The following is a 144,179-nucleotide window of genomic DNA, read 5'->3' on the forward strand; positions in this document are numbered from 1 at the left end:
CATTGGGTCTACCTTCTTGTGCTTCTTTGACACAGCATATTGTTTAGTTATCTGGACCTTGTGAATGGCTGGACAAGAAGGAAAGGAGGGTTAGACAGATGATCATATTGCAAGCTTGTCAACTAATGCATCTAAAGACATGCTTCGGATGTGTCCGCAGATGCATCAGATGCAAGAGTGTGCCATTTGGGGCTTTTCTCCTCTGCTTGCTGGAGGTGTTTGTTGCCATTTCACAAGGGCTGTATGATGAACACCATTTTTTTTGCATTAATTTGACACAAAAGGGGAAGGGTGAGGTAGGCTGAATGGAGGAGGTTGCAAGTTTCGTTCCATGTAGGTGAGTTGTCCATGGGATTCCTGCCATGTCCAGGCTTGACACTAAGGGGGTTTACAGATTAGAAGCGTAAAACAAGGGGAGGCTTTGTGAAATTTGGGTGAGTGGCAAGCTTTCTAACTGTGACAAAAGTGGCACAGTGAGTTTCGTCTGGAAAACTTGGCAATAGCATTTTTGAAACGGCCTAAAACCCCTCTGAGTTGGATTGGAATAGACGAACAAGCTCATCATCACTTATTCAAGTTTATGCTGACTGCAGGATTATGTCCCTACCGTTTTTGATAATTTTAGTGCAAATGTGGTAGTGGATGGAAACAGTGTCAATCTGGGACTTTGGGACACGGCAGGTAGGCTTGCATTTCTCACTCATCACAGTCGGCTCTCTAGTTTTTTGGCCACCTGAACCACCAGAACACTTTGTTGATTAAAGCTTTTACTTACCAAAGCCAAGATAGGGTGCACATTATTGCCTCATCTTGACCAATCCTCATACTTTTCCTTTATTTCTTTTCCAGGGCAAGAAGATTACAACAGATTACGTCCCCTCAGTTACAGAGGTGCTGATGTCTTTCTCCTAGCTTTCTCACTCGTCAGCAAGGCCAGCTATGAGAATATTGTGAAGAAGGTGAATTTGTAGTGAAATATGTACATGGGCATTCGCCACATTACATTCGCCCTAATGTGGTCTAGATTGTCCGGTCTTGGTCTCTTATTTGTCATGCCCTAGAAATCTGGATAGACATGAGTTGGGTTTGTTTAAAACTTTGCAGTGGATTCCCGAGTTGAGTCACTATGCTCCTGGAGTTCCTGTTGTCCTCGTCGGAACAAAACTAGGTTACCCCTTGGATCTTATATGATGCATACAACCCATATTCATGTTAGTGGCATGAATTGAGAAGTTTACTGTTCTTTTATTCATCGAAGTTTTTGCCATTGGATTGCAGATCTGCGAGACTCTAAGCAGTTTTTTATGGACCATCCCGGTGCTGTGCCAATAACGTATTCCTTGGTAAGATGCTCTGTCTTATATGCTCATGTTATGTGTATGTGTGCGTATGTATGTGTTTTTAGCCCTTGATCTGGTACCTCTGGATAGGAATTCTTCTGGGTTGCATTGATTTGTGAAAAAATTTGCATCTTCAGGGAGAGGAGTTACGGAAGCAGATAGGAGCAGCCGCTTATATTGAGTGCAGTTCAAAAACTCAACAGGTATTCATTCCTTGTTAACTGCTATGTTTCTGTTACTACATCCGGACTTGATAAGATAAGCATCTCTATATTTTTGGAGTAGTATAGATAACGGGTCATTGACTAGGTTCTGGATCTTTGGTGGGTGTTTTGCAGAATGTAAAGGGTGTCTTTGATGCGGCGATCAGGGTCGTGTTACAGCCCCCGAAGCAAAAGACAAGGAGGCGGAGGCCACACCAGAAGAACTGTGTGGTGATGTAAACACGTAGGAAGAGTGATGAAGTCGACTGGAAATCGACCAAGGTTTGCCAATCTGGCTTTCAAAGTTTGGCCAGATTGGCTCTGCGATGTTCTGGACTGTGCATGTTGGATATTTTTGAAGCAACAGCAAAGTGCTTCAGTGGAGGACTTGCTTAAGAAGCAAAAATGTATTAGTATGCACATTTTCGTGTCTATGCAGCTAGGTTAAGATGTGCTAATCAAGCATATACGGCCGTGTTTTGTTTTTCTTGGTTGATCACCTTTCTAGCCACTTCACTTTGCAGGGTGTGTAGCTGTGGACTGCAACAGAGCATATATGGGGCAAGTTGTAGGGGGGTAGAGTATTGTATCAGGTCTCTGTGCTGCTATCTCTTGCATTTTTCATTACTGAGTACAAAGTGTCTTCTATTAGGTATCGCGTTTCGGATTGCTCTGGATATGCAGACGTCTAGTGTTTTTCTATCAGCAGCACTTAAGGTTTCAATTTTTTTTGTATGGAATATATATATGTATGTATGTATGTATGTATGTATGTATGTACACACTTATTAAAGAAAGGAAAAGGACAAAAATACTGATGGTGTCAGATCACTCTGGATTCATCTAATAATCAAAACTAGCACAAGAAGAATTATCATGCCCATGAGCTGGACTCCCAACTAAAGCCAAATCCTATGTAAGAACTGACCGGCAACCGCCCCAAGTTATGAGGCAGCCACTCGTTTCTCCCGAGCAAGTGGCACATCATAAAGACCACCACTGTATAGCCATTGGTTGATGGTACTTTGTACGCAAGTTTTACATGTAGGCCTTCACTATGATCTAAGGCCCCTTCCTCACTAACACATTCACACATGCATTGAGGTGCAATGTGACATTGGCTCATCATCAATGCTATACTTTTACAGAATTACTACCTTTTTTTAGGAATTATTTGTCAAACGTTGCATCTTCATTGTGAGCGACCTCATTGTGAGCTTTTGTCCAAGGACATGTAAGGCATGGGTTACATGTCTTTCCAAGTTTTAGGTGTTAGGGCTTGTAACTTAACCCACTTGGAGAACAATTGATCCATGTAGGTCATCCTAGCATAGGCATATTTAACAAGCATATAGAAGCATGTAGGTCATGAGGGTTGCATTATAGCCAGCCTCCAGGTCCAGCTCATGGGCTTCAAGCCCTAGGTAGCCAAAGCATGGGCATAGATACTCATCAGCCGGCATAGGAGTAGTCAGCCAATTGCATAAGTTTACGCAGCCACATGTGTGAAGTGAAGGCATGACATGCAGCATTGAACTCTATTTTCGGCAGTTGTAAAGCATATAAAACAAGCCAATAGCAGCATGAATAAACCAACCAGCATGTAGAGGTGCTTACATAGGGTGCCTTCAGTTCCATGCTAAGCCAGAATTATGCGTGCTTAAGTCTCTTGACCTATGCATAGATACTTTTTAGCAAAGCACTTCATTGTGCTTCAATTCAAGCATCCTTAAGTCCTCGTCAACATTCAGCCTTCATTTTTGAATCTCCCTCGGTAGATTTGGGTGTGCATAAAGGCATTTGAAGTGGCTTCACAATTGTGTTCTTCAGTCCGCTTGATGGTGGAGCTTCAGGGTTGAGCCGATATTTGGTCTACATTGTGTCCTTGAGGTCTTTAAGGTAATAAAGAAAATATTCCCACTTGTGGGACGGGGCTCTTAAGTAATTTGGTGTTGACTCTTCATAGTCTCTCTCTATGGCTCTCTCTCATGTGAATAAAGATTAAAGCGGATTGCTTCATGCTCACCAATATAAAGGTATAGAGAAGACCTTGCTGAAAGTTACACGATCATACTAGTGCATGCTACATTCGTATCATAGCTTTTGGTTGTGACCTAGCTTGGCTACCTATAGTGAGAGCATTTTGTGGGATTGTAAAATAAAGGTTTTGAAAAATCACCCACCCATCCACCATGTCAAGAGAAGAAGAAAAGAAGACACCACCACATAAGAAAGTGTCCATGAAGACACCATAGCAAAAGAAAATGTCTAAGAAGATGCCACAAAAGAAGAAATGATTTTGCAAAGTACTTATGTTTTCCTCCAGAGCCAATGGAGCAAAACAGGCTACTAAAGTTACAACTTCAGCATTCAAAAGAAGTAGAAAAGCCTAAAGAGGAAAGTCTCCAATATTTTGAACGCGTGCTTCTTGTCATGGAGCTGCAAATAAACTTGCTAAGGAATTAAAGGTAGAGGAAACCAACTGCAAGGATGACGAAGACCAAAGCATAGCCTTGGAGCATCAACAAAAGCTCAATCAGGAAGCCATGCAACTCTAGCATCAAAATACATTGGAAACGTTACATGTTGGTATGATCACAACACTTACCAAATTGGCACTTGGTCCCAGTTCCTTCACCACCTTCTTTCGTGCTTAACAAACTTCATTAAGTATGATGGTAAGTGTGATCATTCTGTAGGCACTTAGTTTATACATCAGTTTGTTGCATATTTTCCATTGGCTAAGATTGAAGATTCTCACGACAAAGGCCATTTGGCGGCTCCACACCTCACTAGTTACTTGGTGGCAGCATTGGTCGAGTCTTCATACAGATCCAACCACTAGCATGACACATTAGGTATGGCATACTTTTCTGTCCAACCTCAAAGCTAGGTTTCTTCCACCTCAATAGAATGAGTTTTACAAACTCAAATAGAATGGGTCTCCAGTGTTAACCTATTCCAACAAAGTTATTACCAAGACATAACAGCTGGGGAAGTTCGAAGAAAAGAGAAGTTGAAATAGTTTCTCACAAGGTTAGATACAAACATTTGATTTTTTAAATGGAATTTTGAGCCTTGGTCATATAACCAAGCTCTAACTCTAGCTCATGAGATGATGCGGAATGGAGGCAAAACCCAAACAGGTGCAAATACACCCCAAACCCTAGCAAGTAGTCATCATCCTAGTCGGGTAAGGGAACACATAACATCAAATACATTAAAGACAACGAGTCTTAGAGTAACACAGAAGCCAAGGCTAAAAATATGCTTGAGAAGAAGGCTAAGGAGGGTATTATTGGCCAGCTAGACGATCAAAAGAGATACCACGCAGAGAACTGATGTTTTTGCTACCATTAAGTTGGCCATGGTAAGAAGGATTGTACCAAGCGGTAGGTTGAGAAAGCCACCAAAGCGTTGTCGTCTATTGTGGCCAACTTAATGGTGCTGAAGCTACCCCTACCTCTCCACCCTTGATTAAGAATGTCATTTAGTTGATGCCCTCTTTGAATCTAGTATCTCCAGTAGTATTTGATGATAAGTAGGAGGGCGAGGATGAAGGGCGGATGAAAGCTCTAATTTGTGCATATGGAACAGAAAAGGAACAACAATTCATTGTCTTGTTTGATATGGGCAGCTTTGAGGACACCATCTGTTTGTAATTGGTTGCTAAGATGGGTTATACCTTGGTATCACACCGTCTAGTTGTGGACAGATTTACACTTTTATCTGCATGCACATTAGTCACAAAGCTCTGCAATTTGAGTCTCATGTTCAAAAGGCCACATTTAATTGAGATTTTATTGTTTCACCACTTTTGGGTTGTGGCATGATTCTTGGCATCCAATGATTTTGAGAATTTGCGCCCATCCTTGATTGGCAGCATGACACCTTCACCATTCTTTACAATTTATGTGAGCCTGTCATATTTCTTGTGGGGATATGACAATTTTGAGAGCTCCACTCATTTCGCATGTCTAGGCCCAACGAGCAATCAACAGTCAATCAAAAAAGGAGCGCAGTGTGCATTGATCTATGTCCGCACTCAATAGTATGTTGTTCAACCAACAACATATTTAGAGACATGGTTGGCAGGTCTCCTTCCATGGTTCCAAGACATCATGTTGAGGGACAACCCAAGCTCCCACCCATTCATCCTATAAGTTTTCCTATTGCTTGTGAAGGTATTAGAACAACAATTGTCCCAATTACTCCCCAAGCTGGATTCATCTGCCCATCATCCTTGTCTTTATTTGCACCCATCGAATTTGTGCAAAAGAAAGACAAGACCGCACGTTTATGTGTGGACTACAACCATCAAGAATAAGCTCCCAATTCGCAAGATTGAGTACAATATGGAGAATCTCAATGGTGCTAAGTATTTTTCCAAACTCGATCTCAAGAGTGGCTATCATTAGGCAATCGATCTCAAGAGTGGCTACCATTAGGCCGACATTCCAAAGATGGCTTTCTAGACGGAGTGTGGCCATTATGAGTTTGTGGTGATGTTGTTCAGCCTCACCAATGCACCAGTACATTCAATAAGATGATGTCTTAGGTGTTCATGGAGCTCATTGGAAAGTGCGTATTTATCTTTTTGGATGATATACTTATCTGTCCTACTATTGTAGAGCAGCATGAGCGGGATGTGGAGAAGGTCTTACAACTTTGCAAGACAATGAGCTCTACATCATCAATGAGAATAAGAGCAGATTTGGACTATTAGAAGTTCATTATCTGGGATACGTTATCAGTGCTTTTGGTATTCACATTGATCCTAGAAAGTTCATGCTATACTGGATTGGGATATTTCCAAGATTGCTTTGAAAATCAGATCATTTTTGGGTCTTTGCTAGGCCTGTGGTACCCATATAGACAAGTTTTTCAACCTTGAAGCACCTCTCACAAATTTGCTTAAGGGAGTGAAGACGCATCACCAAAAGTGTTCGTTTTATGGGAAAGGCTCTTGACGTCTTCCATGCATTGAAGAAAGTGGCCTCAAATGTACCAATTCTTAAGTTGACATCATGGGATGACCCATTCGCGGTGATTGCCGATGCTAGCAATCTTTCCATTGGCGTTATTTTATAACAAGATTTACAACAAGATGGCACACCAATGGCTTATTATAGTTGCAAGTTGAATGTCCCCAATAAAAAGAACTATTTGGCGTTTGACAAGGAGTTATTAGGGGTGATCAGAGCTCTCAAGCATTGGAAACCTTTCATTTATGGAAGGGAATTCACAGTGAAAACTGATCCCCATGCACTTAAATGGTTGCAAACCATGTAGTGCCCAATGGAGTGATAGGCAAGCTAGGGGGAGTCAGCTCTTCCAACAACTTGGAGGCATGATTGAGTATGTCATTGGCAAGAATAACAACGTTGCTGATGCTCTTAGTGAGAACTCCACCATTAAGACATTGTAGGAGTCCGATGTGCTAGAAATTCAAGGTAGAGATTTAGATAGTATGAAGGCCTATGGAATTTGGGAGTGGCCCTCAGTTCATAACTAGGCCACTATATGGTTCAAGATGGTTGGCTGTTCTACAAAAATTGGCTGTGTGTGCTAAGGGAGAAAAGAAAGGCACTTCATGATACACGTGATTCTCTTGTTGGGGGTCATCATGGTACCTTGGAGAAGTTTGAGTGGTTATTCTACCAGCTAAAAATGAGAAGGGACGTCTACTAGTATGTCTAGGCATGCCATATTTGCCAAAAAGTGAGGTTCCACTCTCGAAGCAAACTGGGCTACTTCAACCTTTGTCTATTCTCGAAGGACCATTTCAGGATATCAACATAGACTTCGTAGGCCCTCTTCTAGTAGCTCTCTAAACCACAAATACAAAGTGTATGACCATCGTTGTGATCGGTTCAGTAAGTTTTACATGTTCATTCATTCCTTGTAAGTAGACGGCCACAACAGAAGATATTGCTCTCCTATTTATCCACCTTTAATACCCCGTTTGTGGTACCATGGACAATTACTTCCCAAGTTTACTTCAGATAGAGATCCCAATTTTACGTCACATTTTTGAAGAGTATTATTTGATAACTTTGGGACTAAGTTACACTTTTCTAGTGCATTTTTTCCACAAACAGATGGTTAGGTAGAAATTTATAATGAGATGGCCTTTGATGTTCTTAAATCCTACTGTCATGGTGGCAAGCAGTCGAAATGGGAATAATATCTTCCTTTGTTGTAGGCTATCCTGAATAAAACTCCACTCATTCATCTAGTATTGGTACGACTCTATATGAGGCAGCATTCGGTCGTCATTTCTCGCCTCTTCGAGAATGGTGTCACCATTATTGGAGGCCAACAAGATCACATAAACATTTTTAAATATTATTGAGTCCATGAAGGAACGCCTAGCCAAAGCACATGAAGCCTACACTACAAGGAGGGAGATTGGGTATTTCTCTACATCATGAAGCAATGGTTAAAGCAAGTGTCCCAAGAAGCTTTGGCTCATTTCCAATTTTGAAGAAGCTTAGTGATGTCTCCATGAAGTTGAAGTCATCAGACAGTTGGACTCTGTATGATGTTTTCCATGTCTCATGGTTAAAGTCTTATGTTGGACCATCTTTGCAAAAGGTTCCGGATGAGCAATAGCTTGAAGTGGTTGACAATGCAGAAGTTATTGAGCCCAAGTAGATTCTCCTTCACAAGTGGAAGCATGGTTTCGGTCGAAGACTCAGACAGTTCTACACCAAGTTCAGAGACAGGCACTTAGGAGTTCTTCCAAGAGTACCCATAGATATTGGTGGACTAGTAAGCAAGAGGGAAGGTCACATGTACCCATGTATTGAGGTGCCATGTGACACATTGTCTCATCATTAGTGCTATATACATGTATAGCATTAATACCTTTTTTAGGGATTATTTGTTGTATGATGCTGTGACCCCATAGTCATGAAAAAACGTGTTTCATAGTTGTCTTCAGTACACTTGATGGTATGTTTGGTCTACATCGTTCTTGCATGGAAATCCTCAATCAATTGATCATCACTAAGTTTTTTTGCATTGTAAAGAAGTTCTCCAAATCAATAAAGCAAATACCCCTGCTTTGCGAGAGGGCTGGGACCCAATCTGGTGTCGACTCTTCATATTCTCTCTCTACAGATCTATCTTCTATGAATATGGATTAAATTGGATTGCTTCATGCTCACTAACATAAAGGTATAAAGAAGGATTTGTTGTGCGTTACATTATCATTCCAATTGCTACACGTACTTGTTGTGCGTTACACTATCATTCCAATTGCTACACTATCATTCCGATTGCATGCTACACTCAAGGCTTGTACTTGTTGGTTCTACTTGTACACAAGAAACTTGGCCACCTTGGAATGTATTATCATGCCTCACTTGTATATAATAAGAAGAAAACAACAGCTGAGAGGTACATGAGCCCCTTTTTCAAGGGAGTGTGAATCTATCTATAAGTACCACATAACTTGGATTATTCATACCATTATCTTGCAATAATAGTTAACAATTAACCCCGCACTTAGCTTTAATTTATACAATAGCAACACTTTGGCAACCCTTTCCACTATTCAAAAGAGCCTTTTTGGAGCACTAGATCTCGCACATTATGGTAAATCTAAGCATTCCTAAGATGGTGTTACTTTTCTTTGTTGGACCTATAGCTTTACCTAATAGCCAATGTTTCGTGATTTTGCCCCTTAGTATTGCCATGGCGCACCTCCCCATGTGTCTACATAGATGTGAGTGCAGGACGTCCCTAGAAGGTATGCCATGTAGTGCTCGAAAAAAATGATTTTTTCAACCCTTACAATTAAAGACAATGCTCAGGCTTAACCAAGATTTAGACTTGAAAATCACTAAAATTTCATACAAATACTTGAGATTTATAACTAAAATGTACAAATTTCATCCCATAAAATTAAAGGTGGTTGAATTCCAACTGAAGATTTATGAATTTCAAAATTAGGCTATGTGAGCACTATAGAGGTGAATGGAGTGCATCTAGTTTGAAGTCAAAGGGGTGGAAGCATGTACAAGCTGTTAACAGACTGTAGTTTTGACTAGTTCTACATGCTTAGTATGGGGCAGTTGTGTACTTGCTTGCAACCAAATGTAAGTTGTATAAGAAGTCAAGGTGGTTTTCTCATTGAATTGCAACCGAGCCTAAGGATGATAACATCACATTGATGGCACAAGTATCAAGGCCGATAACTCATGAATTAATAACTTTTACATTGTCATTAATACTAGGGATCCGAAGTCCCTAGATTCCTTGTGTGCCAAGAGTCTAAAAAAATAAGAAAAAGAAACATTCTTCAAGCTTCTACAAGAGATTTCATTATTGTGGTCTCAACAAAACACTTACCAAAAAAGCCTATGCATAAAATTTTTAAAAAATAAAGAAAGGATTAAACCTTATTTTTTGGTTAATCTTGCATCTAAAGAGGTTTTCTAAACATAAACCAATGCTAAAATTGTGTCATTTTCTTGATAGAAAAATGGAAGCTACTCCTAATGACAAGTTTGGTCATAGACCCATTGTAGTGGGACATGACACCTATCCTAATAATCTCGTAGGCTATGTGGGTGCAAGGGATGCTACTCACTTGCACAACCACAAATGGTCCTTATTGATCCAAATGGGCTTCAAAATCTTTTTCAGTAAGTTTAGGATTTGTAAACTTGATAGAGCAAGTAATGATGGACCACCCTAGAGGTTGGGCCATTGGGTACTTTTGGGATATATCTTCTTTTTAGTCCTGAGATGTTCTCTAGGGAGAAGAAGAAACGACACCCAGATTTTGTAAGAGCTTGGGTGAGTTGTTGTGGGAGGAGCACAAAATAATGGCGGTGGAAGTGTGTGTATGAGGCTGTACCTTTATGTGGTGGCAAGCTCTCAAGAGTGTTTATGAGGCTGTACCTTTACGTGGTGGCAAGCTCTTAAGAGTAAACCTAGTGCTTGGGAGGATTTCAAGGCTATGTTCTTGGAGGCCTTTATTAGAGAGCTAGATGAGACTATGGATTTTTGTCGACTTCTAACTATAGAGTTGGCAAGGAGGCCTTTTGAGGCTTTTATTTAGGAGTTTCGAGAGCTTCTAGTTAAGTTCTCAAATCTCTCGGCGAGTTGCTTAGAGCAAGCAATGATGGACCACCTTAGAGGTTGGGCCATTGGGTACTTTTGGGATACATTGTGTTCCTCCTTTTAGTCCCGAGATATTTAGAAGGAACGACACCCAGATTTTCTAAGAGCTTGGGTGAGTTGTTGGGAGGAACACAAAATAATGGCGATGCAAACGTTTTTACGAGGTCGTACCTTTACGTGGTGGCAAGTTCTCAAGAGTAAACCCAAGGCTTGGGAGGATTTCAAGGCTATGTTCTTGGAGGCGTTTATTAGAGAGCTAGATGAGTATGGATTTTTGTTGACTTTCATCTATACAGTTGGCAGGGAGGCTGTTTGAGGCTTTTTTTTTTCAGGGGTTTTGACTCTCGAGAGTTTATAGTTAAGTTCTAGGATCTCTTGGCTCTTCGGGAGGAATCATGTAAAAAAGGACTTCTTTGTTATGTAAAAAAGGACTTCTTTGTTTGGAGGTTAACCCTATGAGGACCCAGTGCCGCTAACGGATTCTTAGTGTGAACGCGCACAAGCGCAAATTAAATTTGCTTTGCCATTTTAAAGCCAGCACTTCTCCTTCGTCCAACAGTCATGGCGACCGCGCTCGTATCCACCGCCAGCGGCCTGTTGGCCATGCTGCAGGAGACACATCCGGCTCTAAAGCTGCACGCCCTCACTAACGTCAATACCTTCGTCGACTACTTCTGGCCGGAAATATCAACCGACATATCTAGCTTGTAAGCTTCTTCCTTAGAAATGCTAAACCCTGATTCTTTCCAAGCAGACTTGTTGGGGTTTTTGTGATCTCTCTTTGCCGTCTCGTGCTTTCTCAGCTAGATTTTCTTGTAAACACAGCAAGAAAAAGTCGCTTGTTTTTCTGGCAATTCTTGACCATCCATGAGATGGGCCTGTGTTAGGTTTTTCATTTCAAATCACAGAGATTACTCCCGGGCCTTTATGCGTCCTTTCTCAAGTCATTCTCCCTGTATTCTTCACATTTCCCCTCACATACCCATGTGGGCACCTGCTATTAGTAACTCTTAGGATGTTTGCCCTCGTTTATCATGACATCCAAAAAACAATTACTACATTTCACAATGTGTATGGTAGGGAGTTGCTTCGAAATGACAATCCTGGGCTTGATCCATATTTGTATCTTCGTAGACTGTCTTAAAGAGCTTTGACATACAAATGACTCCATTGATTCCGATGTTTTGTGGGAGTGTTGATATCATATGATGGTCGGTTTATCATTATTCATTAGTTGGACTAGGATAGAGAAGGGGGTTGGTGGTGTCATCACACATAGGGATGCAATGAAACTGTGAACAGAGAAGGATCCACAGAAAAAGACTTGCAGCACACACAATTCATTCACAAGTATCTTACATATATTCAACAAAAGGATTTACAACCAAATATCACAATCCTAGTAACCCTGCAGGTTAAAAGAAAAATGCTAACTGTAGATTCGTCTTCTTGCACTTCAGCCCACCTCTGGACTGCTTGCTGCAGAGGAGAAGCTTTAGATATTGTGATATTTAAGTGGAGGACAAGGGGCGCCAATTTATAGGCTGAATTCTCATAGTTATGTGCTTTTCGGATGTAGGTCGACTTGCTCCATGTTGGGTAGTGGCCTGTGATTTGCCCCAAAATTAACCTTGATTTAACTTTATAATTAAGGTCCACTTTCTCATTGGGCAGCCGGTTCTTACTTGACCTAGAACCGCCCAATTGACTTGCCCAGCCTCCGTCCATCCTGCGCATTGCTTGTCACATGCATCCCACACGTGAATGCCGTGGACATACTACTACACAACACAAGTGCAAGCCCTAATAAGGCCGAATAACAGGCATTTTGTGAGCCCTTGTTCAGGGACAAGTCATTAATGTACTATTGCCAAGTCACGGTTGTCAGCATTGTGCACGTCTTGCACATGTCATGAGAAGAATGTGGGGAAGAGGGTGAGCTTGAGCAGTGAGCTCTTTGCAAGCTTTCTTCTTCACACACAAACACACACACACACACACACACACACACACATGATTTGGCTGACTTCATCACGGTTGGAGTTTCAAGGCTAGATCCGGAGGAGGAGGACTCTCCACTATTAGTCAAAGAGCGGGAGGCCCAAGCATAGTTGTGGGATCGTGTCAATGCCCGTGTGCACTCTTTCATCTTCCTCAACTACACACCCCAAGTGATCAATCATATCAAACACATGACGCTGGCTCGAGGGTAATGGCAGCACTTGGCCTCTCTGTACAATCGGGTATCACCAATGAAGAGAGTTTCCTCGGAAGTGTAGATGTGAGTGATGAATCCTGCAAAGTCTTCGACTATGCGGAAGCACATCAATAAACTCGAGGATCTTTAGGCTAGGAAAGAGATATCATTAGAGGACATGGCCATCACCTATCCTCTCAGTACTCAGCGTGCTGTCTCATCTATCCTCTCAGTACTCAGCTTTCTATTCCTCTTTGATCACCAGTGGGAGGCTCAGCACCATTACTTCGGGGAAGCTTGTACCGATGATCTTGGACTAGGAGGAGCTGTTTTTGAACCCTCCACAGGGCGGAGGTTCGGAGGCTTTGATTGGCCAGCGGCGCTGCAACAATAACAACAAGGGCAAAGGAAAGTCTTCACAGTCGAAGTCTTCTGAGGAGAATCCCGACTTAGATCGCGATGCCTTGAAGGCCAAGCGGACTTGTAACCATTGTGGCCACTACCGGGGGAAATGTCCTCAGCGGAGCACTGACGAAGGTACCGATTCCTCAGCTGTAGCTGCGAAGACTCCAGCTTTTGTGCACTTGGAGATTATGGACACCGTGGCTTCTTCATCTTCGAGTAGGGAGGTGGTTGGTCTCACCGTTGGGGATATACTCGGGAGTGGATTCTAGACAGCGGTGCTTCCAGGCACATGACTCCTCGAGAGTTGTTATAGGACCTTCGGAGGCAAATAGGTCACATCTTTATTGGTGCCAAGTCCACTATCTTGATTCACACTGAGGGCAGGTTGGGGGTCGTTCCCGATGGTAGAGGGGGAAGCATTCCTCCCCGGTTCTTTATGTCCCATCTCTTGGCTTTCATCTTTTGTCAGTGCATGAGGTTTGCAAGACTGGCATGCGGGTGGAGTTTGATGAGCATTTAGTTGCTATCCAGGACAAAGCAACAGGCAAGGTTGTTTGGGAAGGCCGAGTGGAGAATAGGATTAACAAACTCTCAGCACTCTCTTCTCTTACAGGTACTCAGCTCGGTAATTTGTGGCATTTTCGTTTTGGCCACTTAAATGTGGACGCATTGCGGCGGGCTTTTCGGGACCAGATGGTGGATGGCTTGCCAGATGTTGGCAGCAGGCAGGGACATTGTAGTTGCTGAAAACGGAAGGGGCAACTGAACACGGAAAATCTAATCAATCATGAAATCTGAAAATACACATATGCATACCAGATAAAACAAGATGACAAAGCTGCACAGTACACCACACTAGGGGCCAGAAGATGGACTGCCCCCCCCCCCCCCCCCCCCCTTTATGGTTAGATTACCAAAAAGGAGTTTGCTTCCAATACAACTTTGCGGGTGCCCAGGGTTCACCATTGGCTGCACCTATTTCTTCCAATACAATATGAAAATAAGAAAAACATCACAATATCTGAATTTGCTGACAATTTCAGCACGAGTAAGCATTCTCGGCATCAAGCACATGCAGGACAACTATGGACAGCCCATAGCACTCCCACATCAGCCTGGGACAACTCAACATCATCATCTTCCTCCTGTCTGGCTCATAAAGCAAGTCAACCAGCCCTCAGTAGCCACAGAAGAAAGCGACGAGCAGTTGTGCACAAGCTTGCAAACCTTCGGTCGGAAGGATAACTGTCTAGAAGCCCACGACTAGCTCTTCCTCCCTGTTTTTAACCTCTGTCCAGCCTCTATTCAAGTTGTAAATCCCCTGGCCATCAGTGGAGAACATGCAGAAAGAGTCGGCCAGCTTCTCCCATGCATCCGGTGAACTTCAGTTGCCACGATGGATGGCTGTAGAAACTTGCCAACATGCTGAAAACCAGCCGACCAGCCCTCATGCACTCCTGAAAAGCATGCGGCCCCCTCCAATCTGGGGTTTTGTCAATAATAGAGGCTTCCCCGCTGAAAATAGCCCACACGTGTGCTTTTTTGGTCCAGAAAGGGGCGCCTACATGAAGGGAGTCCAAATAATGTCCAGTGCTCGGTCGAGAGAGAGAGAGAGAGAGAGAGAGAGAGAGAGAGAGGGGACAAAGGGCGGGGTGCAGGCAGGCAAGAGGGCGCACAGGTGGGGTGGAGGGGAGGGAGAGATGCGCAGGAGAGAGAGACGGGGGGAGGGCAGAGAGAGAGGGAAGGGCAGGCAATGTGAGGGGGGGCGCAGGTAGGCAGCAGGAGGGGGGCGAAGGCCAGGCAGCGGGAGAGAGCGAAGGGGGCGCAGGCAGGCAGCGGGAGGGGGGGGCACAGGTAGACAGGCAGCAGGAGGGGGGGCGCAGGGGTGCTCTGCGCCCCCTCCCCCTTCGCTCTCTCCCCCGTTGCGCCCCCCCCTTCCGTTGCCTGCCTGCGCCCCCCTTCGCTCTCTCTCCGGCTGCCTGTCCTTCGCCCCCCCCCCCTCACGTTGCCTGCCCTTCGCTCTCTCTCTCTCTCTCTCTGCCCTCCCCCCGTCTCTCTCCTGCGCATCTCTCCCTCCCCTCCTCCCCGCCTGTGCGCCCTCTTGCCCGTCTGCACCCCGCCCTTTGTCCCCTCCATCTCTCTCTCTCTCTCTCTCTCTCTCTCTCTCTCCCTCTTTCCCTCTCTCCCTTCCTTCATCCTCATTTTTCTGCTTGTGAACCTCGGTCACCATTCCTAGGGCCCATGGGGACTTGAACCCCCCACCCTATTTCATCTCACCATTTCTTCTCTTTCTCTCCCACATATTTACCTGCTCCTTACAAACATTCCCTCCCTCTACAATGGGAGGGTCTGTAGATGACAAAATCAGTCAGCTTGATCATATCCTTAGGGATCTTATCAAGGACCAGAAGAAGACATTGGACAGCACCATCACTGCCATCAAGAACGCGCATGGGAAAGCTGGAGGCCAAAGCGGAAATATGGAAGACAGAGAAGCTTACTATGCAAGAGGAGTGGGAGAAGGAAAACCTCGCCATGCAGGAGGAAATCAACCTTTTGAAGGGTGAAGTGGCATCCTTACGCGATCGTCCACGGGAGGAAGGAGAGACTCTTGAGGTGGACAAAGAGGCAATCAAAGGAGATCACCAAAACCCTCACCCACACAATCGAGGGGAAAATGGAGGCGGCCCGCGAAGGATGGGTAGAAGTGATGAAGAAGAACATCAAAAAGGAGGTGCAAGAAGATGTACAAGTGATGAAGAAGAACATCAAGGAGGAGGTACAAGAAGATGTACACATGATGCAGTCTACTCTTGATGAAGAGAAGATGCGACGGATCCGGCGCCTAAACATCCGAGTCACAAGGATACCAGAGAGCACTGCCTCCACGCCCGAGATTGACGGGCAGAACCGATGTACCAAGCTGGGACTAAAGGAGGATGTGCCGCTCCCATTCACTAGAGTATGGAGGACAATCCCAAAGGACTCCACCAAAGGCAAGGCCTTAGATCTACTGTTCCCGGACGAGGAGAGCAAGATGAGCTTTATGAGAAGACGTGCTATCTTGAGGAGCTTGCCAGGGGAACCCATCTACTTCGATGATGACCTCACATGGATGCAGCTGGAGCACAGAAGATTATGCATGCCGAAGATCAAGGTGGCACGCAAAGAAGGGAAGAAGGCACATTATAAGGATGGTCACATCTACATTGATGGGAAGAGGGTCGAATAGCGCCATCTGGCCTATGAGACACGGAGGAAACAACATGAAGACAAAGAGATAGACATAGCATTCTGGAACTATAATGGAGTCCTATGGACACATCCTGGGAGACTTGAGGAGGTGATGGAGGGCCGGGATATCATCTTGATGACAGAGACACATGAGAGCCCGGAGAGGGGCTTACCACGGGTTGAGGGTTATCAGTGGGAGTCAGCTCACCGACAGGGGATGAGACGGGCCACCTCCCGAGGTTCAGGAGGTATTGCAGTGCTTTTCAGACATGGGTTACATGAGAATGTTCGAGTCGTAGCACGAGACTCGAAGACGAGATACATGTGGATTAGCTTACGCCTCTCGGAGACCAGATGGATTTATATCGCCCTTTGCTACTTTCCTTGGAAGGGGTCGCGGTTTGCCACCACCGAGGAGCCGGGTGGAGGAGAGGCTAGTGAGTCTCCATACTCTATCTTATCTGAGGAGATCTTACACTATTCGACACTGGGAGAAGTCTTCTTGATGGGGGACTTAAATGCACGAACTCAGAGCAGACAGTGCGAGGTCTATGACTCTGAGGATCCCTTGAGACTAGAGCCGCTAGCTACAGAGGATACAGGGACCACTCGGATCTCCGCTGACGGAGGAGTTGACAGCACTGGATATGGACAACATTTGCTGGAGCTTGGGGCCTGACATCATCTCGTTATTTATAACGGGATGACTCAGTGGCCAGATTCAGGTGGGTTGACTTGCTTTCCAGTAGGGGGTGGCAGCACTACAGTGGACTATGTGATGGGATTCCGGGAGGCAGCAGATATGGTGTCTCAGCTTACTGGAGACCCACCCACCCATCATACAGCCACCACGCACTATTTTCCACTTCACTCAGGACCTAGCCGATGTGTATGACTATCATGTTCATGATTAGCTATTTGCCTTACACCCATCAGCACCCATGGCTATGCTCACCTCCCAGCTCTCACATGTACTGCACTCCGCAGCCGCGAGGAGTTAGTTTCCCATACCACATACAGACACGACAGCCACCTACATCTGGGAGCATGCCCCAGAATTGATGGTATGATGATGAGTGCAGAAACCTTTACCGCAGTCTCTGAGTGCAGAGGGCTTGCGGGGGGATCACCTAGAGACAGGCAGGCAGGAGGATGCATACTCTCACCCGCCCGTAAGCGGCGAGCTTATGAGGAGGCTCAGTACTGGGACACATATCCCATGCTAATGAGCAGAGATGCTGCTGCTGCTTGGAGGAGACTCAGAGAGCCCCGTCCTCCCACACCTATTATCGATTCTCAGACCTGGCAGACATATGCAGAGAGACTCTATGATGTGCCTGCACAGCCCCCTATACCATAGCCCACAGAGCCATGCCCTACAGTCTCCACCTTCTTCACCCCACCTATGGCTAGGAGGGCCATATGCCGACTCCAACATGGACGGGCGACAGATCATACAGGATTATAGGGAGAGCATCTCTTCTATGCTATAGATACATTGGCACCATTTCTTGCTCATCTCTTCAACAGAGCTCTGTCAGCAGAGGGGTTTCCGGCTGAGTGGACGATGCACACTATTGTGACGATCCATAAAGCGGGAGATGTACTAGACCCTGGGAACCACAGGACCATCATGATTGGCCATATATTGGCCAAACTATACGGGGCAGTTTTGGAGGCAGAGCTGAGCACTCATGTAGAGGATGGGGGATTGAGAGCAACAGTCCAGGCAGCTTCCGACGAGCCTTCTCGACCATCGACCACATTTTTACATTGAGGTGCCTGATTGATCAGGCCAAGGCACGGAGACAACGGCTCTATTGTTGCTTTGTGGATTTCGGCAAGGCATTTGATACTGCGCCCAGAGAGTGCCTCTTTCGGCGACTACAAACACTAGGCATACCCTCAGACATGATGTGGGGCATATACAGGCTGATGACATCGTCTTGGTATCCGACACGCAGGTTGGGCTTCAAAGACACCTTGTGGCTCTTGATGACTTCTACGCAGAGCAGGGTCTCACAGTGAACCTTGGGAAAACCAAGGTTATGATCTTCCACACGTCACCCGCAGTCAGGAGCCACACTACTCTCACATTAGCAGGAGGGCGGCTCGAGGTAGTGAGCTCTTATGTTTACCTTGGCATCACATTTACTAGCTCAGCTGGACGCTTCTCCATGGCTCAGGCAGTCCGAGACAGAGTGACCCGGGGTTATGCAGCTCTTGTTGGCCTTGAGCGTCAGTGTCATCAGGCACATTTTCAGGAACCCCGCACGAAGAGGTGGCTCTTTGATACATTAGTGACACCAGCCTTGATGTATGCAGCACCGGTTTGGGCACTAGGGCTTGCAGCCTCCACATGGGTACAGCTCGAGAGACCACAGATCTTGATTCTCTCGAGGATGATACGCAGCAAACCATCCATCCCGCATGACATTGTTCGAGCTGAGTTTGCTGCACCACCTATGGCAGTGGAGGCATTGTTCCAGACGATCTCCTTTATATACAGGATGAGGGAGATGCCCATGGAGAGATTATCCCGCCGAGCTTTTGAGTCAGTCTACAGGATTTGCGGCTTGCCCACTGAGTAGTGAGCACTCCATCATCCATGTTTTTGCTCGTTTGCATTCATGTTTTATTTAGTTTCTTGAGGCTTGGACCTCCTCATGTTTGTCCAAACTCCACATGGCATAGCTTGGATTTGGATTCTCGGCCTCGTCTCTACATCATTTATGTTTTTTCTAATCTTTACTGTTTCAACTTTGAAGTTTCTTTGGTTTTTTTGTGTCATCTGTAGCATGTTTTTCCTTAAATTTAGGGTGCCGTATGGTATCTGACGTATGGAACTTCCATACCCGTATGCGTTTGCCGTATGGTTGCCATATGGAAAAACTATGCTCATGGGGCAATGACACTTGGCTACATCACTGCTTACACACAAACACTTTAGTGGCTATAAGCCCTTCTTCACACATGTGCACATATTCACTCTTTAAGATGTGTTCACACTCATACACTCATAGGAAGTGTTCACACATTGAAGCTCCGAATATCCAACAAACCTCCCTTCGGAGCGAAGGTGGAGATGCTAGGATGGCCTTCAATAGTCCTTGTCCTCCAATACTAGCAAAGAAACAGGACATGTTCCCCACAATTGGCTCAGAGGCTCATGAACATGGCTCTGAGGCTAATAAGCATGGCTCAGAGAAAACCGCCTTGGTTCAAGTAGGGATGAAAGAATGAGGAGCCTTTTATAAAAATAAGGCTTACAAACACACACAAGATTATTTATCATACATTGGGGGACATCTCAGGCAGAGAACCCTTTGACTCATACAAAGTAGAGAAACTAAAAAAGTCAATCATAATCTTCCTCTTTTAAAGAAAGATATCATGGTAACTACATGTTCTAGTGTTGTGGATGCTTCTGCTTTGTCTTCTTCTTCTGCCACTAATTTTGCATGTACCTTTTCTTGTTCCTTGGCCATGTTCTTGAAGCATCGGTTCTCTATGTGTTTGAGCTTCTTGCGTAAGTTGCACGTGACAGCCCTTTTGCCTTTTCCCTTTATAAACATGGCTTTGCCAAGGTCAATCTTGTTGCTCTTTGAGACGACAATCTTCATCTATCAAAGCTGCAATCATGTCATCAAAAGGAGGCTGTTTCTTCACCCTAAGATTAAGTTAGGATGCCAACATATTTTGTCAAATCTTCGATGCTGGACAAGAGGAAGCTCTCTTGTTGTCTTCATTTGGCTCGGCATTTAGGCTAGCTAATTGTTCAATGAGAGAGCCCAAATTGTTTAAATGTTCCCTCAGATTTGTAGTTTCACTCATTTTTGAGCCACAGAATCTTTGCTTGAGAAAAACCTTGGAATTGTTAATTTTATTACCAAACAAGTTTTCAAGCTTGTCCCACACCTCTTTTGTAGTTTTGTTGAAGTTGACATGATGAATCAGACTATCTGTAAGACCAAGGCCAATATGTGCCAACGCCTTGTCTTGTCGAACTGCACCTTGAATGCCTTCAGGTTTTTCCTCAGTGCCGTTGACCACGTTCCAATCACCGTCACACATGAGAAGTAGACGAATCTTTTTCTGCAAAGTAAGGAAGTTAGGTCCGGAGAACGTCCCGAAAACAGCACTGCTTCTGACATCTGTTAGGATCCGTGGTATATGCAGCAGATATATTGAGCAACAAGTAGATAAGCTATAAGGTTTCTGGGTAGTGTAGGAGCATAAGAAGCATGTATGAAAGGCCTTTGTGGCACTGAAGTTGGGCTGTAGAGCAGGTGACAAGTAGAGCAGGTGCAAAGTGTCGGTGTGAGGCATGCATGGAAGTGAGCAGACACAACTGTAGCTGCTAGGAGAAGGAGAGGAGCTGCTGTAGGCAGCTTAGCTTAGACAATGGGTTGGAAGCGAGGACCAACCAGCAGGAGGCGGCGGTCAGGTTGCAGAGAGGCGGAGCTGATGGAGCAGAGGAGGAGCGGGAGCAGAGCAATGGGCGTAGCTGGTGAACAAGCGCGGTGGCGGAGCAGAGGCGGAAATGCCGGAGGTGGTGGTTGCCTCAGCATTCGCTCCGCCCGAAGATGAGCTGGGCGGCGGCGGTGGTAGGTAGGCGAACCGGCTTTGATACCATTTGTGGGGCTTGGGTTTAGCAGACCAACAGCTATGCCTCCATGGTGTATGTGCAAAAGAGAGAGGGGAAAGCTGATGATTGCACAGTACCAGTACATGTACCGCTTGTATTGATTGATATGAAGTTCACAGCTACAATGCTTTTCGGGCGGTGGTGTGCCTAGCACTAGTGCCACCTGAAAACGGTGGCAGCCAGCTCTGGGGCAGCGGTGGTGCTCCACAGTGGGGGCAGGTAGGTGAACCGGCTCTGATACCATTTGTGGGGCTTAGGTTTAGCAGACCAACAGCTATGGAGGATGATGGACCTCCATGGTGTATGTGCAGAAGAGAGAGGGAGTGTGTGATGTAACAAACTGAAAGCTGATGATCGCACAGTACATGTAATGCTTGTATTGATTGATATGAAGTTCACAAGGTACAATGCTTTTATAGGCTGAATACCTTATCTTTCTCAACCCTCTACTCATGGGCAACGACACTTGGCTAATCTAGTGACATCACTGCTTACACACACAAACACTTTAGTGGCGATAAGCCCTTGTTCATACACACGTGCACACAGTCGCTCTTTAAGAGGTGTTCACACACATACACTCATAGGGAGTGTATGTATGATGGTACGGGGAAGAGGGGCATTTTCCATGGCCTCTAAAGCACCAAAAGACTTGAAAAATCCACACTGGGCACTAATTACTAACCCAAACATGCTATGATCGGTGAGACCAAACTTTGCAAGCATGTGGAGTGGGTCCCCCCGCATGCTTGCAAAGTTTGGTCCCCACCATTGGAGCATGTTTGGGTACGATGATATAGGAAACAGCGGGATTTTCCATGGTCTCTTAAGAACCAAGAGACTAGAAAAATCTGCATTGGGCACTAATCACTAACCTTAGATGGTGACCAAAATTTACAAGCATGTGGGGGTGGGACACAGAAGCTCCGAATATCCAACATGAGAGGTACAAAGCTTTTTTTTTCCAAATTCAGAAGTTATTTCTTTGGGAAAATCTTCCCCCTAGATTCTTGCCCTTTTCTCGGAGGATTATTTAGTTTATCTTTTTCCAGGTTCGAAACCTCCAAGTTCGTTCCTATACGGCCTCAGTAGGTTTGCCAGCTCGAAGAATTACTGTGTTTGGGCTTCATACATCCTAGTGTGTTGCCTTTCGCAGATTTCATCCCATTTGTTAGGAAGAAAGGTGGTTTGAAAACCTTATATTATAGTCTCTTCAGTGCCTGTATAGATGTAGACAAAAGAACCATGTGATTTTTATTGATGCTTGGAGTTTCTGTCTAACCCTGTTTGCAGGGTAGGTTGTGCGCACTATGTTAGTAGAGAGGCATGGCATGGTGTGTCGAAAAGCTTTCATTTAATTTTTTCTTCCTATGCTTTTTTTTGCAGGGAGAGTTTGTATGAAGATGACACTTTTGATCAACGACAGCTAGCAGCCTTAGTTGTGTCAAAGGTAAGCCCATGAGTTTTTTTAACTGGAGTAAAGCCATGATCTTTTCATGCCCATGAATGACTGTGTGCATGCTTTTCATATAGGTTTTCTATTATCTTGGGGAGCCAAATGAGTCACTTCTATATGCTTTACGGGCTGAGACCTTGTTTGACGTCTCTGAGGACTCAGATTATGCTCATACACTTCTGGGTAAATTATATAATTTCTTTAGCTCTGTTTAACTTTGCCTTGTGCACTAGGGTCCTCTCATTCTCTTTTCCTTCCAATGTTCCATGCAGCTAAAGCTATAGATGAGTATGCGTCTTTGCGAACCAGAGCTGCAGAGTCCAATGACTCATCTGTTGTGGATCCAAGGCTAGAAGCAATAGTGGAACGAATGCTTGAGAAGTATGCTCAATTTCTCTGCTTCTGCTTGTGACACAGAGTTACTGGCTTGATTCTGGTTTGGTAAGCTTGTTCTGACTGTTTTCTCTTGTTCCAGATGCATAACAGATGGAAAATATCAACAAGCTCTTGGTATTGCACTAGAGTGTCAGAGATTGGATAAGCTGGAGGAGTCTATCTTGAGAAGTGATAATGTTGTGGGAATGCTTACCTACTGCATGAACATCTTGCAGACGTTCGTGAACAGGAGAGCGTATCGACATGAGGTACTTTGGCTCGCTTTGCCCTTGGAAGATCTGTGCTTGTAACCTTCATTAGACTTAGAGCAATAATGTGCCTTCTCACTTTGTGATTTTTGTCACTGGTATGTTGAACAGGTCCTTAAGCTTTTGGTGCAAATCTATCAGAGTCAACAATCACCTGACTATCTGAGTATCAGTCAGTGTCTTATGTTCCTCGAGAATCCGGGAACTGTAGCATCCATTCTTGAGATACTTATGAAAGGAGACAAGGTGAGCTTTTAGGTCTTGCAGTACTCGCAACAGCTTCTCATGTTAGATTTTGCTATTTATATTTGCTCATGGTTGGCAGGAAGCTGCCCTATTGGGTTATCAGGTAGCATTTGATTTGTATGAGAATGAGAGACAGCCTTTTCTCCTGAAGGTCAGGGATCTTCTCCCTGCTGAAGTGCCTGAAGCGGGCAGCACCAATACTGCCCAAGCACCTGAGGATGGTAGTGCTATCTCAGACCATACTCCGACTTCAATGGATACTACAGAGGATACCAATCGACCTTCTGAAGAGAGTGCTGTTAGACATCATGGCAGAACCAGTAGCGATGATGAAGAAACTTTGAAGTATGCAGAGAGGCTTGCAAAGCTAAAGAAGATTTTAGCAGGAGACACTCCTATTCATTTGACTCTGCAGTTTTTGTATGTTCATAATAGGTAATTGTAAATCTTTTCTGTACTGAAGGTCTTTTTAAGCAATCTGGAACTATTTTGATATCAACCTGTTGTGTGTTTGTGTAGGTCTGATATTCTAATCTTGAAAACTATAAAGCAGTCAGTGGAATTTAGAAACAGTGTCTGCCACAGTGCCACCATTTATGCCAATGCTTTAATGCATGCGGGAACTACTGTAGACACCTTTTTACGAGAGAATCTGGTGAGAAGTATAGGTAGCTTCTTTCCAACTCAGTTTGAGATGTGTTGAGTGAGCATATTTAACTTCTGAATACATAATTAATTGAGGATTTATAGGTAGTCGCATATCTTATTTATGTAGATGAACTCAGAAATCCTGAATCCATTTTAACTGAACTCAGATATCTACCTTTTTGTTAGGGGATGCTTATTGATTTACCAACTTGGGTGTTGACAGGACTGGTTAAGCCGTGCAACCAATTGGGCAAAGTTTAGTGCCACTGCTGGATTAGGTGTGATACACAGAGGCCATCTGCAGCAAGGGCGCTCATTAATGGCTCCCTATTTGCCTCAAAATGGAGCAGCTAGTGGAGGCAGCCCTTACTCAGAAGGGGGCGCACTGTATGCTCTTGGTCTGATACATGCGAATCATGGAGAAGGGATCAAGCAGTTTCTAATTGAAAGTCTAAGAAGTACAACCAATGAAGTAAGTGGGTAACTCTACAGGGCTTTAAGAGTATGGCCATGCTCTGATATTGCTGCTTCTTTCAAAAAAATTGAATTTGTGCAATTTTGCAGGTAATACAACATGGAGTTTGCTTAGGTTTGGGTCTTGCTGCACTTGGAACAGCAGACGAAGATATCTATGATGATGTTAAGACTGTGCTCTATACCGAGAATGCTGTAGCTGGTGAGGCAGCTGGAATAAGCATGGGTCTACTTATGGTTGGAACTGCAAGTGAGAAGGCAGGAGAGATGCTTGCGTATGCCCATGACACCCAGCATGAGAAGATCATCAGGTGAATCTGGGTTTTCTATAGATGTAATGCTATGTTAATGTTTGAGGGATAGTCTTCATCTTGGCAACCATGGATTACAGTTATTTATGGTGTGGTTTCTGAATGCTTTTGCAGGGGTCTGGCCCTGGGTATAGCCCTCACAGTGTATGGGAGAGAAGAAGAAGCAGAGACACTGATTGAACAAATGACACGGGATCAGGATCCCATTTTGCGATATGGAGGCATGTATGCTTTGGCTCTTGCATACAGAGGCACTGCCAACAACAAGGCCATCAGACGTCTCCTGCATTTTGCTGTCTCAGATGTCAGCGATGATGTACGGAGAACAGCAGTGTTAGCCCTTGGTTTCGTACTTTACTCTGAACCTGAGCAGGTGAAAACTCCAACTGAATACAGCTTTTATAGCTCATGGATCATAAAGCTGTGGGTGGTCAATCTTTAGTTGTATTAATAATGTGGTGTCCTCTGTTGTGCTTATACAGACACCTCGAATTGTTTCTCTACTTTCTGAGTCGTACAATGCCCATGTTAGATATGGAGCAGCTCTAGCAGTGGGAATTTCATGTGCTGGCACAGCATCAGCTGAAGCAATCTCTCTGCTGGAGCCTCTTACTTCAGATGTGGTTGATTTTGTCAGACAAGGGGCCCTGATTGCAATGGCAATGGTGCTCATCCAAACCACAGAAGCCCGAGAACCTCGTGTGGGCAGTTTTCGGTAAGCTACAACTTTATTTGTATGGCAAACCTGTAAAGAATGTTATGTACTGGTTGCGAAGGTTTTACTTTCTGCATCCTCCTAGAGTTTGTGATATAAGCTGTGATCTCCTCCACACGAGCCTCAATTAGTGAAATTAATGGACAGGTGCCAATTAGAGAAGATTATCTTGGACAAGCATGAAGACACGATGAGTAAAATGGGTGCGATTTTGGCTACTGGTATCCTGGACGCTGGTGGCCGCAATGTAACGATTTCTTTACAGTCTAGAACCAAACACGATCGCATAACTGCAGTTGTAGGAATGGCTGTTTTCAGCCAGTTTTGGTATTGGTATCCTTTGATATACTTTGCAAGCCTCTCGTTTTCTCCCACAGCTTTTATTGGGCTAAATCACGAGCTCAATATGCCTAAATTTGCCTTTCTCTCTGACACAAAGCCGTCTATGTTTGGATATCCATCACCGACACCCTCACCTGTATCTACCTCAGCAATTAAGCTACATACTGCTATTTTATCCACATCTGCCCGTGCCAAAGCCAAAGCCAAGAAAGAAGCTGAAATGAAACTAACTGCAGAGAGAGCAACTTCTGAAGAAAGTTCCCAGCCCTCACAAGCAAATGGAGCTTTGAAAAATTCTAAAGCTAGCAAGGAGGAAGGGAAAGATGCTGATCCAATGCAGGTATGTGTTCGATATGTCGCACTGTGAATTTAGAAAATGGGAACGGAGGCACCTTGCTGGTGATGCATACATAGCTTTCACCAAGGGTTGGCTACACACAGTCTCCTTTCTTGCCTTGGGCAGGCTTTATTGGAGGAATGGATGCCCTGGCAAGCTTGCCTCTTTTACACAGAGGCATGCCAAGTGTACAGGTCCCACACAGGCCCTGTTGTCTCCAGCAAAATGAAAATCACCTGTCAGCAGCTGACAGGAGGAGAAACTGATTGGTTGGAGACTACAGGTGCCCACTTTTTCCTGCTTTATGGGCACAAGGTGGAAGGCCAGTCAGCATTTTGGTTTTTTTTTTTTTTTTGGGGGGGGGGGGTGTGTTTGTGGGGATGCGTTTTCCTTCATGTAAAGAGGGGAGCGCCGATTGACTGTTTATTCGGATCCCTATTGGCTGGTTACATGTTGGGGCTCGGCACCCTGGCTGTGTCAGAAGCTGTTTAGTCTAGATACCTGAAGTATATCCAGTTAGAAGTCACGTGGTATGCATACATGTTTGCAGGTTGATTCTTCAGCAGAGAAAAAACCTGAGGCAGACCAACAATGTGGAGAAGTGCTATATAATCCTGCACGGGTAGTACCTGCCCAAGAGAAGTATATCAAGTTTCCCAAAGGGTCAAGATATGTGGCACTGAAGTCTGCTCCGTCTGGCTTTGTCATGCTGAAGGATCTGAACCCATCAGAGCCAGAGGTCCTGGTCTCAACAGATGCACCAGCTTCTTCAGCTCGGGGCAGCATCTTGAGTGCACAAGCAGGCCAAGCACATATGATAGGGGATGAAGCTGAACCTGAACCTCCTCAACTGTTTGAGTATGTTTCCTGACTTACTGTAAAGTGTTGGCCCTTTTTCGAGTGAAGGTTTATACAACAAGGCTTTATGGGCTGCTTTTATAAGTGGGGCCTTGGAAGTCCTTACATGCAGTTTTGCGATGAACTGGGGTGTTACGAGTGTTACTTGGCCTTGATAAGGCATCTTAACTGGTAAGGCTGATGTCACAACTATGTACAATATAAAGCTGAAGTTACATCTCCAAAGAACAATGTGCATGCCCCACTGCAAAGGGAGTCTCGAATCATGTTATGGGACCAGGAATTCTTTTTTGAAAGGTCCTCTACTTTTGAATTTAAATGTAAAGCATTTCAATTGCATGAATGTTACTACAGGTTGTTCACAATTGCAACCGGGAAGTGTGCTTGGTTTGACATGTGCATGTTTTACTGGAGGGAGAATTGTTGTTCCTGTAACAGCATGTCACTAATGTTATTCTGTGACTTCTACTGAATGTATTCAATGCTTTTCACCTTGGCATAGCATTAACATGTCAGAGTGATTCTTCTTAATGGAAGCTTCAAATCAACATACAAAACAAAGGGTTTCTAAGTCGCCACAATACCCATCACTGGGTTTTGTTACAGGGCTATGGTCTATGGTAACAGACTTTGTAATTGTACATCTTTACCTCTCAAGGTTTGATGAACCTTGTTAACTCATTCAAATAATTCTGTATGAGAGGTTGCTGGGCGGTGGGTTCTGAGGAGGGCAAATCAAGTGAAATGCAAAGGATGTTCTATTTACAATGAGTGTAGTGTGTCTACACAAGTATGAACCCTGGGTCTGGGCCTTTCTTCAACGCTTGACAATGAGTAGTGAGATGATCATACATGCATCAACTGCAGAGATTGAGAGCTGGTGTGCTTTCTCTCATAAAGCAACCCTTTCTCGTTGTTATTGTTGAGGTAATGTTGTGTGTGATGTGTGAAATGTCATGTGCTATGTGAAAGAAAATTTCAAACTGCCTTCCCAATGAGCAAGGGTTGATGACCGCAGTGAAGCATTATTCTCCCACCTTGTCTTGTTGTGAGGAGCCAAGGTGTAGATTTGTGTTACTGTTCACATAACATTTCTCACAATAGATAATAACACGATCGACTTCAACATCTTGTAGGTAATATGCCAAATTTTGTAGAGACGTCAAATTTGCAGAAACTTCAAGGTAAAAATGTGAATTTGGTAGGTGTATTGTAAGTAGTTTATACCTAATGAGTACTATTGAAGTTGTGCTCTCTCTCTATCATACTTGAGCTCTATTGCATTTCTCTTTCTCTCTCTCTCTCTCTCTCTCTCTCTCTCTCTCTCTCTCTCAGCACATCACCATGAGAATCCATGAGCCTCCATAGCTTGGGACCTTTGTGTTTTGTACATGGTATTAGAGCCATGGACAAGCCTCTCCTTTTGCTGTGCGTGTGTTTTTTCCCATCATCATCAACGTATAGCAACACCCCGGTTTTTCCTACACCATCCATCACTTGAGTTTTGTTTTTTTGATATGAACTTTGTGACCATCTCAACTATCGTCGCCATACTTTTACATTCTCTGGGTGTGTTGTCCTTGATTCTCTGCATGACTTTGCACAAGATTGTTGGCTTTGCCTTTGAGATTGCCACGTAGGCCCCTCTGTGGGTGGTGCTGTTAGCCCCTCCGCCACCTTCTTTACCGTTCTTGCACCACCAATCGGATGGCTCTTGTGGCCTCCCCGTCGTTCTCCAACCGCACAGTCGTATGTGCCACCGATTGCATGTGGTGCGGGTGCGCCGAGCCCTCCCCTTGATGACTCCAATGCTCATCAAAATTGAGTTTTTCTGTATCTACATGAGATCAAGCGTATCTACATCCTAGATTCTTGGGGATTTTTTGCAATGTGGATAGAGTCATCAATCTAAAGCATGTGTAGTCTTAAATGTTTCGGGGTTTTCAAGCATAAGCCTTCGGCATCAAGTTAAAGCCTTCACTTCGACGAGATTTATCTCTTCTACTTCATACTCGTGACATTTTAGATGCTTTGGCTTGGCTCTTGAGCCTAAAATAACGGCTCAAGCTTCCAACTCACGTGTTGCTGTAGGTTCACATCCTTTTTGTATGAACTAAGCTTACACATTTTATTTTTATGAAATAGGCCTTACTTGTGGCACATACTTTTATGGAAAAGGCCTATGATAAAATTTGTGTGCAATTATTGCAATAATTATACTTTAATGTTTTATTAATTACAAAGGATAAGAATTTTCTTTGGTATTTTTAGTTGGTATAAATTGTATGACATGAAAATTTTGAAAGGATATGAGTAGATATGTCATTATATAAGGCTTTAAGGCAATAATAATTGGTTGGTAGTACAATATTAGGTATACATACCTCTAGATCATATTTGGTTGACTCACATCTCAACTCACGGCTCGTGTCCAAACTTGGCTCACACATCCAAGCTCACGGCTCACCTGTCCAAACTCACGTGTTTGACTCATGTCTTCTTTTACAAGATTGTGGACTCACCCCTTCCAACTTGAGAGTTGGCTTGATCTGGTTTTTAGAGTTTTTTGAGAATTTTTACACTTGATAGTTAGGTGATTAAGATTGTTACTCTTAGTTAATGATGGTTATGTAAATAATTAAGTATTTATTATTATTTTTTGTTGATTTGTAATATCTTTTAAGGTGCCAATTCTAACTATATATGAAAAATATCTTTTAAGGTGCCAATTCTAACTATATATGAAAAATTAACTATCTCACTCTAATCCATGTTTAATGGAGCATAATGCTTATGTTTCTGAGTGGATTCCACTCCTGTTCACAATTGCTAAGCTATTTCTTGGCTTAATGCAATGAAATCCAAGACTTGTGGGCTTTAAAATCATGCAAACTGTTAATAAATTGAGTTTTCTTCTTTCAAGATATGAAACTAGAATGCCTTATATAAATAAATTAAAAAATAATAATTAAAAACATCCAAGGCTTGAAAACCATATGTTTTTTGGAGTGTGATCTCCTAATCAACACACCGGACAATATTGAGTGATCCCAATAGCTTGGAATGGATGAATGAACAAAGCTAAGACTTAGGCTAGTCCTCGTTTTAGCGGTGCCAAATATGTCCAAGTCAAGAGCCTTTGTTGAATTATGTGTCATTGGGCCTTATCGTAGAGCTCCAATGCAACTCCTTGATGTGGATGTACTAACCTGTCTCGCATCCTCACTCCATTGTCACACACCGGATTTCTCCTGATCTCTCTTTGTTAAGATGGAGGCAAATAGAGATTGGCCATCGTAGTGGTTCTCTCTCACAAAAGGAAAGGGAAGAAGAAGGAACTAATGCAAGAGGGAAACCTACAAACAAACCTATCTAGCATGCATTCACTTTAGCAAGCAAGATTTAATAGCATACATACAAGTAACAATAGAGAATAGAAGAGTTCACAAGTATTACGTTGCAAGGGGATGAATGTGTATTGCTTAGTGTAAAAAATGACTTATATGCAATTGATTAGTTTTGACACTAGGTCGGTCAAACTTAAAAATGGTGCAATCTCTATTACTAATCTTAAGCAAGTGTGTATATACGAAGTCCTTACTTTTCCTATTTGATATTAAGCTCAAGGTAATGCTGCTTTATATCTTCTAGTGTTGTCTTACAAAAGGTAAGTATCCGTTCGAGAATAGGTAATATGGCAAAGTGCCTTACAATAGGTCGGGCGGGTGAAACCATGTTAACCTACAAAGTGGTTAACATGAGCTCTTTGTCAAACACAAGGATATGTCTAGAGTTTCTCTTTTAGTCTAATTACAATTTTGTCAACAAGTGAGCTCAGTAATAGTTCGATTATCTTGTACTTTTGCATGAGAATCTTTTGGAAAAGTAAACCATTTCAATAACCTTGAAAAAATAAGACAAAACCTTGTTTTTTTTTTACGTAGGTTTATTTTGAGGTGTGAGAAGGCTATGCAAATATTTATAGTGTTCTCCCACAAAGTCAAAATTGGATTATGCCTAGATAGTTTGGAAACGAATGGAGCATGAAGATCCGAGTTAATTACATACTTTCAAACTTGCAAACTAGGATCTCAATCATTAAGGATGATACTTGGTAGATTATTTGGGTTTAGATAACTATTTCACAAATAAATGAGCGAGCTTATTATAGAAGTTGCTAACCAAAGCCTTTGTGTGAGTATATTTAGGTTATTCTATTTAGATAGTAAACTATTAGCCAAATGGTTACATGCCTAGTCCAACCACAAATTAATAGATAACTATTAGCCAAATGGTTACATGCCTAGTCCAACCACAAATTAATAGATAACTATTTCACAAATAATAAATGAGTGAGCTTATTATAGAAGTTGCTAACCAAAGCCCTTGTGTGAGTATATTTAAGTTATTCTAGTTAGATAGTAAACTAGTAGCCAAATGGTTACAGGCCTAGTCCAACCACAAATTAATAGATAACATCTAAAAATCAACCAATGTAATAAGACACCCCAACTAAGGAAATCTTCCTTTAAATTGGCATTGCTATCAATTTCAAAAATATACTTCATCACAATTTATTCAGATTTATTTAGATAGAATTCCTTCTTGACCCAAACCATTGTGCTTTCAAGGATATTTGGGACAAGTGTTGTCATGGCATTCAAATAAGTTGCCTCCCTTGTGTCACATTGGGAACAACACCCTAACCCCTCCCCTCTCCATGCCAAAATCCCGAGCACCACACCACCACCAATGCTTAATTATATTATTCATTTGGGGAATCTTTGACCTAGATCCTTTTCCAAATCTAGCAAAATATCATTCATTTAAGTAGAATTCATAAAAAATATTACCAAAGAATAGATCATTCTTCAAGGTCTTTGGTTTGCATAATTTAATCTTTATACTGATGGTTGTAAATCCATGCACAAAGTAAAGCCCAAATTAAAAAGTGATACATCTGAGAATTGAGGTTGTAGCTCCCTCATCTCTTACATAAAACAATTGTAAGTGACCGTGGCCCCATAGGGATTTGTCCCCTACTTTCCTTCTCAACAAACGCCTCCTTTAACTCATGCACAAGAGGAATCATCTCTGACCACATGTATCTATGTTCATTTCATAGACATCTCAAGAGCTATAAAAGTGCATGGTAATTGAAATGTGTGCTTGAAAGAAATTATATGGCTTAAATGGTGTTCTTTCTTACCCATTACATAAGCTTTTATCCAAAGTTTAGTGCACCATCCATGTCATCATCCTAGGAATTCCTTTAAATCATCCATGTTATCATACTAGGAATTTCTTTAAATCATTGCCACATTATGTCCCCCCCGCCCCCCCCCCCCAAAAAGAAAGAAAGCAACACTTTTGCGCAACAAAGTGTGCTTGTTCTCTATGGATGCAAGCATTCAGTTTGGAGGGTGTTCACGCACACGTCTCTCATTTGTTACAAGCACCAGCACACCTTTCCTTTCTTCTCGAGTTTTGGGAAATCTTGTTCAACTTAGCTACAAAATCCAAATAGAGAGCATAGAAAAATGTACCATTGAGTCGCTATGATAAAAATTGAAAAAATCACATCAATATGTGGGCCTTGCTCAAGCATAAAGCAAGGTAGCTTGCTAGCTCACCATGCAACCATAATTAGCCTAACACAAATTGCAGTCCTCGTCCAAAACTCCTCCCATAGCATTAGTAGATAATGTTGGCACAATATCCATCCTACTTTTATAAACAAAATACTCATTATATAGGCTTTGAGTGAGAAATAAAAGGAGTAGGCTTTGGGTAAGTTAAAAAAAAAAACGTGTCTCAATCACAGTTTTATTGGTAGGATGCTCAGAACACTTGAGGGAGGTGTTGGGTTCAAGCCTTCATGGTTGTACTCAAGCTTGATTTTTGATAGGCACCATTGCCCTTTAAAATTGACGAGTTTGGTGAAACCTATCAAAAAACAAATGAAATCAAAAGGAGGAGAGCTTACATGAAATAAGACAGGGACACAATGAAGATAAAGGTCTAGTGCTTTCTCTACAAAGGAAAGAAACATCATTGACTTTGAATGGTACACAATAATGAAAAGTTTTCTTGTTTAATCATGAGTTTTAGATGATAAATGCACTAATGTTTGGGGATTAAAGCTTTGAAGAGAAGCCATATAGCATATTCATCTCTTAGTAGAACATGTAAAAATTTGGTAGAGGCAATCAACACGTGTGTGGAGGTTGACTTGAATCTCACAAATGAGAGAGCACATTATGTAAAAAGCTTGTGAGTAGCTTGGTCATTTCTTATAAAATTATGCCATCTTTTTAAAGGTGGTTCTTTGAGTAGAATCACTAGAAGGCATGGTTGTGAGTATCAAAAGGCCTTAAGAGTAAGACACTAGAAGGCATGGTTGTGAGTATCAAAAGGCATCAAACGTACTTAAGTAAGACAACTTATGTTTCAGCATAGACAACTTATGTTTCAGCATAACTATGATTGGTTTGTGTGTCTTGGATTGTGTAAGTGATTGGATTGCCAAGCACTTAGCGTAGGATGTGCAACTTGGATCAACAAAAAGCATTGAATTGTAGCATTATTATCATCCATTGAGTATGAGAATAAAGTAGCATGCTTTACATAATAATATAGAGCAACAAAATTTCTATGACCATTGCAAACAACCCCATGTTTTATACTCACACAAACACATTCACTTTGTGATCATGTTTGAAGAGGTCAAAATAGTCTTTTGTTGAACAATCGTGAATTGTGAAAATATCTTTATCCTTTTAAAAGTACTACCTTCATAGTTTCAATATTAGGCCCCTTCAGTAGTTCACCTTTAAGAGAAGCAGTTCACCTTTAAGAGAAGCACAGATGGCTTGACTAATTTCACTAAAGTAGATTCAAGCGTTGATGCAAAGATAAACTAGAACTAACTGCCAGACCTATACAATGTGAAAAACAAATGAAGCAAATACCATAAAATATCTCTTTCATTGCCAATAGAGGGGGTTTAAAATACAAAAGGGAGAGGCTCTTTGGCACCCATTTTCCCGTTTGCATATGGGATAAATTTTCAAGGCCACAATACTCAAAACTCAAAACCCCTAAAACCATTCAATCCATTTCTACATCTACATATTCATCTAGTTGTGTGAAGCAGGCATAACGAAAACATGCCACCACGAGGAACTAGTTGCCCTCTGGCTTTGATATTGAATGGCATCATTCAACCAATGTGGTGTGGGATTGTATCTGTATGAAGTGTTTAAAGACATTGTCCAGAACGTACATTTGCTCCTAACCTAAGCATCCCCTACACACAAAAGCATGCAAATAGAAGTAAGCACACAAGATCCATCCCCATAACCCTTCTCTAAGCACGCCGTACCACACGGACCAGGCAAGGCTTTTCACACAAATTCGAAGTTGAGCAATCATTTCAAGGGACAAAAGGATTTGGAGAGATTAGGACTTGAAGCACAAGACATATCCTCAATATCACCCCTTGAACTCAACAAGTGTCCTCCATATGTGACACGCATGAACAAATGGAAAACGCAAAAAAGGTCAGACTACCAAAAAAAGAGAGAAAAAAAAGACATTTGATATTCCAAAAAAGGCTAAGCCTAAATCATTATTGATTAAAACAAATGTACGTTTTACTGTTGGGGTCTGGTAAGAGATAACTATGCCCCAATAATACTAGCTTTGACAATTTCCCATCGTATCTGATTTTTTTCAAGCTATTTCAAACAATTCATTTGTCTACAAATTTTGAATAAATAAATATATATATCAAGCAGTTGAATATGGTAGTGCTTTGTAACACTAAACAGCTTACTCGCTCTGAAGAATGAGAGGCTCAGTTGCCTTTTTCAGCCACTCAAGGTCTGATCCTGAGAGGAGAGGACTGAGATGCTTAAGACAATTGAGGTGATAATCATCGACCCACTCTTTTTCTGAGTTGGACAAAAGGGAGTCCTCAATCAGCTTCTTTTGAAAAGGAACCTGCAAAAGCATGAAGAACTGATGGGTTCAAAAAAAAAAAAAGGAGACTTCTAAATCACTCAGCTGACACCTGAAACCATACCTTTGTATTACGCAATATCAATACTCTTCTGACTAGTGATCTGCCAAGATGCCAATATGCGACGTGCTAAAAGTGACGGGAGGTGTCAAACACTGCAGTCACATATGCATGTGCATGGGTGTGTGTGCACGTCTGTGTTGATATAAATCTTAAAAAAGATTTGATTCAAAAGATGATGCATCCCTGTTAGAGCTTGTAACCATGAAGACCTGCGCACCAAATATCTGGCACATGGTTGGAAGACCCTGGCTCCTATCCTAGCTCACATTTTTAACGGGTTTCTTTGTGAGGGGCTGTCCTCATCCTGGACTACCCACACGATGCATCCCCATTCGCAAGGCAGGAGACCCCTTGGACCCAAATAACTAGTGAACCACCATGAGGGCCACCCATTGGCCAAGATTTACAGAGCAGTCTTGGAGGTTCAGATTAGCTCATGGGCATAGCATGGGCATAGGGACAAGGACAGAGGGCCACAGGTCAGGCAGGATTCAGGAGGAACTAATCAATCCTAGATCTCATCTTTACACTACAGGCTGCCATCGAGGAGGTAACAGCATGAAAGCAAAGGGTGTTTCGTTGCTTCGTGGATTTTATCGAGGCCTTTTAGAGATGATATTGAGGGTGATGGCTCTGAGAGTCGGTCATTGGCTGGGTTCGGGCTCCATGTTGTAATGTCAGGTGAGATTTGTAGCACATTGGAGTCAAACAGGGCTTCCACTCCCTTTAAGCTATACATTTATGAGATCTCAGATTTAATCTACAGATTTCACCCAAAGTACAACTAGATAGGGTCCGCACTTAATCTTGCCTACACATGTCGACCAGCCCGTGCCCCAGTGGCTATCATACCATGCTGGCCAGAAGGGGGCATGAGCTCAAATCCCAACACCAATAATATGATATATAGCTTTAAAAGAAAAAAGAAACAAAAACTTGCCTAAACCTTGCGTTATGTTTTCAGTAAGGTTACATTATCATAAAAAGAAGTAACACATATCATTTGCTTGTTGAAAGCTAGAAATTTTACGTACCCATGTAATGTGCTCGAAAGCTAAATACCCCTTATCTGCAAAGTTATAATCAGTAGAAGCCTCTTTCACAATCAAAACATTTTCTAGCCTGATCCCAAAGTTTCCATCTTCGTAATAGCCAGGCTCTGTCAAAAGACCATGAGATACAACCATCAAACCACTAAGCAAATCGAAAAAGCTTCAATCTGAAAGACACCTACAAAAACATATGCCACAAATCTCCTGGGACTACAAATCAATTCTCATAAAAAAGACCTGTTCACAGCAAGCAAACATTCCCATCTTCTTTCTCAGCTTTCTATAGAACATCCAAGCTCTTCCTGTACAAAGCTGAGGAATCCTACAGTGAAATTATCGTAGTGACACACCTCATTACTGTCTGTTCAGAAAAGCTATGTGGGCAGAAAACAGGCCCACACAGGCAACAGAGGGCAGCAGGCTGGGCAAGAGTGGGAAGAGCCTGTTGGCAATGGGCAGAAAAGGGTGCCCACTGGCAGGCGACATGTAAATAAGGCAGGCAAAGCTCTGTGTAAAATATCAATAAAAGCAGTCATGAAGCCTTCAACCTGCGGGTGGACCAGTATCAAAGCACCTATTTGCAAAAGTGGGGCCTACAAAAAACTTTCTCCAGTCCCCCCATTCTCCATCTTCATCATTTTTCATTAGACTCTGCCTCCAGCCTTTCCCAGAGTTATAGAAGGACCTATGGCAAGCGATTGGCAGAAAATCAGCCTGGATCAGCTCTGAGGCGAATTATGGGAGCAGCAGATGGAAGCAAAGAGGCTGCATAAGAACAGTAGAAGTAAAAGTAGGGGCAAGGCGGCACTGTAGATGATTGTACGGGCTAGCTGTTCCAAGTGCAAGTTCAGAGTTGGGAGCATTGGGAGACTTTGAGACAATCCACAGGCACAACAGATACCTAAACTACTGCTATATTGTTTACTTTTGAGAGCAATAGAAGCCTAGCATAAGAAGGGCTGAGGCTGAAAGCTGAAATAAACTACTGAAAATTTGATCTTCTACAGATCCTTAGGAACAACCTATAACACGGATAGGGTGTTCAAGGAACTTTGCTCAACTATTAAACAAGAGATTAAGCAATATGACAAATTATAAACCATTCATTCAATCACATTACAACACAAGAAAATAACATAATGAGATATTGGACACCACACTAGACTGGAATGGAATGGTTGCCCCTCCCTTTGGTAATGATATATTACTCAAGAGTTTCTAGTGAAGATCACCAGATTCCACATGAAAAAGCAAAAGCAAACATAAATAGTCGCCCCAGAAATACAATTCTTTCCTGCTCGAAACCCTCGTCTCCCCATGGAGTAGGTGAAACAGTGCTCATGCCAAGGCTCCTGGTGTCTAGCATGGTGGGTTTCACCACTCTATGTACCACACAGTCTCTCGGACCTTACTAATCCACTACGTGTAGAACACTTGCACCTATGCCCCTGGGTTTTCCAGTGATAGAAGGAAGAGTGCAACGGAATCACACATACATCACATACAAGAATCCTAAACTACTACACTGTATTTTGTTCAAGAAAGAAGTAATACAACTGAAATTCAAGTACAAGATGTGGCTGAGAATGAAGACATCAAATCAAACGACACTCCTGGCTAGCACTTCACCTAACCTACAAAGAAACACTCTGTGCAGTCAGGTACTGAGGAGAGAAGATGAATATGATGATAGTAATTATGGTGAAGAGTTGGGCATTTTATGTCACATGTCATGTTAGACATGCTTGATATTTTGGAGAGTGGGATACCATCTACTCGGAGCTGATGTTGCTCTCATGTTTCTATGTTCTTAGTATTCCATGATGAGTTTCCATGGACAGTTTTGTATCACCCGAGTGAGATAGCTATGTTTATGTTTTCTTTCTGTTTTATTTTCCATTCCATGATGAGATATGCCATGGACATTATTGTATCACTTTTGTCTCATACGCCCATTGGGTCTTTAGTAGATGCTTAATATATCTTTCTTTCTTTTTTCTTTCTCTCTCTAAAGTTCGACAAGCCCGCCAAGCTAGAAAGTGGGCTGTCTACCGCGAAGGAAGAGCAATAATTGAAGACTTCCCGAAGCCTAAACCCCACTAACTAGCTCTCTCCTACGTACCACAAGCATTTCATATTACACATGGTAGTTGACCCTTAGCTTTTTATTTTTATTTTCATGTTCACGCTTATGCGCACTTGCGCCTAAGTCACCTTGAAGTGGATTGTAATGATTGTGATGTCATGTCTTTTGGTCCCATATGCCTTCAAGGCATTCCGCGGACGTTAATATGACTTTCTTTCTTTCTTCTCTCTCTCTCTCTCTCTCTCTCTCTCTCTCTCATGCTTTAATGTTCCTACAAGGTGCTTAAGGGCTGTGACTAACCGCATGAAGGCTTTTGCTATGTCACAACAACCTAGAGGGAGGCTAGCATGCGAAGGCAGTGTATGGTGAAAGGTAGTCTGGACGATAGCATGATATTTTATTTCAAACTTAAACAGGTTATACCTCTTGATTCCAAGGGACACGTTCAATGCATGTCCCTATTCTTTAAAACTAAAAAAACTACAACACAATACAAGCTGGAAAATTTTACCATCGGTAACTGTCATTGATGTCTGAAGGGCAACATTCCGAGCCTGAGGTCGAAAACTTATCAAATGTGGACCTGATCCACAATAGAAGGTCTCAAAGTAAACAGGATTGCACACAATCTCATCTATTAATCAGTTTTAACAGATAATAGTAGCACATGACTGGTTAGAAGTTCCACGGTTTTGCATCTTATACACTATTTTAAGCCAGTAAAACCTTACCTTCATGAACATTCAGGTACGAACCTACTCCATGACCCGTACCATGACGGTAATCCAAACCGCTTCGCCATAATGGGATTCTTGCTAGAATATCAAGGGCGTTCCCTGCATTTCATGCAAAAGATCTTATATACTAGCAATATTAGCATTAAGAAAACCACTATATAACATGTTGCATTAAAGATAACTGCATTGAAACTTCTAGGGTCAATAAAGCAGAGGCATACCATTTGTACCATTCGGGAAAACAGCCGTATCTAGGGCTATATGCCCCTTCAGGACCTGCCCAGGGTTATGCGTTAGAAACAGTTTAAGAATGTTGAATTGATGACTTGGAGGACCATGGCACTATAAGTACCTGAGTGTAGCATGCTTTCTCATGAGCAGAGGGTTTGCCAAAATGCACTGTCCGGGTAATGTCCGTTGTACCATCCAGATACTGCAGATGGAACAAAACTCTAAGCATCTCATGAAACATGACTGGACCTCTGTACACCAGGGAAAAAAAAAAAGAGAAACCAGTGTACCTGTCCTCCTGAATCACATAAATAGATGCTTTCTGGCTGCATCTCTGCACATGTATCAGGATTAGGGGCGTAGTGGATGATGGCTGCGTTTGGACCAACCGAGGAGATGGTCTCAAAGCTGGGACCCATGAAGAACTGCTTCCAAAAGAAAACTGTTGGTTAGAGTCCAGAGAGTAAATAAGCCCGCTGGGGAAACCATGCATGTGCCTCCGCAATAGCAAGCACACAAACTAATGATATATGGGACAGCATAGAGGTGGCCAAGGGGGACAGCCGTGTAGCAAGCCCTGCAGCACAGCAGACAGGCAGCAGTCTAGGAGACGTGGCGCTGCCACGTGGCACAGCCAGGCGCAGCCGGGTAGAAACCCTGCGTAGCGAACGGCGAACAGTCGAGTTGGCGCACGTTTCAGCCGCGAACCCTCAAAACGCAAGAGAAAAGGTGTCAAGCAACTAAACGCGAAGAGAGAGAGAGAGAGAGAGAGAAGAAGAAGCGTGGAATCAAAAACGCTATTCGCCATGTATTTTTTTAATTTTTAAAAAAAAGAGAGAGAGAAGCCTTCGAAGAGTTTTTTTATTTATTTAAAGGAAAGCACTCATAGAGGTTTTTCTCTCAGGGGGAAAAGCTATGCTTTTCACCCCCAATCTTGTATAAAAAGGGGGCCAAGGCTCTTGCATCCCACAACACAAACTGGGTGAAAGTGCAAGGAGATCTCCTCCGCGTGAATCAAGGAGGTATCTTCTCGGGAATTGTACAAGGGCTACGCCGACCTCGAGTGATAAATAAATACCTGCGGGGATGCCACGCTTTGGGGCAAATTGGTCTTTTGTGCAAGAGCACTCTAGCTCCACTTATTCTTTTTCTTCTTCCTCCAAAGTTTATTATTCTAGTTCAAAAAGAGTTTTTAAGTGTGATTAAGGGTGCTCACCGCCCGTCAAGTTTCCGAAGGCCGGTTTCAAGGTTCCATTGCCGGGATTCATCATCAACTTTTTCAAGGGGCGAGCCTGTGGTCAACACATTTAATTCTATGGCTGGAACTAGTGCGGAGATGAAGGATTTATCTTCAGAAGAGGACGACTACTTTGAAGAAGATGAGGAAAGCGAGCAAGAATTGCCTCCCGATATGCCAGAATTTGAAGATGATGATGCCACCTATGAAGCAAAGATGCAAAGTTTGATGGGAGGGATTAATGGAACTCGCGAAGGATTCACGTTTTCCACAAAACTTCAAAGCTGATTCTAAACCAAGGAAGCAGAAGTCTGAGAAGAAACCTAAGCCTCAACATTCAGCTCTCATCTACCCAAATTTTCAGCCATATCCAGATTCTTCTTCTTCTTTTCCCCCACCTACCCATGGAAACCCTTTTAATACTTCTCATCCTGGTTACTTTGGCGGAGGCTCTATCTTTCATTCCATGACGGGTGTACCCAACATGGGCATGACTGGGAGCTATGGTATGCAACCAGGTATGTATGGAACTTATGGTGGTGGTGGCGGAAGTGCTTTTGGTATGCCTGGTATGGGAGGTGGTATGATGGGCATGGGATCTAATGCTGTGGGCAATTCTTTTCTCAAACCACATCCCTATGATAATCTTGTTAAAGGAGTCAAAGGACAACAAAGACATTGAACCACGAGAGAAGGGGCAATCCAAGAAGAGGAAATTTCAGCCCTTACCTCAAAGAACGAATGAAGAAAAGAAAGAACTTATAGCTGCCAACAAATGTTTCTCTTGTGGAGAAGAGGGACATTGGTACTATAGGTGTCCGAAGAGAGCACTTAATAACACAGATGACTCACAGGAGGAACCTAAAGCAAAGAAACAAAACCCCTCTACTGGACTAGTACCTGACTTGATAGGGTTGAAGCAAGGGGATGCATCTTCAGAGTTGTGCAGAGCATGGGGAAGACTTCGAGATCATGAGGTTTTGATCTTTTTTGATCCTGGGGCTCATGCAAACTTCATCACCCCCGAGCTTGCAGCAAAGTTGGGCATCAAACTAGAGGAGATGGGTGTGTTGCATGAGGCTACTTTGACTTGTCCTGGACATTCGGTTGAGGTTACACCGATCATTGGGAAACTGCGTCTCAGTGTGCAGACTTATGTGCAGACTTAATGGACAAAGAGGATGATTTCTACATTATGCCGTTGGAGGGTTGTGATGTTTTGTTGGGTATGCCTTGGTGCCATAAAGTTAAAGCGGTAGTAGATACTTTCAATAGGAAAATTTCTCTCACTCTCAAGAATAAGGAACACTCTCTTGATGTAAAGCTTAAAGGGAAATCTATTCCTGTTGTATCGGCCTCCACCATTTCTCGTTTAATAATGAAACATCTTTCTGTTTACTTAGTGTTTGTTAAAGAGAATCAGGATACCACAGATTCCAACCTGTCTGAGTTGGACAAGGAAGGAATAGATTTTCTCAAAAGTTTTCAGGATTGTTTTTCATAGGCTTTGCCAGGGGAGTTGCCGCCTGCTAGGCCTAAGGATCATGGGATTGATTTGATTCCTGGAAGTTCACCACCGAATAAGCCACCCTATAGGGTGAGTGCAGCCCAACAAGAAGAGATAATGAGCCAAGTGCGTGATCTGTTAGACAAAGGATTGCTTCAGCCGAGCTCTTCGCCTTATTGTTCACCAGTGCTTTTGGTACAAAAGAAAGATGGTTCTTGGCGGATGTGCATTGATTACAAGGCACTGAATAAGATTACCATCAAGAACAGATTCCCTATACCACGAATCGACGATATCTTGGATCGGTTACAAGGAGCAGCTTACTTTAGTCGCATTGATCTAAAGAGTGGATACCATCAAATCCGCATCAGGCCAGAAGACGTGCACAAGACAACTTTTGGACTTTATGAGTTTTTGGTCATGCCTTTTGGTCTTACGAATGCTCCAACGACTTTCAACGAGATGATGGATTGGATTTTCCGACCCCAACTGTGCTTTTGTGGGCACCTTCTTTGATGATATGATTGTGTTTTCTCATTCAGGAGCATCGGGAGCATCTGACCAAAGTGTTTGAGGAACTCAGAAAGCATAGATTGGTTGTCAACGGAAAGAAGAGTGAATTTTTCATGCAGGAGATTCACTTTCTTAGGCACATAGTGTCTACGGATGGCGTCAGGATGGATCCAGCAAAAATTGAAGCAATAAAGAATTGGCCGGATTTGCAGACTATACATGATGTGAGAAGTTTCTTAGGACTTTGTTCATATTATAGGAGGTTTATCCGATTCTTTGCAGAAATTGCTTCACCTGACCAAAAAGGATGTAAAGTTTCGATGGACAGAGAAGGAAGTGAAAGCTTTCAACAAGCTCAAGGAAAAGCTAACCACTGGTCCAGTTTTGGTTCTACCAGATCTACATAAACCTTTTGTGGTATAATGTGATGCATGTGGGAATAGCATTGGAGCTGTTCTTACGCAGGATGAACATGTTATTGCTTATGAGAGTAGAACTTTGTCACCAACAGAAAGGAATCTACAAGTGTATGAGAAGCAGCTTCTTGCGGTTATTCATGCTCTTTCTACTTGGAAGCATTACCTTCTTGGGACTGATTTCATTGTTCAGAGTGATCATCAGACTCTACGATACTTCCTTACTCAAAACGAAGCTCTCAGAGAAGCATATGAGATGGGCAAACTTTTTATCCATGTTTCACTTTCAAATTTTTCATGTGGATGGCAAAAAGAATGTGGTTGCGGATGCCTTGTCTAGGAAACCACATGTGGCCGCCGTCTCTATTATCTTTCATCATGAACTTGATGATATGCGAGAACAGTATGCTCATGACACAGATTTTGAGCGGATTTTTGATCGTTTGACTGAAGGAGAGCGAGTTGATCATTATTCTCTCAAGGATTTTTGGCGATGCATGACAAATTGTGTGTCACATCTCAGTTGAGGCAGCAGGTTTTGACGACAGAATGCCATGCTCCGCCTTATGCAGGCCATCGTGGTATTGAGGCTACAATAAAAGCTTTGGAGGCATTCTATTATTGGCCTACTATGTGCAGGGATGCTGATGCTTTTGTTCGTGCTTGCATCATTTGTCAGAAAGTGATGCTGATGCTTTTGTTCGTGCTTGCATCATTTGTCAGAAAGTGAAGTATGACCGTCAAAAGACTCCTAGGTTACTTCATCCTTTGCCTATTCCAGATAGACCGTGGGAGAGTATTGCTATGGATTTTATCTTTGATCTTCCTAGGACAAAGAGTGGGAATGATGGCATCTGGACTATCGTGGATCGTTTCAGCAAGCACGCTCGTTTCATTCCAGTCAAGAAGAAGATTAATGCAGAGCAAATGGTGAGAATATTTTTGACAAATATCTTCAAGTACCATGGGATGCCCACATCTATTGTTAGTGACCGAGATCCTCGAATGACGAGTTTATTTTGGAGAGCATTGTTCGAGAACATGCCGTGTAGCAAGCCCTACAGCGCAGTAGACAGGCAGCAGTCTAGGAGACATGGCATTGCCATGTGGCACAACCAGGAGCAGCCCGGTAGTAGAAACCCTGCGTAGCAATAGCCGACCAGCAGCCAACGTAGCCCAGGTGACGTGGCAGAGGCGGCTAATGTGGCACAAGGCAGCAGACATGACAGAGGTGGCCGACTGCAGCACAAAACGGCGAACAGTCGAGTTGGTGCACGTTTCAGCCCGCGAACCCTCAAAACGCAAGAGAAAAGGCGTCGAGCAGCTAAAAGCGAAGAGAGAGAGAGAGAGAGAGAGAGAGAGAGAGAGAGAGAGAGAGAGAGAGAAGAAGAAGAAGAAGCGTGTATTTTTTTTAAATTTAAAAAAAAAAGAGAGAGAAGCCTTCGAAGAGTTTTTTATTTTATTTTAAGAAAAGCACTCATAGAAGTTTTTCTCTAAGGGGGAAAAGCTATGCTTTTCACCCCCAATCTTGTATAAAAAGGGGGCCAAGGCTCTTGTATCCCACAACACAAATTGGGTGAAAGTGCAAGGAGATCTCCTCCGCGTGAATCAAGGAGGCATCTTGTCGGGAATTGTACAAGGGCTACGCCGACCTCGAGTGATAAATAAATACCTACGGGGGCGCCATGCTTTGGGGCCAATTGGTCTTTTGTGCAGGAGCACTCTAGCTCCACTTATTCTTTTTCTTCTTCCTCCAAAGTTTATTATTCCGGTTCAAAAAGAGTTTTTAAGTGTGATTAAGTGTGCTCACCGCCCGTCAAGTTTCTGAAGGCCGGTTTCACCTGGCTCGTTCTAGGGTAGTAGTCCGCATGGAGCCGCACAGGTCCATATGAATGAGCTCAAGAACATGAGAAGCCCGATGAGCAACCCCGTGAGGAAATACATCTCGGTGTTCCTTGCCATGAAGACAAGCCACCCAAGTGGCATGGGAGGGTTTTAGTGGTGGAAGACCCTCGACCATCTATTAAGAAAACAACAGCTACAGAGAAGTATAATTCAAATGCCTGAAGCGAGCATGCCACAAATCCGTATCCACATAAACTACCAAGGCATGATAGCTGTGAAGAAGATGCATCATTTACCTACTTCATAATCTCCTCCTATTGGGCTAGGCTTATGCGGTAAGGTGGCCAGTTTGGAGGCGTACTCTACTCCCAGGAATGAGGTCGATATGATGACCTTCTCGCCTCTCTGGTGGTAGTTCATCAGGTAAAGAATCTGCAAAACAATCTTCATACCTCTTTAAGAAATCAATCCTCTCCGTATCCAAACTAGAGAGGGACTCTTTAGACTCAGACTCTTTATTTTTAGAGTCTTTTACAAAAAGAAAGCACGAGGAAACATACGATTTCATTGCTTTGGAAACTTGTACATGGAATATCATGGGAATAGAGTTTCCTTCAACTCCCACATCAAAATACATTCTCACCTTTGAAAGGGAACCTAAACTTGCTTCGGTCCCAATCAATGGCTAGATCAACTCTTTATGTCAAGGCATACCAAGTACAAAATCACAATGGCTTAGATTTCCCATAACAAAATTCTCATGATCTACATACTCCCCTATCTCAATCCTAAGTTTCCTAAGGGCTAAGGTGACCTGAGATTGCCTCCCTTCAAAGGCAACACCTGACGTTTCTGGAGTGCCAAACCTCTCCTTAGGCAGTTTGAGAGCTTTAATTACCTGAGGATGGATATAATGGTGAGTAGCACCAGTATCAAAGTGGATAAGAATGATTGATTGGCAACCTTGCCCCAAGCCATAAACAGCTTCCTCTTCTCTAAAGGAGTATCATCTAGTTGCAAGAGTTCTTCAAGGAGAGCATTCACCTGAGATGATTTTTGTGGTTGATTCTCCTTCTTTGGCTTGCTAGGGCACTGTTCAACCATATGTCCTTTTTCTCCACAGTTGAAGCATTTTCCTTCCTTGGTATACTCTACCAGCAACTGTTGATACATCAACTTCCTTTTATTGAACATCTCCTTGAAGTCCTTCCACGTCTTCGGTTCTTTCTCTTCATGGACAATCTCGAGCCACTAATTCAATGCAGAAGCCTTCAAGTGCATTCTCGTCTTCTTGATCTAGGACTTCTATGAATAATCTTCACCACCAAAAGCAACATCTAATTGCCTAATGAAAGAAATAGCTTATAAAAAGCATCAAACGTGACACCCTTTTCTTCGGTCTTGAACTCCCGCTTGGTAGCTATTTGTGAAGTTACTTCATGAACCGCTACTCCTTTTGCTGTAACAACCTTCGACAAATCAGCCACCATGGACATATCTGGTTCTTTGGCTTTCTCCTTGTCCTTATGAGGATTTTTAGGACGAGATGAGGCAACTTGGATATGGTGGGACTTCGACGTTACATCTTGACTACCTACTCTGATGATGGTGAGTTAAGTAAATTTCATGGTCTTTGACTTTTCTAAAGTAGAGACTCCTCTCATGTTGCGGTAGGCTTTCGTTGATGCAACACCGTCAATCACAGCAGCCTTCTCAATAAGAAAGTCTTCAAAGGCTTTAGCTTTAGCTCTTCTCTCAAACAAAGCTTGAATCTTTGGATCTACTTCAAGCTTTTTGTACCTTTGAATCTTCTCATGGTCTGAAAAAGAAACTGTCACAAAACGTCGAGAACCGCTAGATTGTTAATGAATATTCTCCTCTTTTTCTCCTGACACGGTGAATGTAATTTGTGGCCTCCCCAAAAATTATGTCACACGAGAATACCTAACTCTGATACCATGTAAAGCAAGGACACGTGAAAGTCAAAAATTGATGAACTACTTGTAACAAACTGTCACCAATTGGCCGACCATTTGGTCCATTCCCACATTTTTGCGTCTCGTTCACTTGAGGCCAGGCCAGTGTCTCGTGTGAAGAGGCCAGTATTTTGCTGACATGGACGGGAGCCAGACTGGTGCCACCCGTGTGTTAGCAGGATGGTGTCGTATGGACGGGAGCCAGATCAGTGCCACCCGTGTATGACCTGGACTGTGTTCGATCCATGGGACTGTCACGCCATGGAAGAGCCAGTATTCGTGCCGTGTTTTACCTATGGGACTGTCACACCTAGGGAAACTCGTGCCTGGAACTGCGTCTTACCTATGGGACTGTCACTCCATAGGAAGACTAGGATTTTTATGTTTTATGTCGAGCCAGTTTTGTGCCGACAGATATTTTGTACATGTTCCATGAACGGGAGATATGTCCATGTTACTTTTTGCACATGCACACATATTTTGCATGTTTGAAACTGTTTTCGCATGACATGTATTCGTGTGTTTGCCTGCCTGACGTGTTACTTACTGAGCGGGGACGCCTGCCAGTGAGTCGTGAAGTGTGCTCTGTATTCTGACGAGTTTCAGTGCATGTGAACAGGTGGTAAGTATATGGTATATGTTGTTTTAATATTTTATCTCTAACCTCTTTGTTTTATAAGGTGAAGTGTTCACATTCATTTAAATGTGGGCACCACTTTGGGCACCCACTTTGGGGCCAAGGTGGGGAGCCCCATTTAAGTGAGTGTGGGGGTGGGCAAAGGCACCTACCCAAACTCCCCCACCCTCATGCAAGCGTGGAGTTAAACTCCACATTAATTTTATTAAAAGAAAGGGCCCCCTTCAAGCGTAGGAGGAATCGCTTCCTTCTGGCGTGGATTTCCCATCAACCGGCGAACCTTTCTCTCTCTGGCGCACGTATTCTACAGGCGGCTAGCACTCTCTTTGCAGGCGGCTGACTACTATATCATTGCATCCGCCCTACAGGCTGCCCCTCTACAGGCGGCTGTACCCTACTGCTGGTGGCTGCGTTGAAACCTGCAGGAGACAGCCTACGCTGCTCACAGGCGGCTGTCTTCCATCTTTGCTCTGCCAGCTGCGCCTGACCCTCTACAGGCGACTGAACCTGCTTCTTTGAGGCGGCTGCTTCCTCTACGCCATCTCCTACAGGCTGCTGGCTGCGCCTCCTCTTCTACAGGGCTAGTGCTCTCTGCAGGCGGCTGGCTGCTCTACAACAGCACATGCTACAGGCTGCCCACCACCTATTGTTGGCAACCTTACCTGTATGCTGTCCAGGCTGCGCTTCTGGACCAATTGTGGCGGCTGTGTGCACCTCTACAGCCGGTCGTTTCCCTTCTACACAGGCTGCGCTTACTACTCTACAGGCGGCTGTGTATCCATCACTATCAGGCTGTGCATTCTATAAGGTGGCTGTGGTTTTCTTTTACGGAGGTATCTGCCTTGGTGGTTCACCACAAGGCAACTGCTACTTCATCACCTGGAAGGCTTCATCATTCCACAAGTCTTGGTCTTCTATCAACCAACTACAAGTAAGTGATTTTCAGATTTGAGTAAAGCATTTAATGTTTAAATCTGGTAAAAGATTCGTCCCGCTCGGCCTACACCCGTTCGGTGCCGGGTTGTCCAAGCTATATGGGCGAACCTCGGTCCAAAGGTGCTGAGATCGGGAGAGCCAGGCGTTAGTACGAGAGCGCCTGTCTGTGCGTGGTCTCGGAACACCAGTGTGGTGCTCTCCGCGGAGTCCAGTGAAAGCACAGGACCGTAGCGATTGGACCACACTAGTGGTCAATCTGCTTCGAGCTTCTACATCGAAATTCGAGCTATTTGTTTAGTACTGTTTTCATATGTGCATGGACATTATCTGGTTCTCAGAACCCATGGAGCATTGTATTCTTTAAATACTCCCAATAAATATATCGTATATTGAGGGGGGGGTCGGCCCGTTCCGGCCCCAGTGCTGGTGTCCATCTTTCCATTTCTGTTCATTTAAAGTTCAAGTTATTTTAAGTTGTCCATTTCATATTTGTGGTTTTAAAGTTGTGCTATTAAACGTGTAGGTGTCCAATTGAGTCTTTCCCACTTGACGGGATCGGTTTCATTGGTATCAGAGCACGGTTGTTTCCCTCTTCCTAGTGGGGAAACGAACCTGTGTACTGGACATCCCGCTTTTAGCAAACTTTGAACACAATGGACAGCCAAGGCAACCCTTTGGAAGTACCACATTCGAGGGGTCCCTCTAGTGCTTCTCGTGGGTCTGATGCCCTGCGAGGTAGACACAAGCCCCTTGAAAGGGTTATGGATAGTGAATCCAAAGGTCAACTGTCTCCAGGAAAGACAGTTATGCTTGAACAAGACCCTGATGCTATGAGGGCTGAAATGGAACATATGAGAAAACTTTTGCAGGCTCAAGAGCAAGAATTGAAGTTTTTGCATGAAGATCCTCATCTACAAAGTGCTATTGAAGCCAGGAAGGCTGAGGCTATGGTTGATGTAACCTTTGAATCTATGGCTCGTGAAGTGGGCAAGAAACCAAGGGAGTTGGCACTTGCCTATCTCCTTCGCAAAGGTGATATCAAAGAGGGGGATGACGGAGAATTAAAATTCAGAAATCCACCTCGTTTAAAGCATGGAGATCCCGCATCCCAGAGGCTGAAATCTTATATGCAAAAGGAAGAGGTGACTGTCACCTCTCGTCATGCATTATCTCCCCAAGGCACAAAGCCTAATAGATTTATGTATGCCAGTGCTCATGGAGGGCACGAAAGTCACATGCATGCAAGATATGTATCTCATGGTGACAGGTCTCCTTCCAGAAAAATTTTGCCTTCTGAGTTGTCTCATGGAGAGACTATGCCATATGCAGGTAAGTCACATGCATCTGAGCTTCGAGTTCGTGGAGCACATGCCACCGTGCCCCATGAAGCTTCTTTGACGGCCCATGGAGCCCATGCAGATAGGGCTACCCCGTTGGATAAGGGGAAAAGAAAAAGAGAGGACCATCAGCCTCATGCCAGGAAGCTCAAGGAGTTCAAAGCAGGTGATAAATCTGTCAAATTTGATGTCTTTCATGGTGAACACGATGCTTCTAAGGTGTTAGCGTTTGTGGCACAGTTCGACATTGCTTTTAGCGATGAAGACTTTACAGAAAAGTCGAAGGTGCGCCATGCTAGCATGTTTTTGAAAGGCACTGCTGCCCATTGGTGGATCACCGAAAAGATCACCAAGGATCCCATCTCTACTTGGAAGGAATTCAAAGATAGATTTTATGCTCAGTTCTTGCCACCCAACGCAGAGCAAACTCTCACTCAAAAGTGGGATAGGCTGGAACAAAAAGATAATGAGAGTGTGCAACAGTATGTTAACAAATTTTGGAAAGTGTTGCTGGAAGTGACTCCCTTCATGCTAATCTCAGAGGAGGAAAGAAAGAGGAAGTTTCGTTCTGGATTGCAACCTGCTTATAGATCGGGTATTGAATTGCACCCAAAACATACGTTGCAACAACTCACAGCTTCTGCCCTTGCTACAGAGCAATTGGTGCTCAAGATCAAGCAGGATCAAGGAGGTTCCAAGGCAAAGGACAAGGCTGCCCCAAATCAGCAAAAGGGTGGACAGCCACCTAAAAAGAACTTTCGGGAGTCCTACAAGGGTGGTAAAGCTGAAAATAAAGAACAGGGCCCAAGAAAGAACAAATTTGGATTAACCCCGGAGCAAAGAGAGCAATATGCTAAGGATGGAAAATGCTTTTCTTGTGGTAGCAAAGACCACATGTTCCGGCAATGCCCAGATCGCAAACCAAAGCACGAGGACAAGCACACCAAAGCAAATGTTCATGCAGTTCCTGATGTGCAAGGTAATACAGGTCATGATGCTAAAGAGAGAATGGTTTGCAAGGCATGGGGGCAAGTTAAGGATCAGCCCGCACTCTTCATGTTTGATGACTGTGCAACTGACAATTTCATCTCTATGCAAATGGCAGCTGCATTGGGAATTGAGGTTGAAAGCATGGGACCTCAGATTGAAGCCGAAGCTGCATTTATTGGCAAAGAGGTGCAGGTTACCCCTTTGATTGGGAAGTTGCGTATTCATATTCAGGGCTATCTGGATAATGAGCATTTCTTAGTTGCTCCACTGAATGGATGTGATGTATTGTTGGGCAAGCCGTGGCATCATAGGCTTGAGCCCCGCAAAGACTACAAGTCTAATATGATTTCTTTTATGCATAAAGGCCGCATGCACTTTATTGATGCCGGCAAAGAAGGGGATTCTATCCCAGTTGTATCACACATCCAAATTAATAAAGCAATGAAAAAGAGTCTTTCTGCGTACTTGGTTTTTGTGCGTGATAGTCTTGTGCCAAATCATCAAAATGTGGATGCTATGTCTAATGATAGGCTGAATTTTCTTAATGCATTCAAAGACTGTTTTGCTGACTCATTGCCAGGTGAATTACCTCCCCAAAGGCCCGAAGATCATTGCATAGATCTTGTGCCAGGTAGTTCTCCACCTAACAAACCCGCATACCGAGTGAGTGCTGCACAACAAGAAGAAATTATGAAGCAGGTTAACGAGCTTTTAGAGAAAGGTTTGGTTCAGCCCAGTTCCTCACCTTACTGCTCTCCTGTGCTTCTTGTTCAAAAGAAGGACGGATCATTCCGTATGTGTGTAGACTATAGAGCTTTGAACAAGCTTACCATCAAGAACAGATTTCCTATTCCACGTATTGATGATATCTTGGATAAGCTTGATGGCTCAGCTTGCTTTAGCAGACTTGATTTGAAGAGTGGTTATCACCAGATCCGAGTGGTGCCACAAGATGTCCATAAGACTGCATTCAGGACAGCCTTCGGATTATATGAATTCTTGGTAATGCCTTTTGGTCTCACCAATGCTCCTGCTACTTTTAATCGTATGATGGATAGGATATTCCGATCCCATCGCAAGTTTACAGGAGTCTTCTTTGATGATATCTTGGTTTTCTCCAAGAATGAGCAGGAACACAGAACTCATTTGGTCACAGTGTTCGAAGAGTTGCGGAAGCATAAACTTTTCGTCAATGCCAAGAAAAGTGAGTTTTTCCTTTCAGAGATTCATTATCTGGGACATATTGTATCCAAGGATGGAGTTACAATGGATCCTGCAAAGATAGAGACTATTCGGAATTGGCCCGAATTGCAAAACGTACATCAAGTACGTAGTTTTCTGGGATTATGTTCGTATTACAGGCGTTTCATAAGGCATTTTGCTATGATTGCCACTCCTCTACATGATCTCACAAAGAAGAAAACTGTTTTCAAATGGACTTCAAAGGAACAGGATGCTTTCTTGCAGCTCAAGCATGCGATCATATGTGGTCCAGTATTGATTGTTCCTGACTTGCACAAGTCCTTCATGGTTGAATGTGATGCTTGTGGTGATTGCATAGGAGCTGTCCTAAATCAAGAAGGGCATGCAGTTGCATACGAGAGCCGTCGTTTGCATGATGCTGAGCTTCATATGGATATCTATGAGAAAGAGCTCTTGGCTGTAATTCACGCCTTAAAGATTTGGAAACACTACCTTCTTGGGGCTGAATTTGTGGTCGAGACAGATCATCAAAGCTTGAGATACTTTCTATCTCAAACCAAGCTTTCAGAGAAGCAAATGAGAATGGCGAATTTTCTTTCCATGTTTCATTTTCAGATTGTGCATACTCCAGGAAAGAAAAATGTCGTGGCCGATGCACTATCTAGGAGGCCTTATATTGCTGCAGTCTCAGTGGCCTCTCATGGAGATCTATCTGCTATGAGAGATTTGTATCATTTGGATGCTGATTTTTGCCATATATGGACTGATTTGATGGCTGGTCATTCACATGCCTCTTATGTTATCAATGAGGGTTATCTCATGAAGGATAATTGCCTATGTGTGGTGAAGGATTTGCGTCCAAAGGTTATGGACGAATGTCACGCTCCACCTTATGCTGGTCATAGAGGTATTATGCCTACTACTCGCATGATTCAGAGGTATTTCTTTTGGCCAAGCATGCGTAAAGACATTGAGGCTTATGTGCGTGCATGTATCACTTGCCAAAAGGTGAAATTTGATAGGCAAAAGCCTCCAGGTTTGCTTCAGCCATTGCCTATTCCCTCGCAACCTTGGGAAAGTATCACGATGGATTTTATTATGGATTTGCCTAGATCCCAGCATGGGAATGATGCTATTTGGACTATTGTGGACAGGTTTAGCAAGCAAGCTCACTTCTTGCCCGTCAAGAAAACCATCAAAGCTGATCATATGGTAAAGCTTTTTCTTGCTAATATTTTCAAGCATCATGGTATGCCTAAATCCATTGTTGGGGATAGAGATCCCAGGACTACAAGCCTATTTTGGAGGGCTCTATTTGATAATATGGGTACTAAGCTTGAATTTTCATCAGCTTATCATCCCCAAACGGATGGCCAAAGTGAAGCTGCAAATTCAGCAGTGTTGGATTTATTGAAGTGTTATGTGGCAGATCAGAAGAGTGCATGGGAGAAGTATCTTCCACTTGTTGAGTTTGCTTACAACAATACAATCCATGCTTCCACAGGAAAGGCTCCGTTTGAGGTTATTTATGGCAGAGTGGTCTTGCCACCCATCCTTCGTACCAAGGATGAGATTTTTGCAGCTGATGAATATGTTCGTGACTTGGATGTTGCCTTTGGTCAGGTGCGGACAGCCATTGCAAGATCTCAGGATAAGCATAAAAAGGCTGCTGACAAGCATAGAAGGGACATGGAAGTCAACGAAGGTGATTGGGTATTGCTGAAATTTGAGAAGGCTAGGCTTTGGAAGAGGCCAGGACGAGAAGGATCATACCCTAAGCTTTCTCCTCGCTATTATGGACCCTTCAAGGTGATTCACAAAATCAATGAAGTGTCCTACAGGCTTGCTTTACCTAGTCATTGGAAGATTCACAATGCTTTTCATGTGAGTCTATTTCGGAAATATGTGGGGCCAGATCCTGATGAGCCTGTCACAGAAGATCCGCCAGAAATTGAAGAGCTTGAGGAGATCCTCCAGCCAGAACAGATTGTTTTTTCACAAGGAGAGAAAGCTACCTGCAGGAAAGCTTTCCAGGAGATACCTTGTGAAGTTTAAGAATTATTTGCCTATTGATGCCAAATGGGTAAATGAAGATTATTTTGCAGATTATCCACAATTGTTGCAGGCATATCTTGAGGCTTTTAAGTTGAGGTCAACTCTTTAGAAGCCCGGGGGGATGTCACCAATTGGCCGACCATTTGGTCCATTCCCACATTTTTGCGTCTCGTTCACTTGAGGCCAGGCCAGTGTCTCGTGTGAAGAGGCCAGTATTTTGCTGACATGGACGGGAGCCAGACTGGTGCCACCCGTGTGTTAGCAGGATGGTGTCGTATGGACGGGAGCCAGATCAGTGCCACCCGTGTATGACCTGGACTGTGTTCGATCCATGGGACTGTCACGCCATGGAAGAGCCAGTATTCGTGCCGTGTTTTACCTATGGGACTGTCACACCTAGGGAAACTCGTGCCTGGAACTGCGTCTTACCTATGGGACTGTCACTCCATAGGAAGACCAGGATTTTTATGTTTTATGTCGAGCCAGTTTTGTGCCGACAGATATTTTGTACATGTTCCATGAACGGGAGATATGTCCATGTTACTTTTTGCACATGCACACATATTTTGCATGTTTGAAACTGTTTTCGCATGACATGTATTCGTGTGTTTGCCTGCCTGACGTGTTACTTACTGAGCGGGGACGCCTGCCAGTGAGTCGTGAAGTGTGCTCTGTATTCTGACGAGTTTCAGTGCATGTGAACAGGTGGTAAGTATATGGTATATGTTGTTTTAATATTTTATCTCTAACCTCTTTGTTTTATAAGGTGAAGTGTTCACATTCATTTAAATGTGGGCACCACTTTGGGCACCCACTTTGGGGCCAAGGTGGGGAGCCCCATTTAAGTGAGTGTGGGGGTGGGCAAAGGCACCTACCCAAACTCCCCCACCCTCATGCAAGCGTGGAGTTAAACTCCACATTAATTTTATTAAAAGAAAGGGCCCCCTTCAAGCGTAGGAGGAATCGCTTCCTTCTGGCGTGGATTTCCCATCAACCGGCGAACCTTTCTCTCTCTGGCGCACGTATTCTACAGGCGGCTAGCACTCTCTTTGCAGGCGGCTGACTACTATATCATTGCATCCGCCCTACAGGCTGCCCCTCTACAGGCGGCTGTACCCTACTGCTGGTGGCTGCGTTGAAACCTGCAGGAGACAGCCTACGCTGCTCACAGGCGGCTGTCTTCCATCTTTGCTCTGCCAGCTGCGCCTGACCCTCTACAGGCGACTGAACCTGCTTCTTTGAGGCGGCTGCTTCCTCTACACCATCTCCTACAGGCTGCTGGCTGCGCCTCCTCTTCTACAGGGCTAGTGCTCTCTGCAGGCGGCTGGCTGCTCTACAACAGCACATGCTACAGGTTGCCCACCACCTATTGTTGGCAACCTTACCTGTATGCTGTCCAGGCTGCGCTTCTGGACCAATTGTGGCGGCTGTGTGCACCTCTACAGCCGGTCGTTTCCCTTCTACACAGGCTGCGCTTACTACTCTACAGGCGGCTGTGTATCCATCACTATCAGGCTGTGCATTCTATAAGGTGGCTGTGGTTTTCTTTTACGGAGGTATCTGCCTTGGTGGTTCACCACAAGGCAACTGCTACTTCATCACCTGGAAGGCTTCATCATTCCACAAGTCTTGGTCTTCTATCAACCAACTACAAGTAAGTGATTTTCAGATTTGAGTAAAGCATTTAATGTTTAAATCTGGTAAAAGATTCGTCCCGCTCGGCCTACACCCGTTCGGTGCCGGGTTGTCCAAGCTATATGGGCGAACCTCGGTCCAAAGGTGCTGAGATCGGGAGAGCCAGGCGTTAGTACGAGAGCGCCTGTCTGTGCGTGGTCTCGGAACACCAGTGTGGTGCTCTCCGCGGAGTCCAGTGAAAGCACAGGACCGTAGCGATTGGACCACACTAGTGGTCAATCTGCTTCGAGCTTCTACATCGAAATTCGAGCTATTTGTTTAGTACTGTTTTCATATGTGCATGGACATTATCTGGTTCTCAGAACCCATGGAGCATTGTATTCTTTAAATACTCCCAATAAATATATCGTATATTGAGGGGGGGGTCGGCCCGTTCCGGCCCCAGTGCTGGTGTCCATCTTTCCATTTCTGTTCATTTAAAGTTCAAGTTATTTTAAGTTGTCCATTTCATATTTGTGGTTTTAAAGTTGTGCTATTAAACGTGTAGGTGTCCAATTGAGTCTTTCCCACTTGACGGGATCGGTTTCACAAACCCACTTAATCAATAATCACAAATAATGAAAGAAAGTAGGATTCAGAGAAAAGAGAAACGAGACCTCACTAAGAGGGAACAAGCCCTTTCCCCTTTATAGGAATATATTGAATCAAACCACAAGCACAAAGTGCTTGAACCTTTACAATAGATGAGAGTTGAAAAGATGCTCACAACCGGGTACATGCAATAAAGTGGGCTGAAATTTGAAAATTCTGATTTTTAGGGTTTGGAAACCCTAACCCTAATTTATGCACAGTCCGGGCAGCAAGCTATTTTCTCTCTCCATACCTTGGTTTCACCAAATATGGTGCAATCTGGCCAGGATAGCCATTGTAGATCGTTGTTGACTCAAGCAAGAGGAGGTGATCCATCTAGAGACCATGTATATCAAACCAAATGGTGATGTGAGAATATCATGATGTACTATGCCCCTCATGTGCAAGCTGTGGGGCAGACTCAAGTGCCAATTGCAAAAGACAATCTTTTGTATACATGGTAGGCGTAAGTGATGATCTGGCAAAGAGCATCAGGAATGCCCAAAAATCAGCAAGCATAACCTCATGTGGCACCAATGGCTTACTCTTGATCATGCTGGAGACCATCACCAGCAGTCTCTCTATCCTCTTCCAATCCTCCTCTCCTAAGTCTAGTCCCCAAAATGAGGCACTATACATTACAGCAGGTATCATTAATATGACAAACAGCCAACTCTTAGTCCTTGGCTCCTAAAAGTGGGCTTGGAAGCACTCTCTCTCTAAACAAACCAGCGCGGCATAACCTCTCGACGGGTGGGCCTGGGTGGCCAGTCACATGGGAAAAATTGGGCTAGTAAAAGAAATCGTAAGGTATATGTGGACGGCCTGTGCGTACCACAACCGTGAGTTCAACCCCTCCACCCGCATGTGCTCCCTGCCATTCCTGACTTGTCAGCCCAACTAGTGTAAAGCCTTCGGGGCTCAACCCACCCCTTTCTACATCTACGGCACCTGCCTCTACATAGGGGGATCCAAATTGGATGGAGGCATAAAACCATGGGAACACGCACAGTCATATGCATTAGTACTATGCAAATGGAAACTTGAAAAGTGTGCGCCTTCATACTAGCAGTAGAGTATGATTGTCCACGGCTGTGTAGGCGAGTTGGTTAAGTATTTGAACCCTTGAGCACACGGTCTCAAATTTATATCCCACTCACCCCAGCCCATGGACACCAAGGGTCCATCACCTACAGCGAACCATGGCCTCTTCCTGCTACCAGTGGGCTGAGCTTGGAGAAGAGCAGCATCATCCACTGTTTGCAGTGTCTCTACCAGGGGGAAAAAGCAGTAGAGTATGACTTTCATAAAAGCCAACTCGTACCATGCAAATGAAAACTTAAACAAGTACGAAAGGTTTCATGGCTTTCGTAAAAGCCAACTCGTACCATGCAAATGAAAACTTAAACAAGTATGAAAGGTTTCATATTAGTGTGGGAGGGTTTGACCTTCATAAAACCATTGCCCCAGCAACTTCACAATCTATAACCATATACTCCATTGGCAGCCGGAGATGGATGGCCCACGAGAATCTTGCTTTCCTAAGACGTATAATGAGCACTCACCATGGTTTATTGTCCCTGGCATGAAACCTGAACAAGGCACTTTGTGGTGTGGGTTTTTTTATTTTCTTTTTTCTTTTTTTTTGGGGGGGGGGGGGGGGGGGGGAGAGAGAGAGAGAGAGAGAGAGAGAGAGAGAGAGAGAGAGAGAGATTGAATTACTAGATTCTTGCAAATTCACACATAACTCTTTAAAAAAGCATGAGGGTCATTTGTTTAGAAATCGGAGTGTTTATAGATGAGTCATTACTAACCTCTTGCTTTGCTCGGAATTGTTCCAACTTCTCACTCACAGTTACTTCAGTCAACTTCTCAGTTTCTCTGTTTGCAATAAAAACATGTTACATTACGCTCATTTCTCTCTCACTCACAGTAACTTCGGTCAACATCTTGGTTTCTCTGTCCGCAAGAAAAACATGTTTCTGTCCCCTAGAAAAAAACGTTACATGATGGAACTCGCTACTCAATATAGAAATTGAGAAGGCCAACAACATATGAAGCGTGGTACAGATGCACATGGTGGCATGCATGTATAACAGAGTGCCCCATACATATCCATTGAGCATCTACAATAAGAGTCTTCTGGTAGTGATGCATCCAGATGAGTGTGTATGAAGCCTTGGTGGATTGTCTATGGTTATCTCCTGGCCTCAAGCATCAGGTCTCTATCACTCCCATTGCAACCAACAGCGTGCCTAACACTTGTTGGTGGCTTCGCAATGATTAAGGTCTCCAGAAGCAGTCTCTGCAATAAGAGTCTCTGGGTCAGCAATGGCCATAGTGCATTCCAATGCTAGTGTATGATTGTGGCCATGTGTTACTGTGAGGTGATCTGGTGCATGGCCTCAAGTGTCTAGTCTCTCTTCACTCTCATAGCATTAATGTCCCTGACTCTTGTCAATGGGCTTGAACTTTGTAGTAGTGGTGGTGAAGTTCTCCAGAGGGTATAGGCATGTAGCATCATGATTAGTTGTGGGACTCGTTCGTCACATCCAAGGCTAAAAGTTTCCTGGTCCTCTTCTTGAGATCCTCTGTAGACGTGGAACAATAAGTGTGCTCCATGACTAGAGGCAGGAAAACGTGGCATATTATGCATTTGAGAACACATGCAATCAGACAAATCAAAAGTTGGCCTCTCAAGAAGTACCTTTTTGATACTCATGGTCACACCTGTAGAGAGGAAGTAGTGGAAGGGTTCTTTTTTTGTGGGGGAAGGGGAGGGAGAAGGGGGCAGCATCCGCAGCACCCACTCTGATGGATGTTGAAAAGACTCCAATGAAATTTATCACCATTCAAAGTCCAAAAAAAAAAAACTCCCTGCTCACTCCTTGAGTCATGAAGCCTACCCATATAAATAATCAAACTACAAGGTGCACCCTCAGCAAGATTGCCAAAGACTGCATGGAAGTAGATTGCAAGGTGCATCACACACAAAAGAGCGAACTCCTAGACTTTTTGGGTGGATTATAGATAACAAACCATGGTTTGCTACATGGCACACCTCACACCTCCTTGCTAACCGCTTGTCAAGAAAGCAAACTACAAGGTGCACCCTCAGCAAGATTGCCAAAGACTGCATGGAGGTAGATTGCAAGGTGCATAAGACACAAAAGAGCGAACTCCTAGACTTTGGGTGGAATATAGATAACAAACCATGGTTTGCTAGATGGCACATGTAACATGCAGCGGAAGTATTCGTAATTAAGGATCCTGTCACACAAGTCTCACACCGCCTTCTGTATCTTGAGTTTCACGAGTTTAACGATCCACTTTTGTGACTTCAAACTTTAAGAGATTTAGAGAGAGAGAGAGAGAGAGAGAGACTGTACACAATATGGGGTCTCGAAATACCCACCGAAGGGCCCCCTATCCCATTACCGGAATAGTATTTGCTTTATTACTTTGAAGAGATTGACTTTGGACTGACAATAAGCCAAATGCAAGATCTCGGAGGACCAAGAGTCGGGCTGAACTGTCAAGGCTGTAGAAGCACCAATGATGACCAATCTCGAGCCTATGCACTCTTCCCAATGGAATGAGGGAAGGCTGCAAATCTAAGGCTGAGGTAGGGGCTGATTGGGACTATTTCTAGGCTATGAATGAATGATGAAATGAATATGAATGCTGAGTTTTATCTTCACCAAAGTGAAGTAGCAAAATGATGAAGATAGGTATGCTGAAAACTGCTCCTATGCAAAAAACGCAAGGAATTTTGAAGGCTGAATGCTGAATGCTGATGCGTTTAAGTTGATGAAGGCTGAATACACAAGCGTTGATGCTCCTAGATGCTGAAGGATGAAACGCTGAGGGCTGAGGTGATGAATGCTTCAATCGCTTATGCTCCTTGTGCTGAAGGCTCCAATGTTGATGCTTGATTGCCGAATTATGATATGAATGATGGAATGATGCAAAAGCATGCCTATTTATATGCACCATACAATGTGCTTTCAGCTGGACTATTCACATAACCTTGGCTGGTTAGATGAGCATGTATCCTATCATACCAAGCTCTTGGAGCTTGCTTTGACCCATACAATGCTTTGTGTAACCTGCATACTTTATGTTCCTCACCAGGAACTACAAAACCAATGGGCTGATTTGTAAATCCCCATTTAAGAATACAGTTTTGATGTCCAATTGATGCACTTTCCATCCTTTATGTGCAGCCAATGCAATCACTGATCTTATTGTGGTCATTCTCGAAGTAGGAGCAAAAGTCTCTTCATAATCTATTCCCTTTTTCTGGGAGTAGCCTTTAGCCACAAGTCTTGCTTTGTACCTGTCAATAGTACCATCAGACTTTCTTTTGACTTTGTACACCCACTTTGTTCCAATGACATGCTTGCCTTTAGGCAATTCCACAAGATCCCAAGTATTGTTCTTCATGATAGAAGAGATTTCAGCTTGCATAGCTTGCACCCAATGCTCATTCTCATGTGCTTCTTCATAAGAAGAAGGCTCTTCTGAATCAAAGATACCACCCATTGCTAATGCAGACTCCCCACGATGTATATTCAAAGCATGGCTGGAACTAGCCCTTGTTCTACCTGTGAGTGGAGCTGCAAGTTTGCTTTCTTGCAAAGTTTTTAGCAACCATCTTGGCACTGACTTGGCTATGTCTATGGATGTTTGCTCTTCCCTGACAAGATCTTCCACTTCTTCCATAGAAGGGGGCTGAATGGCTGGCTGTTCCACATGTTCTACATGAGGATTTTCTTGTGTCGGGGCTAGCTGATCTGAATCCCCCCTAATTACAATGGGTAATAGTCCATCGAACATGTCTTGTATGCCTGTATCATTACTTTTATACAAGCTGTACATGGGCTATTCTGAATTTTCAGCAAATACCACATCTCTACTGACAAAAATCCTTCGTGTAGTTGGATTATAAAGACGGTATCCTTTGCTCTCATTGTTGTAGCCCACAAAAATGCATTTCATTGCTTTGTCATCTAGCTTTGTTCGGAGTTGTTCTGGCACATGTGCATATGCCAAACACCCACATGTACGCATATGATCCACTGTTGGCTTTCGGCTATACCAAGCCTCAAATGGTATTATGGTTTTCAAACCTTTTGTTGGACACCTGTTCAACACATGAGTTGCACACATTATAGCTTCCATCCAAAATTTGTGAGGCAACTTTTGTGCTTTCACCATGCATCTTGCCATCTCCATGAGAGATCTATTTTTCCTTTCAGCTACACCATTCTGTTGCGGTGTATAAGGCACAATACATTGGTGTTTGATGCCCTTTTGAAGCATATAATCCTTGAATGCATTTGACATGTATTCTCCAGCTCTATCTGAGCGGAGTGTTTGGACTTTACATTCACACATATTTTCAGCCATTGCTACAAAGTGTCGAAAGCATGTAAACACATCTGCTTTCGCTTTCAAGGGGTAAGCCCAAGCAAACCTGGAGTAGTCATCAATGAATGTGACAAAGTAAAGATGCCCCCCTATGGATGGTGTCCGCATTGGACCACATACATCACTATGTATGAGCTGTAATTTACTTTCAGCTCTAACAGCTCCATCTTTGGGGAATGGTTTTCGTTGCATCTTTCCCAAAATACACCCCTCACATACATGTCTTGGTGGAGACTCAAGAGGCGGCATATTATCAACCATATGATGCTTCTGCAAAAACATCAAACACCGAAAATTTACATGCCCAAAACGAGCATGCCATAGCTCTGCATCATGCATAGCAGGAGTGTGGGCAGCCACTGTATTTGCATCATAAGTACCCTTGTCATAGCTGTCCAGCTTATACAAGCCTTTGTATCGTGTTCCAGAAGTGACTATTTCATAACCCTTTGATGGGTCTTTTACCAAACAATTCCCATCTTCAAATTCAACCTTTAAACCTTGGTCGTTTATGGCTGAGACGGATAGCAGATTTTTCTTTATCCCTGGAACATACAATACATTTTTCATACAAATATTGGCACCATTGGCTGCAATAAGTATGACATTGCCAATTCCCTTTAGTGGATATGTGGTATGATCTGCACATGATACAGTGCGGCCATTTGAAGCATAAACCAAGTGCTGAAATACATCTTTGCATGACGTGAGCTCAAAGCACCACTATCAAAATACCATGACACATTTTGTCTGTCAGATGCAATGCAAGACATATCATTGTCTGAAGCACTTGGTGTGCCACTAGTGCATGTGACCAAAAAAGTGTACTCTTCCTGGATTACATTAGCTGATTGCTGTGCTTTGTCATCAGACCTAAACCCTGTACCACCCACAATTTTTCTTTGAATCTGGCCTGCACAGAAGTGTCTGCAAAATTTGTATCTTTTAATGCATTTTTTCACTCATGAAAAGTACCTGCAGGCGAGTGCAGTACGGATGGCATAGGCTTGTGTTGCGTCAATCGGGAAGCACACGTGGAAAAGAGTGGCATAGGCCGTTTCAGTACCAGCAGCCAGGCGTGCAGAGGCCGTTTCAGTACCAGCAGCCAAGCGTGCAGAGGCGCAGGTGAAGATGTCGTGAGAGGGAGCCGCGGGAGCGGCAGAGTCGACGGGGAGGCGGAGCCGCCAGAGCACACAAGAGCCGACGAACGTGGAGGCGGCGGCTCACAGAGCCGACGGGCTAGGCGGAGGCGGCGCTGCTGGGCGGCGACGGTTGTCTGCGCACTCGCGCCGCCAGAGGAGCTAGGCGGCGGTGGCTGGCTGCGCACTCGCGCCGCCGGAGGAGCTGGGCGCAGGTGGCTGCCTGCGCACTCGTGCCGCCGGAGGAGCTGGGCGGAGCAGTGGTGGTGGAGAGCTGGCAATGAAGCCGGCCGGGCTGAGCGGCGGCGCGGCTGGCTGGGCGGCGAAAACCAAGAAACGAGCGGAACGTCAGTTTTCGACGGAAATTCGCCGACGGAATTCCACAGTCAGCTGCAGGCCCTAGACTGAAGCTCTGATACCAATTGTTGGTGTTGGACTCACACACTCACACACACAAACCTGCACATTAGGGTTAGGTGCAGGATGGAGAAGCTCACACACAGAAATGAGAGAGAGAGAGAGAGAGAGAGAGAGAGAGAGAAAGAGAGAGAGAGAGAGAGAGAGACAGCCAAAAGTGTGGTAACCACAAAATGCAAGTCAACCCTTGCATGTGTGCCACATCCGTATAATATAGAAGTATAAAATATTATATGTAGAGTGTCCTTTCACACTTGATATCCAAGGGGAAAAACCACATGGGAAAAAGTGCCCTAGGTTAAGCCCTGTTCACACATAGCACTACCATAAGTGAGCATATGCCTACACCCAATCCATCTTTCCCATCAAATCAAGGCTATGTGCAGCACAAGGTGTCCATACAATCTTGGGGAACTCTTCTTCAAGCATCCTTCCCATGGAAACACAATTCAACCCATTGTCTGTTATCACCTGCACAATGTTGTCTGGGCCAATCTCCTGTATAGCCTGGAGTATATGCCTGATGATAAACTCCCCTGTCACCACCGTCCCCGCCAAAGAGGCATCAATGGCATGAAAAAACATAGTGCCTTTGCATGAGGAAACCAAAATGTTATAAACACTCCTCTTCTTCACATCAGACCAGCCATCACACATCAAAGTACACCCATACTTTACCCAAGTAGCCTTAAGAGGCTCCATCTCTGTCTCAACTGCTAGCTTCTCTCCGAAGCTCTGTAGTATGCAAGGCCTCATATGAGGGACCATCCCACTCACAACCTATGCGTGAGATTGCTCTAATTGTTGTCCTCCATCAAGGAGTCTGCAAAATATTGAAGGACAATGCACACTGCACAAAAAGCTTGGTTATCTCCCTTGTTGCCTCCTTCATGGCGGTCTTTCGAAACCCTGCCTTCACATGCCCTTTCTTCAACAAAGGTGAAGCTGTCCTCTTTGCTCGAGGTTGTGAGCTAGAGCTACCCCAACAGTAAAAGTCCCATGATGCTGACGTTGCATGTCACCTACTGTAGAATCTTGCTCTTCCACAATTATGGCAGGCTCTCTTAAATGCTCAGGATCCACGATCTCCTCAATAGGAAGGGCTAGTTCCTTAGCCTTCCAAGCCTTAAGGCTTTCATAAACGTGCCTTGGTACGGCCTTACAAGGTCACACCCCATGGCCCTTTGTATGTGTGAAGTGTGCCTTCAACCATGTAATGCTACCAAGATGCACTTCTGCACAAAAATTGCACCTCCATTTTCCTAGCCCGAGGGATCCTGTGACATTGCTCCACAAGGGATCTTGTGTGCGAGGCATCTTGCAAAGTTGCAAGAGAAATACCCTATAATCTGTTGCCTGCGTAGGTTATGGGATAAAATCCCCATTTTAGTTGTGGGAAAAAAAGCCTAATATAGGCTGCAAGCAGCAGGCTAGAGCAGCCTGTAACAACAGTCGGCCGCAGCAGGCTCCACAGTAGTCGGCTATGAATGGACAGGTCACAGCAGTCATCGGCCAGCAGTCATGAACAACAAAGTGGACAGGTCATGGCAGTCGGACTCACCCAACAGTCGGGTGGAGTCGTGGACAACAGTCTTCAGTCAGCAAACCCTACACAGGCGGTGGCAGCGAGAGTCGGGAATCAGGACAGGTGACAAGTCACAGAATCACATGAAACGTGTGCGGCTGTGAAAGTACAGTGAAACAAACGTAAAGTCACCATCGGGCAAATATGTGAAAAGACCTTTTTTTTTTTGAAAACATGTTGGATAGGTAAAAACGCGTTTCACTAAATGAAACGTTTCCGGAACGTTTCAATCCGTTTCAAACGGTCTGAAACAAGTTTTGTTGCTACACTGGCCCTACCCGAAAGAGAAAGCTTCCTAGATCACTTCGATCTGCCTGCCATTCCCGGGATCCTGAATCAAGCTCTCAGGGATGCAGACACTCTATTGCCTCTCTCGTCTCCAAGGGTTCTCGGGTGAAGAACAGTTGCATGGTCTGAGAGAGTGGTGACACCTTGACTTGATTGACCCCGCAGTCCAGAGCAGAGCCCTTCAAGGCAAGTTGATAGTCCGTGGTCTTCAACCAAGAGCATAGCCCTCCAAGGATTTCCTCATCAGCCTCATCTCCTCAAGACTTCCTTTCCATAGCAGCCCATGGGCCCCCAGCATCCGCCGATGGATGTTCTCAGAGGCTCCCCTTCAAAAGAACATGCCTTCTTTCAAGGACACGTTTCCGCTAGCCTTTTTGGCACTTGGAGGATGCTACGCCCAGCCCTGATTAAGTTCTCCCCAGCATCAGAGGAGGATCGAGGGCAGCAACAGGGTATTCAGCCTTAAGGTCAGTCTTTACATTCTGATTCAGCAATACAAGTAGATACACATATGGGAGGGGGGCCTTCTGAGGGTTATTAGCACCCCTCTTATGAGATACGAGGGACATACTGGTGTCTCTTCCGAGAGCGTTTTGGACCATTATGACATGTGATGGAGTTTCAGGATCAGAGGTGTTTGGGGCTTTTCTTATTGGAGCTCAGACGCCATCGAGAGGCTCTCCTACGAGCCAGGACAGCACACCAAGATCCACCCCGCCAGCGAGCCATGACAGATTTTTTCAAGGCCACGACCACCCCAGCAGATACGACCAGGACTTCCACTACCCCCTCGACGAGCCCGACATCGACGTCCTTCAGGATGAGTCACCCTTGACAGAGCCATAGCACTTTGTCAAGCAAGACACCCACGCTTACCAGGACCTCGTCCACGGCCACTTCATCACCGGTGGATTAGAGCCATCATCACCCACCAGCACAGGAGACGACTGCCCCGCCACTTTAGTTTCTCTATCTACAGCACCCCATGAGAGAGATACTGAGATGAGTAGATTACAACAGTCTTATGCTAGTTGTAGATATTATACACTTTTGTTGTACCTTAGTACGAGTATTTTCCTTTCATAGCTGTTTAGGACTTTTTTAGTCCTTTTTGTCTTCCTTTTGATGAGACACCATCAGCTGTGTACTATGTTTTGGTCTCATAGGCCACTTTGGCCTTTCGTCGCAGACGTTAATTTATCTTTCTTTCTTTCTCCTACAAATTCAGTTTTTGAATCTCTACATGCTTAACAAGTAAAAGGTTCCTCTGAGCTTCCACATGTAACAGAATTGCTAGGATTGCGATAGGTAATACGCTCCTAACAACACTCCAAATTCAATCAAAAGCATCCAGAGACTTCTTAACATGAGGTATCAAACAGTTATCTTTAAGATCTTGACATGAAAACACTAATTTTGGCACTAAAATATCATACGGCTTACAAGCGTTTCCTTTTGTTTGTGCCCTTGCTCTCGGAGAAGTAACCTGCTGCCCCATACACCTCCTGCATCTAAAACTCAGGTTCATCCATACAAATGTAAGCATTAGACTTGGAAGCAAACATTTTTTTAGTTATATACATACATAAGGAGCAGTAAGAAACCAGCTTCCAACCAAAAGAAGAGATTGAGCTTAAAGAAAGAGAGAATCACCTTCTCATCCAGCCATGCGAAGTAAGAAACTACCGCAACCCCATCACGTATATGAGACTTTCGAAAACCTTCAAGCTCCACAGGATGCTGTCATATACCAAGCTTACTTTCAAACTCCGAGAAAGAGATTATATTATAACTGCCATATCATTGCATTACAACCCGATACAATAAATAAGCTAGCTTTCAGATCGCAACATACAATTTAATCCGCCTGTATTATGTAATGCAGGAGAGACCTACGGGTCTTGAGATTGTGTAGAACTATTTTTAGTTGAAGCTATGGTTTCAATAAGGTGTCCAAGCATTGTCTCTCAACATGATCAAGTGTATTTCACATGTGTGAGAAGTCTGACTAGTTCACATTGCCTCCACCTATTTGTTCTCAAGTTCCATGATTGTTAGAGAATGTAGGGTCTATGGGGATGAAGGATGGTCAGAGGGACTGCTGAAATGCTAAAAGGTAGGGTTGCATGGTCCGACATGCATGAACAATGTTGGGTTGGGAGAGGAGGAAGAAGGATGGTGTCCACCATGACTGTGACTACTTTGGCGGGTTGGGGGGAGATCCGCACTAGAGGCCTGTAGCACCATCTCATCTAATCTGCACAGCCACAAAAGAAGGCTCCAGAGTGCAGATGCCTTGAAAAGCTGCTCTTCGCTCCTTATTGCCTTGGACGCATTCCCAATGGCCACCGAACATGTGAATGAGGTCCATCCAGATAATGTTGATGGACTTCACAGAACGTGTGGCTGTGTAACCAGCCAGTGCAATAGCTCATGGAGGACAGTTTGCCGCGGGAGAAGGTTGGGGCTTTGGAGATGGTTGGGTCCAGATAAGGGCTCCTAGGCTCCAGATGCCTTGAAAAGAGGCTCTTTGCTCCTTATTCCCTTGAATGCATTCCCAATGGCCGCGAACATGTGAATTGAGGTCAGTCCAGATGGTGTTGATGGACTTCACAGGAGGTGTGGTTGTGTAGCCAGCCAGTGAGATGGCTCGTGAAAGACGGAAGGTTGAAGCTCTGGAGGTGATTGGGTAACCACCAGAGGCGCAGGGGAGGTTGGGTGAGCATCATCTCTGAACCATCTTCTGCATCATATCTTGCATCTGTGCCACAGAAAATGGTGCCATTCTGGCAACCCAGCTATGTGGCATCATCTCTATGGATGAGAAGAGCTCATCCTATGTCACAGGTTCTCTAACCTCCTCTTGCGAACTCATGTAGAAGGCTCAATGTGTCACCATCTCCTATTTTTACGGTTGGACATGTTCATGGGACTCGTGGGTGGTACTCATGAGGAGTCTATTGTTGGGGTAAAGGCATTATGCCCACCCTTATAGTGTGTACAAGCCCATGTGTTTTATAGTACATAGTACACTTGGTACTTTTAATGTACTAAGTGCACTATGTGTACTAGAGCAAATATACATGTGTGATAGGGGAGTCACACACTCATACATTGAGTTGACTTATCCCCACATGTCTCTCTCTCTCTCTCTCCCTTCTTCTCTGTGTATGTCTCCCATATGAAACCCTAACTCTCTCCCTCACATGAAACCCTAACTCTCTCCCTTCAACTGGTATCAGAGCCACAGTTGTGTCCGTGTGTGTGCGGGTGTGCGGAGTCATCTTCATCGCGAAGAAGAAGCTCGGCTATGGAGCCTTGAGCTTGGCACGAGCAGAGATTGCTTGGAGCTTTCTGGTGCTCAGCAAGGAGCACGTGCGTTGCAAGACAGTGAGAGGGAGTGGCAGCAGTGCGTTGCAGCAAGGCGTTGGGCGTCAGACGCCTTGCCGAAGAGGGAGTGGTTGTAGCGCTGGCCACTAGGCGGAGGCGGCGGCAACAAACAAGGCCTCGCCACAAGGCGTAGCAATGCACACCACAGGGCAAAGGCCCGAGGAGTATGTGAAGGAGGTGGAGCGCATGTGAATATCACCTTCCCAGACTCCGCCCGCATCCGCTACATGGGCGACTCCACTTGGCGAGCCACCCTCAAGCCCGTCGCCTTCTTCCCGACTCGCTGGGGCAGCGCTCGCAGCAGGTGAGGCACCTATAGCGAAACGCCGCCAGCTTGCAGTTCCATCCCCGACACTGCTAGCCTGCGGTTTCATCCCCGCCGCAACCAGCCTGCAGTTCCGTCTATCGTCAACACCAGCTCCCCGTTATCGCTGCAGAGCTCCTCAGCTATCGCTCACCTGCACGGCAGCAGCAGCATCAGCTCCTTCACGAGTCAGCAAATACGAAGACACCCCTTTTTTTCTGCAACAAAAATCAGAAATTTGTACGAGGTATTTGCTTCAATTTCTTGGGATTTGCATGTCCATTTTCATCAATTGAGCAGGTACAGGTCCAAATGGCTCAGATTTTGAGCAAAATTGGCAACATTGGGTGACATTGGTCACATTCCGGGTCAATTTGCAAGAAATTGGGTGTTAACATTTGGGGCTTTTGATGTAATTGTGCCATTGGGCATTCATGCATGCTGTATGATGTGAGCAATCTCACATTCGGGGCCAAAATTGTAGGAAATTGGAGTGCAAATCAAAGGGCTTTTGTGTCAATTGGGTTGTTTTGCATGCAGGCACTGGCATTTGATGCTTTGGGCAATGTGTTGATGCCTGTCAAGCACTCAATGTGCTTGTAAATCAAAGGGCTTTTATGCATTGGATGTATATGTGGCCAGGGGGAAGCATTGTGAAGACTCTGGATGCCTTCATGTGCATTAATGTACCATTCATGATCAGAAATTGATCTTGAATCAAGGGGCTTTTCAAAATTTTGTGTTTGTTGAGCTTGGCAAAGCAGCAGGGAAGACTTTTATGCCTTGAACCCTCAGAAATCCACTTGCAGTCAAGGGGCTTTTGTCCAATTTCTGTCCGGGACTGTTGTATGCAGTGGTGGGGACTGTCAAGGTCTGATTTTCACTCATTTGGACAGCCAAGAGAGCATTTATTGCTACTGTACTTGCTGGTACAGATTAGGTACAACTTTGTACAAGTTTTGGCATGGCTGTACATTGATTTGAGTGAGGAAAAGGCTCATTTTCAACTGCTGTACTTGCCAGTACAGATTTGGTACATCATTGGTGAGCACTTAGTACTGTTGTACAGTATTTTGGAAGGGGAACAGAGCACATCTAAGGTGCTGTCATAAATTTGCAGCAACCAGATTTTGGTGATTTTATCACATTCAGTGGGAGGAGAGTTGCATTCGTGCTTCTGCAGTGGGAGATAAACTTTGGGAGAACAACTGTGAGCACTTTGTGTGCTTTTGGTGCAATGTTTTGCACATCTTGCAGGGAGTCAGGCATTGACTGTGTCAAAGGTTGCATATTGCTATGGCAACCACAGGTGAGAGCTCTTCATTGCTTCACATCAAAAAGCTTGAAGGCTCACATAATTATGACATTTGGCAAGCCCAGTGCTATAATGTGTTGCTCCAGAACACGCAACACAAGCCAATCAAAGGAAGGGGTGTAATGCCCGCTTCTCTTACTCCTGAAGAATGGGAAGATATGGATGAGCTAGCAAGATCCACCATCATGTTGTCTGTGTCACACACTTTACTTTTCAGCATACGTGAAGAGAAGACAGCTTGGGGAATGTGGCAAAGATTGCAGGACTTGTATGCCCAGCAAAGTGCCTCAAGCAAAGTGTATTGGTTGAAGAAACTCATAGGTCTTCAAATGAAGGAAGGGGCGTCTATGACAGCCCATCTAAATGAGTTTAATGGTGTTGTTAGCCAGGTCATCAATCAAAAGTTGCCAATGGACGATGAGTTCAAAGCCACCTTTCTCTTATGCACTTTGCCAGAGAGTTGGGACACATTCAGGACAGCCACTAGCAATTCAAATGCTATGCTGTCATATGCAGATGTGGAGGGTGCTCTCCTTCAAGAGGAGATGAACAGGAAGAACAACTCTGTTGGAAAGTCTAATGCAATGAATGCACGTGGGAGATCCCAGCAAAGGGGTAAAAGCCAAGAACGGGGAAGGAGCAAGTCCCGCTCCAAAAAGGACTTGGAATGCCATTATTGTGGCAAGAAGGGACATTTCAAAAAGCAATGCTACAAATGGAAGAATGATCAAAAGGAAAAGCGCAAAGGAAAAGACACAGACAAAGATGAAGCCAAAGATGCAAAGCCAAAGGGCAAAAGTGGAGTCAAGATTGAAGAAGTCAATGTGTCACATGCAGGTGACAATGAGGATGAAGTCCTATTCATGTCTTCACTTGATGCCCATTCACTCCTTGCAGGAGATGGTCATGGTATGCACTCATGGATCATTGATTCAGGTGCCTCCTTTCATGTCACAGGTTGCAGAGACTTGTTTGTCAGGTATACTGCTAGCAATGAAGGAGTAGTTTATTTGGGTGACAACCATGCATGCCAGATTCTTGGCAGAGGTGATGTGAGGCTTGTGTTTTCAGATGGCTCACAGCTTATGCTCCATGATGTCAGGCATGTGCCTGAGGTGGTGGAAAGTGGAAGATTAGTAAGGGCTCACTGGTTGTTGCCAGAGGCTCTAAGGTGGACACTCTTTACTTGATGCATGCTAATGTTTGTCACCATGCTAATGTAAATGCAACCGAGCTGCCGGAAATCTCTATGTGGCATAGCCGGTTGGGACACATGAGTGTCAAAGGAATGGAGCAATTGTCTCGTTTTGGTTACTTGCCTTCTCTAAAGTTCCCAAGTTTTCAGTTTTGTGAGCATTGTATATATGGCAGGCAACTCCAGTGCCCCCACAAAATAGCTCTTGGACAGAAAGCTGCTCAGTTAGAGCTTGTGCATACAGATGTATGTGAGATGCCTCAGCTTTCTTTGGGAGGGGCAAAATATTGTGTGTCTTTTATTGATGATGCCACACGCAAGGTGTGGGTTTATCCTCTTCGTTTGAAGAGTGATACATTCTCAGTGTTTGAGAAGTTTGTTGCTCATGTTGAGAATCAAACTGGCAAAACACTGAAGGCTTTGCGTTCCGACAATGGTGGAGAGTATATGTCCAAACAGTTTCAAGACTTTTGTGATGCTAAAGGCATCAAGAGGAAGCTCTCTGCTCCTTATGATCCTCCACAAAACGGGACAGCAGAGAGGATGAACAGGACCATTCAGGAGAAGGTCCGTTCTATGTTGTCACATGCTGCGTTACCTCATGGTTTTTGGGCGGAAGCTGTTATGACAGCCGTTCATCTTATAAACAGGTCACCTAACACGAGGCTTGGTGGGAAAGTGCCAGAGGAAGTATGGACATGGAAGCCTCCGTCCTACAAGCACTTAATAGTGTTTGGTTGCATTGCGTACGTGCACATACGCAGGGAAATACGCACCAAACTTGATCCTAAGTCTCACAAATGCATATTCCTAGGATATGGTGACAGAGGTGAAATGGGGTATAGACTTTGGGATCCAGTGAATAGAAAGATTATACGCAGCAATGATGTCATTTTTTATGAAACATGCATGTATAAGGAGCCTGCAAGGCAACAGGAGCCTGGCAGAGTCATCTTTGATGATGATGGACATCATGGACAACAACCAAGGGCTGTAAATCAGCCATTACAGCAACAAAACCAGCCCTTAAATGGTGCTGAAAATGGTCCAAATGGACAACCAGAGATGGCAGAAGATATCCCTATGGATATTCCACAGTTAGAGGAGATACCGGGCATGATCTTTCAACCTTATGGCATGGAACAGAAGCCACCAATAGGTGATATGCAGGCTGGACAGCAACCTGCAAATGATGGTCATTGGGTACGGAGGTCCACAAGACCCTCCAGACCCCCTGACAGGTTTGTTCCAAGGGTTGACTACTTGATGCTCACTGACTGTGGGGAGTCCTCATGTTATAAGGAGGCTTTACAGAGGGCAGACAAGGCTCTTTGGGAGCGTGCTATGAAGTCAGAGATGGATTCTCTGCACAAAAATGGAACATGAAAGTTGGTGCATTTGCCTATAGGCAAGAAGGTTTTGCCATGCAAGTGGGTTTACAGGCTCAAAGTTGCACCTGATGCAAAGCCAAGATACAAAGCCAGGTTAGTGGCTAAGGGCTTCAAGCAGGAAAATGGTGTGGACTTTGATGAGATCTTCTCTCCAGTGGTCAAAATGACCACACTTAGAGCTATATTAGCTTTGGTTGCTCATGATGATCTCGATTTGATTCAGATGGATGTGAAGACTGCTTTTCTTCACGGTGATCTCCATGAGGAGATATATATGCAACAGCCAGAGGGTTATGCAGTGAATGGAAAGGAGAAGCTTGTATGCAAGCTAAAAAAAGAGTCTTTATGGGCTCAAACAGGCACCAAGGGAATGGTATCATAAATTTGATACATTCATGAAATCCCAAGATTTCAGGAGGAGTGACATAGATCACTGCTTATACACCAAGAAAGCTTCGGATGGCAGTCTATTGATCCTCATCTTGTATGTTGATGATATGTTGATTGCCGGGAAATCTCGTAAAGAGATGGATGCCTTGAAGAAGCGCCTGCATCAGGCCTTTGATATGAAGGATTTGGGTGATGCAAATCACATTTTGGGTATGCGGATACTTCGGGACAGAAATCAGCATGTGTTGTATTTGTCTCAGAAGGAATACATTGGCAAAGTTTTGCAGAGGTTCAATATGGCGGGGGGGAAGAAGACTAGTACTCCTTTGCCTCCATATGTGAAACTCAGTGCTAAGGACAGTCCACAGTCGGATAGTGACAGGGTTGATATGGCCAAGATTCCGTATGCTTCAACTTGTGGCAGTCTCATGTATGCCATGGTTGCTACCAGGCCGGACATTGCATTTGCAGTGGGAGTGGTTACTAGATACATGGCCAAACCTGGCAAGAAGCATTGGGAAGCAGTGAAAGGTGTCATGAGATACCTGAAGGGCAGCATTTGCTTTGACAAACAGGATGCATTAGTGCATGGTTACACGGATTCGGATTATGTCGGTCATCCAGATAACCGGAAGTCTACTACCGGTTATGTGTTTACATTCACAGGAGGTGCTGTGTCATGGATATCCAGGATGTAGAAGTGCACTGCCTTATCTACTACAGAGGCCGAGTATATTGCAGCCACAGAGGCTTGCAAGGAGGCATTATGGCTATCTCGGTTAGTGGTTGATTTGGGTTATACAGGGGATATTCCATTGTTGCATTGTGACAGTCAGAGTGCCATCCAGTTGGCAAAGAACCCTGTCTTTCATGCAAAGACGAAGCATGTGGATGTGAAGTATCACTTCATCAGAGAGGTGATAGAGAACAAGCTGATTCAGCTTGTCAAGATTCATACGGATGACAACCCGGCTGATCTGTTGACAAAGAGTTTGCCTCCACAGCGGTTTGCTCATTGCAGACACTTGATGGGCATTGGATGAGGCCAGTTTCAGCCTTGATATGGCCTTGTATATTATCATGTACATGCTGATTTTTCTTTTCCTTCATTTAAGGGCACTTTGCCTTTAAGTGGGAGGTTGTTGGGGTAAAGGCATTATACCCTTATAGTGTGTACAAGCCCATGTGTTTTATAGTACATAGTACACTTGGTACTTTTAATGTACTAAGTGCACTATGTGTACTAGAGCAAATATACATGTGTGATAGGGGAGTCACACACTCATACATTGAGTTGACTTATCCCCACATGTCTCTCTCTCTCTCTCCCTTCTTCTCTGTGTATGTCTCCCACATGAAACCCTAACTCTCTCCCTTCATCTATGACATGTATGGGTTTACACAACACGGGCAGTGACCGTGAGTGCCCAAGATTCGCATGGATGGTGTCCATGACATTCTGGTCTTTGTGTTGTGCATGACGGAAGACTTACAGGTGTACAGATGAGAAGAAGGGGGAAATTTTTCCAGTAACATTTTGCATAGCCATGTGTACGCTGGCTTTTGTTTCTTTGTGTGACATGTTTTGTCTACTTGGACAGTGAATGTTCATGGGACACGGGTACACCTGGATACCCTATGGATGCGTGTGTGCATACTCTGTTTGGGCCTGAAGCAGTGTTTTGCTGGGTTTTGCAGGTGGTAAGTGTGAACAATTCTTTTTATTCAATTTTACTAAGGTTTATGGGTGCAGGATTCACACACTGAAGTTGGGCAGACAACATATAAATTTATTAACTCAATTCACACCAGGTTGGACCAGATTTTAAATAATTAAGGTTTGGCAGGACAAACTTCAGTGGACAGCCTCTCTTAGCAACTTGTGGAGATATTTTGAGCTGGGAGCCCACTTTGGCAACTCAAGTGGCTATTTTGAGTGTCTTGCTCAGTTTTGATTAGTGCTAATCTTTCATTTGCTTAGTGTTAATCAACGTTTAAGTATTCCGCTGCGTCACTCTTGTGACATGTGAAGAGACTGCAGAGGTGTCTATTTCACCATTTGAAGAGTCTACCAGCGCCATTTGGATGGAACTTTTTAACACGCTCCATGGCTGGGAATGGTATCAAGGTAATTCCACGGACATGTAAGAACGAAGGTCAACGTTATTTTGCATATTTGCCAAGAACCCTTCTTGTCCAGAGACTAGATGAAAACAAATGTGCTACAGACCCCCAATGTGGCTCTTCCAGACATGTAAGAACAAAGGTCAACGTTATTTTGCATATTTGCCAAGAACCCTTCTTGTCCAGAGACTAGATGAAAACAAATGTGCTACAGACCCCCAATGTGGCTCTTCCATGACAATCTCTCCCTGAAGGCTGTGAGGAATAAACACAAGGTATACCATTGAGTCAAACATGTATATACACAACCACATGCTCATAAGGGTACACAACACATAAAATCTGGGACAATGTGTGGGAATAAACACAAAATAAACCATTGAGGCAAACATGTACACACACGAGAAATCATGAGAACACTAATAAAACCAGTAACCACTAGGATATGCTTTGCTTGGAATTACCTTCAATGCCTTAGCCAAAGCCAAAGGTGATTGTTGTAGCAACACTTGATCGGATGGTAGCTTTGTGTAGACAGCATAACAGCAACTTCCGGGATTCATCCAAATGAGACCACTTTTACCTTCTGCCGTAGCAGCAGTACCTGACTGCGATTGCTCTTTTTCACCATGGATAACAACTCCCTCTGTGACTTCGGCATCTGTTCTTGCTTGCCCATTTCCCAAAGAGACATTTTCTTCAGAGAACTTTACGCCTTGAGCCGCTGTATGTAAGCAGCTGCCCCCCTTCGAGCTTGGACCCATAGCAAGGGAACTTACATCAGTCAAGACATCAGCATAATCTCTTATTTGGACACCTATCGAGGTCAAGTACTCTTCCACCTACAAAGAAAGTGTTTTCAAGTATCAGGCTTTCCCTGTTACATTCCAAAAAAAAGGAAACAGGTTTGAAAGCAACCAACAGACCTCTGGCATGATCTTCCGCTTGTCAACGTAAAGGAAAGCCGAATGCACCGTCACAACAGCGTACGAATGCACAACCGGATTGTACGACACGTCCCGACCTCGCAGATTGTAAAGCCATGCAACCTGTTTGGGAATGACTACTAAAAATCCTCACTTTGTCAAAAGTTCCAAGAAATTTTCAAATGAGAAAAGGGGCAGGAAAAAAATACCTCATCGAGAGTTGTGATGACAAGTGCACTAGCTTTCACTTCTGAAAGTTTCGTCCTCAGCTCTGTAAGCTTATCCTCAGAAGATCGGCCAGAAAATTGAATGGGGTGAACTGCCACCGGGTAGATCGTGGGTTCGGGGCGATCTTTCCAAATCTCATCCACCAAGTTTTTCTCGAGCTGGACGAGCCGCTGGCCTTTCTTGCTAAATGCCTGCTGCCATTGCTGGGCAGTTTCGATTGATACACACCACGGGTCAACTCCTACAACAGCATCTTTCTCCAGGTTCTGTAATGTGCATTCATAAGAAGATCAAGATTCAAGAGTCATGCCCATATGCTTCTACTTTTGTGAAATAAAGGATGCACATGCAGCCAATGAGTGTGTAGCCTAGCAGTGTGGGTTTGTGTCATGTGACCGGGAAGGGGGAGGTCCGGAGTTCAAATCTGCATAGGCACTCCGGTAACATCTGGAGCCATAATTGTACAGCCTTTGGCAGAAGACCAAACCGCCTTCGAGTGGGCACCCAAGTTACTACTACAGAAGGATCTGCTCATGAAAAAAAAAACAAAAGTATGCACATAAAGACTGCTTAGATAGGGGGGTCATTGTCTTACATCAGCAAGCCAAGCTTCAACTACTGGGTCTTCTCCAACCCGCATAAGCTTCCAACGGCTGCTTAGTTGCTGTGTTGCTTGAAAAAAATACCTGCCATCTGTCCAAAGCAATGCCTGGTTGCGTGTTATAAGTGCCAGTCCTGCACAAACAAACACACAGCCCCCTGTCAAGATAGCACATCTTTAGAGACACCAAGGGCTAGATATAAATGCAAAGATCTGTGATATCGTTGACTAAAAGCAAGTTGCAGAAACGGCCCTCAAAAAAGGCGGTGCTACCTTAGAAAACAGCGCTGGATTAAATGTTCAAACAGCTTGCGAGACATGCAAGCAACCACGAGAGGAGCTTTCTGCTTTGAGTGCAGAAAAAGCAAAAAGGTAATGCATATGTAAGGCCACCAAAAATTTGCTAAGACTGAGGAAAAGACGTTCAAGAAAGGTGGTCTGCAGCCAGCAAGACCCCCTGGGAGGCAGGGTACACACGACCCAGGAGGTGGAGAAAGAGAAGCACTATATGTTCAGATGTCCACCCTACTATGATATTCAGAAGAGATTACACTGTCTTTGTTGAGATGGAATCGTCCCCCTCATGGGTTATGTAGTATGAAGATCAAAGATGCTTGGGTAAGTACCTACTAGAGCTTGGGAGGTCAAGCTTAGACGGTACCGAGGAAGTCGGAACCACCTGGACGCTTCTGGGACCTCCATTACAGACTTCTTTAAATTGCCTTTGCTAGCGACGAAGGATGCCATTCGGGCCCCACAGGGTCATAGGGATCACACAGGCCATGACTACATACCAAAGCACAAGACAAAGGGATCATGCAGGGCATCGACTACATACCAAAGCTTTGGCCCCACACCCCCCTGCAGGATCAGTAGAGAGAGAGCACGATGTCAAAATGCACAGCGGAAATGAAGACAACTGCTGTAGAGAGTAAAATGCAGATGAGAGAGCGAGAGAGAAGCTGTATAAACTCGCAATATACACTTGAAAATCCTAGAAATGATACAATGGAAGTGTGGGGGGCCGGGGCCAATATATATGGCCCCAACCTACTGGTCGGCCAGCCCATAAACAGCTGACAGCAGCAATAAATGCTCACGACCAGCAAAAAACAGTCTGCTAGGTAAAAATCAGTCGGCCAGCACTGATACAGCGACAGCCAGAAAACAGTCCTCCCACACCCAACAAAAATGGGAAAATACTATGAAAAGTGAGGAAAAATGGGGGAACCCCTAAAATGGGCGGGCACACCCACAACAGAGGAGATGACTGCTAACACCCCCTCTCAGCTCCTAGATGTGGAACCAACCCTAGTGAGCTAGAGTGTTGCCGGAGCATAGCCTGAGGTATAGACTTCGTGAAGAGGTCCGCCGCATTGTCGTCCGTTGACAATAAACGAGCAAGATGTCACCAGCCAAAATCTTCTCACGAACAAAGTGATATTGTATCTCTATGTGCTTGGTCTGGGCATGGAAGACCGCATTCCAAGCAATAGCGATACAGCTCTGGTTATCACATTGGATGGCCTTGGGCTCCTTCTGTGGAAGCCTAATCTCGCCAAGCAACCTCCGCAGCCACACAACCTCGCAAAGCAGCACCACAAGCAGCCCGGTACTCTGCCTCTGTAGACGATAAGGCAATAGTTGGCTTCCTCTTTCTGCTCCATGAAAGAGCTCCTGAGCCGAGGGTAAATCCGTAGCCTGATGTAGATCTCCTCGTGTCTAGATCTCCTGCCCAATCTAAATCACTCCAGCCTTGGAGTCGGACAAGGTCCTTTGTTTCCCCTCCACTGTCGTAGAAGAGTCCAAGATCCTTCGTACCTTGCAGATACCGCAAGATCCACAATCATGCGTCCCAATGAGTCTTCAAAGGCGTCTACATGAACGAGCTCAACAGCCCCATAGCAAAGCTCAAGTCCAATTTGGTGTTTAACAACCAGATCAATGAACCAACAAGCTTTCGATACAGAGAGGCATCAACCGGCTCACAAGGATCATTCACTGTAAGCTTCGTGTTCAAGTCCATCGACGACATGATAGGCTTGGAGTTCTCCATCCCAAACCCAAGAAGAAGTGGAGTAAGCCTAAGTCGGTCATCTCAAACTCCTTTGACAAGGCAGCCTCCGTCACTGCAATATGCTCCACATTACCGCCAATGAGAATGAGATCATCGACATAAAGGATAATCAATGTGACCAAATAGCGTTCTCGAAAGAGATACAAGTTAGGATCTCCAACTGATCTTTGAAATCCAGTCCGTAGAAAGACATAATCAATCTTCTGATTCCAAGCCCTAGGAACCTGCTTAACCATACAAGGCCATCCGCAACCTGAAAACCATCCCCTTTGATCCTGGAACCTCAAAGCCTAGAGGCTGCTCAACGTACACCTCCTCCTGCAAGTCACCATTAAGGAACGCGGATTTTACATCCATCTGATATATGGGCCACCACTGAGAAGAGGCAAGGGCAAGAACGGTCCGAATCGTGGTCATCCTCACTATCGGTGCAAAGGTATCCTCATAGTCGATGCCAGGCCGCTAAGCATAACCCTCATCCACAAGTCTGGCTTTGTGCTTGTCCACCGACCCATCTGACGTATACTTGGTCTTAAAGACCCACTTGACACCAATGAGTGACTGTTTTGACAGCCTTGGAACCAACTCCCAAGTTTTATTCTTCTCTATGGCATCCAGTTTGACTTGCATGGCTTTCCTCCAAGTATCATGAGAAAGAGCTTCCTTCACGGAAGTGGGCTCTTTGTCCCGCATGATACGAGACATAAAAGTATAGTTTACCTGTAAGAGCTCCGCTGAATGGCTTTTGTCACGAACTCTGTGTGATCTTCGAGGTCCGTGCTCTATGGTCCACTCAAAGGGAAGCTCCGTAACACCCGACTCCCAAAGGGTGTCTAATAACACCCCTAGGTACTCGAACAAAACGCGGAGCCTCCTACTGTTGTTGGGGCTCAATTCTAGCCTTAGGCTCAACCTCAACAACTAACTGAGGCTGTCTAGCTGAAACAATAGACTCGGAATCATTATCAAATTCATATAGGTCTCCAAGAAGTGGCGGCTCATCAAAGACAACATCTCTACTAACAACCACCTCATTCCGCACCGGGTCATACAATTTGATCCTTTGGAAAGACAGTTATATATCCCACAAATACAAGCTTTTAGGACTTCGAGTAAAGCTTCCCCCTCTGCTTCTTTGGAATGTGAACATATGCATCACTCCCAAACACACGGAAATGGGAGACATCTAGTTTCCTGCCAAATTAAACCTCAAATGGAGTCATCTTTGGTACTGAAGTCGTCAGAGATTGCTTGAGGATATGGATAGCCGTAGCCACATCCTCTCCCCAAAGTGAACAAGAAAGATCAAGATGCTCCAACATCGCCCTCGCCATCTCCACCACAATCCAGTTCTTTCGCTCAACCACTCCATTCTTTGAAGGCGAGCCTGTATTGCCCAGCTTCCGCTTGATGCCATGTTCCACACAAAACCACACAAACACATTAGAGGAGAACTCTCCTCCTCTGTCAGCCCGAAGAGTCTTTATCTACAATCCAAACTCTTTCTCCACCATAACATGCCACTCCTTGAACCGAGCAAAAGCTTGGTCCTTCTGGGAAAGTGCATCCATGAGGCCTTGAATATGCATCTGATTGAACCATGCACATAGCCACAAACTCAGCCATGAAAATAGTCCACAAACTCTTCCAAATCAGTCCACAATCTTGCCCTGTTTCCACCCTCTGAACTGTCAAACCCTTCCTCTCACAAAGGGCCAGAGAAACGACTCCGGAACAGTCACGAGCCAGTGAAAAGAGAGACTCAATATGACACCTCCTGCAGTCCGACCTGCTCACAAAGAGAGAGAAACTTACAGTCCTTATGTTGCTTTTCACAAGAGAAAAGACGCAAGGAAAAGCCCCGTTCAATCCTGCCCTCTTATCTTGCAGCCGGGAGAGAGAAAACCTATGAGAGAACCTATTGTCCAGCCTTGTGTTCCCCTCTTACAGTCCACGCTTCTCAGCTGACAGTCAGCTTCTTGCCAAAAGCAAAGGAGAGAGAAGAAGATCATGTAGGCGCCTATATATTCAGCCACACAGCATCCAACCAGTCCTCCAAGAGCCAAAGAGAGAGAGAGAGAGAGAGAGAAAAGAAGGCCTGTGTCTCTGCCTTGTAGCACAGCACAGTAGCCAACTTTTATATCCGAAGAAACATGCGTAAAGAAGTATTAGGCTGCGCCTCTGCACTCTGCAGCACAACCCGCCTGTATCCCCTTCCAAAAAGCAACATATGACCAGCAGCGCAGACCCCCTTCTATAGCTATTTTCCAAAAGCCAGAATCATGCGCTGCCCGCCAGCCCCCTTTCCCAAAAAGCATGAGAGAAAAAGTGGTGTGTCCCCCAAAAGTAGTGTAGCCTCCATAAATAGCTTAGGGGCCACCAAAGGTTATAAAACCTTTTAGATTTTAATTCCTTTGTCCCCTTCACACTTGGGGTTGTCCACACATGTTTCTGTCACCAATTGGCCGACCATTTGGTCCATTCCTAGTTTTTGCGTCTCGTTCACTTGAGGCCAAGCCGGTGTCTCATGTGAAGAGGCCAGTATTTTGCTGACATGGACGGGAGCCAGACTGGTGCCACCCGTGTGTTAGCAGGATGGTGTCGTATGGACGGGAGCCAGATCAGTGCCACCCGTGTATGACCTGGACTGTGTTCGATCCATGGGACTGTCACGCTGGGAAGAGCCAGTATTCGTGCCGTGTTTTACCTATGGGACTGTCACACCTTAGGGAAACTCGTGCCTGGAACTGTGTCTTACCTATGGGACTGTCACTCCATAGAAAGACCAGGATTTTATGTTTTTATGTCGTGCCAGTTTTGTGCCGACAGATATTTTGTACATGTTCCATGAACGGGAGATATGTCCATGTTACTTTTTGCACATGCACACATATTTTGCATGCTTGAAACTGTTTTCGCATGACATGTATTTGTGTGTTTGCCTGCCTGACGTGTTACTTACTGAGCGGGGACGCCTGCCAGTGAGTCGTGAAGTCTGCTCTGTATTCTGACGAGTTTTAGTGCATGTGAACAGGTGGTAAGTATATGGTACATGTTGTTTTAATGTTTTATATTCTAACCCTTTGATTTATAAGGTTAGGTGTTCACACTTATTTAAAAAGTGGGCACCCACTTTGGGGCCAAGGTGGGGAGCCCCACTTTTAAGTGAGTGTGGGGGTGGGCATGGTCACCAACCCCCACTAGTCCCCCTTCATGCAAGCATGGAGATCTCTAGTTGCAACTCCACCTTAATTTTATTAAAAGAAATCTCTCCCTTCAAGCGTAAAAAGAATCGCCTCCTTCTGGCGTTGATTTTTCATCAACCGGCTATCATCTTCTCTTGCGCCTGATTTTCCCCAGGCGGCTGGCTGCAACTGTTTCTGTACCCTCTATACTGCAGGCTGTACCTTCTGTACTGCAGGCTGCGTACCTTCTATACTGCAGGCTGTGTACAACTTCTCTCCCTCAAGCTGACGGATGCTTTCCCTGCACAGTGACTGCAATACCCACTGCTCTGCTGGCTGCGCTTACTACCCTACCAGGCGGCTGATGTATTGTTGCTCCTTCAGGCGGCTGCTACTGCACTCAGACGTGGGCCTTCTTCACAAGGCACTGCTGCGCATGTGCTACTACAGCCAGGCTCCCGTTACATGTTTTGCCTACACAGAGTTGGCTGCCACCATCTGAAGGCCACGCCTCACTCTACTGCTCCTCTCCTGCAGGCAACTGTGCCATCTCCACAAAGTGGTTGCTCTTACTGTCCAGCAGGCTGCAAGTGACTGTGCACTCCTTCTCCAATCAGGCAAAGAGCAGGCGGCTGTGTCCTTTGTGGCGGTACATCATCTCCACTGGTGTTCTACAAGGAAGACTTCGCATTACCTGAGTGGTTTCATCATACCGCAAGTTTTGGTTTTCTATCAACCATTTACAAGTAAGTGATTTTCAGATTTGAGTAAAATATTATGTGTTTAAATCTGATAAAGGATTCAACCAGCTCGGCCAACACCCGTTCGGTGCCGGGTTGTCCAAGCTATTTTGGCGAACCTCGGTCCAAAGGTGCTGAGATCGGGAGAGCCAGGCGTTAGTACGAGAGCGCCTGTTTGTGCGTGGTCTCGGAACACCAGTGAGGCGCTCTCCGCGGAGTCCAGTGAAAGCACGGGACCGCAGAGATTGGACCACACTAGTGGTCGTTCTGCTTCGAGCTTCTTCATCGAAATCCGAGCCTACTTGTTTGGCACTGTTTTCATATGTACATGGACATTAGCTGGTTCTCAGAACCCATGGAGCATTGTATTCATTAAATACTCCCAATAAATATATCATATATTGAGGGGGGGGTCGGCCCGTTCCGGCCCCAGTGCTGGTGTCCATCTTTCCATTTCTGTTCTTTTAAATTTCAAGTTGTTTAAGTTGTCCATTTCAAATTTGTGGTTTTAAAGTTGTGCTATTAAGCGTGTGGGTGTCCAACGGAGTCCTTCCCACTTGACGGGATCGGTTTCAGTTTCCTTTTTGTCCGGCCACCCAAGTATGAACATTTAAATATATAACTTGCTCACCGACCACCATGCTCACACTTATGCTGCACCAATTTCACAGGGTCATGACATACCCCCTCTTGAAAAATGGCAAGCGTCCTCGATTGCATTCTGGTGATACAGCAAGACATCCAAAGCGGAACCACACTGATAACGAAGGCTACCCAATACATTAAGATATCAGCCATGTGATCCAACTAAAAGTGAAAAGTACAATATGGTAAGCCATGCATATGGAACAACATTCACTACAAACCAATGGTGTAGTAATAGTCCAAGTTGTATACAACTGTGAACCATACACAACCACAACATCCAATGTGACTAGTACGCATATATCATAGAAGTCCCATAAGCAGATGTATTGTCAGCTGTCAGTATCTTCGGGTGAGACAAAAGCTGCACCAAGCGACCTCTAGATGACATCTGAGCCTATCTGTATCAAGAGAGCGGAGGTGCTACCCCCCTCTTGAGCATCAGGCAATGCTCCAAACCTATGCTCTGCTAAACTTGAATGAGTTGTAGCAAGAGTCGGCTCCAACTCAAAGGCATCGAGATAAAGCTACAATACCTGAGGTGAATCTGCTAAGTCACCCTCCTCCATCCACTTTGCATCCATCGGTGAATAGTTCTTGAACTTCACAAGATAGCGACGGGAAACTTTACCTCATACCTTTCTTTCCTTATGTGCCAGTATCTGCTCGAGAATAAGAACCTCATCAAATTCCTCCACTTCCGGCTGAGCCTCATCTGATACATCCTCAGGCACATCCCCTCGGAAAGGTCTAAGTAGACTCGCATGAAATGCATTGTGAAACCTCCAGTGATCTGGTAGCTTCAAACGATAGGCCACCTCACGAATCTTTTCCAATACCTGAAAAGGTCCATAATAGCGTATGCTCAACTTAGGAAATAAGCGCTCTTTGCCCTTCCTCTTTTTTAGCCTAGCTTTCTCAAATCGCAAAAGAACCCAGTCACCCAATGCAAACTCTAATGCACGCCTGTGACGGTCCGCTGCCTTCTTTTGCTTTTGCTAAGTTTTTTGGAGTGTCAACTTAACTCTCCTATAAGCTTCATCCATGTTCTCCACATGCTGGTCAGCCTCAAAGATCTTACCCTTTGTGTGCAAAATGGGTGGTACCTTCTTCCCTCCTTCCACAATCTCAAAAGGTGCCTTGCCCGTAGAGGTATGGATGGTGTTGTTATAAGCGAACTCCACCAAAGAAAGATACTTTTCCCCTTGTTGCTTGTGCTCTGACACATAACACTTGAGAAGATCTAACACTCTGGAATTAGCCTCTTCCGACTGCCCATCTGTCTATGGATGAAACGATGATGAAAACTTGAGAGTTATACCCATGTTGTCAAACAACCCTCTCCAAAATAAACTCGTCATCCGTGGATCACGGTCACTAATGATAGACGAAGGCATGCCATGATACTTGAAGGTGTTCACCATGAACAACTTCACCATGTGATCAAATTTGATCTTCTTATGCACGGGAATGAAATGAGTCTACTTACTGAACTTGCATATGATAGTCCAAATGCCATCATTCCCCGTTTGTGTCCTCGAAAGATCAAATATAAAATCCATGGCAATGCTCTCCCATGGTCTATCTGGAATAGGTAAAAGCTGAAGTAAGCCTGGTGCTCTGATGATCAGTCTTAACGGTAAATTCAGCTCCCAAAAGATAATGCTTCCACATCGTGAGAGCATGAATCACTGCCAATAACTCTTTCTCGTAAACCTGCAAGTAGAGTTCGGCATGTTGCAACCGACGGCTCTTAAATGCCATTGCATGGCCTTCCTGGTTCAACACTGCACCAATAGAACTCCCACATGCATCACATTCCACCGAGAAAGGTTTATGCAAATCTGAAATGATCAACACCGGTCCAGTCATGATTGCTTCCTTTAACTTAAGGAGGGCATTCCTTTGCTTGTCACCCCAGTGAAAAGTAGCTTTCTTCTTTGTTAAATCATGCAAAGGCGAAGCAATCTCGGCGAAGAGCTTAATAAACCGGCGATAATATGAGCATAATCCCAAAAAGCTCCTGATCTCATGTACATTCTTCAATTCTAGCCAATCTTTTATAGCCTGCAACTTGGCGGGATCCATATGTACCCCATCCTTAATGAATTTCAGCCAAGAAAAATTCACTCTTCTTGCCATTAATGTAGAGCTTATGGTGACGAAGCTCTTCAAACACTATGGCCAAATGCTCCTTATGCTGCTCTTCATCTTTAGAGAACACAATGATGTCATCAAAGAAAGTACCTGTGAACTTTTTGTGTGCTCTGAAGATATGATCCATCATACGATTAAATGTGGCAGGCGCATTGGTAAGTCCAAACGGGACCACCAAGAACTCATAAAGCCCAAACTGCGTATGAAAAGCCGTTCTGTGAATATCCTGAGGGACCACCCGTATCTGATGATATCCACTCTTAAGATCGATGCGGCTAAAACATGCTGCACCCTCCAACCTATCTAAAATATCATCGATATTTGGTATCAGAAACCTGATCTTTATCGTCACCTTGTTAAGGGCACGATAATCCACACATCCTGTACAACCCGTCTTTCTTTTGCGCCAGCAATACAAGTGAGCAATAAGGAGATGAACTAGGACGTATCAACCCTTTCTCAAGCAAGTCATTAATTAACCTACACCATAATCTCTTCTTGATGACTTGCACTCACACTGTAAGAAGGTCTATTCGGAGGAATCCTTTACCCTCAAAGGCAGCATCTGCATTCATTTGAGTCCCAAAATCTGTTACATCCAAGCCTATGGCAGCAGCCATATGTACCGAAATGAAATTATCTGTGGATGCATCATCAAACAAAAAGAGTGCGGGCTGATCCCTCAACTGTCCCCATGCTTTACACATTGTTCTATGATCTGGGGGTTGCCCCGTGTTACTCTGCACATCGGGCACAACATTCACATGAGGCTTTTCTGCATTCTTGGGGTTCTGCAGGCATTTAGGATATATGTGATCCTTACTACCGCAACCAAAACATTTCCCATCACGTACATGATGAAGCCTCTGCTGTTTTGACAGCCCAAAATCATTGCGTTTACCCCTCGGCTTCTTAGACAAGTTTCCCTTTGTATCTAAGGCATCTTTCTGCTCACTTTTACAGGTCTGTCCACCCTTTTTCTGGTCATAACCAGCCCGTCTCTTGCCCTTAAATGAATCTGAATTTGACTTTTTTAACCCACTTCATATGCAAATTTTCAGCTATGAGTGCCGAATTTATCAGCTGCTGAAGAGTCTGATTTGGGTACATCTGTAAGCTCTCTTGAATGATGGGGTGCAAACCTGATTCAAACTTCCGTTTCTTCTCCCCATTAGAAAGAGACAAAGGGAGTAACTTTCAGCAGTACCTTCCAGTACTTAGCTATATATGTCTACACTGTCTCCCCTTCATGTCACGTGCATCCCGCACTTGGATGCCACGTAGACATTTCTGAACAGAAGGTGCCGGACCTGGGATGGTGAACTGGTCCCATGTGAGCCCAGTCCGGGACGAGTCAGCCAGGGATCCATCTCAATCGTCCGAGGTCAGGTGTGCATTGTCCTGCACATGGGTCCAAGGTCAGGTGTGCATTGTCCTGCACATGAAACAATGCCAGTCCGCGCTGTGAGTCTCCCTCTAGAATGATGTCAATGGTTCTGTGTATTTGGTATGGTACCCGATGCCAGATCACTGAGTAGATTATGTTTAGGACAAGGGGCCAGCCCATAGGACTACCCCGGATCTGAGTGTGGGCATGGGAATGGTGTAGAACCACCCCCATGAGGGCCAAAAAGGCCCAGGCTGAACCCACCAGCCATGGAGGGGCTGTAGGACAGCCCTAGGGCACAGATAAGGCAATCTCCAGGAGATTACAGCCTTTATATGGCTGTAGGGCATGTATGGGGCAGCCCATAATGGCTGCCCAGCCTTGGGATTGTGGACAAAAGTGGTGTCCAGCCAATCAAAAGCAGGCGCATCACTTTCAGCCTGTTAGGGAAAAAAAGGTAGTATTTTTTGGGATTTAATTCAGCATTTATTGCTGAATTTCACCAGTCGTGGGACATAGCTTGTTTTTTCAGCTGGCCGACTGCTCCTCAGCAGGAGTATAAATAGTGGAGGCCATAATCCCATCATTCATCTCAGTTTTCACCAAGTGCTCAAGCCAATAAAGGGCCAGTCAAGCCAAGGAGATTGCCAAGCAAAGGGGTGGACTTCTGAAGGTCAAGGGCAGGATTTTCCAGCCAAGAGAAGGTCAAGTTTCCTGTATTTGTTTTCAGATTTACATCATTCTAATAAAGCAAATACACCATCCGTGGTGGGGGCCCTACAGAGGGTAATTGGGACCCAATACTGTGTCCTCTCCATCTCCCCCTTCTCTCTCTATTTTCTGCACATCTCCTTTCAGTTTGTGCGTTAATTCCGTCGCGAAAAGAGTGCTGATTTCTGAGTTTTGAAGTACCGATCCTTCTCCGAAGCTTCCGCATATTACAGTGGTATCAGAGCCTACTTCAAGGACAAAGATTCAGCAAAGAAAACCAGAAAACTTTTTCGCTCGTGTGGTTGGTTTTTAGACACCGGTGGACTACCCCTTTCGGAGTGACTCCTGTCCCTCGAAGGACGGTTGGTTTTTAGCCTCCGGAAGCCTCCGGAAGTCTCCCACACAGATAGTGGATGGTCAGATTGCATTCCGGAAAGGAATTGCATTTTCCCGCTATGGCGAGCTTTGGCGACGAGAGATAACTAGAACCATGGGACCAGAGTGCACCAGGTAGCCCAGCTAGGGCACCAGGCTTGAGTGTCACAGACATGTTCCAGCAGATGATGCGAGCAATCGCAGACCAGACAGCCAAGTTGGATGAGCAGAAGGCGCGGATCTTGGCTCTGGAGGAGCGTTCTCGCTCTCCAGCGTCGCGTTTTCCATCTCCTCCTCCCTCTCCTTCCGTATCCCAGATACCAGATCCTCGTCATAGGGACCCTCTCGCGGGGTCACAGCCGCAGCCAAGCTCCTTGCTTGAGTTGCAGATGCGTGCATTGAAGATTCGACAACGAGAAGACGACGCCATGCGACGCGTGGAACACGAGCGTTACCTCAGAGCTTTGGACGCCAGATTGACACCAGCGGCGCCCTCGAATCATTTTCCCGAGAAAATGAATTTCAGTAAGTATAATGGTAAACTCGATCCCACAACTCTTTATTCATGGTTACATCAATTTGAAGCTTACTTTGCCGCAGTTAGGAAAACAGATACTAACAAAGTGATCTTAGCTAGTTGGTACTTGGAAGGTGAGGCCATTCCTTAGTTCGTCCGCGACCTTAAGCAGCGGTTTCTACCGCCCCACTACCTTGAGCGACTCGAAGACGAGTTCAGGAGAGCGTGTCAGAACGCGCAACAGTCCTTCAGTTTGCCAATAAAATTTCGACCTTGTGTCTGCAATTAGGCTTATCTAATTCGGAAGTTTTTGTATGGCCTGGACACGCAAATCCAATGGGAGGTGCGTATGTTTAGGCCAGCCACCTTTGAGGACGCGCACTCGCTTGCGCAGAGTGCAAAAATGAAACACAATGGTGGCAAACCCAGGACTTCCCAGCCGGCTTCTCCCAAGGCTAACACCTCGGGGGGCAAAAGCCAGAACCAGACGGGGTCTTCCCCAGGACAGAGCCCGGGAGCCTCTGGCTCCAAGAACTCGAACAATGAGTCTAAGCTTACTCCAAACCAAAAAGCGGAGGCAGGCAAGACAGGTGGCAAGTTGAGTGCTGAGGAGCTTTCTCAGTACAAGAAGGAGGGTAGATGTTTCTTTTGTCACACAAAAGGACATACTTCTCGGGATTGTCCGAAGAAGCCTCCAAAGGCCGCCGCCGCCTCCACAGCTTCCGCGGTGAGCACAGCTCCCACACAGACCCCAGCGGCTACCCCTAGTTCTTCAACCCCCGGTGCTTCAGTTGGAGCAATTATTAGCCGGGAGCTCGAAGATAAGCAGAAGGGCGCCCATGACCACGAGTATGAGCGCAACGAATTGCTCAAGTCCTTTGGCTACATAGGTGGCCAGAGAGTCGTCGTCTTGTTTGACAGCGGCAGCACGGAGGATGTGGTCACAGAACAGGCCACTAGGCGTGCCGTTTCGAACTGACTCCGGTGGACAAACAGGTTGAGGGTTTTAGCACAGGTATGACAACGAGCGTCAAGTATGAAGCTCTAGGTGCTAAGTTAGTGATTCAGGGCATAGAGTGTGTGCGTGACTTTATGGTTGCCCCTCTTGTAGGAGCAGACATAATTTTGGGTATCCAGTGGTTTCACAAGTTTCTTCCTGATGTCAAGTGGGACAAGCACACGTTCCAGATCGATCAGAATGTGTCAAACACCCCCGTGACCATTAAGTGTGAGCCAGGTATTCCAAACTTTCCGCTCATAAGTCACTTGCAGGCTAAGCGAGCAGTCAGGAAAGGCGCACAGTGTGCGATGATTTACATCCAGACAGCCCAGAGTGCTTCCGAGAAGTACTCGGTTCTCCATGAAAAGTTCCAGAAGATTTTTCTTCGGGACAGTCTCCCTCCCCAGCTCCCCCCGTCCAGACCGGAGGATCACAAGATTGACCTCCTCCCAGGCTCGGAACCCCCGAGCAAGTTTCCGTATCGCCTTTCTAAGGCAATGGAATCGGAGTTGGACCGCCAACTCCAAGAATTGTTGCAAGCTGGCTTCATCCGCCCCAGCGTGTCGCCATTTGCGGCACCGATCTTGTTTGTCAAGAAGAAAGATGGATCTTCTCGATTGTGTGTCGATTATCGTGCACTCAACAAGCTGACTATCAAGAGCAGATTCCCGATGCCTCGAATTGACTATATTCTCGAGAGATTGAATGGAGCTAAGGTGTTCTCTAAATTGGATTTAAAGAGTGGGTACCACCAGGTACGGATTGTAGAGGGGGACATCCCCAAAACAGCCTTCCGTACAGAACGGGCCCACTATGAATTTGTGGTCATGCCATTTGGTTTGACGACGCTACATTTAACCGCATGATGATGCGTGTTTTTCAGGAGTTGATTAGAGAGAGTGTGTTCATATTTTTGGACGACATACTCATATTTTCAGCTACAGTTGAGCAACATGACATTGATGTGGAGAAAGTCCTTAAGTTGCTGGAAAGCAACGAGCTCTACGTCAATGAAAAGAAGTCAGAATTTTATCTATTCCAGGTACATTACTTGGGATATATAATTAGTGCTGAAGGCATTCGACTGGATCCGGCTAAAGTGGCCGAGATTGTTAACTGGGAAGTACCACAGACAACTTATGACATTCGATCATTTGTGGGTATATGCCAGGCATATTCCACCCACATTGACAAGTTTTCCGACCTCTCGGCAGACCTCACCGATCTGCTAAAGGGAGTGAAAACAAGAAGGCAAAAGATTCGAATGACTCCACGAGCGTTGGAGGCATTCCAGAACCTCAAGGTGGCTTTGTCAGAAGCGCCTTGTTTAGCCCTTGCCTCGTGGGACGAACCATTTCAAGTGATCACCGATGCGAGTAACATCGCAATTGGAGGTGTATTGCAACAGAATGGTCATCCAGTAGCTTACATGTCTCGTAAGTTACTACCCGCCGAGAAGAACTACTCAGTCTATGATCGTGAACTCCTAGCAGTTATACAGGCCTTGAAACATTGGAAACATTTCCTGTATGGCCGTGACTTCGGGGTTCGCACTGACCATCAGGCATTGCGCTGGATTCAGACGATGCCAAGTGCACAGTGGAGTGATCGTCAACACCGCTGGAGTCAAATATTCCAGCAGTTCGGTGGTATGATTGAGTACCTTCCAGGAAAGGCCAATCCAGTGGCCGATGCTTTGAGCAGGAAGGGACAAGTATCTGCGATTCAGACCACTAGACTTGACCTTGTTGGTACAGGACTAGAAGACATGAAGCACACGTACGCGGATTCCGAGGAATTCGGTACTCAGTGGGAACAGGCATTGGATGCCACAGGACCATGCCATTTTCTGATACGCGATGGTTGGCTTTTCTACAAAGGCCGACTATGTGTCATGAAATCATTCCGGGCAGCTCTTCTCCATGATGCCCATGACACCATTACAGGTGGTCATAGGGACATGAATTCGACTTTGGAGAAATTAGAACGGCAATACTATTGGCCAAAGATGAGGCGTGATGTGTTTACATATGTGCAACGCTGTAACATTTGTCAAAAGGTGAAAGCTCCTACTGGAAAGAAGATAGGGTTGTTACAGCCTTTGCCAATTCCTGAGGGTCCTTTCCAGGACATTTCGATGAACTTTGTCACAAATCTGCCTCCTAGCCCGAGTAAGCGTAATAACTATTGTTGATAGGTTCAGCAAATTTGTTATGCTTATTCCTTGTAGCGCCAATGTGACCGCCGAGGATGTTGCCCAGCTATTCATTCGGCATTGGTACCCGATTGGCGGGATTCCTAGAACCATAGTGTCAGACCGAGATGCCAAGTTTACCAGTCATTTTTGGAGGGCATTGTTTGATAATTTTGGTACTAAGTTGAATTTTTCCAGTGCATTCCACCCACAGACAGATGGCCAGACAGAGATATACAACCAGTTGGCCTTTGATGTACTGAAGTGTTATGTCCACGATCAGCAAGGTAAGTGGGAATCGTTTTTGCCTTTAGTTCAAGCTGTTTTGAATGACTCTTTTTCTTCAGCTATTGGCAGGACTCCATATGAGGCAGCGTTTGGAAGGCCTTTCCAGTCGTCGTTAACCAGGACTTCGTCTTCAGTACCGGAGGCGAACAGAGTGACGGAGTCTTACCAGGAGATCCTAGAGTCCGTTAAAGATAGATTGGCTAAAGCGCAAGAGGCCTACACTCGACAGGCCAATAAAGACCGAAGGGACATGAAGTTTTCGGAAGGGGATTGGGTGTATCTTCGGATTATGAAGCAAAGATTGAAGCAGGTGGGCAAGCGATGCCCAAAGTTGTCTTTCAGAAGCTTCGGACCATTTCCCATCCGGAAAAAGATTAATGAGATGTCTATGCAATTAAAGCTACCTCCGAGTTGGACTATGCACGATGTATTTCATGTCAGTTGGTTAAAGCCATATGCAGGTCCACCCCCTTCAGAGGTCAAAGACGAAGCGAAACCAGACATTGTTGATGAAGTAGAAGTAATGGTTCCAGAACAGATCCTTCTGCACCGTTTCAAGCATGGCTCAGGCCGAAGACTACGACAATTCCTCACGAAGTTTCAGGACTGAGGAACTCATGAAGCGATATGGCTCGACAAAGAATTTTTCGAAGACTATCCGGCATTATTGACGGATTATTTGGAGGCTATGCAGCTTCCGTCAAGTTAAGCAGAAGGGGATGTCACGTGCATCCCGCACTTGGATGCCACGTAGACATTTCTGTACAGAAGGTGCAGGACCTGGGATGGTGAACTGGTCCCATGTGAGCCTAGTCCGGGACGAGTCAGCCAGGGATCCATCTCAGTCGTCCGAGGTCAGGTGTGCATTGTCCTGCACATGAGTCCAAGGTCAGGTGTGCACTGTCCTGCACATGAAACAGTGCCAGTCCGCGCTGTGAGTCTCCCTCTAGAATGATGTCAGTGGTTCTGTGTATCTGGTATGGTACCGGATGCCAGATCACTGAGTAGATTATGTTTTGGACAAGGGGCCAGCCCATAGGACTACCCCGGATCCGTGTGTGGGCATGGGAATGGTGTAGAACCACCCCCATGAGGGCCAGGAAGGCCCAGGCTGAACCCACCAGCCATGGAGGGGCTGTAGGACAGCCCTAGGGCACAGATAAGGCAATCTCCAGGAGATTACAGCCTTTATATGGCTGTAGGGCATGTATGGGGCAGCCCATACAGGCTGCCCAGCCTTGGGATTGTGGACAAAAGTGGTGTCCAGCCAATCAGAAGCAGGCGCATCACTTTCAGCCTGTTAGGGAAAAAAAGGTAGTATTTTTTGGGATTTAATTCAGCATTTATTGCTGAATTTCACCAGTCGTGGGACATAGCTTGTTTTTTCAGCTGGCCGATTGCTCCTCAGGAGGAGTATAAATAGTGGAGGCCATAATCCCATCATTCATCTCAGTTTTCACCAAGTGCTCAAGCCAATAAAGGGCCAGTCAAGCCAAGGACATTGCCAAGCAAAGGGGTGGACTTCTGAAGGTCAAGGGCAGGATTTTCCAGCCAAGAAAATGTCAAGTTTCCTGTATTTGTTTTCAGATTTACATCATTCTAATAAAGCAAATACACCATCCGTGGTGGGGGCCCTACAGAGGGTAATTGGGACCCAATACTGTGTCCTCTCCATCTCCCCCTTCTCTCTCTATTTTCTGCACATCTCCTTTCAGTTTGTGCGTTAATTCCGTCGCGAAAAGAGTGCTGATTTCTGAGTTTTGAAGTACCGATCCTTCTCCGAAGCTTCCGCATATTACACTTCATCCTGCTTCAACCAATCCCACTCTTCGCGTACATTCTTTGCATAGCTCGGTGGCTCTATCTAATGTCACTCCTCTCGGCTGGGCTCCTACATCAGCTTGAGGTCACTGCGGGAAGGGGGGGGGGGGGGGGGGGGGGGGGGGGGGGGCTGCTCTCAGGGCTCTAGTCTGGAAAAAGTTAGTGAGAACTCTCTGTGCTAGTCCTCAGGCAGGTACCGCTGATATGGGTCACAGTAGGGATTCCTTGTGTCTAAGCTCCAAAAGAGGCATCTCTAGTCTGGAAAATCCATGATCCTGGAGAGTGGTCCAAATCCTGTTAGAATACGCAGCGGAGATGATGACCAAATTTAGAAACACGAGCAAGTGCAGAAGATAGACAGCAATGGAGAGAGAGGCGTATAACTCTACTATATATACACAAGAAGATACCGAATATAATACAACAATGGCAAGGGGCTATGGGGCAATTTTATATGTCCCCAATGATACAGTCGGCCTGTAGAAGGGCAGCCGACAGGCCCTGAACCTCCACGACCAGCCAAGACAGCAAGTCGGCCAGCTGTCAACAGTCGGCCAGTGCATGTGTGAGGTCGTGGACCTGAAGCATCAGTTGGCCAGCTCATAGGCCCTCCTGCCAACACTGGGCATCCACCCAAGCCAAGAAAAATACGGAAAAATATAGGAAAAATGAGAACAACACCTACAAGGGCAGGCACACCCACAACAAAGGCCCTGGTGTCTCAGTAAAGGCAAGAGATAACTTCTAACACCCCCTCTCAGCTCCTGGCTATGAAACCAACCACAGGGAGCTGGGGTGCCACCTGAGCAAATCCTGAGATAGCGACTTCGTGAAGAGGTCCACCATACTGTCCTTCGTCGAACAGAACTCTAGCAAGATGTCATCAGCAACGATCTGTCCACGAACAAAGTGCCTCTGGATGACCGTGGGTTCCTCCAATGGAAGCCCAATCCTGCCATGCAACCTCTGCAACCTCACCACCTCACATGCAGCATCAGTGTTGCATAGAAACGCGTTTCATACACTTATGAAACGTACGAAACGTTTCTAAACGTTTCGTACAGTATGAAACGCGTTTCTTAAAACATGCAGTTTTTAAAAACCTCAAAAAACGTTTCTTTCCTGGATTCGTACGGCGCACATTATCACGCTTCCCAGTGGCCGCCGCATGCGAGTTCGCCGATTTGCGTGCATCCATCTTGTCCTTCCATCGCATCTGTCGACCCCCAGCTCCTTGGTGTCCTTGGGCCTTGTGGAGGTCTTCCAAAGGGGTAAAGTCCTGTTTTGCTCTAAGTTGGTTTTCTCTGCACAACTCACAAAACAGCACACTTTTTTCTCTTCCATCAATATTTATGGCATATCTTCGACGGTGTCGCACTTGCAGGGCCAACAATCTGCATTTATCCTCATCTTGTAGGATGCCTCGAACAGGTGATTCTCTTTGGAACAATGTCACCTTCGAGTCTAGATATGGTGGCTCAGGCTCTGGAAAGTGGAAATGCAACTTTTGTGCTGATAAGCACCATGGCAGTCTCACCAGGTTGAAGGCACATTTCTCACAAACAAAGGGTTTCGGCATTGGGCCATGTAAGCATGTGCCACAAGAAATCTATGATAGCCTCAAGGCTTGGAAGGCCATGCAGCTAGGTATCCCCCTTGAGGATATCCCCAATCTGGGAGAGCCTGAAGCACGTCAAAGTGTCTCCAAGAGGACTCGCAGTATCAGAGAGGAAGATACCAGTGGTGATGTTGCAGGTGGTGTTGCAGGTGGTTCTAGCTCGGCACCTCGAGCCAAAAGAACTAGTCTTCCAGTGTTCAAGAAAGGACATGTACAGGCAGGGATGCAAAAGGCTGCCATGAAAGAGGCAACGAGGGAGTTGATGAAGTTGTTTATTCAATGTGGATTATCCTTCCACATTGTCAGGACTCCTTGATGGAAGAAGGCAATGAGAGCTATCTCCCGCATTGGGTGTGAGTGGGATGGCCCCTCCTATGAGACATTGCGCACTACTGAGCTTCGCAAGGAGCAACTGGCTGTGGAGATGGAGATGGAGCCTCTCAAGGCCACTTGGGCAAAGTATGGTTGTACTTTGCTTTGTGATGGATGGACAGATGCGCGGAAGAGAAATGTGTACAACATTCTTGTGTCCTCCTGCAAAGGCACAATGTTCATTCGTGCCATAGATGCATCGGTGCCAGGGATAGTGGTTACAGGGGAGTTCATTATGTCCCACATGCGCCAGGCAATCAATGAAATTGGGCCTGATAACATTGTGCAGGTGATCACGGACAATGGGTCCAATTGTGTATCCATGGGCAGGATGTTAGAGGAGGAGTTCCCCAAGATTGTGTGGACACCTTGTGCAGCACACAGCCTTGACTTGATGATTGAGGATGTGGGAAAGCTTGATTGGGTGAGCCATGTATTTTCAGCAGCATCTACCATGGTGAACTTTGTCACAAAGAGGCCAAAGGTTTTGAGCATGTACAGGGCCAATAGTGATCTTGAGCTTCTAAAGCCCTCCAAAACTCGGTTTGCATATATGTTTATTGTGGTGGAGAGACTAGTGAGAGTGCGACATGGCTTATTACGCACAGTTGTGTGTCGTGAATGGACAGCATGGGAGGACAAGGATGAGCCCAAGTCTATAGCATTCTCTCGTATGGTCATGAGAGATACTTGGTGGCAGGATGCAGAGGGACTTGTGAAGGCACTTCAGCCCATGTATAGTGTCCTTCGGCTCACAGACATGGAGGGAAGTACCATTGGGTTGCTTTATGAGTTCATGGACAGAATTGGTGAAGCTCTCAATGATTTCACTACCTTGTCGCGTGACAGGTGCTCACCCTTGGGCTTTAACTTTAGTCTTTGAGTTATTTTATAAATCTTGATCTCTTATGTGTGTCACATGTTACATGCAGAGTTCAAGATATTAAGGAGATCTGGAATCGGCGTTGGGATTGGTTTCATAGGCCAATCCATGCTGTTGCTCACATTTTGCATCCCCTTTGGAGGAATGAGGAGCAATACCTCAATGAGGAGCTAGAGTCAGGATGGATCGAGTACATTACCAAGTTGGTGGGAGTGGGAGGTGATATACAGCTGATGAGAAAGCTCGAGGATGAGCTTCTCATTTACCGCAACGGTAGCCATATGTTTGGGCGAGCTACTGCATTGCTCAGGGAGACACAGTTGGAGCCAGTGTCTTGGTGGGAGAAATACGGTATTGGGACACCCAACTTGGTAAGGTTTCTTGATTCTTGAATCTTGTATCTTTGTCTCGTGAGTCCTATTCTTTCAAAATCCACATTCAAATGCTACTGTCTTTTTGACTCTAACTTAACATTCTTTTTTGTGCAATGTAGAGACGGATTGCACTGAGAGTTCTCTCCCAGGATTGCAGTTCAGGGCCTTGTGAGAGAAACTGGAGTACATGGGCTCTTTTTCACACGAAAAAGAGAAATAGACTGTCCTCAGCACAGTTGGAGAGGCTTGTCTTTTGTCAATGCAATCTCCGATTGCTAGAACAAAAGGGTCATCCCATTGAGCCTCGCCAAGTGAATCCAGACAAGATTGATATCATGAAGTGCAAGGAGATTCCCGACATTCCTCAGGAGGAGAGAGACATCTATTCTATGCTCTATGAGGAGATCATGGCTCCGGCTCGCACTACACGATCTTCTCGAGAGGCTAGTACTAGTGGTGCACCTGCACCTCTAGAGGATGAGGCCTTTGAGGACTCGGCTACCGGCAGTGACCTTGAGAGTGAGGCTGCAGAGGCAGAAGATGCAGATGAGGATGAGCATGAGGATGCAGATGAGGATGCAGATAGTAGCTAGCAGCTGCCAGTATCATTTATTTGGATTTTGGACATGTTATTTAGTTTGAACTTTGGACATGTTATTTATTTTGATCTTGGATTTAGAGTCATGAATCATCACCCACGTGGTGATGCTTTTTGATTTTTGTTTAGTCATCAGTGATCACCCACGTGATTTGTGATATCATCATATCTTACATGTATTCTGTTTTTATTGAAATGAATTCAATGTGGTCTCTTAAAAGTTCTGTCAATATTTTTTTCTTTTGTATATTTCAAGTAAAAAATATACATGTTTTTTCTGTTTTGTATGAAACGTTTTTTTACCCGTTTCTTACCTTTTATGAAACGTTTCAAAACGTATGAAACCCGTTTCATACCTGCCGTTTCTGAAACGCCTGGCAACTATGAGCATCACAAGCAGCCCGATACTCTGCCTCTGTCGACGACAAGGCAAAAGATGACTGCCTCTTACTGCTCTATAAAACTTCTCCTAGGCCTGCAATAGATCTCCTCGTGTCTCGATCTCCTCCCCAATATGAGTCACTCCAACTGTGGAGTCGGACTCCATCCATCAATCCCCCTCCTGTGTAAAAGAGTCCATGATCCTTCGCATGCTGTAGAAACCACAAGATACGCAATCCTGCCTCCCAAAGAGTCATCTCCAACCATGAGCTCAACTGCCTCATCATGAAGCTCACGTCCAATCTGGTGTCCATCAACCAAATCAATGAACCATTCTGCTTCCGAGTCAAAGAGGCATCACACTGCTCACAAGGATCAACACCTGTTACGGTGGAAAGCCAAATCCTGGAAACTTGCTGAAGACCATGCAAGGCCTTCTGAAACCTGTCAACCACCCCCTTTGAAATCCGGAACCACAAAGCCTGGAGAATGTGCAACCACCACCTCCTTCTGCAAGTAATCAACTGCCACCTGCCTGGCTTTCCGAGAGGTCCCCATGGAAAGAACATCCTCATCTAAGGAGTTTCTTTGTCTCAAATGCTACGAGACATCAGAGCATAGGTCACCTGTAAAGTTTCCTCTAACTGACAAACACAAGAACCACCAACATCAGTACGGGAAAGTTCCTGCCAACTGCTGCCATCAACTGGCAAGCTATCCACCATATGGTCCGGGAAAGCCTGCACCTGCAACGTATCCACACTTAAGTGGCCACTACCAGACTGCCACTCATCACAAAACTGAGGACCTGGGAGAGGGAGTGCCGAAAGCTTGTAAACTCCATTCTCCACTCCGCCTTTCCAAACTACCTGGCTTGTTGCCTTGTCCCGGAGAGCAACAAAATGCTCATTAAACTCCACCCGTATGCCAATCTTGCAAACCTGATGCACTGACAACAGATGAAAACCAAGTGACGGAACATACAACACCTGGGAAGAATGCTTCCCCCCTCTGCCATCGGAAACTATCTCCAACCTGCCCTCACTGTGAACTGGGATAGTGGATGTATCCCCAGTAAGAATGTGACCAGAATACCTGCAGAGATCTTGTAAAGCCGAACGGGAAGGAGTCATGTGCCTGGAAGCACCACTGTCTAGAATCCACTCCCGAGTATCCGTCGCGGAGAGTACTCCAACCTCTTCCCTGCTTGAAGAAAATGAAACATCGATGTCCATCACCTCCAAGTGCACAAAAGCCAAAGTCTTCATGATTGCTGCTGAGGAATCTTCACCCTTCTCGTTCTTCCGCTTGGGACACTGCCTCCAATAGTGGCCTTTCTCGCCACAATCATTACAAGTCCTCTCTACCTTTAGTTTCTCGCGGTCAGCGTCGGACTTCTTCTTAGAAGACTTCTTTGATGAAGACTTCTCCGATGAAGCCTTCCCTTTGCCCCTGTTACGGCCTTTCGACCGTTGGCCAGTTAAGACCTCCGAACCTCCACCCTGAGAGGAGGGTTCGTGAATCGTTCCTCCTAGTCCAAGACCATGGGCACAAGCTCCTTCCACGTGATGGTGCTGAGCCTGCCACTGGTAATCAAAGATGAGTAAAATGCTGAGTATTGAGAGGGCAAATGCGACAGCAATGTTATGGCCATATCCTCTAACGATATCTCCTTCCCAGCCTGGAGGACTTCTTGCTGAAGAGCCTGCAGCTTGTTAATATGCTCCCGCGTCGTCGACAACTTTGCAAGGCTCATAACCCGCATCTGTACTTCCAAGGAAATCCTCTTCATGGGCGATACCCTGTTGTAAAGAGAAGCCAAATGCTACCATATACCTCTGGCCAACGTCATATGCTTTACATGATTGATTACCTACGGTGTGCAGTTGAGGAAGATGAATGAGCAGACCCTGGTGTTGACACAATCCCACAACTGTGCCTGTGCCTCCCGGTCCTTCGGTAACTCCCCTTCCTCTACTTCCGGCCGTGGAACCCCAACAACGATGAAATCAACAAGGTCGTAAGACTCCAAAACACATTCCATCATAACCTTGCATATGCCGTAGTTGTTCCCGTCCAACTGACGGTCCACCGGGAACGTGGGGAGTGTAGGGATCTTCACATGCCTCTCAGCCATCTCTAACAAATCTGCCATTGCGGGGATGTAATCTAAAAAAAGGTGGGTGGGTGGAAACAAAGAAGAACTTACACCTGCAAGTGGCTGTCAAGCAAATCAACCCGCCGTACTCTTGCTTCTCCTCTTCCCGAACAGTGCCGAACAATCCACCAATCAGCAACACAATAGTCCCCCTCTTGCTCACACAAATCCCACGAACTATCAAGAACCTAGGGCTCTGATACCATGTCAGAATATGCAGCAGAGATGATGACCGAATCTCTAACAAATCTGCCATCTCTAACAAATCTGCCATTGCAGGGATGTAATCTAAAAAGGGTGCGTGGGTGGAAACAAAGAAGAACTTACACCTGCAAGTGGCTGTCAAGCAAATCAGCCCGCCGTACTCTTGCTTCTCCTCTTCCTAAACAGTCCCGAACAATCCACCAATCAGCAACACAACAGTCCCCCTCTTGCTCACACAAATCCCAAGAACTATCAAGAACCTAGGGCTCTGATACCATGTCAGAATACGCAGCAGAGATGATGACCGAATCTGGAAACACAAGAGCAAGTGCAGAAGATAGACAGCAATGGAGAGAGAGGCGTATAACTCTCCTATATATACACAAGAAGATCCCGAATATAATATAACAATGGCAAGGGACTGTGGAGCCATTTTATATGGCCCCAATGATGCAGTCGGGACTCGGTCGGCCTGTAGAAGGGTAGCCGACAGGCCCTGAACCTCCACGACCAGCCAAGACAGGCAGTTGGCCAGCTGTCAACAGTCGGCCAGTGCATGTGTGAGGTCGTGGACCTGAAGCATCAGTCGGTCAGCTCATGGGCCCTCCTGCCAACACTGGGCATCCACCCAAGCCAAGAAAAATAGGAAAAAATATTGGAAAAATACAGGGAGTGAAGAAAAATGAGACCACCACCTACAAGGGCGGGCACACCCACAACAAAGGCCCTAGTGTCTCAGTAAAAACAAGAGATGACTTCTAACAGATCCTTCTCGGAAGAGGCTCCCCCTAATCTCATAGTATACTAGGCATTTGCATATATAATGAGCCTCTGTATGGCAAAGATGTCACGTCCTGTCCTCTGGTGCAGCTGCTATCGGCCCATATCTCGTTGTCTCCACTCTCAACTAGTGGGATGAGGTGCGATTGGTCCAATCGCACACCACACCTTAAATAAGAGATGTGTATCCATGTTACACGGAAACTTGCTTCAGCTTGATTGAACTTATAAATAATGTTACATGAGGATCCTTTATATAGGCACTAGGACCTAGCCTTAAAGTGCGTGCACTAATGTGACATAGGAAGCTCTAGGTAGTTTGCTTTCAACCCTACGTACTGCATAGGAACTCTTGGTGCAAGAACAATCAACACAAACAAAGAATAGAGAGAGAGAGAGAGAGAGAGAGAGATGGTTGTGTATTCAGTACATTCATATAGTACAAAAGAGTACAAGATGTTGGCTCTTACCTTAAGCAACCCAAAACTCCTAATCTAGACCTCAAGGGTGCTATCCTAGACCAACCCCCAAGTGGGAGTGAGCAACAATGATCAATATTGTGCCTTATATAGGCTCTTGGCAACCAAGCCAATTGGCGATTGTTGTCGGCCAGCTCCCATGGACAAATAAATCACATAGGTCCTGCTGACCAGAGGTACACCTTAGCAATGTCTAGTCGACGTTAGTTGTGTCCAACTTGAGTTTTTCCTGAGCCTGGCTAGTGCCCTAAACCTAATGTTTATCTATTGCAAATCAAGGATTAGCCTAGGATTAAGCATGTCCATGTGCATGAACATGACATCTCCTTCTGCTAAACTTGATGATGACATTCCAACCTTTGACCTTGGATGACTATCATCATCCCCAATCTCCACATATGCTGTCTCATACCTGTCATCCTTCCCTTCCTGGCAACCTTTTCACTGAAAACCTTGCCTTAGGTCTCTGAATCCACTCCAAATCTGAAGTAGAGATCTCTACATCTGTTCCACTTTGTCTCCTTGCCTTCTTGCCATGTCCCTGAACACAAACATGAATCCTTCTTCTTGAAACTAATCATGGTACCCATGGGTCCACCCCTTGGATGAACTTCATCCCTTGGAGTACTCCATGAAAGCTTCTTGGGCAGCCCCCAACTGGCTACCAACTGTCATGAAACCCTCCCCTTGGGTTTTGCCTAACACCAACCAACTTTTGAGGGTCTTGACACAGGTTGACTTTCTCTCCTTGGACTTGTGCACTTCTTCTGGGACACCAACAACACGTAGCATAGCTGAGCCTGATGCTCTAATACCACTGTGACATGCCGAAGCTCTGGGTAGTCTTCTTCCAGCCCTAAGTACTACATAGGAACACTTGAATCAGCATTGACAGAGAATAGAGAGAGAGAGAGAGAGAGAGAGAGAGAGAGAGAGAGGGGGGGGGGGGATGGCTGTGTATTGAGTATATTCATATAGTACCTAAGGGTGTAAGATGTTGGTTGCCTTTAGCAATCCAAAAGTCCTAATCTAGACCTCATAGGTCCTATATGAAAGAACACAGAGAGCACAGAGCGCCAAGTGAAATAGAGGCGTAGCACATGGAAGACACCCATCAACCGGCTGAGTCCCCCCCACCCAAACATCCCATGAGACCACCAATAAAGGTGGGGGATAAGGGGAGACCAAGGGGCATTTTGCCCTATATAGAGGGGTTAAGTTGACCCCAATCCTCTATGTGGGATAATAGAGAAGCAGAGGGCAAGAATCCAATCCAACACCCCCCAACGCGGAGCGCGGAGCACCAAGTGAAATAGAGGCGCAACACGCGGAAGACAGCCATCAACCGACCGGGTCCCCTCCCACCCAAACATCCCATGAGACCACCAATAAAGTGGGGGATGAGGAGAGACCAAGGGGCATTTTGCCCTATATATAGAGGGGTTAAGTTGACCCCAACCCACTATGTGGGATAATAGACTGCCACATGGCAACGTGAGAAGCGGAGGGCAAGAATCCATTCGAACAATATCCTTCCTAGCCCCAAGTGGGAGGGAGGTGTCTAACAACGATCAATATTATGCCTTATATAGGCTCTTGCTGTCGACCATCTCCCATGGACAAATAATCACATTTCCTACCAACCAAAGGTACACCTTTGCAATGTCTGGCTGACGTCAGTTGTGTCCAACTTGAGTTTTTTCTAAGCTTGTTCGAGCCTAGCTCGTGCCCTGAACCTAATGTTTATCTATTGCAGATCAAGGATTACCCTGGGATTAAGCTATCAGAATATGCAACGGAGATGAAGACAAGATCTAAAAACACAAGAGCAAGTGCACTGCAGATAAACACAGCAATAGAGAGGGAGAGAGAGAGGTGTGTAACTCTGCTATATACACAAGAAAATCCTGAAATACTGAATACAAACTGTGTGGGGGCAAGGGGCCATTTTATATGGCCCCTACAACCAGTCGGCCTGCACAAAAGACAGCCGACAGCAGCTAGATGTCGACCACGACCTACTCAGCCCTCCAGTCGCACAGATCAAACTGGCCAGCTACAGAGGACAACTTGGGGGCAACAGAATCACTCGGCCATCATCTAGATGAGCCAACAGCCACAGGACAGCCTCCCACACCTGAGGAAAAATAGGGAAAAAATATGGAGAGTGGGGAAAAATGAGAAAACACCTAAATCGGGCGGGCACACCCACAACAGAGGCCCTGGTGTAAATATACAGACAGGAGATGACTGCTAACATAAGCATGTCCATGTGCATGTACATGACAACCGCTCCACGACCAATGATGTATAGCATCTTGGCTAACCTCACCAAGGATATGAGGAGATCTTTTCCTAACCCTGTTCATGTGTGTGTGTGTGTGTGTGTGTGTGTGTGTGTGTGTGTGAGAGAGAGAGAGAGAGAGAGAGAGAGAGAGATTTAGATTAAAACAAATATTGTCCAATTTCATTTTTGACATAAACAAATGTTGACTTACCAGCACTGCCGGTAAAACCGGAAACATATGCACGTCGCCTATCACGATCTGCTACATATTCACTCTAAGAGCAAACAAACATAAATAGAATTCAAATTCAGCAAACCAGTCTTTCTCAATGAAAGGCATCTCAAAAGGAAAATAAAATGCATCAAAGCTTATAGCAAACTTCATGTAATAAGTCCTTCTCAAAGTATAAAGGCAGTCTGACCGCTAGTGTAAAGTGACATTCAGTTCAGGACACTCTCACCAATCATCTACATAGGTGAGGATTATGATCATAAATTGCAGTGAGACCCTCGGAATTGGGAGGTCAGGCCTACGGATGCCCCACCTTCCTTTCCGGTGAAGCGTTTGCTTGAAAGGATTACAACTGTTAACCTCAGCTAGATTCCTAGTTGAGCTCTCAATGGGTGCTAGAGATTGGAGTACTTTTCTTTGTTGCACCTTGCTGAATTATGTTTTTGAGAGTGTCGAGACCACATTCGATATCCACCTGCATCTATGAGAGGGGCGGATGTTTGTGACGAGCTGCAAGCATTGTGTTAGTGTTTTTTTTTGCAGATCCTCTGATGTGAATTTGCTTGTCTGCAATGATGGGGACAGGTGTATGGTCATCATTTAGTACACGATGACTTCACGACCACGGGTGAACTCACAGACTCAAGCTGCTAAATACAAGGTTCAAAATAAGACAAGCACATACATAATTAGCATTCATGACCTGAGCCTAGTGTGCTCAAGAAGGATCTCTCTACTAGATTTAGCCTGCAAAGCATTAAACTTTTCCTAGTTCATACCTTCTTGGAGGGGTTGGCTGGCTTACCACCACGCCAAAGCTCCTCTTGGGAGCACCTCTGATCCTAAGGCTATCACCACTTTTGACTCCTCATCCAAGCTGTGTTCTCGATTACCAACTATGTACCTTTCCTGAACTCGACATATAAGTTGCCTTGTCAAGTTGTCTCGTTGGTAACTAAACCACCCTTCCTCAACCCATTCTGAGCTTTACAATCTGTGCCTCTGAATCAGTGTGGCAAATAGCCCCCTTAAAAAAAGCACCAGTGTACATTTTGGTGAGTGTTACTCTGGCAGCCCTGACAACTTCACATTCTCATAGGCATTGCCTCCGGGTAATAGAATCCCCCATCACATGCGTGCACCTACTCTACTTTCGAACATCCCTAACTGTCTATACCACGGCCCTGTCCCACCATCAATTAAGGCTTAGAATTTCTTCTCTGAGAGATCCTAAAATGACAATAGGGGAATTCATTTCTTTTAGTTGGCTGCCACAGACAGGAATCGAACCCACGCAGGCATGTGGCTGTACAGGCATTAAGACTACAAATCACACTAGAGTCTGCACGAGAAGCGTTTACAAATCTGGAGTGACCTCTATACGGAGAGATGCGTGTTGGATAATAAGATTACCTGGTGGGCGTCTTCGGAGGGGACGATCAGGGCGTCGAGAGGCGGGGAGTGGCTCTCCATAAGGGGGCGCAGGGCGTCGAGAGGATCCATAGCTCGCTCGGAACGAAGGCAAATCGTCGTCGTCTTCTGTTTTCTTCTTCTTCTGGCCTTCTCACACCACTTTTTTTAACCACTAAAAGACTCTGCTTTCTTTTCACTGATTGTGCCTTTGATACGGGCACCGCAATTTCTTTTATTGGTGGTGCATATTTTACTTTTATTGGTGGGCATTAATTATTAATGGCTCACCCTTACGCTCACCGAAGGTTGGCAACCTTAGGCCAAGCGCGTGAAGGCAGGCAGACGAAGCTGCACGAAGGAGGGCGAAGGCAGCCCGCCGACTGCGGAAGAAAGGAAAGAAGGAGGTCGTAGGAGAAGGGAAAGAGAAGAGAGATCGGTTGTAGGTGGTGAGGTCGGAGGAGAGCATGGAGAAGGGAAAGAGAAGGTTGTAGGTGGTTAGGTCGCAAGAAAGCATGGAGAAGGGAAAGAGATGAGAGATCGGCTATGGGGCGATGACACAGAGACAGCGAGCCAGTGCAGCAAAAAAACACCCAAAAAAAAAAGCAATGGATTGCCGTTTTTTTTAATTACTAAATAAGAACATTAGGAAAAAAAGGTTGGTTTTTGGGACTCATGCGTTGTTTTTGGTGCGCATTAATTAATTAATAGCAAACTACAAAATGTTAGTGGTATATATTAATATTAACAAAAGCAGCCCTTCACCTCCTACATCCCTTCTCTCTTTCTTTTAACATAAAAGACTTCTACGTATAATATAAGCGGGTTGACCTATGCTCGAACCACTTGTCAACAAAGTTTCAGTGTTCCCCTGGGCCAGTGGGCCTCGCTTTGTGGAGATCTCCATGACCCTGCCGCCGCCTTGCCATGCAGGGTCGTAGAGATGCCATAGTTGCCATCTTCGTCTTTCAACCTTGAACGTCACCACTAGCTGCCACCTTGCCATGCAGGTTCGCAGACTGCCAAAGCCACCCACCATGAAGGTCGCTTGGAGAATTCGAAATATTCCAACCTTGGAGCCGCCCGCTTCCTCCCTCAATCAAACGTTTTCGCTCCCCCTCCCTCGCTCGAACGTTTTAGCTCGCCCCAACTCGCAGACTGCCAAAGCCACCCACCATGAAGGTCGCTTGGTGAATTCGAAATATTCCAGCCTTGGAGCCGCCCGCTTCCTTGTCCTCCTCCCAATCGAAGGTCTTCAGTCCCCCTTCCTCAATCAAACATTTTCGCTCCCCCTCCCTTGCTCGAACATTTTAGCTCGCCCTCGCTCGAAGATTCAGCAGCCTACAGGTCATCCGTCGCCTCATTCGAGCTCCTTAATGTCTCTTGCTCTCTCTACAACATCGATGCCTAATGAGCTCTCTCTCTCTCTCTCTCTCTCACACACACACCCCTCTATTGTTTGTTATGTGCTGCATGTTGCAAGTTTCGCCAGCTCTTCATCTCTCGATATCTCAGCAAGGTCGGCGCCCAGTCCAGGCAACGTGCATACCACTCCACGGGTGAGTTGTCTCTCTCACCTTTGTTGTTTGCTGTGTGTTGCATGCTACAGGTAACGCCAGCTCTTCATCTCATACTCTCTTTGTAAGGTCAACGCCCCGTCCAAGCAGCATGCATACCACTCTTGCTCTTCGTAGCAGCCACCCGATAGTAAGTGGTGGCCCTCCCTCTCTCTCAAGCATGCATACCAATTTTCAGCATATTTGAAGTTGCAATGTGTGTGTTCTAACTTTGCGCTCCACAGCATGAATGTGTGGCCTCCTTGGTGTTAATATGTGGTGCGCTTTTAGTATGCAAGTAGAGCTATGCTCCACAGCATGCGTGCATAGCCTCCTTGGTGTTAATATGTGCGCAACAAAAGCTAATAAGTGTTAAAAAAATTAAATATTAGAGAGAGAGAGAGAGAGTGCATACATATACACGTGTGTATGTGTGTGTGCCCTAGCATGTTTGTTGCCCTTGAATTAGCTAGCTCCAAAAGCATCCACAAGAGTTTGAAGAGAGTATAATGTAAAGTATGTGACGTGCACATACGTACCCACACACACATGTAGATACATATAACACATAGATCACACATGGATGCACATACATATTACAAAAGTTGTATAGTATAATGTATTTTAAATAGAGAGCAAGTTCAAGATGAGACTATTTTCAACCCCATTATTCGCAAGAATTATGGTGCATACACCCCAGATGCATATATATGTGTATGTGTATGTACATACATATATACCCACCTACATATGTACATATATAGAGAAAGTGTGATATAGATAGATAGATAGATAGAGAGAGAGAGAGAGAGAGAGAGAGAGAGAGAGAGTATGTGTTCATACATACATATACACACATGTGTGTGTGTGCCCTTGCATGTTTGTTACCATTGAATATTGCGTAGCGATTTCGCAAGAGTTTGAAGAGAGTATATTGTAAAGTATGTGTTAAAAGGTTATGTTTTCTTTTGTGTTTTGGGAGAATACGGTGACACATACGCACACACTTTATTCCTTAATTATAAGCCTATAAGTAGCAACATGCTAACATGTCAAGAAAAGGACGGTGAAGTTACCTATTAATGTTTGCATATTTGTTTTCTTTGAATGAGTGTGGAGCAAATTTGCAAGAGTTTGAAGAGAGTATATTATAAAGCGTTTGTTTTATAAGGTTACATTGTGTACACACACACACACACACAAGAGTATATTATAAAGCGTTTGTTTTATAAGGTTACATTGTGTACACACACACACACACACACACACACATATTCAAACATGCATGCATGCATACACCCCACATGCATATATATGTGTATGTATGTATGTAAATACATATATACCCACCTACGTAAATACATATATATGTGCATATATACATACTCATACATATTTCAAAAGTTGTATAGAGCAAGTCTTAGACTATGCCACCAAGATGAGACTATTTCCATCCCCATTATCTGTAAGAATTATGGTGCACACACCCCACATGCATATATATGTGTATGTATGTATGTACATACATACATATTACCCACCTACGCATGTACATATATACGTGCATATTACCCACCTACGTATGTACATATATGCGTGCATATTTGTTTTCTTTGAATGAGTTTGGAGTAAATTTGATAGAGTTTGAAGAGACTATACTGTGAAGTATGTGTTATACGGTTATGTGGTGTACACACACACATATTCAAACATGCATGCATGCGTACAGCCCACATGCATATATATATGTATGCATGTATGTACATACATACATACCCACCTACGCATGTACATATATACGTACATATAAAATACAAATTCTTAAAACATGTGTACGTACTTCATACACCCCACATGCATACATATATACCCACATATGTATGTATATATAAACGTACATACAACACCCCACAAGCATACATACATACACACTCACAAACACACACACCTATATATTCACACACACACACACCCCCCTATATATTCACACACACACACACACATTATAAAAGTTGTATAGTAATGTTTTTTAAAGAATCTATCAAAGGCAGAATATGGTGACACACGCACACATATGTAGATACATGTATCACATAGATCACACATGGATGCACATGCAAAATCACATGCTAATTTGTGGCATGACTCTATTTCTTAATTAATTATTAGCCCATGAGTAGCAATGTGCTAACATGTCAAGAGAAGGAGGGTGATTAATTCTTTGAGTGAAGTTGCAATTAACATTTGCAAGGGTTTGAAGAGAGTACATTGTAAGGTTATGTGGTGTTTGTGATTTGAATTGGATGTAAAGGAGTGTATATATGCAATGGATTTACAATAATCTATCAAAGGAAGATTATGGTAACACATACACACACCAACATAAGCACGCAAGGTAAGCAAAAACACATGTTTACTACACACACACACACACACACACACACACACATATGTAAATATGCATATATACATATATATATAGAGAGAGAGAGAGGAGACTTGTTCTTATTTGTGTGTGTGTGTAGGGTCTTTATTCTAGGATAACCAATTGCCTTATTGTAAATGAATTTTTATTTCAAACGATACGTACATATTAGATATGTGAATTTCTATTTCAAGTGACATACTTTTAGACATACACACATTTACACACACATATATATATGTAAACATGTAAATATACCTACATACCAACACACACACACACGCACGCACGCACACACACACACACACACACACACACACACATATATATATATATATATATAGAGAGAGAGAGAGAGAGAGAGAGAAGACTTGGATGTATTTGTGTGTGTGTGACAAAGAGAGGGTGAGAGAGAGACAAAGATTTTAAAAATGGTTACAACTTTTATTCATATACTTAGATCTATGTGGTGTGGTAATGTGTGTATCTTTGTGTGTTAGTGTGTAAATAAGTACGTGTGTGAACTTGCAATTACATGTGTTTATTTACATATCACATCTATGTATATGTCATACATCTATATACCTATGTCATACATCTTACTATATAAGTATGTATGTATGACTGAAACAGATGGAAGAGGTGACTCGCATTTTTTTTAGCACATGAGGAGCACCCTTTCCTTTGAGGAAAGGGTGAATTTGGCTACAAAGTTTGAGCATCGCTTCTTTTATGGGGGATGGGATGGGCCATGGCAGGTTGAAGCTGTTGTGGATGAGATGATGTTTTTAAAATTATTATATGCTTACGTCTATAAAAATTAGAAGAAAATATAGTCCTCATGTATAATAAAGAAAATCTAGGCTTGATAGATTTTTATCAAATAGACTATATGGTCTTTAGTGATAAAGATCAAATATGACAGGTATTTGATAAAGTTATCAAATGTATTCCGATGCGCAAATTCATTAAATATTAAATATGGGTATGTCTTTCTTTTGTGAATATGGGTATGTCTTTCTTTTGTGACCATTGGTGCTAGAAGGTTTCTTTAAGTATTTTAATGTTTAGTTTTATATATATTGTCTCTGTTTCTCACTCCTTTTCTTTTACTCTCTCTCTCTCTCTCTCTCTCTCTCTCTCTCTCTCTCTCTCTCTCTCACAAAAAAAAAGATTTAATGTAAAGTTTGTTTATGTTTTATGTAGATATATGTTATTAGATATTTTAAAGTTGGTCTACGAAAACAATAAATTATCATATTTACTATTTTTTGAAGAGATTCCACAATTGGGTTTTTCTTGATACCATGGATACCAACCCAACCCAAAATGGGAAGTTCATGGATTTGATGGATGGCATGATGCTAATTCATGGTATATTTATATAATGTTGGACCCCCTATAGGTTAGATGACAATCTCAAGCTCCTTTCAATCAAAGAAGCATTAGGATTACTAGATGCATTCTATATTATCGGTAGTAGATGTAGGAGCCCTGAGGAAAAGCGCTTCATTTTCAGGGAAATACTGAAGTGCATTTCGAGAAGGAAATTGATGAAGATAATCTTTGAGGTTATTAATGGATGTCTTTCTCTCTCTCTCTCTCTCTCTCTCTCTCTCTCTCTCTCTCTCTCACACACACACACACACACACACACACTTAGCCACATGTAACACACATAGTTACTCTTGCCTTTGAGAAATAGAGAGAGAGGGAGAGAAAGAGAGAGACCATAAGTTTTTTGTTGTTTTGGTTTGTGTGTGTGTGTGTGTGTGTGGTTGTCTTAGATGTCATTTGGGATGAGGTCCATGGAAGTGGCACTCAAAGGGGAGATATGATGAGAGATGAGTTGACACATCATCTTCATCGCATTCTCGATAGCAGTGGTTGCATGGAGGCCAACCAACTAGACATGATTTCCTTTATGAAAAATTTACATGTTAAAATTGAGGGGCATCTAGGCGGATGTACTAGGGAATGTAAAGAACAAGCCGATCCTTTAAAAGACTAAGTACGGGCATTAGGCTCGGAGGTATCGAGTCTAAAGATATCTGTTAATAATTGACTAAATGCTATTATGAAGAAGAAGAGCCGTATGTTGGAAAGTAAGGTAGTTGCCTAGAGATTTGTGAGAGTATGATGTTTTGTTCCAAGGAAAATTTGTATTCAACTTTCCTGCTTGACTCTCCGGGTGATATTAATGAATTCTCTATTTTCTCAAAGTCTTTATATCTCCCTTTTTATTTTATAATCTCACTCTTTCTTTTTCTATCTCTCAACATGTTTTATAGTTCTATGTTTTTTTCTTGCTCTCTCTCTCTCTCTCTCTCTCTCTCTCTCTCTCTCTCTCTCTCTCTCTCTTTGGAGTAATGGCTTTGTTAGCAAAGAAAGGTGAGAGGTTATCATTTATTAGTGTAAATTGATTGTATTTGTTAGAAACACTTTTCTATTATAAATTTCTCTAATAATTACATTATGTTTGCTAATGTGCAGAGTCTATCCTTAAGAGTAGGGTCACATGTGTGATATATGTGCCAAGATCATATGCAAGGATAATGGCAATTGAAGTAGAATAAATGTAATAAGATAATATTTTGTTGTCAGTTTGAAGCTATGAATGTTTGTAAAAAGAAAATTGGTATTTACTTTTTTATTTTTCAAAGAAGTTTGAAGATGGTTAGGAGTTGTATATACCTAAGCTCGAACCAAATTCATCGCCTTCAGGCTTGAAGTAAGGGCAATTGACAAGAGGCCACCTAATGGAGAAGGGCCTTGGGAAAAATGTTGGGCCCACCGTTTTACCTTTTCGGGGGCCTTCCTCATAGAGTTCTTTGCTGCCAGGATGCATTATCATCGTCATTATCTCGAGCAGTCTCTATGGTGTCTTCCTCTTCATCTTCAACTTGTAATGTCATATTTATTGATTGATAGAATTCCAGGGCCTCTCTGGATTCTTTGTCAAAAATGTCATACGAGTATGCCACATGGACTATGTCGAACAAGTGGCATTTGGTGGTTTGCATTAGCTGGAGCTACTTTCATATTCGATGGTGCAAGATGAGGATTCTTAGGGGGCCCAGTCGATGGCCTGACCCAACCGAGAAGGAAAAGATTACACAACGGTTGTACTTGTTTGTCTAGTAGAGGTTAGTGAGCATAGTTAGGGCATAGGCAGGGGTGTAGAGGTCCTGGGAGGTAATATCCTCTCACTAATGCCATGCTTGTTTGATATACATCTCGGACTATGCTATGTGCACCACTAAGATTCTAGTAGGGTTTGGTGACCCAAGGTATGTGCAAGGCCTCATGGGCCACATCAACAGTGAGGGCAAGGGTGAGATTAGCACCTTGTGGCATCCCTAACCGTACCAATACTGAGATGGGTATCGTATGAAGAAATGAACCTCAAGCATGTGGTGAGGTTGGGACCCCAAGTGGGAACTATAGAGGCGAGACCACCAAGTCCCAGTCGGGTGAGGTGCTCCATAATTTTCGAGGTCCTTACAATTTGGTAGCATTCATGGTATGGTTAACCTTCCATTTCTTGCTAGATTTTGTTGAGGATCATGTGGCCCACCACCAACTTCTCATAAGTAGCTCCACGCCAAGTGGAGAGAAGTTAGTGTGGCAGCTACCTGATACTCTAGGAGCTTGGCGACTTTTATGGCCTTCCTCTTCTTGGGAGGACAGTGTGAGAGGAGGTCTCGAATTCCCTAGCAGCAGCAGTTGCATGGTGAGAGTAGAGGATGCTGATGGTTGGGAAGGCAAGAGAAGGAAAGAAAACAAATGGCAATAGTTTGGCTACATGCAAAGGAAATAGAAAAAAAATGAGAGGAGGGCCCTTTACTTTTATAGTATTTTACTTAGGAACATATGTATATAGTGGCATGAATAAAATGGTAAGAGTTTGGCTAGGTGCAAAGGAAATAGTGGAAAATGAGTGGGGGCCCTTTGCTTTTATAGTATTTTACTTGGGAATGTACATATATAGTGGGTACGTGTGTTTACACACCATTGTTGGGCACGTGTATATGCAGAACGGCATATGTGCATATAGACCTCCAAACATGCATGCAAAAGTGTGAACATGTGTATGCAAATGTGAATGTGTGTAATGAAGTGTGAACATATATGCACAAATGTGAATGTGTGTAATGAAGTGTGAACATATATGCACAGATGTGAATGTGCATGCTAAAGTGTGAACGTACATGCATAGATGTGAACATGTACACACAAATGTGAACGTGCATGATGATGTGTGAACGTACATGTGCAACTTACTCAGAGTTTTTTTTTTAAATTCCAAAGGTGGTGGTATTCTGATCACTGGCAAATCAGGGTGATGGGCCATACCATGGACCAGGCTTTCACCTACCATGGATCCCATCCTTAGATGCACCTAGTTCATCACTGATTAGAGAACCATGTTATAGAAATAGTGATGGAATCCTTGTGGACTCTCCTGCCCAAGTTTCCTTCCTCCTGCTTTCTTCTTTTTGCCAACACGCGTGCTTTTTTTGACTCTTTTTCTACTTTCTTGACATCTTTCAATGAGATTTTCTGATGAGTGCTTTTCACCTAGGGGGTCAGTTGGGGAATGGGTGGTTGCTGTGGTAGTATTAGAGGAATTTGGGTTGTTATGGGACTCTTAAGACTCCTCATTGGGGCACATATTTCCCCGAGTAAGCTGCATTGGCAACCGTGGGTCTTGCTTGTGGAGCTGTTTTGGCAAGGCTAGGTGTATTGGCCGCGTAGAGCTGGTGCAACCATCGGTTGTTGCCTCTGAGGTTGACTTTTGAAGCAATGGATAGTGTCACAATTTACCATCCTCATGTAGTAATAAGCACACTAGATACCTCCTTGCCTTGGTCTTTGGTGGGGGCATTTTGTGCTTGTGTGGTTGGCACAACACATTAAACACCAGACCAACTCACATTTGGGATACAGATGTGGATATTGTCATGGTTTACCATCCTAATGTAGTAATAAGCACACTAGATACCTCCTTGCCTTGGTCTTTGGTGGGGGAATTTTGTGCTTGTGTGGTTGGCACAACATATTAAACACCATACCAACTCACTTTTGGGGTACAGATGTGGTTGGCCCACATTATCTTTCATTACCCCGACCTTCCATTCTTACATGAGCGCGGGCCCTAAATATTCTATGGTGGGTGTGGCTTGTGACCCTTTCCCTTTAACACCTACCTTGTAAGGTATTGTATCAAAGGATGCTTAAAAAGGGGTTCCTTTAGGGAGATTCCTTGAAGAAGTTTCCATGCAGTTATCACCAAAGTCTATGACACTTCCACAACATTCCTCAAAGTTCTTATGTTTTTTCGAGTACAAGGTGTTAAAGGTTGAATTGAGGATTCCTTCTAGGAATCTTCTAGTCAACTATTCGTTATAGAATTTGTCACTATCTGAGCATCATGAGTAAAGGTATCTCACTCCATGATATAGTCTCTGATGGATTCTTTTTCTTGCTGTTTGACATGTTAAAGCTAATCGATCGGGTTCCATCAGGTTCCCTGGTAGGAGTATCCAATTGTGAAAGCAATCTTTAGGGAGTCAAAGTCAACTTTATCTTCTGTTTTTAGTGATTGAAACCACTGTCTTGCCTTCCCTTCTAGGGTAAGGCCGAAGGAACTTACATGTACAAGTGCATCATGCCGTTTGCACATGGCACACATCTGCTTCCATGAGTGTAATGGGGTCTCCACTCCCATTGAACTTGGACATTAATTTTGTGATTTACATGGGATTATGTTGCCTAGGGTTTGGTTCTGCTATAGCAACAGCTTATGGAGGTGTTGCAACTACTCTTGTTGCTACCCCCTCCCTATTTGGGCTGCTATCCTCTAGAGATCTTCCATGGTTAGCGTAGAGGGTGGAGGTGTAAGCGGTGGTTGAGGTTGTGGCTAAGGGTGCTAGTATGGGTTAGGATAGGTTGGTGGAGGCATGACATATGCTAGGTGTTGCCCTTGTACTCGCTTGGGTACTGTGGAGGATGGCCCTGCAAGGTTGGTTCATATTGTGGCATGTATGCACCTCCTAGTGTTGGGTTTAACCAGGAGCTCCTTGCTCCGTGTTGCCGCATGGCTTTCATGGTTATGCGTTCAATAGCTTAGAGAGACTCCTCATAGCCCTAGCGATGTAAGTGGTTGATGTGGCCTTTGTAGATATGTTAAACCTAAATCCCCCTTCACTTCTCGTACTGGGGTCAGATGTAGCAACCAAACACACCAAGGTTCATGTTTTATGAGGTAGCTGAGACAAACCCTACCAGAATAGTTGCTATCTTAGAAGCCACACCCATTGTGGATCTAGGAAGGATTAGTACTTTCTCTATTAATGCTTTTCATTCTCGACCTAGATTGGTTAGGTCCATATCAAGAGTAGATGCCTCCATGCTTGGTTTACCTAGCTGGTGGTGGTTGGTTTGGTGAGTCTTTGACTCCCACTCCTCAGTTGGACGACCTCTGATGATATTTTTTTATGATGTCTATAAAACACCTTTGAGTTGTAGTGGGGGAATTGGGCATTCCAATTTCCCACTCCATATGCCTCTCCGAAGAAATAGGTTCCTAGGAATAGGCCTACTCAAGCTAGCATCGTTGCTCAAATGCTCGGTTTCTAGGGCTGTTTGGCTCCTATGCGGGGTTCCTAGGATTGTGAAGCGTGCAAAGATTCCTCTTATGAGGGTGCTCTAGATTTGACGCCATTCAAGGAACCCTGCTCAGGTGTGGGGTTGAGCCTAAAAATCCTCATGGTACTCTAGATTTGATGCCATTCGAGGCACTCTCCTCAAGTGTGGAGTTGAGTCCAAAAATCCTACCAGACCTCATGTTCATGTAAGGGTGATCAGTTAAGAGTGCCTCTCACCTTGACACAAGTGTTGTAGTGGTCCTGGATATTCTAGATACAATTGAATTTTTCAAGTTTTTGTTTCTATTGAACTTGTGAACGTGCGTTTGCAAGTTGAGTACGTGTGTTTCGTGAAGGTGTGTGTATGGCTAAGTGAGTTGGGAACATGCATGGTCATGTCTCGGTTAGAGTTTATGAACGTGCATTCACAACTTTTGGAACATGCATGGGGACTAAGAACGCACATGGCCACGGAAGTATAGCAAGGGATTCCTAAGCTAGGCACTTCCCTAGCACGACAGAGTGATGCCAAAGATATTTACAAGAGAGACCACTCAAACCTTACAACATAGAGAGAAAGAGAGGATAATGCAAGGGTCATACCAATATACACCTCAAGCCACTCTTGAAAGACTAACTCTCTCTTGTGGAGAGCTAGGGTCCTCAACCTTGCTTCCCTTGTTATCACCGTGAGGGAACTTTGAAAATGGGTGGGCAACATGGAGAGAGAGAGAGAGAGAGAGAGAGAGAGAGAGAGAGAGAGAGATGAGAGAGCTATGGAAAGCTCAACATCTACTTCTATGCCATGATAAGGGAAATTATGTAAAGCTAGACAAGGGAAGGAGAGAGGGATAAGAGAGCATACAACAACACCATCACTCACCCACACAATCCCTAAGCATGCATGCACAACAAAAGGAGAGAAGAGCAAAGCACACAAGCAACACAATCATAAGAGTAAGAAGACTCAAACTCAATAATGTCCTTGCATATAAGTATTTGCATAAAGAAGTAAATGTTTTAAGCACGTAAGCTTATAAATCAATGCCCCAACCATACAAAATGGGTAGAATAATATGGAATCAAAAAATCTAGCACATGGGAAACCAAAATATTACTCCATGTGACACCATAATCAGTGAGACCATGCGCTATGTAAAGATTATCATCAATGCAGCATGTCAATTAGGGGGGCTAGCACAATGCTCATCACCTATCTCCTTTTGCCAATGTCAACCATTTCAGCTACAATAATTAATTGGAATACACAAAATCAATCTCGACACGGCAATGTAAAATAGGCACAAACACATACACCAATAACACGAAGATCACCCACAATACTAATAACACTAGTCTGACCCCAAATACATATACCAATAACATTGATTCATCCAGGATCATAAGTGATCTATTAGCATGGTACAATGGTTACCCATGCATCCCTGAATCACCATAAAGGGATTGCCAATAGAAGGATGAGTTCTAACAATAGATGTCACAAAGGTAACTTTGGGCCTTAGACCTTTGCATATACTTATCTTTAGGCTATGCTGAAGGTAGACACGATGATTAAGTGGAAGGAATGAATCATGCTCCCAAACTAGCAACCTAAGTCTTTAACTAATGTATCTCTAGATCATGAAGCTACACAATTAGTAAATTTATACTATATGCTCTTAGCCATGTTTGCGGTCATTATGGCCTAATGCTTGTATTTAGTCCCATGGGATAATTTGGCGCTTGTGAATGTTAACGTGAAAATCTCTCTCTCTCTCTCTCTCTCTCTCTCTCTCTCTCTCTCTCTCTCTCTAAGAAGATGCTAAGACACTGAGTGCAAAGATAGGAGCCACAAAGATTCCTATAGCAGAGGCCTGGAGAGTGGGAAAGGATGCCACCAGAGCACGAGCATTGATATTGAAATTTGCAAATATGGATAAGAAGAATGCCTTTCTCATTGAGAGGGCCACGCTTAAGGGAGAGAAAATTTATCTAGATGAGGATCTTACGCCGGGCTAGGTAGCACACCGGAAAGAAAACATGCCTCGAGTGCTTGAAGCACATAAGGAGGGGAAGTGGGCTGTATATAGAGATGGGCAAGTATTCATCCGGGAGCATCGATCATCCTGACGGGGCACGGCCTATGGGACCTTGAAGTTATCGGTGTGGAACTGCAATGGAGCCCTACGGGTAGATGCAGGGTACTTTGAGGACACTTTCAAAGGCCGGGATATTGCCATGTATACAGAGACACACCAATGTGTAGGGAGTAAATTACTAGAGGTTCTAGGGTATAGATGGGAATCAGTATGTCGACCCCAACCACGCATAGTAGGGAGGACTAGAGGAAGTGGGGGGTACAGTACTGTTAAGGCAGGACTTACGGGAGGTAGTACATGTGATGCATAGAGGTGTAGATGCACGCTACATGTGGATCAAAGTGAGCATAAATAGACCTCGAGACATTTACATTGTAGTATGCTACTTCCCACTGGCACATTCCAGATACGCTATGCCTAGGAGAATCACCATATATGCCATTATACGAGGACATCATGAGATTTGCGAGCGTGGGAGATGTACTACTAAACGGGGGACTTTAATGTATGTACAGGCCGGGAACAATCAGCTCTCTATGCTATGAATGAGCCCATGTACCGTGAGCTAGTAGCGGATGAGATAGGGATGTAAAGATTTGCCCAGGACATATGAGAGGTGACAGAATATGGGAGACACTTCCTAGCTTTGGGGAGTGCACATGGGCTAGTTATTTATAATGGCCTATCTCGTTGGCCGGGTTCAAATTCTCTCACATGCTGGAACAAAAAGGGAGGAGCTAGTACAGTGGATTACCTGATGGGCTCACCTACAGGATCTCTCCATTTCGGGCAGACCCATTGGGATAGCAATATACCATGCATATTTGACATTTTATGTGACTTGCAGATATGTTAGAGGCACACCACCCTCTAGTATTTGCCCAGGACATATGAGAGGTGAGAGAATATGGGAGACACTTCCTAGCTTTGGGGAGTGCACATGGGCTAGTTATTTATAATGGCCTATCTCGTTGGCCGGGTTCAAATTCTCTCACATGCTGGAACAAAAAGGGAGGAGCTAGTACAGTGGATTACCTGATGGGCTCACCTACCTTGATACATGATATACAGGATCTCTCCATTTCGGGCAGACCCATTGGGATAGCAATATACCATGCATATTTGACATTTTATGTGACTTGCAGATATGTTAGAGGCACACCACCCTACTGTTAAGGCAGGACTTACGGGAGGTAGTACATGTGATGCATAGAGGTGTAGATGCACGCTACATGTGGATCAAAGTGAGCATAAATAGACCTCGAGACATTTACATTGTAGTATGCTACTTCCCACTGGCACATTCCAGATACGCTATGCCTAGGAGAATCACCATATATGCCATTATACGAGGACATCATGAGATTTGCGAGCGTGGGAGATGTACTACTAAACGGGGGACTTTAATGCATGTACAGGCCGGGAACAATCAGCTCTCTATGCTATGAATGAGCCCATGTACCGTGAGCTAGTAGCGGATGAGATAGGGATGTAAAGATTTGCCCAGGACATATGAGAGGTGACAGAATATGGGAGACACTTCCTAGCTTTGGGGAGTGCACATGGGCTAGTTATTTATAATGGCCTATCTCGTTGGCCGGGTTCAAATTCTCTCACATGCTGGAACAAAAAGGGAGGAGCTAGTACAGTGGATTACCTGATGGGCTCACCTACCTTGATACATGATATACAGGATCTCTCCATTTCGGGCAGACCCATTGGGATAGCAATATACCATGCATATTTGACATTTTATGTGACTTGCAGATATGTTAGAGGCACACCACCCTCTAGTCCTACCAAATACCCAAGATATCACTTTACTCGGGAGACCTCTAGGGTATATGGCAGTGTAGTATATGATGGTCTGTTCGCACTTGACCCGAGTAGTCCACTTGATGAGCTTACGAAAGAGTTGGTAGATGTATTGCACGGTTCAACAGCATATGCTTTCCTGTATACCCCCCCTCTTTCTACCCCTCCTCACCATATGGCCCCATAGAATGGTTGGTACGATGATGAATGTCGCGAGACTCGTGACCACTTGCAGCAGGAGATCACCCTTGGCATCCATACACATAAACAAGCTAGAACGCTCTTCGAATGCCTTGTGCGGAAGAAGAAGTGGGATTACATGGCCAAGCTTGAGATGGAGATATACCAACTATTTTTGGGGTAGGATAGCAAGAGGGCGTGGAAGATGTTCCATGAGCGACAGCCACCCACACCTATCACAGCACCTGAGGCATGGCATGTATATGCAAGAACTTTATATGAAGTACCCGGGCAGTCCCCCATCCCTCTTGGATGCCATTGACAGACTATGTAATGGAAGAGCCCAAGACCAGGATGGTATGGTGGTAGAACATTTTTCACATGCTAGAGATGTATTGGCACCACTGCTAGTACACATGTTTAACAGGGCCATTTGCGAAGGTTTCCTAGACAGTTGGTCAGCACATACTATTGTACCTCAATTTAAGAGTGGTGACCCCATGATACCTGGGAACTACAGGACCATCATGATTGGCCATTGCTTGGCCAAGATATTTGGATCTATTTTGGATCAAGAGCTGAGTAGATGGGCTGAGACACATGGACTCAAAGCACCTGGGCAAGCAGGTTTCATATTAGGTTTCACGACTTTGGATCACATATTTACCCTCATGGCTCTCGTTGAGAGGAGGGACGAGCACGGGGGAAGAGGATATATTGTTGCTTTGTGGACTTCCGCCGCAAAGCCTTTGACACGGTACCACGTGCCAGACTCATGAGGAGATTGCATGACATTGGTGTTCCCCAAGGAGATGCAGTGGGGCATTTGTACATTATATGAGGCGGTGATAAGCAGAGTATGGACTCCCGGAGGCATGTCGGATACAGTGACTAGCACCGTTGGGGTGAAGCAGGGATGCCCACTATCACCCACCCTTTTTGGACTTTACATTGATGAGATATCCGGCTACATTGATAGGATGGGCGGGAAGGGGGCCAGTCCGGCAGGTTTGGATACCCATACTGCTATATGTTGATGACATTGTACTTATTGCAGACTCCCCTGAGGGTTTGCAACAACATTTGGATGCTTTGTAGTCATTTTGTGTAGATAGGGACCTCACAGTGAACCTTGGGAAGACTAAGATTATGGTCTTCAATACCGCACAGGCTTGGGTGACTAGATTCGACCATCAATTCACTTTTAGAGGTGAATCAATGGAGTACACCAGATCATGTGTACCTCGGAGTCACATTCAGTGAACCACAGTTCTCTATGAGGCAGGCAGCAGAGGCTAGATTGGCACGTGAATATGCAGCCCTAGGGCACTAGAGAGACAATGTGCCTACATTCAGTTTTAGGAGCCGCACCCCAAACTCTTGTTGTTTAACACATTGGTCACACCTACACTCTTATATGGCTCACCCATATGGGGACCCAGCCTCTACCACACACGAGGAGGGAGCCGCTTGTCGGACGAGAGAGAGATTTCTATGATGGATGGTAGGTACTAGAGAAACCACTCGTGACTATATGATCGTACGCATGATTTGGAGCAAACCATCGGTACCTCCCTCATGAGATTGTCAGAGCAGAGATAGGAGCCGCACCATTGGTTACCGAAGCCCTGTTCCAGTCAGTGACATTTTTGCAGAGGATATGGGAGCTCCCCAGACAGAGACACCCACACCTAGCACTTATCTCTTTCAGGCAGATAGTAGCAGACGACGATACACGATGTTGGTACACCCAAATGTGTACCTAGTTAAGATTACATGGCATGACGATTGATGCACTCCCTCCATTTGATTACAGCCTGGACTACCCCTTCTTGGACCTTAGCCGCTTTGAGCAGAGTAGGGTGATCAGGATGGACATCGTGAGGCTAGATGCAGAAAGGACATGGTCCAGCCCCCCCTACCACACTAGGCATGAAGATGGCCCACTATTGGGACCATTTTCTACATCTCTCCCCAGATGGCTTTGTGACACTAAGCCTTTGACACGCCACGTGCTAGACTCATAAGGAGATTGCATGACATTGGTGTTCTCGAGGAGATGCAGTGGGGCATTTATACATTATATGAGGCGGTGATAAGCAGAGTATGGACTCCCAGAGGCATGTCGGATACAATGACTAGCACCATGAAGCAAGGGTGCCCACTGTCACCCACCCTTTTTGGACTTTACATTGATGAGATATCCAACTACATTGACAGGATGGGGGGGCAAGGGCCCAGTCTGGCAGGGGTTTGGATACCCATACTACTATATGCCGATGACATTGTACTTATTGCAGAATCCCCTAAGGGTTTGCAATAGCATTTGGATGCTTTGCAGTTGTTTTGTGTAGATAGTGACCTCACAGTGAACCTTGGGAAGACTAAGATTATGGTCTTCAATACTGCATAGGCTTGGGTGACTAGATCCAACCATCAGTTCACTTCTAGAGGTGAATCAGTGGAGTACACCATATCATATGTGTACCTAGGAGTCACATTCAGCGGACCACAGTTCTCTATGAGGTAAGCAACAGAGAGGCTAGATTGGCATGTGGATATGCAGCCCTAGGGGCACTAGAGAGACAATGTTCCTACATTCAGTTTCAGGAGTCGCGCACCAAACTATGGTTGTTTGACACATTGGTCACACCTACACTCTTATATGGCTCACCCATATGGGGACCCAACATCTACCACACAAGGAGGGAGCCACTTGTCGACCAGGTCGGACTAGAGAGAGATTTATATGATGGATGGTAGGTATTAGAGAAACCACTGGTGACTATGATCGCACGCATGATTCGGAGCAGACCATCAGTACCTCCTCTCTCAAGAGATTGTGAGAGCAGAGATAGGAGCTGCACTAGTGGTTACACCGAAGCCCTGTTCCAGTCAATGACTTTTTTGCAGAGGATATGGGAGCTCCCCATACAGAGATACCCACACCTAGCACTTATCTCTTTCAGGGCAATTTGCAGTAGATGACAATACACGATGTTGGTACACCCAGATGTGTACCTGGCTAAGATTACATGGCATGATGATTGATGCACTCCCTCCATTTGATTACAGCAGCCTGGACTGCCCCTTCTTGGACCTTAGTTGCTCTGAGCAAAATAGGGTGATCAGGATGGACATCGTGAGGCTAGATGCATAAAGGACATGGTCCAACCCCCCCTACCACTAGGCACGACTATGGCCCACTATCGGCACCATTTTCTACATCTCTCCCTAGATGGATTTGTGACACGGTCTACATACATGGACACCCATCTCTCACATGGCATTCACAGTGCCATTGAATAGATCTGCACTTCATCACATCAGCTGAGGGTAGAGACTGGCAGATACGAGGGGATGAAGCTAGAAGATCGCATTTGTCAGGTATGTCACTCTAGGAAGTGGGGTCAGAGGAGCACTACATATGCTGATGTACTGTGTACTATGAGATACAAGGGAGATACTGGTGTCTCTTTCGAGAGGGTTTTGGACCATTACGACATGTGATGGAGTTTGAGGATCAGAGGTGTTTGGGGCTTTTATTATTGGAGCTTAGATGCCATTCGAGAGGCTCTCCTATGAGCCAGGACAGCACACCAAGATCCACCCCGCCAACGAGCCATGATAGATTTTTTTAGGGCCAGGACCACCATGACAGATATGACCAGGACCTCCACTACCCCCTCGATGAGCCAGACGTCCCATAGACATCCTTCAAGAGGAGTCACCCCCCCTTGACAGAGCCATAGCACTTTGTCGAGCGAGATGCCCACGCTTACCCCAGGACCTCGTCCACAGCCGCTTCATCACCGGTGGATTAGAGCCATCATCACCCACTGCCCCGCCACTTTAGTTTCTCTATCTTACAGCACCCCATGAGAGAGATACTGAGATGAGCATATTACACCAGTCTTATGGTAGTTGTAGATATTATACACTTTTGTTGTACCTTAGTGGGAGTATTTTCCTTTCATAGCTATTTAAGGACTTTTTTAGTCCTTTTTGTCTTACTTTTGATGAGACACCATCAGTTGTGTACTATGTTTTGGTCTCATAGGCCACTTTGGCCTTTTGCAGACATTAATATATCTTTCTTTCTCTCTCTCTCTCTCTCTCTCTCTCTCTCCCCCTATATGCACAAAAAAAATGATCATTCATATATCAGCTTCATCTTTTCCCTCCCTTCTTACGTTTGGCCATTGGCTATCAAGAATGAATAAAGTTTTTACCTAGACCGATGAAATTTCATTCATTGCATACAATAACAAGAATAGCAAAAAAAAAAACTAAGGTCTTAAAGTCAAGTGAAATTATTGTAAACCTCTCTTTACTTATTATTAAAATTTTATGACCACTAAAATAAAGATAAATTCATGTTTTTTAGCATCACTTCCATCATTTGTCTCCTTTCATATCACTATAACCTTATCACTCCTCCCCATCTTAAAATTAGTAACCCATATTATAAGCATTCTTTCATGAAGAAGCATATAATGGAAGGATGCCAATTTTGGTGTTTGCATGATAACTTCAATATGGAATTACAAATTGTATCAGTTGTGTGGATAACAATACACTTTTACATATTTATCATCGTATTCACCATACTTGTATAACTCTCTCGAGAAAGGAACATGATCCAAGAGACTTGCACATTAAGCCAATTTATGTTTTAAACATCTCTATATATGTGTTTTTAATTACGAGTTAAAGTCACTACGTTTGGCCATAATGTGACTCTAGCCATACTAATGGTTGATTCTAATGGTGTAGATGTCACGTTTGAGTCTCGTAGCTTACAGCCAAGTGCATCATCATAAGATGGGCAATGGAGGGCTCACTTGTGTGTGGGTGGTGTATGGGTAAAAATCTCTTTAAAAATAAGGTTTGAATAATCTAAAATCTTAAGGAGGGATATTTAAACGGGGTAAAGTTTATACCATAGCTTAATGTAATCTTTTCTGAGCCTTCCATCAAGGAGGCTTCTATAAAGTGCCTTAATAAAATCATAATTAGGGCCCATTACTATAAAAAAAACTTGTGGTTCTGTTTATTGTTCACATAAAGTGGGTGCTTTTACATGCTGCACAGCTCCCACAGGTGATGGTAATCAAACGAGTCTAGATAATGAAATAATTTTGATATCTTCCATAAATAGAACACCTTGAATATCGACTCTTTTATAGACTTGAAATCTTGCATAAATAGAAAAGCACACACCACGAAATCATTTTAAAATGTTGCATAAATAGAAAATCACACACCTTGAATATAAAAATTCTTTTATAGACTTGAAATCTTGCATAAATAGAAAAGCACACACCTTGAATACCAATTCTTTCATCATTTTTAAATCTTGCATAAATAGAAAACACACACCTTGAATAACAATTATTTTTTCATAGACTCAAAAGTGAAACCTATAGTAATAATAGTAATACCTTCAAGTGCACTGTAATTTCCCATGCAGTATCATTGTTACAAAAGTATATTTCATTGATACTCCTACCAAGACAAGACAAAATTATTAAGGGCTCAAGATTTTTATGTTAAATAACAAAATCAACCTTGAAAATGTAATGTATGTTTACTTTCCTTATCAAAAACCATGAATAACATGCCATGATACACTTCTTATCACCCAAGTATCTACATACCTTGACACAAAAATGGGGGTGTGTAATAATTCTTAACATCAAGAATATTTTTATCGATAGCTTTTCCATTAAGACCAACAAAATTTCCTAAGCTCCACACCTTTGAAGCTTTTGATATATTTCTTAACGTGCCCAAAAACGTTTTAATAGGCCTTGATCAAGAAGTATTCATGGGGGTGTGCAATATTTATTAACATGAAGATTATTCATTGTGGACAATTTCATTAACATCAATAAAAACTCCTAAGCTCCACATATTTGAAGATTTTAATATATTTCTTGACATGCAAAATGTTTTGATAGACCTTAATATGGGGCATTTGAACATTTCAATTGCAACTATGTAAAGTCGATAAGTAAGTTGACAAAAACTTTAGGAGCTCACCATTTAAAGTCGTTAAAGGCCATGTTCACTTATTAAAATGGGTCATGAGACCACAAGTATCATGACTAATTTCCAATTGTGTATATTAGTTGTCTCTCTCCTTTAATCACTTATGTACATTTTATTACATGCTTGCTAGTTTGGTAGCTTGGTGTGTGTAAGGCTCATCCTCTTATGAGTGAATTTCTGTAAGATTCCTCCTCAACCTAAATAACAAATAAGCCTCTACTTCAATCCCTTCTTGTAATCGTTCTATGTTTCTGAATACAAGAAAATATTATTTTTCCTTGTTTGGCCTAGTGAGATAAAAAAATTTCTAGAGAGTGGTAAATCAATATTGGGATATTTTTGGATAAATAAATTCTACAAATATCAAAAAAATGTCTCTGAAACAGAAAATCAAAATAGATTTTCCAAGGTGCAATTGGAATTAATTAAAAATGATTTAGAAGACCTTAGCCTAAGGGTCAAGATTTTTTGAAAATTTTGGATTAAGGTTCCTATGGACCAATAAGATTAATCCAAGTGTTGGGATAAGATAAATCCAAAGAATAAAAGAAAATACCAAAAAATGAGTAAATGCCCACATAAGATGAAGATTTGAATGAGTACTAGATTTATTAGTTAAAAATTTTGAAGTATTAATAAAAAAATGAGATATTTTGGAGTAAACTAAAAAATAATAGGATATTTTTATCTCTCCTCTCTCCTGCATCAAACCAAATAAAAAAGGGAGCCAAACTGGTCCAAATCTTGTCCAAATTCAACCAACTGAAGTTGGAAAATTTTAGAACTTAGTTGGACTCAATTAGTGGCCTCCCTCACCTATAAATAGACCCTCATTCTTTTGTATTCTCATATGTGAACTAAACTATGCAAGTATTACTCTAATATAAGCTTATTTTCTATTATCCTCTAAAAATCCTCTACAAATTGAAGAGATTGGAGCTTCTCTCTCTCTTCAATCTTCCTTGGAGTCTTCATCAACATACCAAACTAATTGATTGGTTGGGGGCCTCTACTTTGATTAAAGAATCAAGTAATCTGGGAGATAAAGTGTGGTTTATGGTCTTTTTTTTTCTCTCCAAATGTTTCTCTCTTCTCAACCCCTCTCAAGCTTGAGAAGCATTCAATTGAATGGCTTTTTAATACAATTGAAGTTCTTTAATGAATTGTAGTGATAAAACACATAAATTTCCATTTATGCTTAAATTATAATGTTTTTTTAAAGCATTTCTCTCTCTCCCCCAAAGAATGGTCATTCCTATGACCTATTCTATATTCAAATGAAGCTTCTCATGAAGCAATTCTCTAATCTAAAAGTAATTTCTATGCTTGTCAAATTGAGGCTAAATAAGTGGCTTTTTAATGCTTTTATGCTATTTAATTCATGAAAAAATTAGGAAACAAGTCCATAATTAGATATTGATCCAATTAATGGTTATTCTATCATATGATATTACTAAACTTTATGTTTTCAAAATTATTGAGAATTATCAGTAATAGCAGCGTGGAGCTATGGCAAAATTTTTAAAAATTTAACACATAAATCATTTTCATTCATAATATGAAAAGAGGACTTCCTACCATATTCTAGGATTAATCATCCTAGATTAATTGAATGATTCTCATTATAATCATGGAAAAATTATTTTTTATGTTTATGCATAAATAGTTAATTAGGAAAAAGAGAAATTTCTAGTAATCCATTTTTATGTTAAAAGAGTAATTCCCATGACAATGGAAATCCATGTATTCCAATGAAGTAAGAGAAAAATTGTGATGCTAAAATAATGTATATTTTATTTAAAAATTAAAGAAGGATTTTAGTTAAATTTATCTTTTTGCATAGATAAATTTACATGATGAAAGAGGAATTCCCACCATATTAGAATTCAAATATTTAAATGAGGAAAGTGTAATTCCTAGTGTAAAGGAATTAATGGAGATTTTTATTTAAATTTTAAGAGAAAATTTAGTTAAATTTATCTTTTTGCATAGATAAGTTTAAATGATAAAAGAGGAATTCCCACCGTATTGGAATTCAAATATTTAAATAAGGAAAGTGTAATTCCTAGTGTAAAGGAATTAATGGAGATTTTTATTTAAATTTTAAGAGAAAATTTAGTTAAATTTATCTTTTTGCATAGATAAATTTAAATGATGAAAGAGGAATTCCCACCTTATTGGTTTACCTAAAACTAGATGTTTATCTGAAGGGAATCCTTGTAGAACTAAACCGAATGAATTTGGTTAGACTACGAGAGGGACGGACATTAAACCTCCTTATCCATCAAGTAAAAACTTTGTGAGTGACCAATTCCAGTTTCTAATCAAAGAATAGACTACCGGAACTAAACTAGTTTTTCCTGTCCGAACTCACCAAGAATCTAGTTGGACAATCAGACTGAATGATGGGTAGATTACCCTGATGAGAGATCAAGGATCCTCATTATGAAACTGGGAATTATGGAAAAAGGGTTTTTGGAACCAATCTCAAATTGGACATTTACTTGCATTGGAACCTCTATTTTTTTTAATTCATAGGTCTGTTTTACGCCAGAATGCTGGAGGAAGCATTTGGGTTATGTTTTTCTAAGAGGAGATTCGTTGGAATAGCTGGTGGCGGGGAGTCACTAAGGGACGTCACTCGTGGCAAAGCCTGCCGAGGTCTTGACCAGCCTCGATACGGTTAAAATGGTGTGCTTCCGGTACGATGGGCGAGGACCGACAAAGCGGTCCCTGAGTGAAATGCTAGGACACCTAAGGAGGAGGGTTCTGACCAGGTGATGCACGGGCTCGCGGTTGCTAGGACACCCATGCGTACGTCGAGGAAGATTTCGGATGGACTAAAAGGAAAGATTTTTGGGAACCAAATTTTGATACTGGATCTCGTTGGTTGGCCAACTGGTCTTCAACGGAGAGTCTAGAGGATATATTGTAATATAATGGACTCGAAATTTGGGAAAATGAAGATCTGAAATATTATGATTTTTGTTGAAGGATTGTTTTAAAGCCAGTCGAATCTGTTATAAATGGTAATTTCATATTGGGTGTGTACGTGGTATGCCTACCTTAATTTTTGCATGAATCGTCGGCTAGGGGGCCTGGGAACTCTTTTCCTCAGTACCCGGGCAAAAACACAACCAAATCTTTATAAAGGAATCCCATCAATACAATGGTCGGGTGGTTGGCTAACCCATGGGCCAGATGGGGCTGGATTGGGGGATTCCTGAGAAACAACTAGATACGATTAGTTACGTTAATTAGTTTAAATCCCGAGAATACCTTGTTCTATGGGAGGGGATCAGCCCATCCCGAGAATACCTTGTTCTATGGGAGGGGATCAGTGGGCTGTGCCTTGTAAATGAGGAAAAAAGCGATGATTCCATGGACCAAGTGCAAGTCTCTACTTGATCTGACTATGTGACTTCAGGTTCGATCAGATCAGTTTAACTAGTTAAGACTTTGACTCGTTAGATTAATTCCCCGTTAGATAGCCTCTCGTCCCGGACATCTGTGGGGCGAGGCCCTGAGTGTGGATCCCCGCCTCGCGTAGGAGGCTGACGCCGCTTTCGTTGGCCGGCAGGGCACCGCGGAGGGGGCAGGGACCTCACAATTTCACTCTTCCTTCTTTTTTGCTTCATTTCTTACACAAAGAAATGAAAGCATGATAGTGGGGATGGAGGAGAGCTCCACATAGCTTGGTTGTATGCAAATCCATCATCTAATAATTTCCAACATTCCACTAAGCAAACTCATTCACATCCAAAATCACACTCATACCTGATCCATATATTGATCATTCTAATCAATATAAAACATAATAATGATATTCACTCTAACATTCCCCAATTGTGGAAATCCATTCTTTGTTTGCTAATCACAGATTGTCTAAATCCTTTGCTCATAAGCTCTCTCCTCATGGCTTTTCCACTCCATCATCTCTCAAGGTAGAAGGAGAAAACTTAAATGATCACATCTTTCACACTGGGCACACTCTTTTTCTAGTGATTTTTGTTAGTCACAACCTCTTTAATTGGCATTTGACTATGTTACTTTGGCTCGTGTCCATCCTTCTTCCATGGCATTGCCTTGTGCCTCTTCTATCTCATAGACCCTTTGTGCATCACACCTTCACTTATCACCTTTGCATATAGATTTTGGGCACCAAATTGTGTGCCAACATTTGGCAAACACAAAAAATAGGCCATCCCTATTATCAAACCTGGCACCTTTGAATTTGTGTCACTTCTAACACTTTTTTATGTGGTTATCTTCTTAATTGCACTCCTTTTGGTTTTGTCCTTTGTTGGTAGGATTCCCTTGTTACCCAATACCACTAGAATTTACTATTATTCTTACTTCTCTGATTAGCCATTTACTATTATACTTAATTCTATTATTATCCATTTACTATTGTTCTTACTTCTCTTATTATCCATTTACTATTGTTTGTACTTCTCTTATTAGCCATTTTGCTACTCTTAAGATATGCTTTTCGTGTAGCCTATGGGCATTTATCATGCCCATATATTTTATTGATGTTCTTTTGCTACTCTTTCGTTAAAGATATATGATTTTGGTGTAGGCTATGGGAATTTATCATGCCATATATTTTCTCGAGGTTCTTTTGTACACCTATGCTTTGTGCACCATCATATTTGATCACTTTAGGTGACTTCTCCTTTCTCTAATCCCCACTCCATGGGTAGATTATGTTCTTAGTACATCTCTATGTGCTAATTTAACTTTGCAAATATTTTTTTGATTTAATCGTTGTCAACCCATGCAACAAAAGTTCTTTTGCACATATATTGGCAATTGCAATATCCTCAATTCTTCTATTGGATTCCATGTAGCTTCTCTTCACACTTTATTAGCCCCATTTGAGGTTCACTTATCATCTCTCTGTTATACATATGAGAGATAGCACAATAACTGTTATGAAACGACACTATAAATGTTGTACTTATGAGAACAGCTAGCCATGCCCAAGCCTATGTATCTTGTAGTCATTTAGTTCATCTCTTTTAAAGTTTTGGGTGCGCCCAAGTGTGAATAATGGGCCAATTGTATAAATAAAAAATTATCATAATGTAAGACATAATCCCCCTTTACGCCAATTGAGTTTAGTTTTATCTTCTTTATCTCTTGTGTCTATGGTGTGTGAGAGAGAGCGTTGAGAGGAGAGAGTACTTCATTCTTGGTACATATTCCTCTTCTTCTTGTGTTCATGAGTGTGAGAGTAGAGAGGAGTGAGATTCCTTGTATGAGGAGACAACCTCTTGGGTGATAATTTGAGGAAGGAGGCGAAGGAGTGGAGCTAGCCACCACTAGTGCGGCTTGGAGTCTCCAGAGATATGAGCTTGGATGCCGGTAAGTTTCCCACGATGTGTTAAGGTAAGCATTATCCATTGCATTTGGAGAGGGGTAGTGTAGCCTATAACATTTGGAGAGGGGTAGTGTAGCCTGTAACATTTTTGGCATTTGCTCTGTTAGGGTGCAATCAATCTCTTTCTACTCTATTTGCACTTCTTGTCATCTTTTTACAAGTCCCTTTTCCTTGGAGATAGCTTCTTTAAGCTATGTGTTTGGCTGAGAAGAGGATAAGTTTTGGAAAAGGTTGTGAGAAGGGGGAAAAAAGAGAAAAAGAACAATTGTTTTATATTGTTTGGGCTTTACCATCCTTCGAGTGACTTTTTTCAAGCGAACCAAAAAAAAGAGCAGGGCATAGCATCAACCCCTATCTCACACAACCACGCCATCAAGTTGTATTAACCATACCTCATTAGAGATGCATCCAATTCACTATGACCTTATATACAAAAATGACTAACAACCTGGCATCATTAATAAGGCTATATTAACACTGCTATGTTGACCATACAGTGAGCCAATAATCATTGGAATCCATAACCAAAATCATAACATCCAACATAATGGGAATCCATATTGCAAACTATCTTAAAATCCACAACAAGAGAAAGTAAAGGAACCACATGCAAAAAAAAAGTACGAATAAGGTGTAGATGCTCACTAGTCGTATGGATTATTTCTAGCATGTGCATCAATCTCATTGTCAGTAGAGCCTGTGAACTGCTAGCCTCCCCATGTCTTCCCGGAAGAAGCAGGGGCTACATGTATGATGACACAAGTCTCTTATCCGTGTCCATCAAGGCACATACATGGCATATCGTCAAACATGCCTTGATAATAGAGGATGTACCACATCCCAACTTAAGGCAAATACAATCATGACATCAAAATAACTCCAAAAAGTAAGCCATAAATGTAACGATCCTCTCCAAGGCACCATGAATCACCTCCCTGACAGGCTCTCTAATGCATGATATCTCTGGAAAATGGTGGTAAGCTACTAAATCCAAAGGCTGCATATGTAGATCCTCAAAGAGTGGCAAACTCTGTAAGCAAAACAAAGGAGACACCATCCCTTGTCTATGAACCACCACAAAGAGCATAGAGGAAGCATACTGCAAATCAAGAAGGTTAAACAATCAAACCAAAGACAATGCCTCATTCTAGCATTAAGCACAAAGTTGCAAGTAACATTGACAATACTACCTCTGTCTGGAAGCCTCCACTCTCATAGTGACCATACAGGGAGTGATTCATGACAATGATCCACTCGTTACTGCCACCAGATCTCTAGATCTGATACATGACAATACTAATCTACCTGACCAATAGGTTCTCCTACAATCCAATGTAAAAATGATCATTGCATTACAACCATATTGCAAATTCAAAAATTCAAAGCAAATAGAGAAAATGTTTAGGAAATACCTCCCATGGATGCCATAATTATACCGTTGATGTAGCCAAAGAAACTCCATATCGTACATGGTCTTTTGTGATAGTGTCCCAAAAGGAGGCCTAGAGACAGCACCGTGTAGAACACCTCCAAAGAGGAGGTCTAAAAACACAAAATTTACCGCCCAAGACACGGATCTCTGCTTCCTACCATACTCCCAAACCCGTGTTTTACACCTCTACATATGCTCATGAATTTTTGAGTATGTTGGATTTTTTCATTCCTCTCCAAAAATCCCTCTAAATAGCGATGTAGTCACCGATAACAACTAGACACTTGGGATCATCCCTTAAAAAATCCTCCCCAAGTGTATAGTCTGATTGATATACGTAAGTGGTCCTTTGCTTTGATTAATACGGCTCGCTTCTTTGACATAGAATGCCACATGAAATATTCCAAATAAGAGAGTAAAGAAAAATAGATTAAACAAGATGTGGAAGGCCATAGATGACACTTACCATGTCTGGATGTTGTATAAATTTAGACACCCCAACATCATCATCCCCAAAGAGCATCTCTATTTGCATCAACATACTTTGGCCACCATGACCTTAATGTTATAATTTATGCATCTTAGTGTAATTGGGTTGTACCATTTATTGGATATTTATTGTATTTTTTCCTTCATTTATGGGTCGTGGATAGTCGACTAGTCCCTATAGAGGTAGTCGACTAGTTCACTCATGCACTATATAAAGGAGGCCTCCCATTTCTCACTATTTCATCCAATCCCTTGCACAAGTTCAACATTCTCTTGTTGTGGCCAATTGCCATTGTAAAGCTTCAAGCTAATATAAAAGGTGATCTTATCCTCAAGCTCTCTCTACTCTCTCTCTTGTCCAATTTATGCTTTCGGCTGTGCATTCTCCAACACAGTATCACTCGCTTAGGTTCAAGTTGCTCCATCTTATGCAAATCTGCTTGCCATTTCATATGTGCCTTGCCTTTTCTACCCTAGCTCCTCCTGGGGCTACTGTAGATCAATCCCAAACAGTGGCTGTGTTTCCCTAATCTGCTGTATTTTTTGGTCCAACCATCCCTCTTCTTGCTGCTGCCGGCCAGTTTCTTGGCTGCATTTTCTCATACAGAGGCAAGCCGGCTAGGTTCTTGGCTGCGTATTCTCCTACAAAGGTTTTGGCTGTGTTTTCTGCTCCAGCATCAGTTGTTGGTGAGTTTCTTGCATGTGGAGTTACCAGACAAGTGGTTGTACATCTCCTTCTCCCTACCCTTTCGGTAGGAGGTTCCTAGTGGTTTTTTGGACTGTTTTGCTGCTATCTCGCCTCTGTCTCTCTCCGGTGGTTTGAGAGGGGGCTGATTGGTTTTGGAGCCTCGCTTTGTTGTTGTGAGAAGCACTTGAGAAGTCTTTGAGAGCTAAGATCTGCATTTCTTGTTATTGTGGATATAGCTCCCCCCTGTACAAACAAGGATGACAAGTTGAAAGGACCCAACTATGCCCATTAGAAGCTTCAGATGTGGATCTGGTTCATCCACAAGGGTTTGTGGGATATTGTTCATGGCACTAAAAGGAAGCCTAAGCGTCCACAGAACTCTAGGAGGTGGACTGAGGATCAGGAGGATGAATTCGGAATTGGGACTTGAAGGCGCATTTAGTGCTTATGCAGACCATCACATAGGAGGTGTCACCCCGGCAGTGCAAACTCTCACCAGTGCCCATTAGGTATGGTCTAAATTAGAGAATCTCTTTGCTTGAGATTCGTCGTCGATGAGGACAGTTACCTTGCAAGGGTAGCTCTACGGTTTGTTATTCCCTGAAGGTAGTTCCATGTAGTCGTTTCTCATCAAGGTCAAGGTTATCCATGACCAAATACTGGCTATGGGTGCTGCTTTGTCCTCTTCTTAGCTAGCTACACTTATCCTCACCAAGCTTCCTCGAGACTGATGTGATTTCTCAATCTTTGCGATGCCAGGTCACATCCACTTAGTTGGATTTGGATGATCTTAGCTCCTTACTATTAGAGGAAGAGTTCGTCCTCGTCTCACAGGGTAAGTTGAAGGTGTTAGTCAATAGTTTTGCCCAGGCACTTTCTTTAGTTCAGAAGAAAGGTCAGACTCGCTGCCTCTCTTGCGAAAAAGAGGACATCTGTCCAAGGATTGTTTGTCCAAGAAGAAGGACAAGACCAAGGGCAAGGCTTCATCTCAGAGAAAGGGAAAAGACACGACACATGATAGTGATAGAGATTCTAGTACCACTTTTAGGAGGGCTCCCAGGGCGCTTCTGGCTTCTTAGGAGGACCCATATGGTGTACTTCTCTAGTATACATGCAGTTCCCCCCCATGTGCTTCTAGCCAGAGGAGGCTTGTGGGCAGGAGATGTGGCTGATTATAGCTCCACTTACTGGTGCATGGGGACCATGATTTGGAGTTTCGAGCATTAGACATCTGGCAGGACATGGTTATCTTTTGTAAGCTTCCCCCCTTCCAAAATAGGGGAAACACTTAAGATAGTCCACTAAGTCTTAACTTGGAGAAAAATTTCCTATTCGCATCATCGACACCTTAGAGATTCAAGGATACGATTCATAGGTAAGACCTAGCCCTATCCCACAGGAGGGGAAGCGTGATCTTCTAAAAATCAAATCACCCATAGGGTAATTGATCATAAATTGGGCAACTACTAGACTTGATTTCTAGAGGCAATGCTTTTTTCCTCATCCATGCAAGGCATAGCCGTTGGCCTAGTCTTCTAGAATAGAATTGCCCAAGAATCTATTTATCTAGCGTAGGGCTTTCACTTAATTTGTTGGAAAGCTACCCGACTAATCGGGTCCACCCGTTCATAGGATGGTGCCGTCGGGGCATTCCATCCTCCCACTTTCCACCCTACTCACGCGTCAATTTGTTTTCTAATTAATCTTACCACACTGTTTGACATAAATAAACATGTTCCTTAATTAAGGCCCTTGCCTTTTTTCCACAATACAATAATGTCAAAGACAAGATTTATGAAAAAAGTTTATACATGAATCAATTCTATACATCCCAAACCGGCTCTCTTATTCTTTCCCTTTATACTGCCGATGATCTAGAATTCGGCCTTTTAGCCTCTACATGCTGGGCAAAACCCTACGGGACCATACACCTCACCACCGTCAGCCCGCTGGGGCGAGGACTCAAGCCGGCCCTGTGGCCCTCTCAAGCTCCGTCGCTCGATCCTCCCGCCCCTCAAAGGGATGCCTGCACACTAGGGTGGGCTTATTCACCGCACTAGTCTGGGCCCTCCGAACTAGACAGTATCATAATCTCTCGCCTCAATCGGAAAACCTTATTCTTCCAATGGTACGAGGGATACCTTGGGCCATTCCCGAGCTTTGCTAACGACGCTGCCCGACTACACAAGCACGGAACGGAGTTAGCATTGAAGCCAGGAAAAACTTGCACTCTTTAAAGATAGCAATTTCAATACAATTCATTGAATACAACATCACTTCAAATCGTAGCTTCATACAATTTTATTTCATTATTTTAAAAGGAAAAGATACATATTTATTAACACTAATATTAAAAAAAACTCTTCTTTAAAAGATAACCAAGCTAACCTGGCCACCATTTCCTTGAGGAGCTTGTAACAGGAGGGTTGGGGCCACATTAGGAGTATCTTCTCTAAAATCTCATTGTTGCGCACTTCTCCCGAGGTAATATTCTGATGTTTTTGGGATGGGGCCATCTTGGAGATCGCCTTGTAGGGCTTGCTAACGCAGTCGAAACGCTCCAGTCAGATCTCAATTCTGAGATCGTTTGCTCACCGTATGAGCAAAAGACCACAGCACATGAACCCTCTCTAAGGCCAAAACCTCTTGCTAAAGTCCATGCAAATGGGGGGGGGGAAATTGTGAGATGTCCTTAACATAAAAATGTTTTGCTGATGGGGAGAAGGGTGCTGTTGTAAGTCTCTTCACACGGGGGGGTGGTGGTGGTGAGAAGAGTTAAGAATACTGCCTTAACAAGGGCGGAGTAGAGGAAAGTTGCCTTATCTGAAAAGTGGCAAATGAGGGGGTATGGAGAGGGGAGACATCAAGGGTGGCTGCACTACATCAGCAACAAGTACACTGCATAGGGACAGATGGCGGTACGGACGGTGACACGACAGAGTATAGGCTACGCAGAAATGCGTGCTACCCATGGAGCACCCGAGGGGTTTATATAGCTATGGGGTACGGGTGTGGGTGCTGTGCAAAGCAAGGTCAAAAGAACGGTGTGCCGGCAAAGGCTGTAGATCAGTGGCCTACATGGCTCTGGGGGAAAGGTACGGTGGTGGTTAAAGGAAAAGGAGTGGTATACGCATGTACCTTATCTGGTTGTCAAAGGCAGCATGGGTGTCCACGTAGCGGTGCATGTGGACCACACAGTGGGGTGGCCGACCTTTGGTTCTTGTGCCGCCATCGTACGGGCACCCTGGTAAGTGTGTATGGTCTCTTTTTTTGGGGCGAGATCTCCAAATTTGGGGCGTTGACCTTGATTTGCGTGTCGGACCACCTGAGGGAGCGATTTATTTATTTATTTATTATTATTATTCTTTTGTGTCCAGGATATTCCCCTGGTCGTTGGGGTGTAGACCGTTCCCGATCGTGCATTTATTAAGGTTTAAAGGTTGTCGCTTTTTAACTAGAATAACCAAATTTTTTGTATACGCTTGATTCGATGTCCGTTTTGGATGCTATAAAATTCTATATTAGGGTAAAATCGCACGCAGATTCCAAATTTGGGCTTGGATTTTGAATATTCTAAGTAAAAATGGCTCATTTAATAAAATCATTGATTTTTATACCATAAAAACTCATAAATTCTCCCCTTAAAGAAATCGAGATGTCCTCATCTCGTCATGAATTGGGGATAATCCTTTAAGAGTGTAGCTTCATCTTCCCAAGTTGCATCCTCTTCAGGGTAATCTTTCCACTATACTAGATGTTCTACAAGAGTTCTATTTCGGAGTTGCCTTTCCCTAGAATCTATGATCCTACTGGGCTGTAATTCAAGGACTCCTTGAGTAGGGATTACAACTTGTTCATCATCAAGAATATGATCAAGACTGGGTACATAAGGTTTTAATAACAAACTTACATGAAATACATTCTGGACTTTGATATGGGCTGGGAGCTGGAGTTTATAGGCACTTTTATCTAGACACTTGATAACTGTATAGGGACCACAATACCTAGGGCTGAGCTTCTTATATTTCCCAAGTGATAGAGAACTTCGTTTGGGTCGCACTCGTAGAAGAACTTTGTCTCCTTCCTTGAAGATCCTTTCAGACCTCTTGGTGTCAGCATATTGCTTTTGTCCATCTTGAGCAGCTTTAATATCCTTTTGGATTGCCTTGGTTTGTTCCTCTGTGCTTTAAATGGTGACATTCCTATGCTCTGATGATAAGATGTATTGTAGGCAAATTCTACCAGAGGAAGGTATTGAATCCACCTTCTTGGTTCCCGTCCACAATATGCTGTGAGAATGTCTTCAATTACTTGATTGACTCTCTCAGTCTGGCCATCGGTCTCTGGATGATAAGCTGTGCTAAAGTAAAGTTGAGTTCCCAGGGCTTGAAATAAGGATTGCTATAACTTTGAAGTGAAGTCAGAATCCCGGTCACTTACTATCCCTTTTGGGAGACCATGCAGTTTGAGGACTTCCTTGATGAATATTCGAGCAACATCAGAAGCTTTGAAGGTCTTCTTTGCTGGTATATGGTGAGCTACTTTGGTAAGTAAGTCCACTACTACTAGAATGGAGTCATATCCTCCTTGTACAGTGAGGAGACTTGTGACAAAATCCATACTAATGCACTCCCACTTCATTTGGGGAATATCCAAGGGTTGAAGTTTCCCAGGCATCTTGACCCTTTCAGCTTTGATCCTTTGGTATGAGAGACATTGCTTCAAATACCGAAGGACATCATTTTTCAAGCCTGTTCAATGAAAGCTCCTTCTTACGACATTTAATGTTTTTGCATAGCCTGGGTGTCCTGTAGAGCAGGACTATCATGAGCTTCATGGAGGATTAGTTTCTTTAAAAAACAGGATCCTTAGGGATACATAGCCTGTGATTGAAGTAGAGGCTTCCTTCATGAGTGGAGTATCCCTTGATTAGATTCTTCTCTTTCTCTGAATTTCCCCCTTCTTCTACTAACTTCATCATCCTCTGATAATCTGGATCATGAGATGAGACTTCTTCCACCTTGACCAGTATTATTTGGCATTGAAATTGCACTTAAGAAAGATTTGTAGCTAAGTGCATCTGCTACCACATTATCTTTCTTAGGGCGGAGTTTGATGTCAAAGTCATATTCTTGTAGAATTTCGATCCATCTCCTTTGCCACATGTTGAGGTTAGGCTGGGTGAAGATCCACTTCAGACTTTTGTGGTCAGTTATACAAGCTAGAATTTGCCCCCCAAGAGATAATGTCTCCATAATTTGAGGCAATGAACAACTGCTAAGGGCTCCAAATCATGGGTGGCATAATTTGCTTCATATTGCTTTAGCTTGTGGGAAGTATAAGCGACTAGTCTTCCTTCTTGGCCTAAGACACCACACCAAGCGCTAGACTACTGGCATCGGTAATAACCACTTCAAATTCCTTGGTGAAATCAGGAAGTTTTAGGACTGGGACAGAAGTAATAATGACCTTGAGCTAATCAAAACTCTTTTGATAGATTGGCAGCTATACTATTTTGCAATCCTTCTTAAAAATCCTATACCATCCCGTGATTCCCAAAAACTCACAAACTTCACAAAATGATTTAGGGGGTGGCCACTCCAGAATATCTTTGACCTTGGCGGGAGATGCCATCTTTGGAGACTATGAACCCAAGATACTCAATTTGATGAGCAAAGAAAGTACATTTGCTCTTCTTGGCATAGAGTTTGTGTCTACGTAGCAATTGCAGAACTCTACGCACATGCTCCTCATGCTCTTCCATTGATTTGGAGTAGATTAAGATGTCATAAAAAAAAACAAGCACAAATTCATCCAAGTAAGGATGAAATATATCTTAGATTAGGCGGTTGAAGGTTGCAGGAGCATTGGTTAACCCGAATGACATTACAGTAAACTTATAGTGGCCATAACGACGAGTATTGAAGGCTGTCTTGGGTATATCTACTTCCTTGACTTTGATCTGATAGTAACCAGACCTTAAATCTATTCTTGAGAAGACTTTGGCCCAATGAAGCCTATCAAGAAGTTCATCGATGTGAGGGATAGGATACTTATTCTTGACAGTGACATGATTTAGCCCTCAATAATCTATGCAGAGGCGGAGAGTTCCGTCCTTCTTTTTTTAGAAAAGAATAGGTGCCCCCCAAGGACAGCTACTAGGGTGTACGAATCCTTGCTCAATGAGTTGGGAAAGTTGCTCTTTAAGTTCAATGGCTTTAAGAAGGGACATTTTATAGGGCGTTTTTGAGATGGGTTGAGCTCTAGGGATCACCTCGATTTCATGATCGACTTCTCGAGGAGGCGGTAGCCCTCTAAGCTCGTTAGGGAAGATGTCAGAGAATTCTTGGAGCCAAGATGGTTCTGGCTCCTTACTAGGTTCAATGGCTTTGTTGAGCTTGACTAAGAAAACTTGCTAGCCCTTACGCTCCCTTGAGAAGATGTTTTACCTTGACTACCCTAGATTTAGGTTTTCCTGTTATCCCCTGAATGGATATTACTTGGCCATGCTTATTTTCAAAAGTGATACTCCCCTGGTTACAGTGATTGCTAGCTTTGTTTGCAATTAACCAATCCATCCCAAGGATTCCATCATAAATTCCTAATGGTAAGACTCTAAAGTGGCCATGAGTCTAGCTCAAAATCAAGGTTTCCTACAGAGTGGCGAGATACTACTTCTTTCACACTAGCTAACTCTACAGTCATTCTTCTAGCTGTTTTTTGACCCAAGTTTAATTTTTGCAACAAACACCTAGGAGAAAGAAATGAATGGGTACTGTCACAATCAATCAAAAGCTGGAATGGCTTACCGTGAGTGACTGGGGTTTGGATTACACCAAATTGTTTATTCGGACCTTGGTGTTCTACTGCTGCATGGTGGCGCACTCTTCTTCAGCCATTTCCAAGGTCGGTTCTTCACTTATAATACAGGCGGTCCTAGCAACTGCTCCTCCGTGGCCTTTGCCACGTCCATCGCCTCTTGCACCACCTTGGTGGATAGGGGTTCTGCGGCCTTGATTTCCTCTGCCACCTTGGGGAAATGATGTTGCCATCTTGGGATAGTTGGCCCTAAAGTGTCCTGGCTCATTGCACTCAAAACACAGAGGGCCTTCTCTGGAAGAAGCAGCATACGAGCGGGGGACAAAAGAGTTGCTTTGTCGCCCTCTATTGTAGTAGGGGAAATTCTGTTGGGTTTCTTGTAGGTTGATCTTTAGGATTTGCCTCAGGGTAAGATCTCTTTTGACGCTTAGGTTTGTCAGTCCTCATTTCTTTCACAAGGGGCTTTGCTCGTATGAGAGCATCTTGTAATGTGCTTGGCCTCATTGCTTCAAGGTGAGAATCTAAGGGTTCCATTTAACCCTTGGCAGAAACAAGCCACTTGTTTCTACCAGGGGCTTTGCTCGTATGAGAGCATCTTGTAATGTGCTTGGCCTCATTGCTTCAAGGTGAGAATCCAAGGGTTCCATTTAACCCCTTGGAAAGTAGTCATAGCTGGGGCATACTTTCGAAGAGTGATAAATTTGGAATAGTAGTCCTCACAAGAGTTAAGCTGCACTGCCTAAGACTAAAAAACTCATTCATCTTTACGGATTCATGGGATGGGGGAAGATATCTTTCCTTCACGGCCTGCTTGATGTCTTCCCATGTTTGAGAATGCTCGGTGACTCCCTTGTCACGACACCACTGTTTCCACCAAAGTTTAGCATCTCTGATGAGGCAAAACCATGCAAGCATAGACTGATTTGCTACTCTAGTACCGGCGGTGGCAAAGAAATAATCGTCCATCACTTCAATCTAGACTTCAGCATCCTTCTCAATCTTTGAACCTTCTCCTTTATTAAAGGAGGGAGGTTGCATTTGCTTGAGTAGGAGCTTCTTCTCCTGGATATCAGTGTAAAGTGCATTGGGAAGTGGAGGCTGATCGTCCTGGCCATCATTGAAAAATTAATTTTAAGATTACAAGATTCATACTTGCACAATGCTTATTTTGGAGAGTAAAACATTGAAATCATTTTATTTCCAAGCACGAGTTTTATTACAACGCTTATTTTGGAGAGTAAAACATTGAAATCATTTTATTTCCAAGCACGAGTTTTATTACAAAGATCTGAGACTAATATAATTAGTCTTATTTGCCCCATCAAGCGAAATTCCTAAGCTTGACTATGATATAAGGGTAGAGCGGTCCACATAGGAGAAGCATGGGGGTTCCGCACTGTAGTTTCTAAGACTCTAAAAACTGATGGTGGTAAGGGTGGTAGACTTTGGATTGGGGTAGGTCTCAACACAACTACTTTGTCAACAGGTAAGATTTGCATCACTCGGTCATACACCCAGCGATCCTGAGGTATGCAAATCCCATCTATAGTCATAGAGGTGTCGGTCCTGGGAGTACCGACGATGAACCAAAATAAATGGATCATCTTCAACTTTTCAATCCAACGAATTTGCTTTAGGTCGGTGGTAAGGTTCCCAATTCGATCCACTTGGATGAAGAAATATCTTGGCCCGCAACTCCATAAATCCCTACCCCATCCTCTTTCGATACGAGAGAAATGGGGGAGGGACATCTTCTCTAGTATCTGCACCATGGTGTAACGGAACTCAAAATTTGAGGGGAGTGACTAGCAGTCTCGAAGATGCATTAGAAAACTAGATACTTCGAGTATGCATCTTCCTCTTCTTACAATCATTAAAACATCAATTCAACTTGTTTTTAGTAGGATGTTTTTATTAATTAGCATTATGTTAGGTAAAACATACATTACAAAACAGTCCTTAAATGGCAAGTCCTAGGAGCTAAGATCGACTCTGATACCAATTGTAAGCTTCCCCCCTTCCAAAATAGGGGAAACACTTAAGATAGTCCACTAAGTCTTAACTTGGATAAGAATTTCCTATTCATCGACACCTTGACCATGCAAAGATTCAAGGATACGATTCATAGGTAATACCTAGTCCTATCTGGAGCGTGATCTTCTAAAAATCAAATCACCCATAGGGTAATTGATCATAAATTGGGCAACTACTAGACTTGATTTCTAGAGGCAACGAATTTTTCCTCATTCATGCAAGGCACAACCGTTGGCCTAGTCTTCTAGAATAGAATTGCCCAAGAACCTATTTATCTAGCGTAGGGCTTTCACTTAATAAATTGGAAAGCTACCCGACTAATCAGGTCCACCCATCCGTAGGATGGTGCCGTCGGGGCATTCCATCCTTCCACTTTCCACCCTACTCACGTGTCAATTTGTTTTCTAATTAATCCTACCACACAGTTTGACATAAATAAATATGTTCCTTAATTAAGGCCCTTTTCACAAAGCTCGTTAAAATAGCTTTTTTCCACAGTACAATAATGCCAAAGATAAGATTTATAAAAAAAGTTTATACATGAATCAATTCCATACAAGCCAATCCGGCTCTCTTATTCTTTCTCTTTATACTGCGCCGATGATCTATAATTCGGCCTTCCAGCCTCTACATGCTGGGCAAAACCCTACG

At 44.0% G+C, this 144,179-nt stretch overlaps 4 protein-coding genes across 4 annotated transcripts in view; 3 read left to right on the forward strand and 1 right to left on the reverse strand.

Annotated features, from left to right (window-relative positions):
- The window catches only part of LOC147627171 (rac-like GTP-binding protein 5), a 3,524-nt gene extending 1,497 nt beyond the window's left edge, over positions 1-2,027 (forward strand). The window contains exons 3-8 of the mRNA XM_086815793.1: positions 594-681; positions 850-959; positions 1,105-1,168; positions 1,279-1,343; positions 1,478-1,543; positions 1,679-2,027. Coding sequence (XP_086671919.1) covers positions 594-681; positions 850-959; positions 1,105-1,168; positions 1,279-1,343; positions 1,478-1,543; positions 1,679-1,783 — 498 coding nt within the window. The 3' untranslated portion in view covers positions 1,784-2,027. The remainder of the gene's footprint in view (positions 1-593; positions 682-849; positions 960-1,104; positions 1,169-1,278; positions 1,344-1,477; positions 1,544-1,678) is intronic.
- Positions 2,028-11,148: 9,121 nt separating this feature from the next.
- On the forward strand, positions 11,149-27,686 carry LOC147627172 (26S proteasome non-ATPase regulatory subunit 1 homolog A-like). The gene is made up of 14 exons (XM_086815794.1): positions 11,149-11,385; positions 22,549-22,612; positions 22,696-22,801; positions 22,891-22,999; positions 23,094-23,262; positions 23,374-23,508; positions 23,588-23,943; positions 24,028-24,163; positions 24,380-24,628; positions 24,721-24,941; positions 25,056-25,314; positions 25,424-25,656; positions 25,804-26,338; positions 26,886-27,686. Exons 1-14 carry the CDS (start codon positions 11,240-11,242, stop codon positions 27,204-27,206), a joined length of 3,039 nt encoding a protein of 1,012 aa, XP_086671920.1. The 5' UTR covers positions 11,149-11,239; the 3' UTR covers positions 27,207-27,686.
- Positions 27,687-34,789: 7,103 nt separating this feature from the next.
- APP1 (aminopeptidase P1) lies at positions 34,790-106,511 on the reverse strand. The gene is made up of 16 exons (XM_086815796.1): positions 105,905-106,511; positions 104,471-104,534; positions 77,023-77,162; positions 76,409-76,693; positions 76,200-76,322; positions 75,738-76,115; positions 66,818-66,904; positions 66,608-66,675; positions 58,117-58,183; positions 39,676-39,810; positions 39,507-39,587; positions 39,376-39,430; positions 39,149-39,253; positions 38,929-39,000; positions 36,314-36,438; positions 34,790-35,197 (listed from the first exon to the last, which is right to left on the reverse strand). The coding sequence occupies exons 1-16, from the start codon at positions 105,992-105,994 to the stop codon at positions 35,027-35,029; spliced, it is 2,046 nt and encodes a 681-aa protein (XP_086671922.1). The 5' UTR covers positions 105,995-106,511; the 3' UTR covers positions 34,790-35,026.
- LOC147627174 (uncharacterized) lies at positions 95,141-97,976 on the forward strand. The gene is made up of 3 exons (XM_086815792.1): positions 95,141-96,964; positions 97,048-97,369; positions 97,492-97,976. Exons 1-3 carry the CDS (start codon positions 96,072-96,074, stop codon positions 97,963-97,965), a joined length of 1,689 nt encoding a protein of 562 aa, XP_086671918.1. The 5' UTR covers positions 95,141-96,071; the 3' UTR covers positions 97,966-97,976.
- Positions 106,512-144,179: the final 37,668 nt, after the last annotated feature.

The sequence above is a fragment of the Cibotium barometz genome, chromosome 21, assembly GCF_041138505.1.
Source record: "Cibotium barometz isolate CiBa-2024 chromosome 21, ASM4113850v1, whole genome shotgun sequence".
In the NCBI taxonomy this organism is placed as follows: Eukaryota; Viridiplantae; Streptophyta; class Polypodiopsida; order Cyatheales; family Cibotiaceae; genus Cibotium; species Cibotium barometz.

Excerpts from the sequence above, each read along its gene's own strand:
- LOC147627172 (XM_086815794.1), top strand. The coding sequence starts at position 11,240 with ATGGCGACCGCGCTCGTATCCACCGCCAGCGGCCTGTTGGCCATGCTG. Across the intron at positions 22,802-22,890 it reads TTATGCTCATACACTTCTGG|CTAAAGCTATAGATGAGTAT; the intron begins GTAAATTATATA and ends TGTTCCATGCAG. Across the intron at positions 26,339-26,885 it reads AAGATGCTGATCCAATGCAG|GTTGATTCTTCAGCAGAGAA; the intron begins GTATGTGTTCGA and ends ACATGTTTGCAG.
- APP1 (XM_086815796.1), bottom strand. The coding sequence starts at position 105,994 with ATGGATCCTCTCGACGCCCTGCGCCCCCTTATGGAGAGCCACTCCCCG. Across the intron at positions 104,535-105,904 it reads CCTCCGAAGACGCCCACCAG|AGTGAATATGTAGCAGATCG; the intron begins GTAATCTTATTA and ends GTTTGCTCTTAG. Across the intron at positions 39,811-58,116 it reads AATTCCGAGCAAAGCAAGAG|TTCTTCATGGGTCCCAGCTT; the intron begins GTTAGTAATGAC and ends TTTTGGAAGCAG.
- LOC147627174 (XM_086815792.1), top strand. The coding sequence starts at position 96,072 with ATGAGAGCTATCTCCCGCATTGGGTGTGAGTGGGATGGCCCCTCCTAT. Across the intron at positions 96,965-97,047 it reads ACTACCTTGTCGCGTGACAG|AGTTCAAGATATTAAGGAGA; the intron begins GTGCTCACCCTT and ends TGTTACATGCAG. Across the intron at positions 97,370-97,491 it reads GTATTGGGACACCCAACTTG|AGACGGATTGCACTGAGAGT; the intron begins GTAAGGTTTCTT and ends TGTGCAATGTAG.